The sequence below is a fragment of the Prinia subflava genome, chromosome 23, assembly GCF_021018805.1.
Source record: "Prinia subflava isolate CZ2003 ecotype Zambia chromosome 23, Cam_Psub_1.2, whole genome shotgun sequence".
Lineage (NCBI taxonomy): Eukaryota > Metazoa > Chordata > Aves > Passeriformes > Cisticolidae > Prinia > Prinia subflava.
The window spans coordinates 3043282-3154492 of NC_086269.1; the positions used below are offsets into that span (position 1 = coordinate 3043282).

The window sequence follows — 111211 nt, forward strand, 5'->3', positions numbered from 1 at the left end:
GTTCTATAATTATTTTTATATATATAATATATAGGGAGTGCTCCTGGGAGCTGGGATGGGGAGCGAGGCCGTGGGGAATTCTTGGAGCAGAGGGGAAGGAGCCGGGTGTTCCTCGGGGAGTTGGGGTGGGGTTGGGGGATTTGGGATGAATCCGTGGGGATTTGGAGGCTTTGGGATTCATTTTGGGGGTGTTTGTACCTCTGGAAAAGCTTAAAATAAAATCACACCCCGAGGAGGTGGGGAAAAAACAAAAGGAGAGGAGGAAGGTGAAGGAAAAGGACCAGGAATGGGAAAAAAGGGGAGCAGCTACTGAACCCCCCAAAAATCAGTGAGGGGGTGAAGAGCAGGGGCTGGCAAAGAGGGACAATAATTCCCAAATCCCAAAATCCTGGATGGAGGCAGAGATTCCCTGTGGAGGAATCCCAAAATTGGGCTGGTCCAGCCCCTCCTGCTCCTTCCCAGGAATAAAGCAGCAATAGGTGAGAAAACCCCCAGGGCAGCTGTAAACTTGTTCCAACAGTGACTTAAATTAAAGTGGGGGAACAAAGGGATAAAGGAAAAATTAAAAAAAAAAAAGAAAAAAAAAGAAAAAAAAAGAAAAAAAAAGAAAAAAAAAAAGAAAAAAAAAAGAAAAAAGAAAAAAAAAAGAAAAAAATGGGGGGAAAAAGGAAAAAAATGGGGGAAAGGGGGAAAAGAAAAATGGAAAAAAAGGAAAAAAGAAAAAGGAAAGAGGGGAAAAGTAGGATGAAGAAAAATGGAGGAAAAAGGGAAAGAAGGAAAAAAAATAGGGGGAAAAAAAAAGTAATAAGAAAAAAGGAAAAGGAAAAAGAGGAAAGGGGAATAAAAAGAAGAGGGCCTAAAGAAAAAAGGAAAATAAGAATAAAGGAAAAAATAAAAGAGAGGAAAAGGGGGGGAATAAGGGGAATAAAGAAAAAGAGAAAAAAAGAAGAGGAAAAGGGGAAAACGAGGAAAATGAGAGAAAAAGAAAAAAAGGGGCGGAAAAAAAGAAAAAAAAAGAAAAAAGAGAAAGGAAAAAATGAAGTAGCCGGGGAAATCCACGGTGCCTCGCAGCTCCTCGGGCAGCACGGGGGGATTGGGATCGCGCCGCAAAAGGGGGGCTCGGTTGGTGCCCCCCGGCCCGGGCAGGGTCTTTGGTGCCCGGCAGAGCCCGGGAAGGGGCCGGGAACGGGGAACGAGCCGGGAATGAGCCGGGAATGAGCCGGGAATGAGCCGGGAATGAGCCGGGAATGCCCCGGGAATGTCCCGGGAGGCGCCGGCAGCGCTGTCCCGGCGCTCGGCAGCGCAGCCGCGGGCGCGGGTGACACCTAGAGGGGCGTCGGGAGGAGCGGGGACAATCCCGGGATTGGGGCACGGGAGAGGCCCCGCTGCAGCCGGGACACCCCCGGGGGACACCCCCAGGGCCGCGGGGACACAGCGGTGACACAGCGGTGACACAGCGGTGACACAGCGGTGACACAGCGGTGACACAGGGGTGGCACAGGGGTGGCACAGGGACCCCCCAGTCCCTGGGGCACGGAGGATGCCCTGGGCAAGGGGAGGGAGGAGGAGTCCAGGCTCGCCCTGGGGACACCCCAAGTGCCAGGAGCCCCTCGGGGGGGTCACACAGGTGACACACGGGGACAGGTAACACCCTCCCCTCAGCCACAGCTCTGCAGGTGGCATTTCCAGCCCAAAACGCGGCTCCCGTGGTGCCAGCAGTGACACAGCCCCCGGGAATGTCCCAGCCGGGATGAAGGGGACAGGGAGGGACGGAGGAGAGCCCGGGGTCACTCAGGAGAGCCCAGAGCTGGCCCCAACAACCAGAGCAGCTCCAGAGCCAAAACAGCAAATCCCTCACGACCCGCTGGGGGCCAGGACAGCCAGAGCCAGCCCGGCTGTGCCAGGAGAGGGGGGATTCCAGGGAAGGGGGTGATTCCCAGGGAAGGGGATGATTCCAAGGAAAGGGGATGATTCCCAAGGAACGGGATGATTCCCAAGGAAGGGGGTGATTCCAGGGAATGGGGTGATTCCCAAGGAAAGGGGATGATTCCCAAGGAAGGGGGTGATTCCCAAGGAATGGGATGATCCCAAGGAAGGGGGTGATTCCCAAGGAATGGGATGATTCCAGGGAGGGGATGATTCCAAGGGAATGGGATGATTCCAAGGAAAGGGGATGATTCCAAGGGAAGGGGGTGATTCCAAGGGAGGGGATGATTCCAAGGGATGGGGGTGATTCCCAAGGAAGGGAATGACTCCCAAGGAAGGGGGTGATTCCCAAGGAAGGGGATGATTCCCAGGGAAGTGGGTGATTCCCAAGGAATGGAATGATCCCAAGGAAGGGGGTGATCCCCAAGGAAGGGGATGATTCCCAAGGAAGGGGATGATTCCAGGGAAGGGGATGATTCCCAGGGATGGGGATGATTCCAAGAGAAGGGGATGATTCCAAGGGAATGGGATGATTCCCAAGGAAGGGGATGATTCCGAAGGAAGGGGCTGATTCCAAGGGAAGGGGCTGATTCCAAGGGAAGGGGCTGATTCCCAAGGAATGGGATGATCCCAAGAAAAGGGGATGATTCCCAGGAAAGGGGATGATTCCCAAGGAATGGGATGATTCTAAGGAAAGGGGCTGATTCCAAGGAAGGGGGTGATTCCAAGGGAAGGGGGTGATCCCCAGGAAGGTGATGCTCCCCAAAGCCACCACGGGACGCTGGGAATGCCACGCTGCCTCCCAGGAGCAGCCTGGCACTGGGTACCCATCACCGCCCCAGAAAGAAAGAGCAGGGAGAAGAGGGGTGTTTGGTTGTGTCGTTCTCGTTATTATTAATTTCTTTTTTGTATGGGGTTTCTTTTTTTTTTTTTTGGCATGAATACCATCTGTTCACCTGAACTACGGCCCTTCTGTCTCTAGAAATCTTTTGGTATCTTCCCATCTGGACGCAAACAAAAGGATGAGGAAAAGAAAAGATGAAAAGCAGAATTCCCTCCCTCCCCCCCAGCAGCAGCAGGCTCAGGGGTCACGGGCAGATTTGGCCACCACGGGGATGCTCCAGGGCCAGCTTTGGTGACCCCCAGGTCCCTGCAGGTGTTCGGCCATGGGGATGCTGCCCCTCTGCTCCACCACGGCGCTGCCCCGGCTTTGGGGGTGGAATGGGAGGCACGGGGAGCCTTTCCTGGAGTGGAACGGGAGCAGTGGGCATCCCTGCTGGCAGGGAGGTGGCACCAAGGTCCTGCACGAGGGAGGGAGCTGTGACCTGGGAGCTGTGACCTGGGAGCTGTGACCTGGGAGCTGTCACCTGGGAGCTGTCACCTGGGAGCTGTGACCCAGGAGCTGTCACCTGGGGGCTGTGACCCAGGAGCTGTCACCTGGGAGCTGTCACCTGGGAGCTGTGACCCAGGAGCTGTTACCTGGGAGCTGTGACCTCGCTGCCAGCACTGCTGGGGATGGTCAGCACTGATGGTCAGCACTGCTGAGGCCAGCAGCCCCCACCAGCTGGGGCTTGGTGAGGGTGGGCAAGCTGGGAGGCCGCTCTGCTTGCCAGGCAGAGGTGACAAGGGGACACAGTGCCACCACTGCGCCAATGAGTGTCCATCCCAGCTCGGTGACAAACCCTGCAGCTGGCAGAGAGAGCTCAGCCCCATTTCTGCTGTTTCTTCCCCCAAAGCTGGGTGGGGGCAGCACCTGGGCAGGGCCCACGCTCCCCCCGTCGTGCAAAACCCACCGGGGGACACGGAGGTGACAGCAGGGTCCTGCCACCGCTCCCCGGGGCTCGGGGGGACAGAGGTGGCTTCCCTGGAGGAAGGAAGGAAGGAGGGACCATTTCGGACAGGAACAACCAACCTACCATCCTCGGCCACCAGTCACTAACCAAGGGAGGAGGGCAGGAAAAGTCCAGCTCTTGGGGTTTTGCTTCTCGTGTCGTGGCGGGGCCAGTCCGTCCCCGGGCAGTGGCAGCGTGAGGGACACGCCAGCAGCAACAGGTCGGTGTCATTGTCATTGTCCCAAGGAAAACCTTTTGCTTTGTGGAAGTGCCTTGAAAGAACCAGGACGGCGCCGAGGTCACCTTGGGGAGGCGGGGGCGTCGCTCGGTCTCCGTCCGGGAGGGTGGGGAGGGTTTGCCCCTGGGCGGGGGAGGAGGAAGGAGTCCTTAGGACAAGTCCTCCACCGGCAGCTCCTCCTCCAGGTCCCTGTCGTCGGGGATCGTCACATTCTGGTTGGTGGTGGCCATCAGCGACACGGGTCTGCTGTCGTCCTCCGCCTCGGCCGGCTCCTCCTTCACGTGCACGGGGTGGCTGCGGGGAGGGGGAGCCTTCAGCCTCGGGGAGTGGGGACCACCACCCAAAACACCCCCAAAGTTCTGGTCCAGAACACCCCTAGCCCTGGGGATGGGAACCAAAACCCTCCTGGCTCTGAGAATGGGAGGGAAAACCATCCTTGTCCTGGGAACAGGAGCCAAAACCCTCCTTGCCCTGAGAACAGGAACCAGAACCCCTCCTTGCTCTGAGAGCTGCCCACGAGCAGCTCCTGGTGGCTGTGGGGAGAGAGGGAGCCTTCAGCCTCGGGGAGTGGGGCCCACCACCCAAAACCTCTTGAAATTTTGGTCCAGAACATCCCTCATCCCAGAACAGGAGTCAGAATCTCTCTTGCTCTGAGAGCTGCCCACGAGCAGCTCCTGGTGGCTGTGGGGAGGGGGAGCCTTCAGCCTCGGGGAGTGGGGCCCACCACCCAAAACCCCTCCAAGTTTCAGGTCCAGAACGTCCCTCACCCTGGGGATGGCAGCCAAAACCCTCCTGGCTCTGAGAACGGGAGGGAAAACCCTCCTTGTCCTGGGAACAGGAGCCAAAACCCTCCTTGCTCTGAGAGCTGCCCACGAGCAGCTCCTGGTGGCTGTGGGGAGGAGGAGCCTTCAGCCTCAGAGAATGGGCCCCACCACCTGAAACTCCCTGAATTATTTGGTCCAGAGCTCCCTCGCCTTGGGGACAGGAGCCAAAACCCCCCTTGCCTTGAGAGTGGGAGCCCACCAGCAGCTCCTGGTGGCTGTGGGGAGGGGGAGCCTTCAGCCTTAGGGGGTGGGTCCCACCACTCAAAACTCCCTGAAATTCTTGGTCCAGAACCTCCCTCAACCTGAGAACAGGAGCTCAAACCTCCCTCAGCCTGGGGATGGGGGCTCAAACCCCCTTCACCCTGGGGATGGGGACCCAAACCCTTCTCACTCTGAGGACAGGAGCCCAAACCCCCCTCACCCTGGAGATGGGGCCTCTAACCCCCCTCACGCTGGGGCTGGGGACTCAAACCCCCCCTTCACCCTGGGGATGGGGGCTCAAACCTTCCTCACCCTGAGGCTGGGGGCTCAAACCCTCCTCACGCTGAGGATGGGGGCTCAACCCCCCCTCACCCTGCAGACAGGAGTCCAAACCCCCCTCCACCCTGGGGATGGGGGCTCAAAGCCCCCCTCACCCTGGGGATGGGGGCTCAAAACCCCCTCAACCTGAGCACAGGAGCCCAAACCTCACTCACCCTGCAGACACGAGCCCAAATCCTCCTCACCCTGCGGACAGGCGCCCACAGAGCCCCCAGTGCTCCCCTCCCTGAGCCCCCCTGTGTCCCCCCAGGCCGGGCTGACCTGTACTGCTGCGGGGACAGGCGGGGGCTGTTGCTGCCGTTGCTGTTGACCTGCTCCACGGTGCTGCTGACGTCGTCGTGGCCCACGTGCAGCATGGCGCTGGCCGAGCTGGTGTTGATCATGGTGGGGCTGTTGAGCAGGGGGAAGCTGCTCTCCGCCAGCGCAGCCTGCAGCAGGGAGCACCGAGGGGGAATTGGGGTTGGAAGGTCCTTAAATCCCAGCTCATCCCAACCATTTCCACTGTCCCAGGGTGTTCCAAGCCCTGCCCAGCCTGGCCTTGGACACTCCCAGGGATGGGGCGGCCACAGCTTTTCTGAAAATCTGAGCCAGGGCCTCGCCACCCTCACAGGGAATGATCTCTTCCATACATCAAACCTAAATTTCCCCTCTTTCAACTTGAACCCATCCCCCTTGTCCCTCATTTCCTGATGAGATGCAAGACCCCACTGGAGAGCACAACTGTGTTCAGTGTCCCCGTGTCCCTGTCAGGGCCAGGGCTGGGTCCTTACCTGGTAACTTGCATTAAGTGCTCCATAACCGAGTCCTGAAATCATATTTTTGACTAAGGTGGGACTCCTGCAGCAGAGAGAAAGCAGAGGGATGCAGGGCTGAGCGCTCCCGGCCTGGGCACGGGGGCGGTGGCAGCTCTGGGGCTGTCCCCCAGGGGACAAGGAGCACCCACCCTGTCATCTTTGGTGGCCTTCGCTTTTGGTACTCGTGCTCGTCCACGGTCCACACGGCGCCCTTGACGTTCTCCACGCGCACGAAGCACTTGTGCAGGCTCAGGTTGTGGCGGACGGCGTTCTGCGGGCACACGGGGCTCAGTGCCACCCTCCTCCTCCTCCTCCTCCTCCTCCTCCTCCTCCCTGCCCAGCCCCACAGCTCCTGCGGGGCTCCTGCACCCCAAAGCCCCCTCACCCCGTTGGCACTGAGGGCGTTGAGTGGTCACGACCCCAAACTGCACACGGGGCACGACCTGTGGAGGGGCCTGGCCTGAGGATGAGGAAGGTGGGGACAGGGTGGGACAAGGGACAGCAGCTCCACTGCAGCTCTGGTGATGCTTGGCAAAGCCAGCTCCTCTTCCCCTTTCTTTTTCTTTCCCCCCACCCCTCCCGTTTGGGTCCTTTCCCTCCCTTTCTTCTTTACATCGACCATCTTTACATTTCTAAATGTAAAATAAAGAGACACACACGTAGGCAGACAGCGCAGCCCCGAGAGATACCAGCTCCCTTTTCCCCTTCCAACTCCCTGCCATTTGCTACTGCCCCTATTTCATTACCAATTTTAATTTGCCTCTAATTAAATCCTGTGTATTTTTCCGACTCACTTGCTAATCCATGAGGGAGGCAGGAGGCTGGAGTGGAATCTCTCCGAGCTATAATTACAAAGGGCCTAATCACGCCGGGGCTCTGCCTTTGAATAAATTTCCTTGCATTAAGGTTCTCAGATTCTCTGCCTTGCAAATGAGAATGACCCCAATTTCAGGAAGTTGGCCTCGAAGGGTTTTTTTTTCCCTCTCCTTTTTTTTTTTTATTTCGAGTCCTGATTCGTGATGAGAGACTAATTCGTTACGCTAAAACATTAACAGCAATTTAAAAGGTCGAACGGGGGCTGTATAAACAAAGGAGCCTGGCCAGCACAACAAGGCAAAAGGAGACACAAGGACTGAGCACCCCCCGCACCACCAAGTGCCAGAGTGCCCAGAAACTCAGCAAATGGCACCAGCACCGCCCCTGCGGCTCGGAATTTGAGGGGAAAAACAAACAAAGCTGGGCTCTTCCCTTGTCATCTGTCCCTCCATCCATCCCTCCATCCATCCATCCATCCATCCATCCCTCCTTCCATCTCTCCATCAATCTCTCCATGCATCCATCCCTCCCTCCATCCATCCATCCATCCATCCATCCATCCATCCCTTCATCAATCAATCCATCCATCCCTCCATCATTTATCCATCCATCCATCCATCCATCCATCCATCCATCCATCCATCCATCCTTCCATCCTCCATCCCTCCCTCCATCCCTCCATCCATCCCTTCATCAATCAATCAATCAATCCATCCATCCATCATTTATCCATCCATCCATCCGTCCCTCCATCCCTCCTTCCATCCTTCCATCCCTCCATCATCTATCCATTCATCTCTCCATGCATCCATCCCTCCCTCCATCCCTCTATCCATCCATCCATCCATCCATCCTTCCATCCTCCATCCCTCCCTCCATCCCTCCATCCATCCCTTCATCAATCAATCCATTCATCAATCAATCCATCCATCCCTCCATCATTTATCCATCCATCCCTCCCTCCCTCCATGTCCCGGTGTCACGGTGCCAGCAGCAGGGACAGGCCCCTCTCTCCCTTTGGCAGAGCCAGCCCTGGGGTCCCTCTGGAAGCAGCTCCCGGGGTCCCTGGGGCGGGGGATCCAGGCCCAGTCTTGGTGGGATGTTGGGGGGAACCCCTGGGTCACAGCAGGACCTGATTCAGCTGACCCAGCTCCTCCAGGGACACCTGGTGTGGCTGCAGCCAGGCCCAGCCTGGTGCCACTGCCCCTGTCACCTGAAGGGGACACGCTCCTTTTGGGCCATGCCCTGGCACAGGGCCTGTGGCACCCCCTGGCCCCCAACTCTGCACTGGCATCACCCAGCCAGGGGGGTCGGGATGCAGAGACACATCCCAGGGACCTGGAATTCCGAGTGGGACCCCAAGGAGCAGGACAAGCCCTTGTCCCCCACTCTGTCCTCACCCCAGGGCCAGTCCTGTCACTGCCCCTGTCCCCTGTGGGCACACAGGCCGGGTTCTGCCCACACTCCCTCCTTCCTTTTGTTCACACAAAGCCCTGGCTGCAGCCAGGAGCGTGGCAAAGCCAGAACCCTCCCTGCCCGCGGTGTCTGCGTCCCCTCTTTGCCCTGGTGACACTCCTGATGGGCCTGGAGAGGCTCAGGCAGGGATAAAATAAACCCTGGCAGCGGGCAGGATGTGATCCTGCACCCCTGGAGCCCGGCATGCCCCATCCCTGTGCTGTTCCCAGGCCACAGAGGAGGTCCCAGGCCAGACCCCCCGATTTGGGACCCCCCCACGGCAGAGGGGACGTGTCCCCTGCCTCAGCCTGAGGTGGCTTTTGTGTTCCCAGGCAGTGTTTGCTCAGAGCCAGGCCCAGCTGCTCTGTTTGCTTCTCATCTCTCTCCTCTAATGATGTTTGCTCTGCACCCTCCACCCACTCCCTGGGCCCTGCCGGGGTCTCCCCGTGGCTTCCCCACCTTGGTCCCCAGCATTCCTGTCCCATCCCGGGGGAAAAATGAGGAAAACGAGGGAAAAACCCCAGAAAAGTGGTTTTCAAGGAGAGGAAACACGTTATTTTTTCCTGTGTATCCCCCTCCTTCAGAACAAGCCTGGCCTTGGACACTGCAAGTTGTCAAGGGAATTATTCCCCTCCCTGCAGCTCTTTTTAATCCCCTGCCATCCCTTTTTGGTGGCAGAACAGGAAAAAATATAGAATAAAGAAAGGGAAGCAAAAAACTGAGGGATGCCTTTCTTCAGCTCTGCCCTTGCTAACACAGGGCATGTGGAAACTGCAAAAAAAAAACCCCAAATATTTATTCCTTTCAGCAATAAAAAGGCAGGAAAAAGGCATTTTCATCTGCCATTATCTCACTGCAGAGGGGGAAACTGAGGCCCCGGGGGCAGTGATGGCCACAGAGGGCTCTGCCCCATTGCTGCCACCCTGTCCCCATTCCAGGGGTTTGCCAAAACCCCCGATATCCAACCCAAAAGTTTCCCATGGCAGCAAAGCCTGGATCTGCAGCAGCGACACACGGGGGCTCTGAGCTCCTGGAGAATGGATTCCTCCTCCTCGAGCCTCTCCATCTCCCTCGTACCGTGCTGATTTTAATTATTTTTATTTGAACTAGCAGGTTTCCCTCTGCCACTTCGCTCCTCGCTGCCCCGAGCAGGAGGGAGCTGAGCTGCCTCTCGGTAAATACGTGCAGCAGGAAACAATAAATAAATAAATCCTCCCTGGTCGAGGCAAGAAGTGAATCACAGGATCACAGAACTGCTCCTTCCACACCCCCCTGCTCCCCTGGGATGGCTTTTCCCAGCTCTGATTTCCAAAAAAACAAAGGGGGAGCAGCCCCAGCACTCATGTGCTGCCCCAAAATTCACTCCACCAGCCCAGGCTGGTGACAAAACCTCCTCAGTGACAAAAACTTTCGCCTGTGAGAGGGGTGGGGGGGATCTGATGGGCACAGCAGCTGCTTGGGGGGTGGCAGAGGGGTTCCCCTGCTGATTGTTCCCCTCTCGTCCCTCCCTGTGGATCAGGACCTGCATTCCCAGCCACCAGCAGTGTCACCTGCCCCCAGGTTCTCATTAACCTTATTTGCTATTTCCAGTCTTTCACTCCTGCCTCTGCCCTTCTTCTCCACAGAAAATCCCTGGATTTTATCACACAGCCCTTTGCTCTATCCCACTGCAGGGATGATGCGTCCCCACAGCCCAGAGAGGCATTTTAGGAAGGAAAAAAAGTGGGATTTGGTCCTAAAATCACTTCCTGCACCATTTTAGAGCTGGGCAATGAACGGGTCCTTTAGCACAGGAGCATCTCCTGCAGCTGCCAGGCCTGGTGGGGATGGGGTGAGCCCAGGATGGGATGGGATGAGCCTGGATGGGATAGGCTGAGCCAGAATGGGATGGGGTGAGCCAGAATGGGATGGGGTGAGCCCAGGATGGGATGGGGTGAGCCTAGGAGGAGATGGGGTGAGCCTGGGATGGGATGAGGTGAGCCAGGATGGGATGGGGTGAGCTTGGGTGGAATGGGGTGAGACTGGGGTGAGTCTGGATGGGATGGGGTGAACCCAGGATGGGATGGGGTGAACCCAGGATGGGATGGGGTGAGCCCAGGCTGGGATGGGGTGAACCCAGGATGGGATAGGGTGAGCCCAGGATGGGATAGGGTGAGCCCAGGATGGGATGGGGTGAGCCCAGGATGGGATGAGGTGAGCCAGGATGGGATGAGGTGAGCCAGGGTAGGATGGGGTGAGCCCAGGTGGGTTGAGGTGAGCCTGGGGTGACTAAGCTGAGCCCAAGGTGGGTTGGGGTGAGCCCAGGTGGGATGAGGTGAGGCCCACAGAGAATTGGGTAAGCCAGGGTAGGATGGGGTGAGCCTGGATGGGATAAGTGACCTCAGGGTGGGCTGGAATGACCTCAGGGTGGGCTGGGGTGACCTCAGGGTGGGCTGGGGTGACCTCAGGGTGGGCTGGGGTGAGCCCAGGTGGGTTGAGGTGAGCCTGAGGGGGAATAGGCTGAGCCCAGGGTGGGATGGGGTAAGCCAGGGTAGGATGGGGTAAGCCAGGGTAGGATGGGGTGAGCCCAGGATGGGATAGGGTGAGCCCAGGGTGGAATAGGCTGAGCCCAGGGTGGGATGGGGTGAGCCCAGGGTGGGATGGGGTGAGCCCAGGGTAGGATGGGGTGATCCTGGGATGGGATAGGGTGAGCCCAGGGTGGAATAGGCTGAGCCCAGGATGGGATAAGGTGAGCCCAGGATGGGATGGGGTGATCCTGGGATGGGATGGGGTGAGCCCAGGATGGGATAGGATGAGCCCAGGGTGCCAGGCAGGGCTGCTCTCACCTTCCAGGTGGCCGTGTTCCTCCGGAAGTAGGCGAACATCCGCGTGAACCAGTTATAGATTTCATTCAACGTTAGCTGCCTGTCGGGGGTCTCCAGGATGGCCTGGGCAGCCAGAGAGGGGACAAGGCTGTCACTGGTGGGCTTTGACACCCATCCCGAGGGGCAGAGATGGGCTCCAGCAGGTGGGGGGGTGCTCAGGGAGGGTTTTGGGGCGCAGAGCTGGACCCCAGGGAGCCTCTCACCTGCCGGATGAGCGAGGCGTACGTGAAGGGCGGCCGGACGTCGGCGTTTTTGTAAAACTCGTGATTCTGTGCAAGCTCTGCAGGGAAACCACAAACAGAGGGTGGGGCTGGAGCGGAGGGAGCCACCCTGCCCCTCAGCAGGGCGCTGAGCCCCGCCCTGGAGCTCACCTGAAGAGATTGGGGTGCAGAACTTCTCCGAGTTCCTCCTGCGGATGGGCCCCACGTTGTGTAAAGTGGAAGAGCTGATGACGGAGGGGCCCTGCCGCAGGGGGGTGATGGGCGCCGTGGCCGAGGTGGGGGGATGAGGTAAACCGTCGGGAAACGTGTCGGAAGTGCTCTTGGAGAGGGTGGCACTGGAGACCAGGTTCAGCTGCAGGACAGGCAGGGAGGGACAGGCTTGGGAAGGCTGGGAGAGCCCCGGGAACGCCGGCGGCTCCGAAGCAGGAGGGGGCAGTGGGGAAAGGGGGCACGTGCTGGGCTTGGGAGGGGTGGGGAGGGAACTGTGGGATGGGGATGGACCCATGGGATGGGAATTAATCCATGGGGTGGGGATGAACCCATGGGAGGGATCCATGGGATAGGGATGAACTCATGGGATGGGGGTAAAACCATGGGATGGGAATTAATCCATGGGGTGGGGATGAACCCATGCGATGAACCCATGGGACGGGGATGGACCCATGGGATGGACCCTGGGATGGGGATGGACCCATGGGATGGGAATTAACCCATGGGACAGGGATGGACCCAGGGGATGGGAATTAACCCATGGTGGGGATGGACCCACGGGATGAACTCATGGGATGGACCCATGGGGTGAACCCAGGGGATGGGGATGAACCCATGGGATGGACCCAAATGATGGGAATGAATCCATGGGATGGGAATTATCCCATTGGATGAACCCATGGGATGGGGATGAACCCATGGGAGGGATCCATGGGATGAGGATGAACCCGTGGGATGGGAATTAAGCCATGAGATGGGGGTGAACCCATGGGACGGGAATTAATCCATGGGATGGGAATTAACCCATGGGGAGGGGATGAACCCATGGGATGATCCCATGGGATGGAGATGAACCTATAGCATGGGGGTAATCCCATGGGATGGGAATTATCCCATAGGATGGGGGTGAACCCACGGGAGGGATCCATGGGATGGGGATGACCCCGTGGGATGAGAATTAACCCATGGGATGGGGGTAAAACCATGGGACAGGAATTAATCCATGGGATGGGGATGCACCCAAGAGATGCACCCATGGGATGGGAGTGCACCCATGGGATGGGAATTATCCCATAGGATGGGAATTATCCCATAGGATGGGGGTGAACCCATGAGATGAACCCATGGGAGGGATCCATGGGATGGGAGTGCACCCACGGGATGGGCTGCACCCATGGGATCGGAGTGTACCCATGGGATGGGAATTATCCCATAGGATGAGGATTATCCCAAAGGATGGGGGTGAACCCATGAGAGGAACCCATGGGAGTGCACCCATGGGATGGGAGTGCACCCATGGGCTGGGGCTGCACCCACTCCATGTCAGAGCTGGTGGAGCAGCTGCATTTCCCTCCTGCTGTGGCACAAGGGACCAGGCTGTGCCAGAGGGTGCCCAGGACACCCCCACCCCACGGAGCCCCCCCAGGTGCCCGTGCAGGGGGCAGGGAGGGGACAGCAGCCGTCGGGGTGGGGACACAGAGGTCAGGAAGGGACTCACGCTTACAGGCTGGCTGAAAGGCTTTGGCTCTGAAGGTCTCATGTGAAGATGGGCCATCATTGCTTGGAGGCGCTCGCTCTCCTTGGCCAGCTGGGGGAGGCAGGAGGCAGGAGGGGGACGGTCAGACAGCGCCAAAGTCACCACGGAGGTGCCACCAGCCCCCAAACCTGGTCTGGCCAGGCAGCAACCCCAGGGTGTCCCCCCAAGTGCCACCTCCTGCCTGGTGCTGGCTCCTGAGCCCCCCACTGTGGCTGTGGCCCTCTGGGGGCCATGGGGGGCACAGGGGTCGCTCCAGCTCCGTGTGTGCACTCAGGGGAAAAATCCACAGAGCCATTCCCAGAGCCCCAAGGCTGCCACCCATCACCAGGGCCACCCACCCGAGCCCTGGGTGCTCTTGTCCCCATGGCCAGTGCCTGCTGTCACCGTCCCTGTCCCCTTTCCCTCGTGCTGCTCCCAGCAGCTCCCTGTCCGTCCCTCCATCCATCCCCGCGCTCCCACATCGCTGTAATTGCTCCGTGCCTGTTTACTCCCCGCAGTGAGCACCGGGGTGAAATGAAATATTCACTGTGGCACCAGGAGAGCCTCTGAGCCCTGCGGAGCCGATGGGATCTGACACCCCGCTCCCTTCCCGTCACCTCCCCTTCCCGCGGGGACCCCTCAAGCTCGGGGGGCCCCCCGCCAGGGCTGGGCGAGGAAGGGGTTAAAAGCAGCAGGCAGAGCCGGAGTTGGCCGCAAGTTTGGAGCAGCTCGGCTGCTTTCGTGCTGCCGGGGCTCATTAGAGCTGACAGCTCTCCCCTCGTGATGCAGCCGGCACAGCGGGAGCTCCGCGCTCCAAACTTTCTAATTGGTGGCTCCGTGGCAGGTTCCTCTCTGCACACACAGCTCTGCTCTCGCCCTTCAGCTTCTTTTTTTATTATTATTATTGTTTTTTTTCCCTCCTCCCCTTTTCCTTTCCCTCCCCTCTTTAAGCCCCAGTAATTGCTTTCAACCTCTGGCTTTGGATGGCAGGGATGGCCCCGGAGGGTGCAGCCTCCACACCCACCCAGGTCTGGCTGTGTCCCCCCATCCCACAGCCCCTGCAGGGGCCCTGATTCTGGGTGGGGGCGTCCCAAGGGTGCTGCACATCTCGTCCCAGTGTCCCCTGTGGTGTCACACAAAGCCAGCCCCAGGCACTGGCACAGCCTGGGGGTGCCCCCTGCCCCATCCCCTTTTCCAACCCCCCCGTTTCCTCCCTCCCTCCCTTCTCCATTAACCGAATTACTCCGAGCACGCCGGGGGCTCGGCGAGGCTGGGAAAAGCACTATTTAAAGAACTGCCTTGCCAAAAATAGCGCCCCCAAGTTGGGCTCCAAAGACCACGCTCAGCCACCAGAGTCAGTGGCCTGGTTTCCAATCAGCCCCACGGCTCCCAGGGAGGTGGCACGGCCCAGGTGGGGACAACATGACACCCTGCTGGCAGCACCGGCCTCCCACATCTGTGGCATCTCCTTTTACCCACGGGGACACTCTGGGATGAGAGGGGAGCTAGTTTGAGGGCTTGATTTCCACCTGGATGCAGGATTCCTGTTTGGGGGGTTTAAAACCAGTCCCCAGGTGGGTGGTGACAGTCCCCAACCCTGTCACTCTCTCCTGAGGGGAGCAGCCAAAGCACAGCGTGACAAAGAGGTGGCTTTTTGTCCCCTGTGTCCCCAGGGGCTGGGGTGGAACACCCACCTGTATCTCCAGCTGCTGTACCACTTGCATCTGGACTCGACACTGGGCCGTGCTTCGGTCGTCAAGTGCATGTTCTGTGTTGAGGTGTCTGGGGAGGAGAACACGCAGCCTTGGTTAGGCCTGGGCATGCCCAAAACTCAGCCCCTCCTCTGGGGCCACACCTGGGATCAGCCCCGACCTGCAAATTCCTCAGGGATGCTCCAGCACCGCTGCACAAAGCGGGAAACTGAGGCAGGGAGGTGACTGAGCAAACCAGGCTGTGCCAACACCCCAAACCTGGGCTGGAGGGTGGCTGGGGGACACAGCCCCTCCTCTGGGGCCATGCCTGGGATCAGCCCTGATCTGCAAATTGCTCAGGGATGCTCCAGCACCGCTGCCCGAAGCGGGGTGAGCACGAGGGAAACTGAGGCACGGAGGTGACTGAGCAAACCAAGCTGTGCCAACACCCCAGATCTGGGCTGGAGCACACTCAGCCCTACCTGAGGCAGCCCTGGGGTGTTCAGGAGCAGCCTGTGGCAGAGGGGAAAGCCCAGGGATTTTCCTGGAGCAGCAGGTTCCCAGGACAAAGGCAGCGCCACGGGAGGTTTCCTCACACGCTCCCAGGAAAGCCCTGAGGGCACAAGGTGGCATTTCCAGGCTGTTCCTCATCCTGCCACTCTCCTGCCTGGTGTTTATGAGGTGCTTTGTTTAGGAAGCACCAGGACCTTTGGTCCTCCTCAGGGAGGGGAAGGGCACCTGGTGACAGGGCTGTCACTTGCTGCAGAGCCAGGGACATGCCAGCATCACCCCAAACGCAGCAAAGCACCAGCCTGGGGACACAGCCAGCCCCGAGGATGTCACAAGGGCCACGTCCTTGCTGGGGTGGGCACAAACCTGGGGGGTCCTCACTGCAGGATGGTTTGGAGGGGGATTCTGGGCAGACACCACCCTTGGGACACCCCAAAAAGTGATGCTGGGGGGTCCCAGGGGCCGTGTGCCAGACGTTCCCCAGGACTAAGGCTGAGACATCCCAGGAGGAGGCGCCTCAGGAGCCCTCTCCAGGCTGGATGTGGATGTGGAGGACGGCAGGAGTCTCACCCAGCTGCCTGCCAGAGCCTCCCAGCCCCAGCGTGCACAGACACGTCAGGGAACCGGGCCCTGCTGCCAAACCCAGCCCTGAGCAAAGCCCCCGAGCCCCAGCCCTGCTCCTCTCCCTGCTCGGCACAGCCAGGGCACGGCTGCAGCTCCAGGGGAGGAAAAGCTGTCAGAGCCAAATGGGAACAGAGAAACTTCCCCCTGACCCTCACCCTGATCACCCACGGCTCCCAGGCCCCGCTGCCCCCTCCCAGCCCCAGCTGCTCCACCCAGGGGATGCTCAGAGCAGGCTCCAAGCTGCTGCCCAGGCTCCAGGCAGGTTCCAGCTCCAGCTGGGCTTGGCCTTTGGGAGCTGCAAGTTTTCTGTCTGTCTGTCTTGGCCTTTGGGAGCTGCAAGTTTTCTGTCTGTCTGTCTTGGCCTTTGGGAGCTGCAAGTTTTCTGTCTGTCTGTCTTGGCCTTTGGGAGCTGCAAGTTTTTTGTCTGTCTGTCTTGGCCTTTGGGAGCTGCAAGTTTTCTGTCTGTCTGTCCCACACCTCAGCAGGTGCCCAGGTTGGCAGGGAGGGGACAGAAACCCTTCCCCAGTGCTGCTGGGAGGGTGCCAAGGTGGGACACAGGGACCCTGGCTGGCACAGCACGGCTCTGCCAGCCCCGTGAGCCAGCCCTGGGCATTCCCTGCCAACTCCAGCTGCAGCTCCCAGCCTGGAGCTTGCTCATCTGCCCCGTGCCACTCGAACATGCCCTGCCAGGCAGGAGGAGATGCCTTGTCTGGGTTCACCCCATGACTCAGAGGCAGAGGAAGGAGGACACAGGAGGCTGAATCATCCTCCTCATCCTCCCGGGCAAGGCCTCTGCTCAGCTCCTTCCCTGGGAAAGAGCGGGCTGGCACAGTCCAAGGGATGTTCCCACTGCAGCCAGCCCTGAGAGCGTGGCAGAGGACAGAGGATGAGTTTGGAAAACCCCAGAACCCGCCCGCCACCAAGCGCAGCGAGCAGACAGCCGGGGAGGCGGGGGAAGGAGCCCGCCAGCCCGTCAGCTCCTTCTGATGTCTTTGCTAAAAATCCTGGCTACAAAGAGATCTAATTGCAAATGAACTAATTAAGTAAACCTCTGACGAAGCGTGAAAACAATTTGTTTGACCCTGACGCTAGCAGAGGGCTCTCCGACAGCAGAGTTAATCAGTCAGCGCCGGAGCCCACAAGCGGTGTCAGCGGTGCCATCTGCCATCTGCTGCCTCCCCCCAGCAGGGCTGCCAGCCCCCCTCGCCTGCTGCCGGCGCCTGCCCGGGCTCTGGCCTCCTCCACATCGTTCACTCAGCCGATGGTTTGGATTGAAGTGCTCATAAAGCTCATCCCATTCCACCTTTGCCACCTTCCGCTCCAAGCCAGCCCGGCCTGGGACAGTTCCAAGGATGGGACAACACCAGCAGCAATCCTTGCTGTGTTTGCTCCTTCTCCAGTGTCACCCAGCTCTGGGTACACACTCTGGGATGTCTGAACCAACTCTCAGGATGTTCCCCCCTCCACCAGCTGCATTCTGTCCCAGCCTGAGACAGAAAAATGTCCCCCCACAAGGTGACACTTACTTGACAAACTGCCCCAAGTCCTCACAGAGGGTTTCGCAGCCAGGCCACTTGCACTCTCCGTGGCCGTAGAGCGGGTGGGAGCCGGGGGTCTCTTCGTGGGAAGAGCTGCACAAGAGGGAAAGGAGCCTTCAGATGGGGCAGACGGGATGCTCCAGCATTCCCAGGCATGGGCACAGCCCTGGGGCACCCATGGGAGACTCCACAGTGACGGCTCCCTGTCCTCTGTGGGTGCAGCAGAACAGTGCCAGGCCTCTTTTATGGGATGGGCACAAACCCCCCATCCCTCCCAGCCCTAAGGGTGATGGATCCCAGCCCCTTCCACCTCTCCAGGAATAAAAACTCCAAGCGCCAGGGCCCGACCCGGCTCTACCTGTCCCTTCTCGGCGTGTGCATGGTGCTCTGTCCATTGGGCAGAGGGTGATGGGAAATGGGAGGCGAGACCTTGGCGGCCGAAAACGAGGTAGAGTTGGAGGTGTTGGTGGTGAGGTCAAGACCTTCCTGCTTAATGCTGTCCTCGACGGGCTGGGCGGCCGTGACCTCCTTCCAGAGCTGCTGGAGGTCTGAGGGGCAAACAGCTGAGGAGAGAGCGAGCAGGGTCAGCAGGGACACGAGGCAGCAGCCAGGGCTTCCTCCCTGCCCCCTGACTCCCCAGATCTCACCCAGCACTGGGACAGCATCACCTGGAGCTGGGCACAGCAAGGGGAGGCTGCATGGCCACGTTGGGAAACACAAACCAAGGCAGCTGCAGCGCCCACAGAGCTGTTCCCAGAAGGGAGGAGAGCGTGGCTTCCCAAATCCTGGCACTCCTCTGCCAGAGGAAGAGGTGCCCCAAATCCTGACCCTCCTCTGCCAGTGCAAGAGGTGCCCCAAATCCTAACATGTCCCTGCCAGAGGAAGAGGTGCCCCAAATCCTGGCAACCCCTGCCAGAGGAAGAGGTGCCCCAAATCCTGGCAACCCCTGCCAGAGGAAGAGGTGGCCCAAATCCTAACACGTCCCTGCCAGAGGAAGAGGTGCCTCAAATCCTGGCATGTCCCTGCCAGATCAAGAGGTGCCCCAAATCCTGGCACATCCCTGCCAGTGCAAGGGGCGTCCCAAATCCTGGCACGTCCCTGCCAGAGGAAGAGGTGCCCCAAATCCTGGCAAGCCCCTGCCAGCTGAAGAGTTGCCCCAAATCTTGGCATCCTTCTGCCAGTGTAAGAGGTACCCCAAATCCTAACACGTCCCTGCCAGAGGAAGAGGTGCCTCAAATCCTGACACTCTGCCAGAGGAAGAGGTGCCCCAAATCCTGGCAACCCCTGCCAGAGGAAGAGGTGTCCCAAATCCTGGCACGTCCCTGCCAGAGGAAGAGGTGTCCCAAATCCTGGCAACCCCTGCCAGAGGAAGAGGTGTCCCAAATCCTGGCACGTCCCTGCCAGAGGAAGAGGTGCCCCAACCCTGCACCCCTCTGCCACAGGTGCCACAGGAACCTGGAGCCCAACCCCGACCGCTGTCACCATCACCCCCCAAACTTTGGGGGCATCACCAAACCCACCACCACAGCCCCTCCCAGCCCCCTCACCCCGAGCTGGGCAGGCTGCAGCCCACCCCCCCGGCCGTGTCCCTTACCTTGGGGCAGGCTCTGCAGGGGCACCGTGCCCTGCCCGGGCGGGAGGCTCACCAGGCCCTGGCGCTGCAGGTTTAACAGGTGCTGCTGCTGGAGCTGCTGCATCTGCAGGAGCTGCTGCTGGAAGGCCAGCTGCTTGTTCCCCAACGGCTGCCGAGACAAAAGGAGGGACAAATCCCGGCTTTATTCCCGGCCTGGCGGGGCAGGCGGGGGTCGGAGGCCGCGGCGAGGGGCGCTGGCAGCGAGGGGTGGCGGCGGCGGGGGCGCGGAGCCCGGCTGTGCCTCCATCCTGCTGCGGGGCCTGCTCGGCTCCCGGCTGAGCCGGACGGAGCCTTTGATCTATCGGAAGAGGAGGGGAAGGAAAGGGAAAAGGGGAAGGGAAAAATAAAGCGCTGGAAAGAAAGGGAGAGAGAGGAGCCGCGGGTGGGGGTTTGCTCGGAGTTTTGCTGGGTGGAACCCGCAAAGGCCGGCTGGGGGGTCCCATGGGAGGCTCAGCAGTGAGGTCGGTGTAAAAAAGGGGGGTCCCAGCGGGCAACAGGCACAGAACCCTCCTGTAAGGCAGAAAACGATCCCTGTTTGTCACGAATGACCATTATAATAATGACCCCCTTCTTAATGAGGGGCTGGGCAGGGGGTGCCCGGTGCCAGCAGCAGTGTCCCCACGCCGGCTCCCAAAGTAGGGGATTGTCCCCCTGCCCCCCAGAGCTGGCCCGGCTCTGACCGGCATGGCTGGCCCTAAACTAGTTAGGCAGGATGGGTCCCTGGGGAGGCGCCGAGAAATCCATGAGAATTAAGTGAAGGGGAGAGAATTCAATTAGGGCTGGGGACAGGCAGCTGCTAATCTGAGCCGGCCGGGAGAGGGGAGCTGCCCCCGGGCTGCCCGGCCTCATTAGCGGGGCAGGCGGCTCCGTGACCCCGTGAACCCCCCCAGACCCCCCTGTTTGGGCAGACGGTGCCGGCGGGGAGCGAGGAGCCGGCCTGGGGCACATCCCCCCCTCGCTGGACTCTGCAGCCCCCCAGAGGAGCATTCCCGTGTTCGTGTTCCCACTGAGGAGCGCAAGAGCTCTGCAGTCAGGATGTCCTTGTTTTGTGAGCATCTGGGGATTATTCAGGGCCCCCCAGGCACTGGGAATTCCAGGGAACTGGTGAGCCCTGGGGCTGCATCAACAGGGAACAGCAGACAGACTCTGTGGCAATGCCAGTCCATGACTGAGCCTGGGGCCATCCCAGCCCATGACCGAATTTGGGGCCTTCCCAGCCCACAAATGAATTTGGGGCCATCCCAGCCCACAAATGAATTTGGGGGCACCCCAGCCCACAGCTGAGTTTGGGGCCATTCCAGCCCACAAATGAATTTGGGGCCATCCCAACCTATGACCGAATTTGGGGCCATCCCAGCCCATGACTGAGTTTGGGGCCATCCTAATCCAGGCCTGAGTTTGGGGTCTCACTGGATGCAGGTGGATCCCTGTGGATGCTGTTGATGCTCAGCCTTGGCTTTGTGAATCAGAGGGTGAGGATGGGCTCCAAACCCCTCTCTGCAGCATCAGGCACAACCAGGAGTCCTGTCTAGGGTATTGATGGATTTTAATTCCAGTTTCTCAGCCTGAGAGAGATGCGTGGACTCTCCCTGTCCTCTCCACCTCTTGGCCACTGCAGAATTGCCTCCCCAGAGTCAGATCTGGATCCTCCTTGGCTCTGCCTCAGCCCTGCACCTCTGAGGCTTAAAGATCAAGGCACAAATCAAAGCAATTCCTGCTCAGTGAAGAGAAATCCCTGAATCCTGAGCCACGAGGGCTCCAGGCCATGGGATCAGCAGGATGGAGGGAGAAGGGCAGGACCAGGCTGCAGCCCCAGGGCTTTAACAGCGCTTCTCTGTCCCCCAGGGTGTCCCCTCCTGGCCAGGGGCAGCTCTGCCACCGAGTGGGATGGACACACTGTCCCTGCCTTGCTTAGAAACAGCAGCTGGGATGGGATGGGATGGGACAGGATGGGATTCTCCTCCTCTTCCCGGCTCCACCACCGCCCTCCCCGAGGGCCCCGGGGCAAGCCCGAGCTCTGCTCCAACACAGCCTCACCCACGTCACTTCCAGGCCGTGGCGCTGGGAGTGGATGAGCTCAGGAGGATCCCTGGGCACGGTGCCTGCATCCCACAGCCCAGCCAGGCTCTCCTGGCCCGGCCTGGCCGGATTCAGACCCCCTGAGCCCCCCGGGCAGCCCGGACCCACAGGGCTCTGGCAGGGACCTGCTGAACCTGCGCCTCAAATCCACGTCCCTCCAGCTTCCACAGAGCAGGAACAGGAGGAGCAGCCCCAGGAACACAAATCCAAGCCAAACCAAGGCCTGATCCTATGGGGAACCAATCTGCCACCCCTAGGGAACAACTGTGGCACCACAGACCTCTGGACCCCTGAGTGATGGATGCAGAGCCACCCACCAGCCCACGGGCTCCAAGCCAAGCTTTCCCTGGAGAAACCAGGCTGGGAAGAGCCTGGATGCCAACCCCAGCATTCCCAAAAACCTCACACCCCGGTGATCCTCACCACTCCCACTCCTATTGGAAAAGCCACTCCCAGAGGTGCTGGCTCTGTGTTGTGGCCGAATCCTTTGCTTGGCTCCTCCAGCTCATTCCCAGCTCATTCCCGGCTCATTCCCAGCACATTCCCAGCCCATTCCCAGCTCATTCCCAGCTCATTCCCAGCTCATTCCCGGCACATTCCTGGCACATTCCCGGCACATTCCCGGCCCATTCCCAGCCCATTCCCGGCACATTCCCAGCCCATTCCCGGCACATTCCCGGCACATTCCCAGCACATTCCCGGCACATTCCCTGTGTGGGGCTGGGGGTCTGCAGCACCGCCGTGCATTAGATGCAGCTGAGTGGGTGCAGCTACCGGGGCAAGAGGCGCCGTCACTTTGATTTATGAGCACATCAGGAGGAGTTTGCGCCGTGACACGCGGGACTGACAGCAGCACTTCATTAAGCTGACACCGGGGTTAGGCGCCAGCAGCTCCCCCTCCCCACCCTGCCTGCCTCAGCAGAGGGACAGCCCTGCCCTCGGCAGCTCTGGGGACACACGGGGACCCTCCCAGGGGGTTTTGGGGTGTCAGCACCAAGGATGAGCCAAGCATCCTGGAAGAGCAGGATGGGAGACACGAGGGTGAGAGGTTGCACCTCGGTTCTTTGGTTCCCCCATCCCCAGGAGGCTGCTGGAGGTTGGGGGTGGCTCTCACACCCCCGCACAGGGAAATGCTCCAGGATGGGCTGGGATGTGCCACAGCTCATCCTGGTGGGATCCATGGATTCATGGATCTGGCTCTGCCCCTGCTCATGCCCCCAGTGTGGTGCAGCACCCATGGACACGGAGCATCCCCGCATCCTCAGGGACAGGAGCTGCTGACAGGCTCTTCCCACACATTTCCATCCTCTTGTCTGTCCTCCCCTTCCCCAGGGCACCCCCAGCCGTGCTGCTCCCAGAGATTCTGCCCCTGCTCCTGAGGATATCAGAGCTGCTCCTCCAGGAGGTTCTGCCCCTGCTCCTGAGGATATCAGAGCTGCTCCTCCTGGAGATTCTGCCCCGGCTCCCAGGAGATCAGAGCTGCTCCTCCAGGAGGTTCTGCCCCTGCTCCTGAGGATATCAGAGCTGCTCCTCCTGGAGATTCTGCCCCTGCTCCCAGGAGATCAGAGCTGCTCCTCCTGGAGATTCTGCCCCTGCTCCCAGGAGATCAGAGCTGCTCCTCCAGGAGGTTCTGCCCCTGCTCCTGAGGATATCAGAGCTGCTCCCCCAGGAGGTTCTGCCCCTGCTCCCAGGAGATCAGAGCTGCTCCTCCTGGAGATTCTGCCCCTGCTCCCAGGAGATCAGAGCTGCTCCCCCAGGAGGTTCTGCCCCTGCTCCAAGGGAAAACAGAGCTGCTTCTCCCAGAGATTCTGCCCCTGCTCCAAGGGAGAACAGAGCTGCTCCTTTTGGAGATTCTGTCCCTGCTCCTGAGGATATCAGAGCTGCTTCTCCCAGAGGTTCTGCCTCTGCTCCCAGGATATCAGATCTGTTCCACCTGAAGATTCTGCCCCTGCTCCCGGGGATATCAGAGCTGCTCCTCCCAGAGATTCTGCCCCTGCTCCGGCTCCCTCCTGGTGCTGTCCCCACCTGCAGATCCTGCTCCGAGCTGCTGACTCACAGCAGAACCAAGAGGAGCCCTTGGATTCAGGCAGAGGGGAAGCACAAGGTGCCAGGTTTACAAATCCTGCAGCGGGGCCAGAAATAAATCCGGCCGTGGGTTTCCATGAAGGATCCAAGGGTGGCTCTGTGGAGGCACCCCAGACACTCCAGCTCCTCCCTGAGTTTCAGGGAAGCCCCAGCACCACCATTCCCAGCAGGCAAACACGAACACAACAGGAACACCAGCTACCACAATTTTGGGGGTGAAACCAAAGCTTATCCAAGGATTTAAGGAAGGGAAACACTGACAATCCCCTTGCTGGGACTCCCTCAGTGCTTTTCCCAGCTGGAAAGCTGGACACACACCCCTCCAGCAGCATCCAGCACCCCTTCCCCCACCCGCTACACCCTTTCTTGTTGGATAAATTTCCCGTCTCCTCTGTACCATTTAATTAAAAGTTAACACATGCTTTTTAAAGTGGAGCCCGCTAAGCAAGCGCTTTGTTAGAGCTTAATTATATCCCTGCTCGGTGCTGCAAGAGAACATCGCCAGGGCCAGCAGCAAAGTCCTTGAGGAAGCTCACATTTACGCCTCCCCCGTTTCCCGGAGCACCAGCAGCTCCTGGAGATGGCTCTGATAACCCTGACCCTGTAAATTCACAGCATCCCACGCTGAGAGCCTGGCTGAGGCTGGAGCAGGTGACCCTGAGCCACTACAGACACCCTGGTCCTCTATGCCAACGTGGCTTTGCCAGTGAGTCCCTCCTGTGCCACCTCAACACACAGTTTGGGCTTAAAATCTTCCCTCCCTGCAAAAATGCTGAGTTTTGAGTGCTGGGTGTCCATTTGGGTGCTGGATTTTGGGAGGAGTGATGGCCACAAACAGCCCCAGCACCCCTGCCAGCACCAGGGACGTGCAGGGGGTGGCTCAGGGAGGTGTCCCCTGTCACTGAGAGCCCATGGAAGGACACTCAGTGGAGGGGCAGTGATGGCACACATGAATTCTGCAAAAGTGCACTGCAAAAAACCCCCATGTGAAGCATTTTGGGGAGAGAGAGGGGCAAAAATGCCCAAGGAAAAGGAAGGGAGCGGTGCTGTCCGCTGGCTGAGCTCTGTCCCCAGCCTCTGTGTGACCAGCACGTCCCCAAAACACAGCCACAACCCCTTGGGGGGCATCACTGTGCCCTCGGGGGCAAAACCTGCTGTGTAAATGGGGTTATGCAAGGTTGGTGGCATAAAATGAGTCTCCACCAGGCCCACCCACCTGCCCAGCGCTGCCAACGTGGCCCTGGGGGGCTGAGAGCCCTGCCCACCTCCGAGTGTCCCGCTGGAAAAGCCCTTTGCTGGGATCACTGCTGTTTCCCACATTCCCTGGGCTTTGGAGAGCCGTCCTTCCTGGCAGGAAAAGCCCTGCTTTGGTTGCCTCCTGACCAGCCCTGCCCGCTGCCCAGGGCGCTGCCGTGCCAGCTCAGCCAGGACCGGGCTGCCCAAGCTGAGCCTGGCTGGGCACAGGCTGGGCTGAGCCTTCTCTGATCCCACCACGGGGGGATTTGGGGAGCCCCCGCTCACTGCTGGGGGGCTGGGACCTGTCCCTGTCACCAGGGAGGGTCTCCAGTGCTGGCACCTCACACCCCACATCTTGTGGATGCCCCAGATCGCAGAGAGGGAGGAAGAGGAGGAGGAAAAGGAGGAAGAACAACAACTCCCAGTGACAGGACTTGTCACCCTGGCACCTCCAGAGCAGGATGTCCCCATGTCCCACCCCTCTGGGGTGCTGGGGTTGCCCTTTGCACTTTGTTTTGTGCTTGGTTTTGTGTTTGGTCCCCTTTCAATTTGCTGCCAGCTCTGCTGGCCCAGTGCCCTCCAGGTGCCCTCACCTCTTTGGGTTGCTGCTTTCCGGCTTGCTGCTGGGTCAACAGCTGCAGGTGAAGCTGCTCCTGCTGCTTCTTGTAGTATTCCTGCAGCTGGGAAGGGGAGAGAGCAACGGGATCAGCAGTGGAACCACCCCGTGCCCACCTCACCTCACCCCCCCGTGCCCACCTCCCCACCCCGTGCCCGGCGCCGAGGCATTGCCACAGCCCTGCCAGCTCCTGGCACTGTCACCAGTGTCCTCCCTGTGTCACCTGGTGCAGGGTGGGAGGGAAAGGACCCACCAGGGGATTCAGGGCAGCAGAGGAACCCTGGGCATGCATTGCCAAGGGCTGTGGATCCCCATGGCCCCTGAACTCCCCAAACACCACCAGTGCCCACGCTGCTGTTTATTTTAATGCCAACTCGCTGCCCCTTGAGAGAAAAGCAGGCTGGGGTGCTCTGGCACATCACAGAGCATTTCAGGGTGGGGAAACCCCGATTTTGGAATGGTGGGACCCCAAAACAGCCCTGACAAGCGCTGTGAGAGCCAGTGGGGTCCCAGCTGGGGAGGACCAGGAGCAGCCACAACCTGTGAGAGCTGAGGGTTCAGCTCTGCAGTCCAAACAGCCCCTCAAATCAAAGCAGAGGCGTTTGCTGGGCCATTAAAACAGGGATAAATCCCCTGGATCCACAGGGAGCCACCAGAGAGGGTCCCAGTGTCCACAGGCAGCGCCGGGACCTGCTGGCATCGCCACCAGCTCTCGCTCTGGCCCCTAAATAAACTGTGGCTGATGGATTTGCTGCGTGCAGGGAGGGGGAGAAAGGCACGGGGAGGTCAGCGAGACCCCCCAGCCCCCTCGCAGGGGCTCAGGAATGTCCCTGGGGATGCCGGGGAGCCTTTCTCAGCTCGGGGCTGCCGGCAGGCAGTGGCTGTTTGTGTCCCAGAACAGGTTTGGAGGGGCTGCGTGTTTACCCCCGAGCCAGCCCGAGCCAGGGCGCTGCGGCACGGCCGGGCTGGGAGCAGGAACATTGGGTCAGGGGTGAGAGGTGTGATGTTTGGTTTGCTGCCGGTGGAGAATGTGAGCTATTCCGGCCTGGGTTGTTTAATTTGCAGTCAAACGTGTTTCTTTATCCGGCTCCAAAGAGGCTTGTGGAAGGACCCACCCAGGGTAGTGTTTACCCTTTGTTCTTTCCCTGGGGCCAACCTTGAATCCTTATCAGCCTGTTTGGAGTAAACAGGTACTGGAGGCAGGAGGAAGGGTGTGGAGGATGCTTGTGGGGTTTCTCCCTCTCTCCCTCCTTCCCGCCGGCGGGAGCTGTTTACCCAAGCAGACCTATTTTGTTTCAGAGTGGAAATCTGTTTTTTTGGTTTTTTTTTCCTTCTCCTCCTTTTTCTTCCCTCCCCATCTGACTAAAATCTCTGGAAAAGCCGAGCAGGGCCATGAGAAACAAACCTCAGCTCTGGAGCTGAACACAGGCACCTGCCCAAAGCCCAGCAGTGCCCACAGGGGCTCTGCTCGGGGCACATCAAACCAAGAACATCCACCCCGACCCCAGCTTTTCCCAGGACAGCCCCAAACCAGCCCTTGAGCAGGAATTTTGTAGCTTTTGAGCCCCTGGCTCAGGGTGGCAGCACCAGCACTGTCAGCACCTGCAGCTCTTCTCATCCCTGGACGTGCTGGGAATCCCAAAGGAAACATGTGGAGAGCAGAAGGAGGAAAGGACCCATTTCTGTGCCTCCAACAAACCCCAGCATTGCCAGCCCCCGGTGGGAACGGCCTGGCTGGATTCAGCCCCCGTGCAGCGTTACCTGTTGCAGCATTATCGCCTGCTGCTGCTGCAGGAGGGCCTGGAGCTGCGGCGGGGACAGGATCTGCTGCATCTGCTGCGGCGTGATCATCTGCGGGGACATCATGGCCACGGACACGGGGACCTGCGGCAGCGAGGACACGTCACACGGACAACCCCGGCCTGCCAAACTCGCCCCAAACGCCAACAGTGCCGCATCCCCCACGCCCCCCACACCTCTGTCACCTCTGGATGAAGACCCTGGTCACTGGTCTGTCCCCTGGGACATGGTGATGGCAGGGAGATGTCCCGTGGGGCTGCTGGCACCAGGACAAAGCCTCCTGAACCATGAGCTCCCCCTCCCCAAGCTGAGGGCTCTTCTCAAAATGCAATTTAGCTGGGGGAACTGGGCATCAAACCACAGCTCCCTCCCCTGCTGGGGGCATGGGAAGGGTGGAGGGAAATGCCAGGGAAGTGGGAAGATACCGATCACCCAAATAACTCTGCAGAGCACCGAGGAAGAGGTTACGGGGTTCTCCAGACACATCAAAGCTTTACCTCCAGCTGACACCAGTAACTCCTGTAATTACTGTGCCAAGAGGAGGGAGGGCCGAGGGAAACTGCCAGCCCCTGCCTTTGGTTATCAAAACACGGCTCCACGCCCCCGGCAAAGCTCCTGGGAAGGTGTTGGTGATGGATCCCAGCCCTGCTGGGTCCTGCCCAGGTGGAGCAGTGCCCGGATGGAACCATCAGGAGCGGCCTCGTCCCTGATCCCACCAGCCCAAAGCCCTTCCCGAGGCTCTGGGCAGGGTTAGGGCCTCACTGGAATTTAATGACCCTCCTGGATGCCTCATATTCCTGGGCAAGCCAATAAGGATTGCTGGTCAGGAGCCACCAGCAGCCACGGGCTCTTCCAGGGGATCCCAGGGCATGTGGGATGGGCAGAGCACAAGCCAGGATCCAGTTGCACGCCAAGGATCCGCCTCTAAACTAAAACTCCAAAACTAAAAATCCAAACTAAACAACTCCTCAGCCCCTCAGCCCCTCAGCCCAGGATCTCAGGACCTCAGCGAGCACAGAAACCCAGCCAAGTCCCACTGACAGCCTGGTTCCTGCCACCCCAGTCTGCCCAGTCTGGGCCCCTTCCAGCCACTCCAGCAGGGACGGGACCACACGGTGGCCCCGTGCAGTCCCTCCCATCTGTGCTGGGTGTCCAGCTGACCTTCAAGAGAGATTGCAAAGCCTTATCTATTTACTCAGGCACTCTGCTGCAGGGAGGCGTCGGGCACGGGGTGAGCTCTGTTTGTCACCAGCGCTTCCCCCTCCAGCCACCTCCGTGGAGGAGCTATTGATTAATTCCTCTGACTTCCCACCCAAGGGCTGCAGCTCAGGAATGAGCACCCATCAGAGCCCCCCCCGTGGCACCAGCACCCAGGGAGGAGCTGCTGCTTGGGCAGCCAGGTGCTCCCAGCCAGCTGTGCCAAGCCCCGGGCGAACATCTGGGCAGGAGGGGGAAGCTGGCAAGGAGAGCGCCCAGGAGCGCCGCTAATTTCCCTCTGCCAATTCATCAGCCTGCAACGTGCTCGGAATGAGAGCCCCTAATTAATTGCTCCTCCGCATCCCCCCCAGCCCGGGCGGGCTCCCCGCCCCCTCCCGCGGCCCCTCGAACACGTTTGCTGGCATTTTCAAATCGGAGGCATCCTAATTACCGGAGAGTTATAACACCTTCCATTTCTCGCCCAGCGGACTGACACCCTGTCAAGAGCAAAGAGAATTGCCAGAGGTTTTGACAACACTAATTGCCCCTATAATCTAAAAACACAAAGGAGAGGCGATTAGTCGAGAGGGCCCCAGCTCTCGATCCGACACGAGGTTTTCACAATGTTACAAGAAAACAAAAGTGACGCTTTTTAGAGTTTGATGGCTGCTAACAAAAGCAGAATTATATTTTCATACAACCTTTGTCTGCATTAAATGGCTTTTTTTTTTTCCTCCCCCCCGTGCTCGGATGCGGAGCTGACACGGAGAAATGGTGGCGGATCCGTGTGGGGGTGAGGTGGGAATGGGGTGAACTTGAGAGGGGCATCCGGGCTCTGCTGCTCCTTGGTTCCCGTGAAGAATTTCCCCATAGCGTGGAAAACGTTCCTCTCCCAGTTCATGTTTCCAGGGAAAGCAGCAAGTTTTAGTAAAAGAGGAAATTCCCACTTCCAGGCGGTTTTGCTCCCATTCATCCCACGCCTGGTGCTGGGAATGTTCCAGCACTGCCTTGACCCCAGTGTGGGCCAGCAAACCCCAGTGCTGGGGGCTCTCTGTCCCAGCTCTGGTGACAGTGCCAGCTGCCTGTTGGGGACAGGGAGAGCTGCTCCTCCAGCAAAATGAGACAGGGACGGAAATGGGGTTGGAAATGTCCACCCCAACCTGGCCAAAAGCCCCGCAGTGACACAGCCCAGGGTGGCACTGGGACAGCCCTGCACCTGCAGCCATGGCCTCAGTGACAAGATTCCCCATGGCACGGAGAGAGGCCAGCCTGGCATCCCGGGATAACAGCGGGATCTGGGCAGCAACTGCCTCAAAATCTGGGGTGCAGGTGGTCAATGTGAGAGCTGAAGGGTGCCAGCTGTGAGGGGTGTCACCCAGCTGTGAGGGGTGTCACCCAGCTGAGGGGTGAGTGTCACCCAGCCGAGGGGTGAGTGTCACCCAGCTGTGAGGGGTGAGTGTCACCCAGCTGTGAGGGGTGAGTGTCACCCAGCTGTGAGGGGTGAGTGTCACCCAGCTGTGAGGGGTGAGTGTCACCCAGCTGCCACCACCCCGGACACCAGAGCAGCACAGGGGCTGTGAGGGGTTAGTGTCACACAGCTGAGGGGTGAATGTCACCCAGCTGCCACCACCCCGGACACCAGAGCAGCACAGGGGCTGTGAGGGGTTAGTGTCACCCAGCTGAGGGGTGAGTGTCACCCAGCTGCCACCACCCCTGGACACCAGAGCAGCACAGGGGCTGCAATGGGTGAGTGTCACCCAGCTGAGGGGTGAGTGTCACCCAGCTGTGAGGGGTGTCACCCAGCTGTGAGGTGAATGTCACCCAGCTGCCACCACCCCTGGACACCAGAGCAGCACAGGGGCTGCGAGGGGTGGGTGTCACCCAGCTGCCACCACCCCCAGGCACCAGAGCAGGCGGGAAATGTCCTTGCAGCCGGCACATCCCTGGGGAAGCAGGTCCCGGCAGCAGCCCCGGAGCAGCAGCAGCAGTGGCTGGGGACCAGCCCGGCGCGTCACGAGCTGGCATCTGCCAGACACCGAGTCAGGAAGGGTTTGACTCACGCCTTGGCCGCCTGCCACCCCGCAGAAACTGCTTACTAACAGCTCTGGCTGCTCCCAGAACCAGCCGGCGCTGCTCCGGCCGGCCAGCAGCATCTCCAGGGGCTGCTTTTCCAGGCGGGCCCGGCTGTAATCCCCGTGCCAGAGGACGGGGCGGGAGCAGCAGGCGGTGGGTGGAAAAGCAGGCAGGTATTCCAGGGAATAGTCCCTCCCTGAGCCAAAGCCAGCTGAGGGAAGCAGGACTTGGCCGTGTGGAACGAGGCGGGATGGGGAGCGAGGCTCTTGAGAAATTTTTCCTGGATTTTTTTGGGGGTTGTTTTTACGGGAAGCGGATTGAGCTGCCAGGAGCGAGGCGGAGCGGGGAAAGCCACGGCCCGGCAGCCTTGGCTCGCAGCGCTGCGGGGTTGACATCAGAGGGACAGTGCCCTCCTGACCCCGGGGACAGCTGGCTTGGCACGGCCTGGGGACATCCTCTGTCAGCCTCCAAACATCCCTGCTCCGGCTGTCACCCGGGCCGGGAGGTCACCGCAGGAGCCACAGTGTCCCCAGGGGCAGCACGTCACCGCCACTGCGGGAAGGGGCAGCTCCCGGCCACGCCTCGGCCACACAGCCCAGACCTGTCCCCACCACCCCTGCTGGCTCTGGGATCATCGGGATGAGCACCCTTCTCTCTCTCTCAATCCTGGTTTCCTGCAGAGCTCAGAGCTGCACATCCCTGCTCTGATCCACTCTTGGGGTTTAACTCCCCAGAAAACACGTTTGTGCTGTTTTTCCTAATTTTAACCACTCTTTTCAAACCCAAACCCAACAGAAACAAACCGAGGAGGTTGGGAATGGAAAGGGGGAAACAATCACCAAAAGCAGCCTCGAGTTGTGCTGTTTTAGGGGCAGGGGATGAGCAAATCCCACCCCAGAGCACCCAATTCTGACAGGAGAAGAACAAACCCAGCCCCTCTGGCACATCCCGGCCTCCCCTCCTGCCCTCAGCACCCCTGGGTGAGCTCCAGGATCCGGCTGGCTCGGACAGTCTGGGAGTGCTCCCAGCGCCCAGGGCCAGGCAGTGACACCGGGGTGACCCCAGCCATGGCCTGTAAACCCCGAGGGGTGGCACAGAGCCACCCAAACACTGCTGTGCCACCTCTGGACTCACCAGGCTGGGGTGAGACCATGCACTAAAATCTGCCCAGGGTCAGAGGAGAAATGAAGCTCAGCCCCAGGCTGGGTTTGAGGCTGTGGGTGGTTTTAGGAACAATTTTAGGAACACTCTGAGCAGCCCCAGCACCAAAGGCTTGAGGTGGCAGCAGGGTGAGGGGACACCAGCATGGAGAACACCGGGCCCTGCTGCTCAGCTTGGTGTGAAGAAAAGGAAGAATCAATCCCTGGCATGTTCAGCCCCACGCGTATCCTTGTTAGAGCATCCTCATTAGCGCACCCTCGTTAGCGCAGCCTTCCCGCTGGGGAGGCCCCAATCACACCTGGCTGGGCTCCAGTGGCTCTTGGGGACAGTGGCAGCAGAGGGGACAGCACTGAGCCCCCTCCTCAGCGAGCCCCTGCCCGGGGTCCCTATGTCCCCTCCGTGGGCACGGGGTGCTGGCACAGCTCTCACCCCCACAATCCTACAGGGATTAAAGGGACTTTGCTCCTCTGTGACCCCAAACCACCAACCCCAGAGCGGGATGGTGGCAGTGCCACCAGGCTGGCAGAGCTGGGGACTTTGGGATGGAGCAGGGACAGACAGGGATGCTCCAAGTCCAAATGGAAAACCCTCGTCGCGAGCCCAGGCGGATGGGCTGCTGGAATTTTTATTTTTCCTGGAGAGGGAACGTGGAAGGGCTGGTATTGATCTGTCTTCATTACCCATTTCACTCAAGTTTCAAATCAACAAAAATACACTTTTCTGCTCCGCTGCCCTCCCCGCTGCAGCAGACAAAAGAAAAGCAATTTCCCGCAGTTTGCTCCGAACTCCTCTCCTCCCTTCCCCGGGCGCCCTCCAGCCCCTCTCCCCTTCCAGACACTTGATCCCAGCAGAGACCCCCAGCTCTGAGGGCACCCAAAGAGGGCACCCCATCCTTCCCTGGTGCCTCCAAACCAGCACTGACAATTTGGGGTGCTGCTCTCCCAGCACCTCCTTCCGTGGGCTTTGCTGGATCCCAGCAGGATCCCAGGGGGATCTGCTGCTCCCACCATCCCAGGACAGCAACACCAAAAGCCCCCAAAAGCACCACTTTGTCAGTGCCCAACAAGTTCCCAAGAGTTTGAAAGTTGTAAAGAAATAAACCTATTTTTAAATGTTTTAGAACACCCAAAGATGGGGTTTTGGGTTTTTTTTCCTTTCCTGCAGCTGTAATTGGAGTGACAACACGAGACTCTCCACACACACCTCCAGGCATCTGTGGGAAGAGGGTCCCTACTCCAAAAAAAACCCCAAATCCAAGACTCTGCTGAGCCCAGCAGCTCCCTGGTTGTTTTTTAAGCACAAGCCACTGGGAATGTCATTAATATTCCCGCTGGCTTGGTGCCCCAAACACATCCCAGCCCCATCAGCGGGGTGACAAGGAGAGTGCACGGCGTGGGCAAGCACGGGGGGTCTCCTGCTCTCCCTGCCAAAACCGAGACCCTCCTGCTCATTCCCCAGGATTGGGGGCCAGGAGCCAGCTGGCACGGCACCGAGGGGAGCCAAAACTCCCCACGGATGTGGAAATCCATTCCCAAGCTTGGGGGGCTGCGCATCCCCAGGCAGGGAGCCAGGCTGGCACCCCAGGGACACCTCAACTCCCAAACATTCCCGTCCTGCCGCGCTTCCTGCTGCCTCCAAGCCAAGCAGGGCTGCGCTGGGACCCAGCCTTCCTCCTCCTCCTCCTCCTCCAGCCGTCCTGGCCAGTCTCATCCACACCGCCGTGCCTTAGATAAACTTCCTTTCAAAGGAGTCTGCTTAATCCCCTATCTCCCCTCGGTCAGATCCCGCTCCAGCTGCCGGCGGGGCCGCGGGGGGAGGCATTGCCGGGCGCTGCTGAGTTATGAGCTATTTCTGACTCACGTCTACAACTTTCACAAGTCCTTTTTGCAACACGGAGAGAGAAAAAAGGGAGGAGGGGAAGGAGGGGAGATCCAGTTCACTCCGGCAAAAGCCGCTGGCCAGATGGGCAGGCAGGGAGGGGAGGCCGGGGAGCAGCAGGGAAGGGAGGACGCGATGTTCGGCTGAATCCAGCCGGGAATACCAGGCAGGGCGAGGAGGAGGAGGAGGAGTGCAGGGACACACACCCACGGAGGGGAGCGAGGCGCCGGTTACCGGAATCTGACTTCACCCTCGCCGCCTTTGTCCTCTGCAGACATTTTCCATGCAGTGACTGCATTTCCTTCCTGCCGGCACCGCTGGAAAAAGCCGCCTGTTTGTGCCGTAGGAGCCCTGACTAATTCCCGCTGCTCCCACCCGGCTGCTGCTTCCCAACCCGGGGGGTTCTGGGCTCTCCTGAGCCTCGGGAATTGCTGCTGGATGGCTCAGCCGTGCCCTGGCACTCCAAACAGGGCGAGGATCCCGGGATTGCCCATCCCAGCCCGGCTCAGCCTGGCACAGGCAGGACCTCCAGCTCCGAGAGCGCTTGTGCTAATTACTTTCCTTTGTTAATTAAACCCACGTGGCTCTAATAAGGTAACCTGCTGTTCTCCGATAAATTTAATTAGCCTGAAGGGAGAGCCCCTCCGCACAGCTATTTAAATTGTCACTTCCCATCGCTTGGGCTTTGCTTCTCCCTGCCTCCTCCTCTCTCCAGATTTCACCCCTCTCCTGCCCATTTTCTGCCCTTTTCCTTTGGCAGAGAAGGGGAGCAAAGGGGAGGTTCCCCATCCCTCCAGGAGCAGGATGTGCCCACCCAAAGCCCATTTTCCTGCCGAGTGCCACAAATCCCCATCCCAGCTGGGCCTGTGTCCCATCCTGGAGGACCTGCCCTGGCTCCAGCCCAAAGGATTGTTCCCTTTTTCAGCCCTGAGCCACCCTCACAGCACCCAGCATCCATCCTGGGATGCTCCAACACTGGGAAACTCTGTTCCCAAAACAGTGTCCCAAAAAGTGATGACACACAGTGACCTCCCCTCCCCAGCCCTTCCCCATTCCCACACACACACACAAAAAAAAAACCTCCCAAGAAACTTCTGGAGGTTTCCAGAGGATTGAACTCCTGCAGTGCTCCAGCCATGGAGGTGACAGGGGTTTGTCCCTTCGCGGGAGGGGGTGACAGGGGACACTGGCACGTCCTCGGGGCTCACCTGCACCGCTGGCTGCTTGCCCTCGTTGCTGCTGGGGGAGCTGAGCCCCGTGGCCTGCTGCAGCAGGAACTGCCGAGCCACCTGCAGAGCCTGCAAGAGAGACACAGGGGTGGGCACGAGGAAGGCTCCCTCCTCCTCCTCCTCCTCCTCCATGGATTTCATTCCCGGGATGGGTTCGATGCACAAAGAGCGCAGGGCGCCCCGGCGCTCCCTCCTGCCACACCAGTTTGACCAGTACATCCCAGTACAGACCACCACTCTCCCAGCCCCTACGGGGACAATCCAGTCCTCTTCCAAAAATCCCCACCAGGTCCAGCATTCCCGTGGCACAAGGGTCATTCCCAAACCCCAGCCCTGGCACAGCCACCTGGTGATTTATTCCAGAGCCACCTCCACCTTTCCTGCTGCTGTCCCTTGTGCCCAAAGCTACTTTGGGTATTTAATTTTATTAATTGGATTGTGGCACTGGAGCAGCAGAAAGTTCCAGTCAGCAGCCAGGTTTGGGTGAAGCGAAGTGCAGGATCCCAGCCTGAATCAATCCAGGAATTCATCCCAGTGGATTTCATGGTGATCCAGGAGGTGCTCTGCAACCCACAGAAGTGACCACCACGAAACCTGGATTTTTTAGGGGGTTTGGCTAGAAAAAATGATGAGTTTCTTCAAGGTTTTACAGGGATGATGATGTTTCACTGAGAATCCCACAAAAATAGGGAAAAAACAACAGAAATGGATAAAATTCACTTGTGAAAAACACAGGTACAACGCAGCCATGCCCAGCACTGTGGGCAGCCGGAGAAAACGGGGGAAATGAAGGAAAATCCTGTGAAGAGCCAAGGAGAAGAGAACAGCAAGTGTGAGCTGAGAAAAAGAGCTTGGAAGCCCGGAAAGGGAGTAAAGCTCTGAGGAAAACAACCAGACCTGTTTGTTCCTTTTTTCTGCTTTACAAGGATTCTTTTCCTTCCTTCTAGGGCTTTTTGGGCACATTTCTGAAAAATCTCCACCCTCCCAAATCCACTCACGCATGCTCAGCCCAGCAGATGCTTCACCTGTCGATCCAAACCAAGGAGCACCCACAAAACCCCAACCCAGAGCCCCTCCTCAAATGCAGCATCCATGAAAAGTCATTCCCTGCATTTTAGATCCCATTTCAGGTCCTCCCTTTGCTCCTCTTCACAGGGAGCTCTTGGGAAGAGCACGTGAAAAGCAAAAGATGTCCCAGCTGTGCCACATCTTTGTTTTGGTGGAAAATCCACCAGATCCGCTCTCTACAGCTGGACAGGCACTACAGGGGCACGTGGAAAATAAGAGGGAATTTCCAGTTGGAGGCTGAGAGCAAAGGGTTTAACGACACAGCCTTACTTTATAAAGAAATTGTAATTTCATAGCAGAGGGCCCAAACCAAACACCCCAGACACAGCACTGGGCACCCTTGGATTTGGGTTTTAAAGTTGTAAAGAAATAAACCTATTTTTAAATGTTTTAGAACACCCAAAGATGGAGAAAGAAAATCAAAACCTGAGGAATTTTGTCAGTAAATGGATCCTGCTTCCCTATTCCTGTGGTGAATTACCAGAGCTGCCTCATGGCCACTGAGCACCCCCAAAGCCACCCAACCAATAACTCCTCAACTTCCTTTATCCAAATAATTAAAAACTCAGATCCTCGAGGACAAACACAGCAATTCACCACTGGGAATCACTGATGGAAAAAATCCCATAGTCCAGATCCCGGAGCTGCCTCAGCCCCAGTGTTTCTCCACGGGCATTTTATTTTCCCTGTTATTACCAGGGATAGATGTGCATCGGTAATGCGAGCACAAAAACCCTGTGACAGTTATGACAGCTCAAGGTCTGATATTTTAATTACTTTTGGAAATGAAAACAGTAATTCCAGTTAAAAGCCGGGGTGGAGGAATCCACTCGGCGGCAGCTCAGCGCCAGGCCCGAGGCACCCACCAGGATGGGTGCTGGAGCACTGGGCTGCATCCCACATCCCCACAGCAGATCCCTCAGCTTTAGCTGCTTTTCTGAGAGTTTTTTAGCAAAGTTTTGCACGGATTTGGCTTCTCCACGAGCAATTCCTGCTGTGTTTGCAAGCACAGAGGGGATACGGTGAGGGCAGGTCCCTGCCTCAGCCTGGCAAAAAAAACCCAGCTCAGCAGGGATGGAAAACACCGGGAGAAAAGCCTCAGGAAGAGAATTCCAGCACACAAAAAGCGTTGAAAAAACTTGAAGAAACTCATCACTTTTTCTAGGCAAACTTCTCCCGGAATTCCTCCTCCCAAAGCCAAGGCCTGGCTGGCCTGGGGTGCTCAGGCCCTCAGGGGGGAATTTAATTCACTCCCCGCTGGCTGCCTCACTTTGGTGTGCTCTGAAGCACGAAATTACAAAGATTTACAGGAAAAAAAAACCAAAAACACCCAGACATGGCCTCACAATTGCACACGGGGGCCTCTCTGGCTGCCCCCTCTGGGCTGAGCCTGCAGACAGGGATGGAAACCTGTTGTTTCCATGTGGAGCAGCCAGGATGGAATTTCGGGATATTTCGGGATATTTCGGGATATTTTGGGATGCAGAGCCACCTGCCATTGAGTTTATTGCCTGCAGTGGTGAGGGGATGAAGCTTTTCCACAGGGAAGTGTCACTTTGGGCTGAGGAGGTGGGAAGCAGAAGGAAGAGCCTCCCTGTGGGAGCAGATGGGATTTTACCTCTGGGAACAGGAGGAAAAATGATTTATAGATAAAAATCAACCCTCATCCTATAGCCTGGTGTTATCCAGGAATCATCAGCGCATCACCCAGAATTGGGAATGAATTCCTGGTGTCCCTCTGATCACCAAATGATCCCAGAACGTTTTCAGTGTCTCAGGCTGCTGGTTTGGCTCTGCCCTCCCCAAGGGCAGCACATCCCGGGATGAGGAAGAGGAAGGGGACCTGGACACTGCTGGGGGAGCTCAGAACTTCCCTGGGATGGGGAACACACCTGGGTCTCAAGGTTAACTTTCCCTGAGATTCTCCTTGGGGTTGGTGTTCCCCAAGGTGCTCAGGGTTCCCCCAGGGTTGCTGTTCCCTGGGAGTTTCCCCTGGGTTGCTGTTCCCAGAGTTAATCAGGTTTTCAGGCTTCTCTTCGCCCTGGGTGTTTCACACCAGAGGTAGAGCAGACAAGCTGAGTCCTCCAGTGCACATTTCCAAGGTTGTTTATTCTTCATTATCTCAGTTCTTTCTCAGCTTTGCAAGGTGTCCCCAGCAGAGCAGGACTGGGGCAGGACTGGGGCAGATCAGAGAGCCCCACACCTTATGTACAGTACCCCTGACCCAACCACTGTCCAAAATGAACTTTTTATTTTCAAAATTTTACCAATACCTACTACCTATGCTAACAATGTCATTTCTACTCTAAACCAATCTCTAAAACCCAACTCAGCACAAGATGGGGGACGAGAGCAAGAACAAGGAGCACAGGGGCCACTCCCCAATTCCTCCATCTTGTCTCTTCAGCCCCATATACTAAAAATCCCAGATTCTACATTTACATTCTATGATAAACTAAATACTACTTATTTTGAATTCTCCCAGCTTGTGATTCTTCATACAATGTGGGCATTCACTGCCATGGCAGGGATCAGAGGCAGTGTCCTCCTGTGAGGCTCTGACCCCCTTGTGCAGACCCCAGACCCCCGTGTCCCATCTCCAAACCCTCCAGGGTGGCCAGAGGAATGTTCTAGACTCCAACACCTGGGATTGCAGGGAGACACTGGGAAGGGGTCAATGAACAGCCCAACCACGCTGGGATTAATCCCACCCTGCCAGGACCTGCTCCCACAGCACCGGAGGTTTTCCTGCTCCCAGGATCCCCCCAGGGATGCTCATCCCTCCCCTCAGACCCCAAATCCCCAGAGTTCTCTGCACCATCCCCAACTCCAGACATCCTCCAGCAGGGGAGCAGCCCCTTTTTCCAACTTCCACCCAGCCAACCTGAGGATTATCCTGATTTTTTTCCCCTCCTAATCAGGATTATCCTGATTTTTCCCCATCCAGGGCTCCACACATCCACCTCTGGATGTGCTGAATGCTTCTCTAGACCTCCAGGAAGGGCAGATTTTGGGATTTTCCATGGTAAACACCACAAACTCCTCTTCCTGCCATGGAGGAGCCCAGGGAGAAGAGAGGGCAGCTCCCAGCCCATCCAGGGTGGCTGCCTCACACCACACCTTGGATTAATGTGGGATTAATCCTCATCCCTGCCTTTTCCTCCTCAAAACCTGTCCCAGCAGAGCCTCTCCAAGGCCTCACGATTGGGAAGAAATGAGTCAAGAGCTCCAAAAAGAAGTTTGGAGAGCACGGAGACATCCATGGGACATCCTAAAAGGAGTAGCCACAGCCTTCCCCCCCCAAAAATTCAACCCAAAATAATCCCAGGACAAAGGAAAAATCTTGCCTGGGGTATTTGAAAGTGCCTCATTTAATGAGGATGGAGTTTTTAATTCCAGCCTGGATGCTCCAGCTGGGAAGAGCTGCCCAAAATCAGCTGAGGGATTTTCCACCTGGATCAGAGCTTTATGTGGTGTTTTATCTTCCAAAAAGAGAAAAAAAAACACCTGAAAAATTCCATTAAAGCAAGAACTTTGCATGGAAAGAGGGAGAAAGGGGAATTTTTCTCTTCCCTTTCCCCTCCGATCCTTTTGGAGGGTGGAAAGAAGTTGGGAAGGGCTGAAAAAAAATGGTAAAAAAAAAAGGAAGATTTTTTACACTAACCTCATAAAAATGACATCGTCACATTCCAGAATTAGAGCCATTAAAACAACACACAGGGATATTTTTAGCTGGATATTAACAGTAAATGATGCCATATTGAGGAGCACTTCCACCAGCCCAGCCCTGGCCTCGCTTAACCAGAACCAAATGGCTCCAAGAGATCCAAATGAACGAAAAAATGACACAATTCCTCACAGGAAAATGAAAAAAAAAGTGCTTTTTACACCCAGCTCTGTGTCTGTGGCCCATCTCCAGCTGTTCTGCCCTGCTCCAGTGCTCCTGGAGTTTATTCCTCTGCTCCTGACTGCTCAATCCTCACAGGCGAGGGGTTAAAGCCAGCCCCAGTAACTCAGAGCACAAAAGGAATATGACAATCCCACCCCATGGAAAAAGGGAGAAAAAGGGGGGAAAAGGGGAAAAAGGGGGGGAAAAATTGGGGAAAAGTGGGGGAAAAGGGGAAGAAAAAGTGGGGGAAAAGGGGGGGGAAAAGAAGGTGAAAAAGGGGGGGAAAAAGGGGGAGAAAAAGGGGAGGAGAAAAAAGGGGAGGAGAAAAAAGGGGGGGAGAAAAAAGGGGGGGAGAAAAAAGGGGGGGAGAAAAAAGGGGGGGGAGAAAAAATAGAATAAAGGGGAAAAGAGAGGAAAAAATGGGAAAAAATGGGGGAAAATGGGGAAAAAGGGGGGAAAAAAGGGGGGGAAGGGGGAAAAAGGGAGGTAAAACTGAGAAAAAAGGAAGAAAAAGGGGAAAAATGGGAAAAACAAGGTGAATAAAAGGCAGGAAAAAAAGAAGAAACTGCTCCTACATTTGTCCTCAGTGAAATATTAAAATATGAATCAGGGAAGTGAAGAGAGAGATGAGTTTCATTTAAGTGCTCCGGCCTAGTTTTTATCTTAAATACCCTAATAATAGAGGATTACACAATATATTTGAGATGTGATCACATGTTTTATGGAATGGTATCTCTCCCAGGGCAGCAAAGTGCCTCTCCTCCCCCTCCACACCCTGCCCCAACTCCCAAAAAAGTCCCTTTTGCTCCTTCTCCAAAACAAGCCTTATTTTTGTTTATTCCTCCCCGTTTCTTTGCCGTCTGCCTGCAGCACACTGCGATTTTTTAGGTGTTTTTTGCACCCTAAAACGACCCCAAACAATGCCAGAGCAGCTGGATTTTCCTTTTCCATGGACTGAGAGCTGGAGGAGCTCCCGTGGGGTGCCAGGCTCTGGAATTGTCCCTGCTCCACGAGGATTTGGGTTCTCCATGTGCAAGGATCCCTTTCCATTCTTTTCCTGCATTTCCTGCACCCCAAACCTGCAGTGACCCCATCTCTGTGCACCCCATGGATTTAAACACCAGCTGCTGGCTAAAAATTGGAATTTTTTGGTAGGAATTCTGAAAAAAAACCCTGAAAAACCCCAAATTGTGGTTGAGCAGCCGTTGTTATCCCTGCTCCCCTAAAAGTCCAGAGGATCCCTCACAGGGATGTGCCACCCATGGATTTAAACACCAGCTGCTGGCTAAAAATTGGAATTTTTTTACAGGAATTCTGAAAAAAAAACCCCAAATTGTGGCTGAGCAGCGCTTGTTATTCCCACTCCCCTAAAAATCCAGAGCATCCCTCACAGGGATGTGCCACTCCCATCACCCTGCACCCATGGATTTAAACACCAGTTGCTGGCTAAAAATTGGACATTTTTTGCAGGAATTCTGAAAAAAAAAACCCTGGAAAACCCCAAATTGTGGTTGAGCAGCCGTTGTTATCCCTGCTCCCCTAAAAGTCCAGAGGATCCCTCACAGGGATGTGCCACCCATGGATTTAAACACCAACTGCTGGCTAAAAATTGGAATTTTTTGGTAGGAATTCTGAAAAAAACCCTGGAAAACCCCAAATCGTGGTTGAGCAGCGCTTGTTATTCCCACCCCCCTAAAACTCCATAGGGATGTGCCACCCCCATCACCCCACTGCCCTCATTTCCTTCCTCCTCCGGGAATTCGGGGGGATCCAGCCTGGCAGGGAGGGGCTGGCGCATCCCTCTGGAGCCCGGCAGTCCCGGAGGTCCCTCCACGTTTCCCCAGCAACGGCGGGAGGGGGGTCCCGGGCCGGGGGCTGCCCCCGGTGCCCCCGGTGCCCTCTGCCCTCCGCCAGCCCCGGCACAAAGCGGGCGTGCGCTATTGAGGCTTTTCAGCCCCATCCCCAGCATTGAAATCCAGGGATTTAACCCCAGAGAGGGAGAGGAGGAGGAGGAGGGAGGGAGGAAGGGGAGGGCGATGCCCTTTCCCCACCCCAGTGGCTCTCCCCTTCCGAGTTTTTCCCCTTCCGAGGTTTCCCCTTCCGAGTTTTTCCCCTTCCGAGGTTTCCCCTTCCGAGTTTTTCCCCTTCCGAGGTTTCCCCTTCCGAGTTTTCCCCTTCCAGGTTTTCCCCTTCCCAGTTTTCCCCTTCCGAGGTTTTCCCCTTCCGAGTTTTTCCCCTTCCGAGTTTTTCCCCTTCCGAGTTTTTCCCCTTCCGAGTTTTTCCCCTTCTGAGTTTTCCCCTTCCGAGTTTTCCCCTTCCGAGTTTTTCCCCTTCCGAGTTTTTCCCCTTCCGAGGTTTCCCCTTCCAGATTTTCCCCTTCCGAGTTTTTCCCCTTCCGAGTTTTTCCCCTTCCGAGTTTTTCCCCTTCCAGGTTTTCCCCTTCCAGGTTTTCCCCTTCCGAGTTTTCCCCTTCCGAGTTTTCCCCTTCCAAGTTTTCCCCTTCCACGTTTTCCCCTTCCACGTTTTCCCCTTCCACGTTTTCCCCTTCCACGTTTTCCCCTTCCACGTTTTCCCCTTCCACGCTTTCCCCTTCCAGGCTCTCTTCTTCCAAGTTTTCCCCTTCCAAGTTTTCCCCTTCCACGTTTTCCCCTTCCAGGCTCTCCCCTTCCAGGCTCTCCCCTTCCAGGCTCTCCCCTTCCAGGCTCTCCCAAGTTTTCCCCTTCCAGGCTCTCCCAAGTTTTCCCCTTCCAGGCTCTCCCCTTCCAGGTTTTCCCCTCCCGAGTTTCCCCCTTCCAGGCTCTCTGGGATGCTCGGAAGTGGCGTGGATTGGGAAGGAAGGAAGGAAGGATGGGTGAGGATGATGAGGGAATGTTGTGCTCTGGAGTGGAGCAGAGCTGGGTGAGCCTCTCAGCAATCCAGGAGCTGCCACGCACCCACACCTTGCCCCAAAAAAGGTCCCTGAGCACCCCACAACGCCCCCATTGCCTCAGTGTCCCACACAGCGCCCTTGGAGAGGAGCTTCAACCCCAAAATTCCCTGCAAGGACCTGTTTGGCTTCACCCGTGTGAGGTCACAGGCACTGGAAAAGGTCAAATCCAGGCAAAAATGGGAGCACGAGCTCCGGGAAGCTGCAGCTCCCCAGAAATCCCCCCAGACACGGAGCTTTAGGGCCCACCAGGACGAGACGTGGGCTCCCACCCCTGCAAAGCCTCCCAACATCTCCTGGGGGAATTTCATGAAGTTCAAGAACGAGGATTGAGCGCCGACACTCCGGGACGAGGGAGGGAGACGGGAAGAGCCCAGCCGGCCGAGAACCCAGGGAGAACGCTGGCTGCTCCCGGGGATGATGGAGCAAAGCCTCCATCAAGCACCTAATTGTCCAAAACTCCCGCTGTGGGGACATTTATTCCCGACCCCAGCTGGAGCTCAGCCCGCTCCCCGAAGCGGGAAGATGGATAATCCTCGGGATAGTTCCTCTCCCTTCCCCAGGTGCTGTCGCTGGAGGTGTCACTTTTGGGTTTTTTTTGGGTTTTTTTTGGAAGTTCACCAAGCTCTGTGCTTTAATAACCCCACGTGCCAGCCAGCTTCCCACCAAGGGGCTGAAATGAAACATCGGCGTTCACCAGGAGCATCGGCAAGGAGGGAAAACCCAATTTTCTGGAGGACATCCCCCCTTCCACAGCCACGATTTGCATCTTTTTGGCTGGGGGGGAGCACGGAGCTCCCGTTATCCGCTGGAATTCCGGGAGGGAGAGCAGGCAGGCCCTGGGAGGGGCACTGGCAGCAGCATTACACGCATGATTACCCTTTGGATGCGGGGAGCAGGGGCTCAGCGGCGTGCGGAACGCCTGTTATCCAGGTAATGGATTTACAGCACTCCCTACTAAAGTATCAGACACAGCAATTTTTTACAGCTTTCACGCTGGAATTTATGGCTCAGGGAGGCGATCTCCGTACGAGGAGAGGGATCATTGCCTTATTTAGTAGGCGAGCAGGGGAATTGATTTTTTTTTTTTTTTTTGCCGAAGTTTGTTTGGAAAGGTGAGCGGCAGGCACGTCCCCAGGGCTGAGAGGGGACGCGGGTGGCAGGGGACACGCAGAGCTGTTGTGTCACTGTCACACGTGTCCTGGGCCATGGGGGTGAGGTTCAATGTCCAGGAGCCCCAGGGAATGGGAAAGCAGCTCCTGGACAACCCAAATCCTCTCAGGGAGCGCCTGCTCCTGGTGGCACAGCCAAGGTTTTTGGTGTCTCAGCCCCTCAGATTGACAGGGGCAGAGCAGGCAGGACCTTTCCCCAAAACCAGCGAATTCCAGCCCACGGACTGCAAAGATGGATGGGCTCTGCCTCCCAAGGGATGCGGGACAAGACAAACCCCTGGTTTTCGGGGCAGCACCTGCACCCCAGCTCGACCAGGAACGGCCAAACCTGGTGGAACCCAACCCCGAGGACAGAGTGGGACAAAACCTGGTGCTGTCCCCAAACCACATCCTCGAAGGACCCTGCTGCCACATGTAGGACAGGCTGGAAGGGACGGGTCGGAAAGAAAAAGGCTGGAAGGGACAGGTCGGAAGGGGCAGGTCAGAAAGAAAAGGTTGGAAGGGACGGGCTGGAAGGGACGGGCTGGAAGGGACTGGTAGGAAAGAAAAGGCTGGAAGGGACAGGTCGGAAGGGACAGGCTCTGGAAGGGACAGGCTCTGGAAGGGACAGATCGGAAAGAAAAGGCTGGAAAGGACAGGTCAGAAGGGACAGCCTGGAAAGGACAGGCTGCAAGGGACATGTCGGAAGAGACAGGCTGAAAGGGACATGTCGGAAAGAAAAGGCTGGAAGGGACAGGTCGGAAGGGACAGCTGGAAAGGGTCACGTTGATAGGGACAGGTTGATAGGGACAGGTTGCCCGTCCTACCTGCTGCTGCTGGAAGTGCAGGAGCTCCACGGGGCTCATCTCTCCGTTGGCCTCGGCTCCGGCGGCTCCGTCGCAGCCGCCGCCCCCGGGGCCGCCGCCGCCGGCATCGGGCTGATTGCTGAGGCTGCTCACCCCGTTCTGCGCCGAGGGCGTGGAGCGGATCGTCTCCGAGGCAGATTCAACCATCATGACTCGCTAGCAGGACCTAAACCGGGGGGAGAAGAGCCTCAGAACGGGGGCTGAATGTCCCTGGTCCCGGTGGGATGGGATGTCAAACTCTGTTGGGTTTTAGCTGTGTTCACCCCCAAAAAATGAATGTGAAGCTGCTGCAAATATGCTGCACATCCCCAGGCGAAGCAAGTGCAAGAATTCCTTAGGAAAACCCACAATTCCGGCTTTCCCCGAGCCTGTGCAAGGCACAGAACTCCAGGAATCCGTTTGTTTTCCCCAAATCCCAAAGTATTTCACGGCCGAAGCCCCAAGCAGGCTCCACACCGAGCACAGGGGCCCTGCACCTCGGATTCCACCCTGAAAATCCAAACCAAGTCAAAACATTCTCTCCAAGTGCTTCATCTCCCAGCAAACCTGCACTTCCCAGCAGGAAAAACCACCTGGCAGGGAAAAACCACCTGGCAGAAGCCGCCAGGCTGAGGAAACCCAAAGGAACGGCAGGCCCGGGATGCGGAAACGAGAGCACGGGTTGGAAAATCCTTCCCTTCTCCCAGTAATCCTTCCCTTTCTCCCAGTCTTTGCCCAGTGGGCTTGGCTGAGTGGCAGGTTGTGAAGCTGAGGGTGCCTTTTTCCAGGAGAAACCCCTGGATTTGGGGGAAATTCCTGGAGAAAACAGGACCAGCACACGCAGCACCGCTCTCTGCCACATCCAGCCCCGACACAGAAAAGTGGCAGCACAGAATCCAGCCAGGAGTGAGGGTCTCTCCCTCTTTCCCTTCACATTTTCCTCCATGGAAAAGCAGTTTAAGTTCCACACCCCTCCATCCCACCAGCACGGGCTCAGCGCTCACCCAGCACCGCTCGAGGAGTTCGTAACAAGACGGGAACAAAAACAGAGGGATGGGATGAAAAAAACACCACCTCCCTTTCTCCTTCCCCTCTCTTCTTCCCCCTCCACACCCCAAAAGGCAGCGAGACAAACCAGGAACAACATAATTGCTGAAATGTGGCGTGTAATAATCGCTATTCAGGGGCTGATCATTCATATTAAACAGGGAGCAGCGAGCTGCTCATTTGCATGTTGGAGATTATCTGCATTTCAAAAGTCATTTCCGCAGGGGATATGAGTGACATCCATTCCCAAGGGGAGCTCCTGGCTCCCTCCCACTGTCCCAGGGCTCTGGGGGTGACACACCGGTGGCTGTGGGACAGCTCAAGGTTAAGGGGATTACTGGGATTTGGGGTTGGTTGGAGCACGGCGTGGTTGGAGCAGCTTCCCAAGGATGGGATGCTCACAGGATGCAAAAATCCAGAATAAACCCCTCACCTTTTGCCTTAAAACTACATTTTTTCCTTCCCCACTTTGACTTTCAGTGATTCAAGTTCAGAAATTTGGAATTATTGCTGTTCCTATTCCCATTTTCCCTCTGAAATCCACAAGGCCCCACGGGGAACGCTTCATGTCCAACACTCGAACGGCATCACCAGGGCCAGAAACTCGTCAGGATTCAAGCAGGGATTTGACTTTTACACGGAGAACAGGAATATCCAGAGTTACAACAGGAAGCATTAAAAAAGGCCAAAAAAAAGGGAAAAAAATGGTTTTGGAAAGGATATAAAACTTTCCTGGCTTTGGGCATAAACTGGAGTTTAACTGTTGGGAATTAGGAGGAAATCTCTGCTGGTGGAGGAGCCGTGGGCTCGCTCTGGTGGTTCCAGCCCCTGCCAGAGGCGGGATGCTGGAGCAGATTCCTGCAGCCCGGGTGATTCCCGGAGCTGGGGACACCGGGCCAGCTGAGTTCCCTCTCCAAGCCCTGTAAAACTCCACTTCCCGTTCCCAAACCCCTCCGGGATGCTGGAGCGTCTGGGATCCCAACAACGCTGCGAGGGAAGTCATAAAAGAAAGCCATCATCATAATAATGGAAATATTTCCATTCCTATAAAAAGTTTTGCAAAACCTTGAAGAAAAAAAAAATAAAAAGGGGGGAAAGAAAAAAATAAAAACGAAGCCGGTGTCTGCGAGGTTATAAAGCGTATTTAAATTAGGAACAAGCACTTTTCCAGCCAGGACGGCTCCGGGATGAGTGGGAAGAGCTGAAGGATGCAGGAGCACACGTGCAGCCCTGCAGCACCGCAGCTCCTGCTGCTCATCCCCCGCAGTTCAAACACGAGCAGCCTTGCAGGGATTCTCCGCACGGCATCCGGAGGGGCTCGGCAGGATCAGACCTTCCCCCAGGCAGATCCAACAACACCCACAGCCAGCGGGAGAGGGTGGGCTTGGTTAAAAGGGGAGGGAGGAGCCCCCTCCAACGGCAACAGCAACAGAAGCTGCACAAATGGATCGTTAATTACCATTAATTACCATTTCAGACTCCCGAGCTCCGCCGCTGAACCAGCGCTCTGCCTTTTTTGTTCCCCCCTTTTATCCAACCACGCACCTTCCACAGGACAAAGGGAAGGAAACGGAGAATTACAAACGGAGCAACGAATCCCCCTGCCTTCAGCAGGACCATATGGCAACGAGGGTGTATTAATTACCGTGGCTTTTAATTAACAATTGCTTCATCTGAGCAGTAACATTTCCTTGACATCCCCCGACTCGCCGCTAACCTGCGCCGTCCCAGTCATCAATCCCGCTTTATTGACATCCATCCCTCCCGCAAACACGCACGATCCCACGGTTTTCCAATTAACACCTCCGCACTCTCTAATTAGCGCAATTAACAGGCTGATGGATGCCCGGAGCTTGGCTGGGAGGGAGGGGCTGGAGCTCCCACTGCATGTCGCGATTCCCGTGGGAACACCACGCGTGTGCCCCGCCAGGGAGCCTGGCACGGCCACGGAGCCTTCCAGAAGGGCAGGATGAACATGGAGGTGACCAAAACCACGGACTCCAAGCGATGGATGGGGGATTTTTAGGAGCAGCAAGAGCGGATGGAGCAGGGATTTCCACCCACAAAAAGCTCCCAAGGAATTTGGGGTCATCCAGACCCGTCCGAAGCGATGCTGCTGCTCCACCTGATTCCATGGACACAGAAATTCAATGGCATTTCCCAGCAGCCAGGACCTGCTGGAACAGCCACAGCAACACCACGAGCTCCTCAGAAACCACTGCCCCAACACCAATTTCAGCAGCTTTCCCCATTTTTCATTATCCTCGGCAGCTCTGTAATTTTGGGCTGCCCTTTGTGGGCCACGCACAGACGCAGTGTCACAGACCCTGCTGTCCCTGTCCTCGAGTCCCAAACCCTGACAACCGTGAGTGACCCTGCCCACAAACTCCAACATCTCCCAATCCATCACCCAGGAGGGAGGGATGAGTACAAACAGCAGGAAACACCGCTAGGGAAAGTCTCCCACCACATCTCCACGAGCTGGGACAGCACAGGTGACATGACACAAACTGACACTGAGACCTTCCGGAGGTTGTTTCCACCCTTCCCACCACATCCCAGTCCCAAAGGAGTATTCCAGAGCCTTCCTCCCAGCTCCAGCCTCGCCAGGGCGTGGAGGAGAGGCTGGGCCAGATTTTCCTCTCCCCTGGGTACCGGCAAATCCTGAAGGTGCAAAGACTTGGCAAATCCTGAAGGAGCAAAGACCCAGCAAATCCCCCCAAAACCCTTGGAAATCTGCAGGATGCTCCTCTGCACAGCTGGAAGGAGAAGAGGGCTCAGGAAAGCTGAATCCCAGGCACTGGATCTGCTCCCAGCTACGGAAAGTTGAGCAACCTGCCCGTCCTGCTCCGGCACCGCGAGGCTTTAGGAAGCGGCTGCTAATCCTAAAAGGCTTCGGCTGGAAGAGAAGCAGCAGCCCGGGATTGCTTCGAGAGTGGCTTTTTACCCTTTAATTAACACATAAACACATGGAAATGTGGAAAGGGGATTAAAATAAAAGTCTGGGGGAGCTGAGATGAATCCGGAGCATTACTGTAAATTAGAAGATATTTAAGGAACCAGGGACCGGCTAAGCCCAGGCACCGCTTTAATGGGATCTCACCTCTGGGCACTTTCATCTCCCACTTTCATCTCGCTCCCAGCAACTTCTTTGGGAAGAGCCAACCTCTGGCACTTCACCTTCACCCCCTGGCTCTTCTCACCTGCCTCGGTGACAGCCCAGCCACACACCAGGGACTGGCGGGCAGCGAGGAGCCTTTGCTGCTCTGCAAGCAGAGACAGCCACAGCGAGGTTCTCCTCCCCCCAAAATTTGGGGATCAGCTCACTCAGAGAGCTGGAGCACGAGGACTCCAACATGGAAAGTCCTGGGATTGTTCATGTGCTCCTGCCGAGCCCCACCTGCATCTCCAAAACCTCGGAGCTGCCCCAAGTGCAGCCAGCCTCACAGGAGATCCCGTGCCCACCCCACACGGGGCATCCCAGAGACACCAATGCCCTCCTGGCACCTCTCCCATTCCCTGCCAAGCTTCGAGGAACACAAAACCCCTCCCAGGGTGGGTGTGGGACTGGCTGGAGGTGGCCAGGCCGGTGTTGCTGCTCCATCCTGGAGCACGTGCGGGGCACCGGGGCTGCTGCTCCATCCTGGCTTCCCTCGCTGTGCTCTTGAAAAGATTAAAAAAAAAAAAGGAACCCCACTCCATCTCATTAAGAAAGTAAACACAAGAGCCGTCTAAGTGTCTAATTAAGCTTCTAATTAGTCCCTGCTTGTTACTAATGCAAATTAGATTACGCCGCTTAACTACAGCATGTCCACAACACCCTTGTTAATTGCGGCCTTTTGAAATTAAATTACTCCCTAATTAGCATATCAAAGCCATTGATTCGGAGCCAGGAAAGATGAGGGCAGGAGGAAGCCCGAACGCCAAGTTTTGTTAATCAGGGACATCTAATTAAATAGTGACGTGGAGCACGGGGCTCCCACCTCGCTGCTCCGGAGCCACCACATGTGGGGACCCTGAGCGGGGCAGCCCCCGATGGGTGCTGGTGGTCTCTGCACCCACCACGGGTCACTGCTGGGGTGATGGAGCATCCTGGTGGGCCGGGATGCAGGTTTGGTACCCGTGTCCCAACAGGTCGGGATGCAGGTCTGGTACCACCTCCCATTGACCCAGGATGAGGATTTGGTACCCACGTCCCTTTAGTCTGGGATGCAGGTCTGGTGTCCATGTCCCACCAGGCTGGGATGCAGGACCAGCACCTGGTGTCCCATCAGGTGGGGATGAAGGTCTGGTATCTATGTCCCATCATGTCAGGATGTAGGTCTGGTGTCCATGTCCCATCAGGTTGGGAAGCAGGACCAGCACCCACGTCCTGGTGGGTTGGGATGTAAATCCAGAACCTGTGTCCCATCAGGTTGGAATGTAAATCCAGAACCTGTGTCCCATCAGGCTGGGATGTAGATCCAGAACCTGTGTCCCATCAGGTTGGGATGCAGGAGCAGTACCCATGTCCTGGTGGGTTGGGATGTAGATCCAGAACTTGTGTCCCATCAGGTTGGGATGCAGGACCAGCACCTGGTGTCCCATCAGGTGGGGATGCAGGTTTTGTAGCCATGCCTCAGTGGGTCAGCATAAAGGTTTGGTACCAGTGCCCCATCAGTCTGGGATGCAGGTCCAGTTCCTGTCCCATCAGTCTGGGATGCAGATCCAGTTCCTGTACCATGAGGTTGGGACACAGGTCCAGTTGCTGTCCCATCAGTCTGGGATGCAGGTCCAGTTGCTGTCCCATCAGTCTGGGATGCAGGTCCAGTTCCTGTCCCTCAGTCTGGGATGCAGATCCAGTTCCTGTCCCATCAGTCTGGGATGCAGGTCCAGTTGCTGTCCCATCAGACTGGGACACAGGTCCAGTTGCTGTCCCATCAGACTGGGATGCAGGTCTGGTCCCATGAGGTTGGGATGTCAGATCAGTACCTGCTGTCCCACCACACCAGGATGCAGCCCAGCACCTCTGTCCCATAAATTTGGGGTGCAGGCCCAGCACCCAAATCCTGCAGGATTCCCAAGGCCAGGGACACACCCCAAAATCCAGGAAGCCCCCGTGGAGCTCCATCAGCCACCACAGTGCCAGGTCCAGCCCTGCATCCCCTAAAAACCTGCACTTCTGCCCAACACGATCCAAATGGGAATTTAAACATCCCAAAACACTCCCTGTGTGCACAGGAACAAGGTCACCCTCTCCCCCAAAATCCTCGGTGACCCCACACAGGAGCAGGAGAGGCCCCCCAGCGAGGACAGGCCGGGCTGGAAGCGCCTCTCACCTGCAGGATCCCAAATCCAGCTGGGCACACGAAGTGAGGGGACAGTGCAGGGCACAGGGGATGTGACACCGGGGTCCTGACACCAAATCACCCCTGAGGGCACCACCATGGGGGGACACATCTCCTCCCCATCCCTGAGGAGTCCTTGGATGGGACACCTCCATCAAATCCCCACCCCAGATCCTTCCCTCCACGAAAACCAAAACCACCTCTCTGCCCTCACCCGGGTCATCTCCCAAGCCTCCAACCCCAAATTCCCAACTGGAAATCAACAACAGAGCCACCAGGGAAGAGCCTGGATCCAAAGGCAGAACCACTCCAAGGAGAGTGAAAGTGAAGCCTAATTTTGAAGTTATTTCAATAACTTCCTGAATGACCCAGTTCTTCCCATTTTATAACTTTTCCTCTCTGTTTTCTTTTTTTTTTTTGTTTAAAGAGGTGGGAAAGGGAAAAAAAAAATCAAGGGACGAAGATTGGAAAAGTTTAATAGAGGGAGAAAAAGTCTATTAAAAAAAAAAAATAAGGCAGGCAGCCCGTCTCAGGGGAAGAGCTGAAATATTAAAGAAAGGAAAATCGCTTCTCCGGCTGCCGAGCCAGAGCAGGAGAATGAAGCTGGAAGAGAAGGAACGGGGCACTTTTAATTGAAAAAAGGGAGATTCAAATGAAATATCCAATATCCCCCGTTAAAAGAAAGGAAGAAAGACGGACCTTGGCCGCCGAGAAATTGCTAAAAAGCCCCAACTTTTCTTTCTTTCTCCCCCTTTCTCGGAAGTTATAGGAAAGAGGGATGAGAGAAAGGAAAGGAAAAAAAGGGTCTTTCATCCGAGAGGAACTCGAGGGGAATGGAGGAGGGCGGGGAGAGAGAGCAAGTTTTATTCATTTATTTTATTTTATGAGATGAGTAAAAATAATATATTTAAAATAAAAAAAAAGAGAAAAGGCCGAGTTTTATAATGTCCCAGTGTTTGGAAGCAGCGGAAGGGAGCGGAGAGGGGGGAAAGCAACTAAGAACAGAAGGGCCGGCTCCAACCACCCGCCGCACGAGCCTCTCTCCCAACGAGATTCAATTAATTGATAACAAGAGGCATCAAATTAATTTTTCAAGGATGTTAGATTTTGATGAAGGAAAAAATCTCTCTGATTTTAATCGGGGCGGCGTTTAAAAGGCATAAATGAATATCCCTTTCTAATCATCTGAGGCGCCGAGGAAGCACCAAGCGGTTAACGTGGAAATTCAAATCGTTTAATTAGGGGGGGGGGGAAAGAGGGGAGGTGGCCGTGGTGGGGGAAGGGGGCCCAGGGTTTTCTTTTTAAAGAGCTTTATGAAGAAATTATTTTTTAAAAAAATTGTATTTCTTTCAAGCATCTTTGCTCTCCCCCTCCCCGTCCTTCTGCCAGCCCCGGAACGCAGCCGCACTCGGAAAAACGCATCTCGGAGCTTTTTGCTTTTGAATAGAGACAGTTCCCCAGCACAATCTAATTAACAAAAATGATAATGAAGAGGGTGGGGAAAAAGATAGAGGGAACAAAATAAAAAAGAAAAATAACCCTCCAAACTCCAGGGAAAAAAAAAACCCTAAACCCGCGGGATAATGTGAAATTCCCACCACGCACAACTCTGAGAACTCTGAGCTTCCACACGGGATGAGGGTTTTGGGATTTGGGATGAGGTTTTCAGCACAATCCACCCCCAAATCCCATTAAAATAATTCCCAGCAGCTCCCATCGCTGGTGTGGGACAGAGCTGCAGCCAACACGGCCTCACCCACACCAGTTTTCCAAAGGTTTTTCCAGCATCTCCCTGTAAATCCAGGCTTGGTTCAAGCCTCTCCCACACGCCCAGAGCCCGGCTCACACTCACACAGCAGGGACACATCCCCGTGGTGGAAATCCCGCCTGGAATTCCTGCTGGAGCATCCCGCCGGCACCAGAGCCCGCATCCCACCCGGGGCACACGGAACGCTCCAGGCAGAGCCTCCTCCGTGCCCCGCAGCCAGGATGGCCCCACAGCCGCCCTCCAGAGCCTGGGACACCTGAGGAAGAGGAGGGACCTTCCTCTGTGATGGAGGCATGAAGGACACTGCGCTGTGGGAGTGAGGAAGAGCAGGGAAAATGTCCTGACTCAATCCCTGGGAAGGCGAAAGCTCCCGGAAAAGGGGAGCGATGGGGGAAGCTCTGAAATCCAAATAAACCCCAAATTCCAGGAGCTGCCCCAGTCCCGTCCCCTCAGGAGAGGCTGCAAAGGGCAAGGATGGAGCAAAGAGGAAGAAACGCCCTGGAGCAGGTGAGGGACATTCTGGAATGGGATGAGGAGCGATGCCAGGGCCGGGACTCGGCTTCCCACGTCCCACCCCGAGCAAAATCCTCCAGCCGAGTTTGTGCAAGTCAGAATGGAAGTTGCTAAAAGTCTCTCCTGGCCTTCAAACAATCCAGAGGGGACGATAAAACAGGCATGGTACCTATGGAGCAGGAGGGAGGAACTCGGATGCCACAAGTTTTCCCAGACTCTGTCACGTCTGTGCAAAAATTCATCCAGAAAAGGCTCCGGTTAATTCGCTCCCCGACGCTTTCCACGGCAAATCCCATTTCTGTGCAGGAAGAGGCCTGGTTTCCATCCAGAAATTATGCTGCTCACGAGGAGGGAGAAGAAAAAAGGCAGTGGAGGGGGAGAACGATCCTTGAGCATTTCCAAACTCCTGGTCTGAAGTCCATTTTCCTTCGCGTCCTGATCAGCGTGACCCGAGGCCGGCTCCGTCTCGCAGCCCTGCCGGAGCCCAGCAGCTCCCAAACTGCTTCCCTGATTTTGTTCCTGCACAGTTTGGCTTCTCCACGGCCAGGCTCAGCTTCTCCTGGTTCCTCTGGGCACCTGCCACCCCCACGGGGCAGACCCAGCCCCGCAGACGAACACGGCTCCCGACAGCTCGGCTGGGAATAACCCCGGAGATTTCTCCGGCGCTTCGCAAAAATCTGGGAAGCAGATTTTGGAAAATCTCCAGCGCTTTGCTAAAATCTGGAAAGTCTTCAGCAGGGCTGTGCCGGGACCCTGCCCTGGGAACGCTGCTGGGTGCCCAGGGAGGGCAGTGGGTGCTGCATTTGATACCTGAGGCATTGGCAGGAGAGGCAGGAGCATCCCTCGGCTGCGGGAAGCGCTGCCCGCCAGGAGCCTGTGCTGATGTCAAAAGGTCACCGGGGTCCCCTTCTCGGTGTCACCTGCATGAGCCACGTCCAGCCACCAGGAATGTCCCCCTCTGTGGCTCTTCCATGGGGAATCCGGAGGCGCCGCCCGGCCCGGCGCGGGTGGATCCCGCAGCGATGGCAGCAAACCTCTCCCGTGGCTCCAGCGTCCCTCTGGATGCCAGCCTGGCACACAGGGCAGGGATCTGGTCCCACAGCATCGCTCTGGGGTCACGGAGCATTCCCAGCCGGTGCTGGTCCATCCAGGCTCCCCGGCAGCCCCACAGCTCAGGGCACGGCACCTTCCCAAATCCAGCAGCGGCTTCATGGACTGGGACAGAGCTGGGGAGGTGAATCCGTGTCCTGAATCCCTGCTCATCCCAGGCAGTGCTTCCTCCTGGCAATGGGGAGATCCTGAAGCCCGACTTCAGGGACTCCTGGCCCCCAGGTGGCCGCTGCTGCTCCAGTTTGGTGGCCAAGGAAGCCCCGGGCACGTTCCCACTGCCGTGGGACACACAGCGCCCTGCAAATCCCAGGGGTTATTCCCAGCAACTGGGCTCCCTCCACCCCTCCTAAAAATAACCCACATCCCTTAAAATTATTAATCAATGATTCACCAACTGCTGTCACCCTCTGCAGTCCTGTGAGCACCTTTGGGTGCTGGGGCAAGGAGGGGCTCGAGGCCCCTGGTGCCCACCTGGCTTCCAACGTGTCCCTGCCTGAGCAGGACTCACCACCAGACAAATGGAAGCTGCTTTTTTAAAAAGAGATCCCAAAAACCCCCAGCCCAGGGCTCTGGCACAGGGTCACAGGTGAGGGTGCCCACCTGGGGCTGGGTGCCCACCTCGGGCTGGGTGCCCACCTGGGGCTGGGTGCCCACCCTCTGGTGCCACCTTTGTCCCAGAGCACGGCCCCCGAGCCCCCGCTGGCACCGCTCCTCCACAAACCCGCTCACATCCTCTTCCCGCACCTCCTGTGAGACAGGGGCACACAGAACTGTCCCCAAACTGTCCCTGGGTGGGCACAGAGTGCTGAGGTCACCCTCTGTGGGACATGGTGTCACAGGGGCTGTCACAGGCAGGGTACCAAGCCAGGGGATGTCCCCTGTTGTCCCCAGACCAAAAATCATCACGTCTGGTGAGGAAAGGCAACGCCACAGAACCAGACAAGACGTGAAGAGGACACAGCTGGGGACACCAAATCTCTCAGGGACACGAGCCACATCCTTGGCCTCGTGTCCTTCATGTCCCCTCCAGCCCCAGCACTGTCCTGCCCACTGTCAGGAGTTTTCAGCTCCCAGTAATTATTCCAAACCTCCAAATAAACCCAGCCATTTGTGCTCATTCCCAGAACGATTCCCAGTGTTTGCAACGGCGCTCGGAAAGGACCAGGCTGCAGTGGAAGGAGCTGTGAGTCCCCTCTGAGGGGACACGGGGCTGTCCCTCCATCCTTTTCCCAGAGGGATGGGGACAGCCCTGCCTCCTCCCGGAGCTCCATCCCAAATTTACAGCTGGAAATTCAGCAGCACGAGGGACCAGCCAGCACCGACCCCCAAACCACCCCCTCGCCCCCCAAACTCGCTCCCACTGCATTCCCAAACGGAGCAGACTCTTCCTCAGGGAGTATTTGAAACCCCCAGCCCTGGGATCACTCCAGCATTCCTCCTTCCCAGCCACAGCCCGTGGTGCCTGCAGAAAACCTGAGGATGCAGGGACAAGGAGGGGTTTGAGCCCTGGACGGGGCTGCTCCCACAGCTCCAAACTCTGACCCACATTTGGCTCCAAATTCCCAGGGAAAAGTGGAATTTGTTCAGTGGGAGCCCACCAGAATCAAGGGAAAGGCTCTAAGGGATTTGGGAACAGGCCCTGCCCTGTATCCTTTAATAAATAAAACCCAGGTTCGAAGGAGAAGTGGGAATAACCCTGACAGGGCTGTGCTGCCACATCCGGAGGGTCCCGAGCGTCCCTGAGGATGCAGAGCCCAGCCCCGAGATCCAGTGGGAAAGAGCTGAGCTGGACCCTGCACCTCTGGGTTTGACTTTGGGGAAGTCAGACCCCAATCCCAGCCCAAATTTCACTTCTGTCCCTCTGGACAAAGGGGATGAAGTGAAGGTTGTGCCGTGCCACGGGAGCAGAGCTCACCCCAAATCCCTTCCCGGGGTTTCTCTGGCATGCTCCCACTCCCACCTCTCCCAGGCAGGATTTTTGGACATTTCCCTTCACCTGTTCTTCTCAAGAGCACATTGAGGGAATGTCCCTTCCCCAACATGCACAAAAAGCCAAAATTACAGAGATCTACCCCAATTCTTCCTCTCCTTCACCTCCATGGGGGAACAAGGGCTCTGCTGCTGAACCCAGACCCTCTGCAGACCCCCTACAAACCCCGAGGGCTTTGGGGTCACAGGGACAGGAACGGGTCCTGCTGCGGAGGCAGAACTGAGGATGAGAACCCCAGAACAAAACTGAGGATGAGAATCCCAAACCGTGAGTTCCAAGAGACTGAGACAAACTGGGAGCCATGGGATGGGCAGGAGCATCACCCTCCTCCTCCTCACCCCCAGCTTTACCCACCCAGCAGTGACAAGGGCCCATTCTGTTCTCCAAATGAGGAATTCCTGTCGATTTGGAGGGTTTGATTCATTAATGGGGAACTTCTGTGGCAGCCTGGCCCCCCAAACCACGCTCGGGCAGAGCCCAGGCCGAGCGTGGGGCAGGGCAGCAGGGGACAAACCCACAAACCCAGCCCCATCCCAAAACCCACAAACCCAGCCCCATCCCAAAACCCACAAACCCAGCCCCATCCCAAAACCCACCAACCCAACCCCATCCCAAAACCCACCACCAGCCCCATCTCAAAACCCACAAACCCAACCCATCCCAAAACCCACCAACCCAACCCCATCCCAAAACCCACAAACTCAACCCCATCCCAAAACCCACAAACCCAGCCCCATCCCAGCAGGACCCTGCTGCAGAAATGCAGGATAAAAATCCATCCAGGAAGCCGCAGGAAAACAGGTTGGGGTGTAAAGGAGAAATGTAAATTCTTAGGAAATAATCCCAGAGGAAGGCAAAGCTGCAGACTTTATAATCTCACCTAAGTCCACCTCGGTAAAAATCCAGGGGTTTGCAGCTCTGCCCGGCCCAGCACATTTCCAAAATCAACATTTCCTGCCTCAAAACTTACAGGACACTTCTCCCCATGCCTTTCTTTGCCCTTCCTCTGTTTTTAACAGGCCCAGCGATGCCGTGTTTCTCTTCCCAATCCAAGTTACCCCACGCTCCAGGGAATCTCCCTCCCACTGCCGGCCCTGGCAGCACCCCGGAGGAAAGAGCAACCTGCCAGGTGCCTGAAACCCTCCTGGGGGCACAGAGCTGCTCAAGGGACACAGCCTGATGAGTGGCACCAGAGGGGACACAGGAGAGCTCTCCTCCCTGTCCAGCACAAGGTCTCTATCCAATATTCCTGCCCGGATCCTGGCGCAGTTCAGCCCAAAACTCCGGATTCTCAACGAGGAATTTCAGCTCTGCCAGGTATTTCCTGCCACAAGTTGTCCCCTCACCCCTCCTGGGTGGCTCCTCCAACCCTGTTGTGACCACCCTGAGCTCCAAAAGCTTTTCCTGAGGCTGCAGTGGGGCACCTTCCCCCACCCCGGGATGTCCCCTGTCATTCCCTGTCATTCCCTGCCGGGCACTCCCTTCTCCCAGGGGCTGGAGGTGAAGAACCCCGGAGCTGAGGCAGCCTCAGGTCCCTGCAGGCTGTGGGGACACTCCTGCTCCAGCAGCATCCTCCCGGCAGCTCCAGGACCGTGTGGGCAGGGCGGGATCCCCGTGCTGGATCCCCCATCCCAAGGGATGTGCCGTGATCCCGGCACGGGATGGGAGCGCCGGCGGAGCCGTGAGCCCGGTGCCAGCTCCAGGAGCCCTGCAGCACCAGCAGAAGGCTCTGGGGACACCTCCCCACTCCTGGGCATGGCAGACACCCGGGAGAGGCAGGAATCCGAATCCCGGGGGCCTCCAGAGGGAGGGAACTGCTGGAATCGCTCATCCCTCGCTCCACAGCGCAATCCTGGCCTTGTATTCTGCACTGAGCCTCCAACCCCGAGCTCTCCTCCACTGCTCCCTTTTATCCCAATCCATGACAGCTTCTCCCAGGTGGTCCCATCCACATCCTGCTGCAGCAGGGCCCCGGCTCCCAGACTCACAATAAACAGCGAAAAGAAAAATCACTCACCCAAAATCTACAGGTTGTGGGATAAAGCAGGACATGGAGAAAGCACGGGAAGGGTGGGAGCGTTCGGGATCGGAGCTGGCAGCGGGATGCTCAGCCAGGAACGTGGAATGGCACCGTGTGTGTGCCTTTCTCAGCCCTGGAGCAGTGAAATCCCTGGGGACAACCCCAGCTCTGGCCAAGGGCTGCTCCAAGGCGTTGTTCCACGGGCACCTGCTCCGGGCGAGCTCATCCCGGATCCACGGCTGAGGAAACGGGAGCAGCATCTCCCCGAGCTGCCAAACACAACCTGCACAGCACCCAGGGCACAAACCCATCCCACTGCGGCTTCCTCCTCCTCCTCCTCCTTTGGCCAGGGCCATCCCGGAGCTCCCCAGCCCCATCTCCCATTCCAGCTCCGGTCACATTGGAGGAGTTTTCCCACTGAGGCACAGAAAAACCACTTCCAAATCACCTCTGAATCACCCCCCCTGCGTGGGATTTCCTTCCTTCTCTACCACCTTAAATTTTTTTGTGCACTTTTCCACACTTTTGAAATGAATCTTCCACCAAATCATTTCACCACCCTGACCCCTGCCTGTGACAAACCCAGCGCGGAGCCCTGAGCGGAGCACGGTGAGATTTCCTCCACATCCACCCTCTGCTCCTTATTCTCCCAGGGAAAAAACCCCTGTTTTTGGTGCCAAGCTGGCTCTAGGATCCAGGAGGAGGGAGGCTTCCGCCGGAACACGCTGCCAGCGGCTGCTGCCAACTCGCCAGGGCACGGGAGCCGCCGGGAAGCGGCACCCGGGGCTGGGAACGCCGGCACCGGATCGCCCCACCCCAGCCAGACCTCGGCACAGCAGCTGCAAACACAGCCTGGCTCTTCCTTCCAAAGAAAAAAAATAATAAATAAACCCCAGGAGAAAGGATCCTGACTCACACCGGGCTCCTTTCCCTGCGCATCGCGGTGCCAACCCCGTGCCCGTGGCACAGGAATCTCTTAATGACTTCCCTGCAGCTCATCCCTGCTCCAGCAGGATCCCGAGGAAATAAATCCCTCTCCCCTGCTTCTCCTGCTTCTCCAGCCTCTCCTCTCCCCCTTTTCCCTGATGCCATTCCACTTCCAAACACATTTTTGTCGCGGGCAGCCCGAGCACCACGACGCGTTTCATGCCGGAGCCTCGCCTGAGCCGTGCCAAGAGCCGTTTAAATTAGGAAAAGTTCGTAAAAAACAAAAACAAACCCTCGAGCAGCGTCTTGGCTGGATTTTATCTCCCAAACACTTGGAGAGGGGGGAGGGAAAAAAAAAAAAAAAAGATTAGGAAGTTTTTCAAGCTGTGCCCGGCCCCATCTTGATCTACAAGTTCTGTTTGACTTGAAAAGGTGCAGCACAGGGAGGTTTTGTAAGAGATAAAATGGGTGCAAGTCCTTGCCCTACGCTGGCCCAGGAGCCAGCGGTGCTGGTCACAGCCCCACGGCCACTCAGGGGGCTCTGGGGCCACCCCAAGGGCCACCAGCTCCCTGCAGGGCCATGTCCCAGCCCCTGGGGTTATCTCCAAGCCAGCTGCTCCCCCTGAGTTTCAATCAGGTGCACCCAGGAGTGGCTCACGGAGGGTTTTTACACCTTCTGAGGCAAACACATGGAAATTCCGAGCTCTGAGTGGTTTTATTTTCTCCTTTTTCCCTTCCCTGTCCCCTACCAGAGCTCATCCCTCTGTGGGGAGATGCCCACGGAGCTCCCCACCCTGCAGAACCCCCCTGCCCGTGCTGGAGGAGCTGCAAACCAAAGAGGAAGGGACAGGAAATTTTGAGTTGCCACTTCCAGAAGTGGCAGGTGACACCGAGGCGGCAGCGGGGTCATTTCGGGAGCGGAGGAAAAACCCAGGGTGGCCCTGGAGGAGGAGGTGGGACCCCCCCCTGCACCCAGAAATGGGCAACAACCCCTGGAGACCCCCGACCCACCTGCCAGCCCCATCCCAGCGCTCTGCTGGGCTTCAAACCCACGGGGATGACGGGGAAAAAAAAAACATCCCAGCTCTCCCTTCCCGAAAAAAGAGAATTTTCCCAAATCCTTCAGGCTCCTAAACCCCACCACGGAGGGGAAAGGCACGGAGCCATAAATGTGTATGAGTTATAAACCCAGGGACCTCCGGGCTTCTCCTCCCGCCTTTCCCCGGTGGGAAGAATGAGCCTGTTCCCCTTGCCCCCCACCTTGCTGCCACAAAGGCAATCCCAGCCCCACAGCTCTCCCCCTCCGGCCCCGCTCCCCGCCGGACTGACAAGAAAAGAGGGGAAAAAAAAAAAAAAGGATGGGGGGGAGGGAAGAGGAGGAGGGGGGGTGTGGAAGAAAAAAAAAATAAAATAAAATCAAAGGAGAGAAAACCATGAAAGCCGGAGCCCCCCGGCCCCTCCCCAGCCCCACAGTGAGACACAAACATCAGCAGGCTCAAAGCATCCCCCGAGCCAGCGGCGGAAAAGAAAAGCTCCCGGGCTCTCCGGGCAGCAACTTCACAACTGAGTGCACTCGCATTCCTGCCGGGTTATTAGGAGAGAAAGGCCGAGGGCCCGAGGAGATATTTTAGTGTCACTTGATTTTATACATTGCACTGGGGTTTTGTTTTTTGTTTTTCTTTTGGTGTTGTTGGTGTCGTTTTCCGAACGCTCCCTGCTCTCGCCTTTCCAAAGGGGATGTAAAACCTCCTGGTTTCCAGGCAGGACAGAGGGGCTGGACACGGCTTTTACAGACATTTTGGGTATTATCTGTTCTCCAGCCCCTTCCCCACCTCCCCCAGCAGCAACTTTAATCCGTTTTATTCCACCTCGCTCCGTTTGCTCAACCTTTCCCCCCTCCCCGCCCGCAGCCCCCAGCCCACCCCTCTCCTCCTCCCTCCCTGACCCCGCTGGGCGACACATCCCGGGCTTGGGGGGGATTTTCCACACCGATCCCGTTCTCCTGCACTTTTCCCCCCTCATCAAATCCAACTTTGTGCAGCTCGGCAGTGCCACTTTGGGTTTGATGTTTTACCTCCGGAGCGATGCTCGATCCGGCCGGGATCGGACGCGCTCCAGTCCCCACACGGAGAATCCCATCAAAAATGGGCTCTGGGATGGGAGAGACCCACAAAAAGAACAACCCCCCAATAAATACTAAATTAAAATTACACATCCAAATAATCGGGGAGCGGCTCAGAGCAGCAGCTCCCAGCATTATTTGGGAGCAGAGGGCTCCGGGATCTTCTCCACAGCCCCCAATCCCACACCACAAAGGGCAGGAGAAGCCGGAGCCTCCCAGGGCTCCACAGCCCTGACAAAGCTCCCTGCTTTGGCTCAGGGAATTCTGCCCCTTCTCCTCCACGTTTTCCCCTTTCCCAGTTTGACTTAAACGACCTGAAGGAGAAAAAAAATTAAATAAAAATGGGGAGAGCGGAGTCATTTTTCCAAACCTGATTATTTCCTCCACCCATCCGCTCCTGGAGCTTGTTAGATTTATTTTTGATGCACGTTAAGGTGGGGATGGCAATTAAAATAAAAAAAAAATTAAAAATCCTTAATTTAGAGTTGAGATTTTGGAAAAGCCTGAGACTTTGCTGTGTTTTCATGGAAGATATGGGGAGGCATGAAAGGGAACACATCCCTGCCGACACCCGGGACCGGGTCACGCCGCCTGCGTGAGCCACATGTTGGGTTGATTTAACATCAAATCCCCGCTCTCCACGGAACGTATTCCCCCCAGTGTAAATTTTTTAACACGCCAGCAGAAATTTGTAAAAGTAAATCCTCCTTCTGGTTTGGGTTAAAAACAACCCAACCTTTTAATACAGAAACTAATAACAATTTTATTGTCTGCCCCACAGCTTTACGACGCTCGCGGAGAAGTGAGGTCTCAATCTGATGGAAGTTGGGGTGGAGGGTAGGAAAAGGAAAATCTTGGGGTATCAACTGATGGGGAGGGAAGAGCTGCCTGAAGCTGAGGAGCGATCCCAGGCAGGAATTCGGACACAAATTCCTCCAGGACTATATTAAGAGCAACAGAAAAAAAAATATAATAATAATAATCTCATCGCAAGTTTTCCGAGCGGGCACTTCCCAACCACGACTCCCGGGAAAGTGAGGTTTGTGAATTATTCCCGCTTTCTCCTCGGCACATTTTTAATTTGTATTAAAAAGTGCACCGTGGGGAGAGAGGGGGAGACGCTCAGCCCTCGGCTTGTTCGCGTTTTAAACGGGGAAAAGAGAAACCAGCACCGCTCCCGAATGGAAAAAGAAAACCCGATTACGCTCCACTTGTTCTCTCCCATCCACACCTCCGAACGCGCCTGCCAAGCCCGAGCACATTTCCTACACCCAGAGAAATCTCCAGAGCCATCCGCGGCACTTCCCGGAGCGCCCTTTCCTCCCGGAGAGGGGCGAGCAGACAGAGGCGCGTTTGTTTATCCCACCGAGCCGGGAAGAATAGAAATCCCTGAACTTTGCCAGCGCCGGGAGAGCATCGCAACCGCGGCGGCCACCGGGGTGGGAAGGGGATGTTGCCGGAGGCTGCTCCAGGCTGATCCCGCGCTGTGTGCCCGGGAATTTCGGAACTCCCAGAAGACGACGCTCCGCAATAAAAACTCTTCCCGAATGCGTTATCACCGGCGGCAGCCGCTGCCCGCAGCTTCCCCGCGGTCCGGGTTAGGGACACCCACCCCAAATCCTTGGAAAAGCGCCCCCAGAACCTCTCTGCCCGTCCAAACAAAGGCGCACGGAACCCCCCAAACTTTCCAAGCCAAGCCCGGGTGAGGCGCGGGGCAGCGGCTGCCGTCGGCCCCTCCGGAATGCAAACCTGCGCGGGCTTCTCGGGAATATTCTCCAGCTCCATCCGAAGCCGTGCCTCGTCCTCCTCTCCCTCACCTTGCAGGCTGGGTTAGGGGTTTGGACGCGGCGCTGGATTTTCCCAGGGCGCTGCGGGAGCTGCAGGTTGTCGGGGACGGCGGCGGCTGCTTCTCCCAGGAATTGCAAAACTTGGGGCAGACTTACGGATTTCTCTCCGAGGAGGGAATCACAGCCCCGGGGCCAAGCAGCGGCGGGTCGAGGCTGAGTTCAAATGTGATGGAGGAGAGGGGGAAAAAAAAGGGGGGAAAAACCCACCCAAAGCCCTCCAGCAGCCGGAATTAAACCAAAACTGCCGGAGAGAAAGGAAAAGATGGGGAGGAAATGGGAAGCACCAACAAAGGCAGCGCTGGGGCGGCTGCAGGGGCAGGGGCCGCCGGGCCCCCCCCACACACACCCCGGTGCGCTGCCCCCTCGGGGGGTGCGGGACCCCCGAAGCGGCGGAGCGGAGGCGGGTCCGGATCCGGCACCGGCGGCGCGGCTGTGCCGGCGGCAGCGCAACTTTCCCGGGGCCCGACCCCCCCTCGCCGAGGGGGCTGCGACCCCCGCCCCCCTCCCCGCCGCCCAAACGCAGCGGGGGCGGCGGCGACCCCCGCGCCCGCCCCGGGGCCGCGCACCCCGCACGCACCGCGACCCCCGCGCCGCTCGGGGCGGCGACCCCCCCGCACCCCCCGGGGAACCGCGCACCCCCAGCCCCCGGAGCTCCCCGCCGAGCCCCGGCCCGCCCGCACCCCCGGCTCCCCCAGCGCCGGCCCCGCTCCCTTTGTCCGGGCGCCGTAACAAAACTTCCGAGCGCGGCGCGGCCGAGCGCGGGGCACGGCCCGGCCGGGGGCGGCCGGGGGGGACACGGCGGGCACCACCCGCGCCCCCCGCACCTGCCGGGGGGTCCCGCCCCGTAACCCCCCCTCGCTCCCTCCCTCGAGGAACACCCGCGGACCCTCCCGCACCGCTCTCACCCACCTGATCGCTCCGAGCGCCGGGCTCCGGGGCGGGCATGAGCCGCTCCTTCTCCTTCCCCCCCCACCCCCCCACCCCTGCACAGCCCTCCCCGCACCGGCACCTTCCCCAAAACTTCGACGGGGCGGGCGCGGCGGGGCCGGAGCTCAGAGGCGGCGCGGCATGGCGGCCGTGGGGATGGGGGGCTCCGTGCGGCTCGGCGGAGCGGGGGGCGCGGGCAGCCGGGGCCGGCCGGGCCGTGGCCGCGCTCAGGTCCGGCTCGGCGCGGCGGCGGCGCGGGCGCGGCGGCGCGGGGCGGGCGCCGGCCGCCCTACCATAGTTCCTCTAAAGCAGGTGCAGCCGCTTTCCCCGCCCGAGCCGCGCTCCCCCCGCCCCGCGCTCCCCGCTGCCTCGGGGAAGGGGGTGGGTTTGGGGTTTTTTTTTTTTTAGGGGGGTCCCCGCGCTGGTTGGAGCCTCCTCTCCCCCCTCCCTCACCCCGCTGTTCTTTGCGGGGGCCCCCCCGCGTTTTGCTCATTAATGTCTGCGCTAATTGGTTTCTGCCGCGTTCGGTCCCCGGCGCGCAGCGGAGCCGTGGGCTTGGGGGAAGGGGGGAGCGGCGGGGAAACTGAGGCGCGGGGGGATCGGGGACGCGGCGTGGGGTCACAGGATCGGCCGGGTGGGGAAGGAGCGCTCGGAACATCGAGTTCAACGCGCGGGGCTGAGCCGGGACAGGGGCGCTGAGCCCGGATTAGAGATGGGAACAGCGAGAGAGTGAGCTGGTGACCCCGACTCCGCCCTGTGACACCCCCTGTGACACCCTCTGTGACACCCCGACATCCGGTCCCACAGCCGGGACAGGGTCCCCAGAGCCCCGGGGGCAGCAGAGCTGTGTCAGGGTGCTGCACCCACATCAGCACTGAGATGCCCAAAGCAGCGCCCAGATTTTGCACCCAAACATCCGCAGAGAGGCCCCAAAGCTCCCCGGGGAGGCTGGACCCAGCCCAGGGTGCTGCTCCCAAACCTTGCCCAGCGCTGGGGACACGGTCAGGGTGACACAGGAGCACAGGAGGGACCAGCATTCCGGCCTGGCCTCGGAGCGTTGGTTTGGGGGTGAATCCCCCCCTGCCCCAGGCACCTGCACAGGCTGGGGAGGGATGATCCCACATGGAGAAGTTTTCCAAAGCCAGTTACATCTTGATGGCACCAAAGAGCGGCCACTCTGTTCCCTTTTTTTAAAAAAAAAAAAAATCAAAAATAGCTCATCTGAAATTTCCATTTTATGGACAGCTGAAGTAGCTTTAAGAGGCGAAATTGGAATGAAAAGTATTTCAACCCACCTGGATTTTTTTTTCCCCCTATAATTTAATTTTTTTCAGGAAGACTATGGTTGGTTTGGTTTTTTCTAATAACCTATCATTGAATGAAAAGTTAGGGGATTTCTGTGAGATGGGAAAGCTGGTTTTCTACAACTGCATTCTGATTGGGTTAGGAAAAATCCCATTGGTTTTGTCCCCAAAAATCTTCCTTGAACAGGATGAGGATAAGCACCAGCCTGGCTCCTGAGCCTGAAAGCGAGGTCTGAACCCACCCCTGTTGGAGTCCGGGGATTTTCCGGAGGGCTTGGCTTGGTTCCAGCTGCCTCTGGAGCTCTCATCAGGGAGCAGAATCCGCTCCTGGGGGAGGATGTTGGTGGAAGAGGCGCCCCAGGCCGTGTGTCACCTCCTCTCATGGCAGGACCGTTCCCTCTGCCCTGCCATGGAACGCCAGGGTGGGCTCTGCAGCCAGCTCCGGGTTCTGGGTGACCCCCGGGATCCAGGGTGGCCCGGCAGGGCTGGCTCTGCTCCCCACCCTGTCACCCACGGGACGCCTCCACCACGCCAGGCTGCTCTGAGTCCATCCAGCCCCACCTTGAGCGCTTCCAGGGATGGGGCAGCCCCTTCCTCTGGCTCCAGGCCTTGTCCAAATCCCTCTCCAGCTCTCCTGGAGCACCTTTAGGCCTGAGGGGCTCTAAGGTGTCCCTGGAGCCCTCCCTTCTCCAGGCTGAGCATTCCCAGCTCTCCCAGCATGGCAGGGGAGATGCAGCCCTGGGATCAACCCAGGATGGTTCAACCCATTCCCTGCCCAGCACTCGGAGTTCTGGACACCCCACCCCGTTTTAGGGGGTCCCCACATGGGAAGCAGCTTCAACCCCCCCAGTTCAGCCCAGATCCCTCCTGACACATTCCAAACCCAGGGAGTGCTGGAAGCTCTGAGGCCTGTGTGAGGAGCCACCCAGGAGCCCACGATGAACACAAGGCCCACTTTTACTGCATCCCAAAGTGGCACTTTTCTGAAAAAAACAGCTCTGAGTGACGAACCTCGTCCAACCTGAGCCTCGTCCAACCTGAGCCTTGTCCAACCTGAGCCTCGTCCAACCTGAGCCTAGTCCAACCTGAGCCTAGTCCAGCCTGAGCCTCGTCCAACCTGAGCCTCGCCCAACCTGAGCCTTGTCCAACCTGCGCTTGCCCTTTCCCCATATCAGAGGAGACCCTTTGAAGACATCAAATACCATCAGGGCAGGAAGGAGCTGCAGGAAAGGACGTGGACACCGAGGGGAGTTTGGGAATCGAGCGTGGCCCCAGATCCCTCTTTGTTCAGCTGTGTCAGCCTGGAAAGGAGGGAGAGCAGGGGGAGGGACCTGGGTGAGGAGACACGGATGGGTCAGGGTTGGTAGAGCTCCTTCCCCGCTGGAGTTTGGTCTCTGAGGGGCCACCTCACTCCTGGAAAACCCATGGGGACTTCAGGGGTGATGCAGGGAGGAGGAAATTCTCGGGAAGGAGTCCACAGGTGCTCCCGCAGCAGTGCTGAGCTCAGGAAAGAGAGACACAGGGAATAAAGGGAAAAAAACTTTCCTTTTGTTCTGCACCAGGTAAAGCCTCGGGCGTGGATCACCTCCTCCAAAGGGTCCAGCGGAGGCAGGAGGATTTGGAGCTCTGGGATGAAACACTTTGTGTGGATGTAAAGCCCAGAGCAGCACAGTGGGGTGAGGGATCAGCCCCAAACCCTTCAGCTCTTCCAGGAAAACTCCACCTTCCACCTCTTCCCAGCTCATCCTCACTCTCAGCATCTGCAATCCACCCCCAAACTCCCAGCTCTGGGAAATTGCTTTTCCTAAGAAAGTTGGGTTGGGTTTTTTTTCTCCTCCAGGGACTGTCTGATCTCGTAACCAGGATTTGGAAATCCTTGCAAACCTGAAGGTTTTCAGCCAAAGGATGGAGTTCCCTGGAATGGGAACAATCCCAGTTTGTTGTGAAGTTGACAAAAAGCTGAAAACTTCCATGGAAAAGGTCAGGCTGGGTTTGTCCTGAATCCCACCCAAGGAAAAGCAGCTCTGAATCACCTCCTCTGAAGCATCCTCATCCTTCCAGGAAAATCTTCTCCAAGATGAATCCAAAGCCTGTTTGCCACAGGTTCTGAACTGGCACTTCTGGCAAGTGGGAGTGGGGAACATCTCCTTTGGTTTCTCCTTTTTCTTCTATGAGAAAAGCAACTTCAGAAACAAAATCTGAGTTTTCTGAATGTGCTCGCTTGAAAAATCAGTGTTTGGTGATGGGAACAAGTGCCCCTGAACTCCTCTGCTTCCTGCCTTGTCTCGGATTCACTCCCTCCTGCTTCCAAGACAAAATAAAGGAAAAAAAGGACCACGTGGAAATATGAGGAAGAAGAGGATTGGGGATGGGGAAATGGAGAGAATGAGGGAAGAAAGTTATTTTTCCCTCCAGAGCAGTGTTTTGGGGATGGTGGTGTGCTTTGACACAGCTAAACTCGAAATCCCTTCCCTTCCGAGGGGCAAATTTCAACTGATGAGCAACAAATCTGCTTTTCCGCCCAAATTATGCCACAAATTTTCACCCCAGCACCCTGTGACGCCCAGCAGTGCCCACATCCCTCTGCCCTCTCCCTCTCCTTCCTGAGGATCCCCAGGGCTCATCCCAGCCCCCAAACGCCCCCCAGGGCATCCCCCCGGGCATGGGGAGCAGGATCAGCCCTTCCCGGGGCCATCCCGCGGCTCTGGAGGCTGCACCCCCATCCCGCACAGGGCTGGAGAGGCCGGGGGGGTCCCACAGAGACCCCCCGAGGGTCGCTGCTGGCAGGGCCCCCCTCGCAGGGATCCAGCTCTGCCCGGACGTGCGGCCGCGGCAGCTCTTGGACCCCGCTCGCTTCTTGCGTAAGGGCGAGGGATGATGCACCGAGTTCCTGTAAGCGATGAGAGGCTGCTGGCTCCCCGGGAAAGCCACAGGCTGCTGCCTGTCCGGGGGCTGGCACCGCTCCCCTGCCCCAGCCCGCGGCATCCCGGGACCCTCGGGCAGAAAACCCCCGGGCAGGGGGATCCCAGTGCTCCCAGAGCTGCACAGAGAGCGGGGATGGAGGAAATCATCAGCAGCTCGGGCTCAGCTCAGAGCTCAGGGGGGGTTTGAGGGGGGTTGCACCACCTCAGCTCCCTGGCTGGTGGCTGTGCTGTGCCTCAGTTTCCCCACATTGCACACGGAGGGTTGGACTCAGCCAAGTTTTAGGGATCTGATGGAGAAGGGAAGGAAACCCCCAGTGCCAGGGAGTGCTGCTCCCACACAGAACCACGAGGATGTTTGGGGGGTTTAGGGGGTCCCCAGACAGTGCCCAACACCCCCCTGTGCCCGCAGAGCCCCACCCCAGGAGAGGAAGGAGCTGCCGAGTGCCCCAGCCCAGAGGGAATCCCCCGAGCTCTGCCAAGCCCGGCTGTGCCACCAACACCTGGGCACGCAGGACACGGGGCTCCCTGTCCCCACCAGCACCTGGGCACGCAGGACACGCCACTCCCGTGTCCCCACCAACACCTGGGCACGCAGGACACGCCACTCCTGTGTCCCCACCAACACCTGGGCACGCAGGACACGCCACTCCTGTGTCCCCACCAACACCTGGGCACGCAGGACACGCCACTCCTGTGTCCCCATCAGCACCTGGGCACGCAGGACACGCCACTCCTGTGTCCCCACCAGCACCTGGGCACGCAGGACACGCGGCTCCCGTGTCCCCACCAACACCTGGACACGCAGGACACGGGGTTCCAGTGTCCCCACCAGCACCTGGGCACGCAGGACACGCCACTCCTGTGTCCCCACCAGCACCTGGGCATGCAGGACACGCGGCTCCCTGTCCCCACCAGCACTTTGCCCGTGGGATTTTCCCCCCCTTTTCCTCTTTTTTTGTCGTTTCCCTGCTTTTCCAGGGGCGTTACTCATCCGGAGCAGGGCTCAGCTCCCGGCTGCCGCTGCCGTGTCTGTGTGCGTCGCTCCTGCTGCTCCTCCAGGAGATGCTCACCCGCACGTGGTGGCTGCTGTCGGAGCCGTCACGGTGCCGGCCGGGAATTACTCACGGTGTAAGGTTGGAGGAAGGAGGAGGGGAGGCCACATTCGCTGCTTTGTCTGCAGTTGTTCGTTTCTCACCCTTTGATATGTTGTTTTTTTTTCCCCCTCCTCTCTTTCTTCTCCTGCCAGTGCTCTCCGTCCTGGCTCCCTCAGCTCCCTCCTGCTGGCTCTTGGAGAATTTGGGGTGGAAAATGTTCTTTGCTGTGGGCACAGAGGGGTCCCCTCACACCTGGCTGGGAGAACCAGTCCCTCCCCTTCTTCCCACTCTGCCGCTTCCAGTTTTGCCCATTTCTGCTCATTCTTGGCCCAACTTCCCCTCATCTCTGTCACAACGTCCCCACGTGTCACCAGCTACCGTGTCACCAACCAAGCCCACCTCACATCCCCACTCAGGCCCGGGGTGTGACAGGTTAGAGGAGAGGAAAAAAACCCCAGAAAACCCCAAATCCTGGCTCGGGGCTCTGCAGAGGGAAGGCTGGCAGTGGGAATTCCTGTCCTGGCAGTGCCAGGGCACATCCCGCTGCTCCCAGCCCGTGCTTGGGAAGACTCAGCAGAAAAGCATTCGGGACACACGGTCCTTCCCCTTCCCCGCTCACACCCGCGGCAGATCAATGAATATTTTAACAAAGAAATATTTCATTAAAAGAGTTGATTGCTTAATGAACTGTCCCTATGAGCCATCAAAATGCAATGGGGTTTTTTTTTTCTTTTTTTTTTTTCCCTGCCTTTAACGAAGGCGAAGATTCATATCACGAAGAAGTGGCTTATCAAATTACCGTAATAGCTTGAGTAGAGCCAGCCCGGGGGTGCTCCCACCACAAACGGGACTCCGCAGCCCCCCACGGGTGTCCCCGAGCAAGGGGGGTCCTTGTGCCCCTAAAACCAGTGCTTGGGATAGTGGGAAGCGGGTTTGCTTCCCTTTGGATTGGAGGATTTGAAGGGGAAAAATAATTTTCCATCCTTTTCTTTCCCCGACCCAAGAACGTTGTGGTAAAGGGAGAGTAAAAGGCGTTTGTGAGTTGCACCAGGGCTCCAGAATCAGGGAATCACAGAACCAGGGAATGGTTTGGGTTGGAAGGGACCTCAGAGTTCCTCCAGTTCCAAGCTCCTTGGGTGATTGAAACAGAAAAGCATCCAAAAATGTCATCGCTGTCTCTTCTCAGCCCTGGGTGCTGTTTGTGAGCTCTGAGGAGCCACCCCTGCTGCCGGGCAGGACAGGGGCTCGTCCTCCTGGCTGCTTTTGGGAGCTCGCACCGCTTTGCCTTTGGAAGTTTAATGGAAATGTCCCTGCTCATCCCAGGTTTCTCCTCCGTGCCGCTCTCCAGGCTCCGGGCTGGGCACGGCTGGAGGGATCCGGTCATTAACAGGCGGGAAATGAACAATAACCTGACAAGAAACGACCAATTTTCCATCAATTAGAGCGAAGCCTCTTTTTGTCTCTTAGTAAAATTAAGTTTTGCTGACTGGTGATTACTTTGGTCTGATGACAATTCATTAACATTTACACGGGGAGGGTGCTAATGGCCGGGAGGAGAGGGGAGGTGCTGGAGGAGCTGGGCAGAAATGTGGATTTGGAGAAGCCCTGGAGGCCAGGCCTGGCCAGGGAAGGAGGGAAGCAGCCCCCGAGGCAGGGCAGCAGGAAGCCCTCCCGCCCCTCGGCGCAGGAACACAAAAGTGCTTTGTTTGGGGCTGGAATTTTCTCCTTGCGCCGCTTCCCCCGCCGGGGCTCGGGGTTTGAGGGCTCTGCAGCATCCCCGGGGCCAGCACCAGGCCAGGGTCCCTCAGAGCCACCCGCAGGAGCGTGGGGACAGCTCGGGCAGTGCTGGCTGTGCCCCCGGGATGGCTCCTGGCCCTGCAGAGGTGCCAGCAGAGCTCTGAACTTGGCACCAGTGGGAGCAGGGGTGGGCAGTAACAAAACCAGCCGGGGAAGTGACCAGCAGCACCTGGAGCCACCCAAACCAGGCACAATCAGCCCAAATTTCTGTTTGAGGGTGAAGGGGGAATGGGTGCTATGGACACGTGTGAGTGCAAGGCACCGGAGCCTTCAAAAACCAAGTTATTTCCTGGATCAGGCCTCTCCTCCTCCGAGAATTCATCCCCAAAAGCAAAGGCAGAAGTTTCTCGGGCTGCTGCTGCTCTTGGATAAAACCTGAGCAGGTCTAGGGGAAGAAACAGAAAATCTCCTTCCCACAGGAGCCACCTCAACCATCCTTTCCTCTGAAAAAAACTTCCTGGGGTGTTCCCAAACTCCAAAACTTCCACTTTTATTGGCTTATTTCCAAGGCTGCCTCTGCCATCCCTTCCTTTGGAGCAGGGCAGGGATCAGCTCATCCCAGGACCATCGGGAAAGCTCAGGGAAAGCTCAGGGAGCATTTCCTGGAAGAGGCCTTGGATTCACTCCGAGGGCTCTGGCAGCAGGATGGGGAATGTGTTGAATCAGAGGAGCAGCAGAGCCTTCCCTGCCCACACTCCCAAATTCCATTTCCCCAAATCCCCATCCTGGATGGGCAGGCTTGAAGGATATGAGGATTTAGTAGGGAAAAAATCGGTCAGGTTGTCACCAGGTTTTGTGTTTCTCCCCCCAGGTTGAGGAAGGGTGAAGTCTGCAGTTGGATTTTGGAGCAGGATGGGTAACACAGGGATGGTTGGCTCCCTGAGCAGTTCTGTCACTCTATTTATAATTTTATTGGGGAGGGGATTTCCACAAAACCCCATAAAAAACTGGGGTTTCCCATCAAAAAGCTTTTCAAGTTCTTTCATGACCTTTGTTCAACAATGACCTAATTTCACTCAAACTCTGGCACAGCCTATTCCTGAGGTGGGAGGAGAAGTGGCATTCAAAATTGGGTCAGTTTTCATTAAAAACGCTTCCGTTCACTAATAGTTTTTCATGTGTCACAAGGACTGGGATGGGCTCCAGATGCCGGCTGCCCTTCTCCACTGGAGAAATGGGTTAATTTTCCTGGGAAATCAACTCTCAAGGCCTTCCTGGCTCCCTGGGAAGATCTTTCTCCTCCCAAAAGTTGGGATGGATGCGGTGTTTCCTTCCCGAGGCTCCTGGCGGGGTGTTGGGTGTGAAATTCAGGTGGTTAAAGCTGGGCCACGCTGGCTGTGCCCGTGTCACCTGTGTCACTCGCCCTGGGTGTGCAACACGAGCTGGGGAATTCCAGCTCCATCCAGGAGAAAAACGTGGGATGAAAAGATGGGAGAGACAGCGAGGGGGAAATGTCCCAAACCCTGACCTAATTCAGAGCCTAATCCAAAGCCTGGCCTAATCAGGGGGAATCTGAAATTCCCCCCAGCCCGGGGAAGCCGAGGGGAAACGCGCTGGGATTCGGGAGCAGCCGGGGATGGAGCAGGGAGCGGGAAGGGGTCGCGGCCTCGGGTCTGCTCCCACAGCGCTGGGAGCTGCCAAAATTCCCTTTTCGGATCTTTTTTAGAGGACGGAGCCCACGGACTCTGAGCCTGAACCCCCTCAGAGCCCAAAACCGGCTGCAAAACCGGCAAAAACCGGGCGAGGCGGGGAGGGAAGCAAAGCGCAGCCAAGAACCGGCGCTCGGACCCGCTCCTGCCTCTCAAATGTGCAAATTATGCAGCCATTTCACGGGACACTTAGGAGTCAATTTGCAACGCGGCTCAGGGGGGAAATTGGGCACATAATTCCCCTGAACAATAAGCGGAGCGGGCCGCTTAATTTAACTCCGCGCCTGGACCTCGTTAGCGCGTGCCGAGGGGAGGATGCTGCGGGCGCCGGGGCCACGTGCGAGCGTCCCCCGGCACGGCTCGGCACGGCTCGGCACGGCTCGGCATCCCTCCTCATCCTCCTTCATCCCTCCTCATCCTCCTTCATCCCTCCTCATCCTCTTTCATCCCTCCTCACCCCCCTGCATCCCTCCTCGTCCTCCCACATTGCTCTGCATCCTCATCATCCTCTCGTGTTCCTCCTCATCCCCCCACATCCCTCCTCATCCTCTTCACCCCAGTGCGTCCCTCCTCATCCTCCCACACCCCCCTGTATCACTCTGCATCCCCCTGCATCCTCTTCAACCCCTTCATGCCCCCACATCCCTCCTCATCCTCCTGCATCCCTCCTCATCCTCTTCATCCCTCCTCATGCTCCCACATTGCTCTGCATCCTCTTCATCCCCTCGTGTCCCTCCTCAACCCCCTACATTCCTCCTCATCCTCTTCATCCCCCTGCATCCCTCCTCATCCTCTTCATCCCCCTGCATCCCTCCTCATCCTCCTGCATCCCACTGTATCCTCTTCATCCCCTCGTGTCCCTCCTCACATCCTTCCTCATCCTCCTCTCCCCCTGCATCCCTCCTCACCCCCCTGTATCACTGCATCTCCCTGCATCCTCTTCAACCCCTTCATGCCCCCACATCCCTCCTGCATCCCTCCTCATCCTCCTGCATCCCTCCTCATCCTCCTGCATCCCTCCTCACCCTTCTGCATCCCTCCTCACCCTCCCACATTGCTCTGCATCCTCTTCATCCTCTCGTGTTCCTCCTCATCCTCCCGCATCCCCCTGCACCACTCTTCATCCTCCTCACCCCCCTGCATCCTGCATCCCTCCTCATCCTCCCGCACCACTCTGCATCCTCTTCATCCCCTCGTGTCCCTCCTCATCCCCCCACATCCTTCCTCATCCTCTTCATTCCCCTGCATCCCTCCTCATCCTCTTTACCCCCCTGCATCCTTTCTGACCCCCCTGCATCCCTCCTCATCCCCCTGCATCCCTCCTCATCCTCTTCATTCCTTTCATCCCTCCTCATCCCCCTGCATCTTCTTCATCCCCTCGTGTCCCTCCTCATCCCTCCACATCCTTCCTCACCCTCTTCATTCCCCTGCATCCCTCCTCATCCTCTTTACCCCCCTGCATCCTTTCTGACCCCCCTTCATCCCTCCTCATCCCCCTGCATCCCTCCTCATCCTCTTCATTCCTTTCATCCCTCCTCATCCCCCTGCATCTTCTTCATCCCCTCGTGTCCCTCCTCATCCCCCCACATCCTTCCTCACCCTCTTCATTCCCCTGCATCCCTCCCCATCCTCTTCATCCCCCTGCATCCCTCCTCATCCTCTTCAACCCCTTCATTCCCCTTCATCCCTCCTCATCCTCCTCATGCCCCCGCACCCCCCGGGCGCTGCCCCGGGGTCTCGGCAGGTCCCAGCCGGGCTCGCACACGCTCCGGCAGCGGCGGCACAGTGGCAGCAGGCTGTTCTCATTACAGCCCAATGAGGCTGTTTACTCACCCAGCTGGAGACAGTTAGAGAGTGATAAATAATGAAAGAGAAAACATGATTTTCCCCTCTGTGGTTTCTATTTGTGTAACCATATGTCACAGCTCAATACGGCCGCGGGTTTTTTATTTTTTTTTTTCCTGCTTTATTCAGGAAAGAGTTGATTTTTTTTCCACAGTGCTGCGATTTTTTCCCCGACTTCTCTTTTTTCTTTTCTTTTCTTTTTTTTTTTTTTTTTTTTTCTTTTTTTTCTTTTTTTTTTTTTTTCTCTGCAGCGACAGAAGTGTTTCTGTTTGTTTTCTTGTGAAACTCGCTCGGACTCCGACTCCTTAAAGTCTGGCTCGTCCCAGGAACGGCGGAGGTTTGATAGGATCGTGCTCAGCCTCTTTTCAAATACCTGTCACGGGGCTGCGGGGAGAAGAACCAGCTGAGAGCGGCGCGGGGCGGGCTCGGCACCCCGGGCGAGCCGAGCCGGGCCGGGCTAAGCCCGCATCCCCCAGGCTGAGCAATCCCTGGGGGAGGATGGAACCCCCCGGAGCCCTCCCTGGAGCGGGAAGGGGGGGTTGGGTGAGGGATAAAGGACCGGGTTTGCCTCTCGGAGTGTTTTGGGAGCAGAGCATCGCTGCCGCCGTTTGCAGGCGGGGAAACTGAGGCACGCTGCGCTCATCCAGGGAACTCTCAGCCCCCAGGCACCTCCGTGATCCATCCCGCAGCGTCCTGAGCGCGGTTTGAGCTGGGGGAGAAGGATCTGAGGCAGCCTAGAAGGAGATGGGGGCTGAGCGTGGCTGCTGCCCCGAGGAAAAGCCCTGGCAGCGCCCTGCGCCGGGCGGCGGCCGGGAGAGCTCCGGGAGCGCATCCCGCCCGTGCCCTGGGGAGGGCAGGTCCCTGCACGGCCCCTCTCCCTCCCCGCCGGGTTCCGCACACCTTCCTGCAGCGATTATCGCGGCTCCCCCCGTGCCCAGCCCGTCTCTTCTCCTGCCATGCCCGCGCCGCTGCCGGGAGCTCCTGGCACGCTCCGGGGATGTTTCCCCTGCGAGCGCTCCCGGCCCGGGGCGTGCGAGGCGTTTTTTCTTCGCCCCGGCAAGTTCGCCGGCTTCACAACATCCTCTCCCCGCAAGACACATCGTTCTGGGAGGGCAATTAGGGCGGTGACCTCATCCGTGTCTGCGGCATGAGGTCACCAGCGCCCGGGGAGCCGGCCCGGTCCGAGCGGGTGTGCCCGGCCCGGCTCATCCCACCCGGCTCCTGGGCTGGCTCCAGAGCTCCCAGGAAACTGCAATTAATGGTGGCACAATTCCCGGGGGCCAAGCTGGGTACCCGGGGGTTGATGGGGTGGAGAAGAGCCCGGGCGGCGCCGAGCCCGAACATCCCGTGGGTTTGATCCATGGAATTCACCCCAACGTGGAAATCACCTCCCAGCGATCCCACCCTGTCCCTGAGAGCGTTTTCCAAAGGCTCCCGGAGCTCTGGCAGCCTCGGGCTGTGCCCGTTCCCTGGGCACCCTCTGGAGGAGGAGCCTTTCCCTGAAATCCATCCTAAACCCCCCTGACACAGCCCCAGGCCCGCCCCGGGTGCTGTCCCCGGTCCCCTTTGCCCTCAAGTGGCCCCGAGTGTCTCCCTCACACAGAATGACCCAACCCTGGTGGCTCCAGGCCCCGTCCGGGTGTGGAACCAGAGCCATGCCTGATGCCCCCAGCATCTCAAAACCTGGGCTGTGTGTGAATTAATTAAACTCAGCACACACCCCTCCTCCTGGGGCCGATCCCTTTTCCAAACGCAGGGAGAGCGTTTCTCCGGAGGTTTTGTGCCCTGCAATCGCAGCCTGCACACGCAGAGCCCTTCCCACACCACCGTGGTGCCCAGCTCTGCTCTGTGGTGCTCTGCAGTGCCAGCTTTGAGGGGCAGAAGGGCCTTTCTGCACCCTCCAGGTCTCATCGAGGTCCCACCAATGAGGCTGTTGTCCAAAATGTGCCCAAATTCACCCAAATTCTGGAAAAGCAGCTGTTCTCCACGCTGCAGCCACCCCATCCCAGCAAAACCACCCCAGCTCGGAGGCTGAGCTGTGTGCTGAGTGTTGAACATTTTAACACTGATGGATTTGTCCCTTTTTAAAAACAATTAACCGAGTAAAATCAGGATCTTCTTGCTTCAGGTCACATCAGGGCTGGAGCTGCAGGTTGGGGGGAGATGGACCCCGCTGGTTCCCTGACCCCATTCCTGGCCCCATTCCTGAACCCATTCCTGGCCCCATTTCTGGCCCAGCACTTCCACAGCCCAAACCTCTCCTCTCCTCCTGCTCCTGCCCCTCTCTCCCTGCCAGCACCACCAAATGAGGGCTGGGAATTCCTGGCAGGTTAATTGGGGTTATTTCATATTAAAGCCCCTTTGCCTCTGGAACCAAACCCGCCCAGCCCCGCTGGGTCTGACGTGTCCTTCCCGCAGCTCTCCCTGCACGGGGGGGGTTTGTGCCCTGGAATGGGATTGGGATTGGGATTGGGATTGGAATGTTCCCCTTTTCCCCCAAGTCACCGTCCTGATGTGGGGCACGGCCACAAACCCCAAACCCTCCTGCCATGGGGGGAACCCCAGTGCAGGTGCCAGCCTGAGTTGGCACTGGGGGAATCCAAACCCTCTGGAGAGGATGGATCCTTTATTTTTTGTTAAAAACCCATTGGAAATGCCTTTCCAAGCTCATCCCTGTGCCTGCAGCAGCTCAGTAACGTGCCCACCTTTCCTGCCATAAACCCACGGACACAGGCTCATAAAATCTGAATTTTAGCTGATCCCAGGTCAGCTGGGAGCTGGACCTGGCACAACTGCAGGGAATCTCAAACCGGCCCTGTCCTGGCAGCGCCTCTCCCTGCAGATCCCTTGTCTCCAGGCCTCCAGCCACGGCTGTGCCAGGAAGCATCCAGGTTTTCCAGGGCTTTTTCCACTCCTGGCTGTGCAAACACCCAGCCCCTGCTGCTCCCCAGCCCCTCTGTTCCCCCCTTGGCAGTGCCTGGGTTAATGGGAGGCACTTGGATAGAAAAAAAACCCCTTTTTTTTATTGTAGCAGCAGATAGGGAGAAGAAAAAGCGTTGGGCTCATTTATCTGGCTCACAGTGTCGCTAATGCCCTCGGCTTGAGGCCAGCGTGAGAGATTGGGAGGTAAATCGGCCAAGTCATGCTGTACAAACATTTCAAAAAAGAAAGATATTTCCAGGCTCTCTCGCAGGAATCCAGCCCTCCTCCTGCTGGGGGACTGCGGGATTTGGAGCCCACTTTACCTCTGTCTGTGGGTGTTCAAAAAAGCAGAATTTCACCCAAAAGCAGCGCTGGAATTTGGCTGGGGATGCTCAGGCCCCGGCTCTCATGGGGCATCTCCAGAGAGATCTTTGTCTGGGCAGTGGGCACAGCTGGATTTTTAAATAATAATGGATTTAAACTTCCCAGGGACTACGTATTTTCAACAATATACACAGAGGGTTTTTTTTATTGCTTACAACATTTTAATGGATGGGTCCTTTGTTATTTATTAAAGGCCCATTGAAAATGTCTTTCCACTCTCGTTCCTGTTTCTGGAGCAGTTCATTAACATCCCCACCTTTCCTGCCATAAACCCACGGACTCAGGCTCGTAAAATCCAAATATCTGCCAGTAAAGTCCCTGCAGAGAGAATAAAACCCCACTCACTGCCCACATTAACCGTGGGACAAGGTCTGTGCCACCACGCTGCCACCTGTGCCTGCAGCCAGGAGAGAGGGTGGCACCGCTGGGCGGGCAAAGGAGGGGCACAGACCCTCCCTGGGACATCACAGCCTTTCTTTTTTCCCAGCTTGAAGGTCCCAAAAATTCTCAGTGCTTCACCAGGGGCTGAGTTTGGGGTGTTTTTTGGGGGGGTACAACAACAGGAGCTGCCAGCTGCGATCTCACCCCGTCATTTTCCACTGGGAGGGCGGGGAAGGGGCCGCAGAGCCCGGGGTGGGAACTGGGAGCTGTTGTCCCTCCCGGGGCTGAGGCAGCGCTGCCGGGGAGCTGCAGCTCAGCTTGGCTGGGTTTGATGGAGGAGACCTGCCCGAACAGGGAGCCCGTGACTCGTAGCCGACAACAGCCGCGCTTTTCCGGGCGCCCGCGGGCGCAGGCGTTGGGATCCGGGGTTTGGGGCCACCCAGGGTCCAGGGTTTGGGGCCAGCTGGGATCTGGGGTTTGGGGCCACCAAGGATCCGGGGTTTGGGGCCACTGAGGATCCGGGGTTTGGGGCCACCCGGGGTCTGGGGTTTGGGGTCACTGGGGATCCGGGCTTTGGGGCCACCAGGGATCCGGGGTTTGGGGCCACCAGGGGATCCAGGGTTTGGGGCCACCCAGGGTCTGGGCTTTGGGGCTTCCTGGGATCCGGGGTTTGGGGCCACCGGGGATCCAGGGTTTGGGGCTCTGGAGGTGCAGAAACCCTGCAGCATTCCTGGCCCTGTGAGCGAGGAGATTTCAGCCTTTGGATTCTCTCCTTTTCCCTCCCCATCTCAGGGAGCTGGAGCAGGATGAGCTCAGCCAGGATCTCTGCTCCGTCCCCAGGGGTGTCTGCTGGTGTCACACAAACAGGGGACACCCCAGGGACACCTCTTTGCCCCCCTGAGGTTTATCCCCACCCGGGACGTCTGTGGGCTCACTCATGCCGAGCCGGGCCCGTGTGTGTGCAAGGCAGGGGCGGGAGATGGGAGTGTCACGGAGCCCTCCCAGCCTCGGACCCATCGATGCTGGCCCGGGAAAAGGCTCCGGTGCCTCGTTACCATAATGACCTGACAGCGAATCTGGCAACACAGAGCGCTGGGGGGACGGGTTTACCCCTCTGGGACCAGTGCCAGGACAAGCGGCAGCGCCCTGTCCCCTTTCCCCTTCCCCCTTCCTTTTCCCTTCCGTTTCTCTGTTTCCTTTTCCCTTTTCCTTTTCCCTTTTCCTTTTTCTCCTTTTCCCTTTTCCCTTTTCCTTTTCCCTTTTCTCTTTCCCCTTTCTCCTTCCCATTCCCCATTTCCCATTCGCCATTCACTGTTCCCCCTTCCCCATTCCCCTTTCCTCTTTCCCCTTTCCCCTTTCCCCTTTCCCCTTTCCCCTTTCCCCTTTCCCCTTTCCCCTTTCCCCTTTCCCCTTTCCCCTTTCCCCTTTCTTCTTCCCCGTTCCCCTTTCCCCTTTCCCCTTTCCCCTTTCCCCTTTCCCCTTTCCCCTTTCCCCTTTCCCCTTTCCCCTTTCCCCTTTCCCCTTTCCCCTTTCCCCTTTCCCCTTTCCCCTTTCCCCTTTCCCCTTTCCCCTTTTCCCTTTTCCCTTTCCCCTTTCCCCTTTCCCATTTTCCCATTCCCATTCCCTGCCCATCCCGTGTTTTTTCCTGCCCCCCGGGATGCCCGGACCCCTCATCTCCCCTCTCCCGTGCCCCATCCCGGCGCATCCCCGGCCCCGCTGCCCCGTCCCGCTCCTCCCGCGCCCCGTCCCGCTCCTCCCGCGCCCCCCGGGACCCCCGCGCTTTGCTGCAGGGCACGGACTGAATCCTGGAGCACGGCAGAAACCTGCGAGCCCTCCCGAGCCGTCCCAGGAGGAGGCAGATCTGAGGGAAGGCAGCGCGGGAGATGCCTGCAGCAATGTCAGCGCTAGAACAGCCGGGCTGACAGGATTCAGAGCAGGGATTAAGGCTGGGATCAGGGATGCAGGGGAAATGAAAAAGGCTCTGGCTTCCAGGCGTGTCTCCGCTGTGTTTGTGCTCGTGTTTGCCGGGCAGGGACGAGCCTCGGGCTTTCAAAGGCTCCTGAGGAGGCTGGGGTTCACCTCGGAGCTCCCTTTCCCCTTCCCCTTCTTGTTCCCCCTTTCCCTTTCCCTTTCCCTTTCCCTTTCCCTTTCCCTTTCCCTTTCCCTTTCCCTTTCCCTTTCCCTTCCCCTTTTCCCATTTTCCATTTTTCATTTTCCTTTTTCCTTTTTCCTTTTTCCTTTTTCCTTTTTCCTTTTTCCTTTTTCCTTTTTCCTTTTTCCTTTTTCCTTTCCTTTCCCATCCCTTCTCTTTCCCCTTTTCCCCTTTCCCCTTTCCCCTTTCCCCTTTCCCCTTTCCCCTTTCCCCTTTCCCCTTTCCCCTTTCCATCTGATTTTTAGGGAGGAGGCAGTGGGGACCTCCTGTTGTCCCTGGAGCACCCCTGGGCAGACCCAGCCCTGCCCCGAGGGAGGGTGCACAGAGCATCCCCGGTTCTTTCCTGAACATCTCTGCCCTTTTCCAAAATGTTCACTTCCAATGAAATCGGTCGATGTTTCACTTCCTGACCAAACCATTCCCACTTTTGTGCCAGGACAATCCCAGCCTGGGGCACCAAGGTGGGGGCTGCCAACTCCAGCTGCAAATCCCTTCTGCTCCAGGGTGGTTTTATCGCCCAAGGAAAAGCAGAGCAGCCCCTCCCCGAGCTCCAGAGCCTGCGAAAAACCAGGACCAAACCCAGGATCTCGAGAGAGTGAGAAGGGAGCAGGAAAAGCCAGGCCAGTGGTGCAGCTCGCTCAGGGGCAGGACACCGGGAGCTGTGGCAGGCAGGGAGCTCCTCAGTGGCTGCTGCCTGTCCCCTGCTGCTTCCACCGTGTCACTCAGGCCACTTGTCACCCAGGCCACTTGTCACCCTGCCACAGCTTCCTCCTGTCCCCAGGAAGGGGCTGCTGTGTGTTTGCACTCCAGCAATCCCGAATTCCCCTTCCCAAATCCTGCCCTTGATCCTCCCCCCTCAGCTGCAGCCCCCAAAGCTTTGGCCCTGCTGCGTTTTCTCCTGGGAGAACTGAGGAAACAGGAGCCAGCCCTGGCTGGGGACACCCAAACCTACCGAAAATTGCTTTTTTTGTGGGAGAAAAAGTCCCACTCTCTTCGGAGCAGGCTGGGAATCCTTGGCTGGGCTGGGGGCTGAGCCATACCAGGGCTGGAGGGGGGCTCCTCTGTGCCCCCTCCTCACACTCAGACCTCTGCAGAGGGAACATTTGGGGTCTCTCATGGAGCCCGGCCCCAAACTCTCCAGAGCAGCTCTGATCCCCAGGCTCTGCAGCCTTCAGGCAATGCTCGCACTCAAAGCAAAGCTGCTCTCCTTTCCCTCCAGCCCCTTTCCCTGCCTGCCCGGCCTTTTTTCCCCTCTCTTATCTCCGCACAGCCCATGAACTTTCTCCCGGTGCTGCCCACCCTGCTCGGGGCTCCTCCGTTTGCTTTGTTCCCTGTTCTCATCCCAAGCATCCCTTCCTCACTCGGCAAAGCCCCGAAATCCCTGGAGCTGCTGGAGACATCCTGATGGATTCCACGCTCCAGCCTCCTCCTCCTCTCCACCACTCTCCACCTCTCTCATTCCAAAGCTCCCTCTTTTTCCTGGTGGAGATACAAAGGCACCAAGTTCTCCTCCCCATCCCTCTTTCCCCTTCTCCCCTCCCCTCAATTCATCCAACCCTCTTTTTTCCATGCATTTTTTTCCTTCCTTCCTTCCTACCCCTCTCGCCATTTATTATTATTATATTTTTTTTTAATTTAAGTTTTTCTTTTAACTTTCAAGGTCACCACGGACAGACAATGCCACCAGTGCCTGTTTGATATGTGAGCGCTATTGGCGTCCATTGCCACGGTTTCCGTGGTAACACAGTAACCATTAATTTTCAATTAAAGTAGACAAAAAGCCCGATGACAGCTCCAGGTCTGCTGAAGATGTCAAGAATCCGTATTAATATACAGCAAGAGAGCATAATTGTGTGTCCATCTTCCCGAGCAACGAAAATGGAGGGATAATTACCAGCTAGAAAGCCACTCTGTAATTTTGTTCTTACTGTCACCACAACCCTACATATTAGCATAAATTAAAAGCGGGGTTTATTGTTACCAAAGTGCATTGATATTTCCAGCCCATTTTCTTCCTTTTAACTGTTTGTTGTTGATGGGTGACTCCTGGACACTCGGTGGGTGAGCCCGCGGGAGCGGCCGGTGAGGAAGGGACGGAGCTTTGGCGGTGCCACCCAGGTGGAAGGGAGGGAAGGGAGAAATCCCAGCTCCGTGTGTGGCACTTTTCCATCTCCACATCCGTCAGGAGCTCCGTGGATCCCAACTTCTCCACGGTCGGGTTTCACCAAGGAGCTGGAAGTGCCGCGAGTCCCCGACGGCTCCGCGCTCAGTGACAGCCGAGCTGAATTCATGAATTTGAGTGAATGGGAAAAAAGCGGGTTCCTTGTATCATATCCAGGGAAAGCTGTCCTTCAAATGGGAATTTAGTGTAATTACCCTTGAGGGAGCGATCCTAAGGCAGTCAGTCACAACACTGACCCGCTGCTGGGATCTGACAGCGAAATTACAGCCTGTGTGCTCAACAAAAGGGCCTTCCTTCCTTCCTTCCTTCCTTCCTTCCTTCCTTCCTTCCTTCCTTCCTTCCTTCCTTCCTTCCTTCCTTCCTTCCTTCCTTCCTTCCTTCCTTCCTTCCTTCCTTCCTTCCTTCCTTCCTTCCTTCCTTCCTTCCTTCCTTCCTTCCTTCCTTCCTTCCTTCCTTCCTTCCTTCCTTCCTTCCTTCCTTCCTTCCTTCCTTCCTTCCTTCCTTCCTTCCTTCCTTCCTTCCTTCCTTCCTTCCTTCCTTCCCTCCTTCCTTCCTTCCCTCCTTCCCTCCTTCCCTCCTCCCTCCTTCCCTCCTTCCCTCCTTCCCTCCTTCCCTCCTTCCCTCCTTCCCTCCTTCCCTCCTTCCCTCCTTCCTTCCTTCCTTCCTTCCTTCCTTCCTTCCTTCCTTCCTTCCTTCCTTCCTTCCTTCCTTCCTTCCTTCCTTCCTTCCTTCCTTCCTTCCTTCCTTCCTTCCTTCCTTCCTTCCTTCCTTCCTTCCTTCCTTCCTTCCTTCCTTCCTTCCTTCCTTCCTTCCTTCCTTCCTTCCTTCCTTCCTTCCTTCCTTCCTTCCTTCCTTCCTTCCTTCCTTCCTTCCTTCCTTCCTTCCCTCCTTCCCTCCTTCCCTCCTTCCCTCCTTCCCTCCTTCCCTCCTTCCCTCATTCCCTCATTCCCTCATTCCCTCATTCCCTCATTCCCTCCCTCCCCTTTTGTCTTTTCCCCCTTTTTTCCCCCTTTTCCCCTTTTTTTCCCCGTTTTTCCCCCTTTTTCCCTTTCCCCTTTCTCCTTCCCATTTCCCATTCCCCATTCCCCGTGGCTAAAGACCAGCACAGAAACACTGAAAGGTTTGGGTTGGAAGGGTCCTTAAAGCTCATCTCGTTCCAACCCCTCAGCCCAGGCTGCTCCTTCCACAGGATCCAGCTGTGACCATCCTCAAGAATTTGCTGGAGCTCTGATTTCAGGACCTCAGATTGCAGGTGGCATCCCCAGCCAGCTCCAAGGCCACATGAAACTGTCCTTGTCACCCGAGCCAGGGTCACCTTCCAGGAGCTGCTCCTGAGACGTCCCCAGGACCCTCACCCAGCACAGGAGTCCTGAGCCCCAGAGCCAGCACAGCGCCCTGGGAGGGGCAAACCCCCTCCAGAGAGATCCCACTTTTCCCAGGAAAACCGAGCCTGAGCCCTTTTATCCAGCTGCCCCCGAGGCTGCCGGCCTTGGCTGCATTTCCAGCCCCTCCAGGCCCCATCACTTGGGGTTCCTGCTGCCACTCCACCGGCGCTGGGGTGAAAATTCTGATTTAAACCCTCTGAGCTCGGCTCTCTGAATGCTCCCCACCTTTCCCCCCTCACCCCCCATGCCCAGCAGACGTTCAGGAGCCTCCTCCAGGATCTGTCCTGGAGGAGCTCTGAGGGCCCCTGGAAGATCTGCGTGTGCTGTTGGGCTCTCCCAGGATGAGGGAGGGTGCTCCAAGTGTTTTTTGCATTCCCAGCTCAGCTGATGGGGCAGGAAAAAATTCAGCTCCTTGTCCCACAAGGGTAAATCCAGAGCCAGCCCCCTCTGCCTGCACCTCCCTCCCCAGGCCAGGCTGCTCAGTTTTGTTTGGTTTAGGGGGGAAAAGCCATCCCGATGATTTACAGGGCAGGGCTGGAAGGGAAGGTGACAGAACCAGCTTTTCTCCAGGAAAATCTCCACTCCCTCTGTGCTGGCAGGTTCTCCCTGCCCAGAGAGGGCTGAGGGACCCCAAATCCTTCCCCTCACTGCATCCCAGAGTTGTGGGGCTCAGGAGCTCAGGGATTCAGGAATGTGGGGCTCAGGGATTCAGGAATGTGGGGCTCAGGGATTCAGGAATGTGGGGCTCAGGGATTCAGGAATGTGGGGCTCAGCCGCAGGGGCTCAGAGGCTGAAGACTGTGGGGCTCAGGGACACTGGGATCAGGGACATTGGGATCAGGGACACTGGGATCAGAGACACAGGATTTTGGGGCTCAGGGGCTCAAGGATTCAGAAATTTGGGACTCAGGATCTCAGGGGCTTGGGATTGTGGGGCTCTGGGAACGTGAAACGTGAAAAATCCCAAAACTCTGGGATCATGGACACAGGGTTTGGGGGCTCAGGAGCTCAGGGATGTGGGGCTCAGGGACACTGGGATCAGGGACACAGGGATCAGGGACACTGGGATCAGGGACACAGGGATCAGGGACACTGGGATCAGGGACACAGGATTTCGGGGCTCAGAGCCTCGAGGCTGTGGGGCTCAGGTGTTGCCCTTGATGCCCAGGTAACCCCAGGCTGCTCCAAGGCCAAGGGCACCCCGGGCCGAGCTTCTCCTGCCACTTCCCAAGATGTTCATTCCTCCTTCATCCCATTCCCGGCTCGGGGCTCGTCCCACAGCCTGTCCGAGGCGGGGGATCCCTCAGAGACATTTCTCTCCCATTTCTCTCCCTTTTCTCTCCCATTTCTCTCCCATTTATCTCGCATTTATCTCGCATTTATCTCGCATTCATCTCCCGTTCCGTGCATGGCACGGCCATCCCGCCTCCCCACCCTCCCCTGCAGGGAAACACCGCCCCGACAGCCCCGCGGGGCTCTGTCCCCAGCGGCCACCCGGGGACCCTGTGACACCCAAACCCTCCCAAAACTGCCCCGGACCCTGTGACACCCAAAACTGCCCCGGACCCTGTGACACCCAAACCCCCTCAAAACCACCCTGTGACACCCAAACCCTTCCCAAAACTGCCCCTGACCCTGTGACACCCCAAAACTGCCCCGGACCCTGTGACACCCAAACCCTTTCCAAAACTGCCCTGTGACACCCAAACCCTTTCCAAAACTGCCCCAGACCCTGTGACACCCAAACCCTCCCAAAACCCCCACGGACCCTGTGACACCCAAACCCCCTCAAAACCACCCTGTGACACCCAAACCCTTCCCAAAACTGCCCCTGGACCCTGTGACACCCAAACCCTCCCCAAAACCGCCCTGTGACACCCAAACCCTTTCCAAAACTGCCCCAGACCCTGTGACACCCAAACCCTCCCAAAACCCCCACGGACCCTGTGACACCCAAAACTGCCCCGGACCCTGTGACACCCAAACACTTCCCAAAACTGCCCCAGACCCTGTGACACCCAAACCCTCCCAAAACCACCATGGACCCTGTGACACCCAAACCCCCTCAAAACCACCCTGTGACACCCAAACCCTTTCCAAAACTGCCCCGGACCCTGTGACACCCAAACCCTTTCCAAAACTGCCCCAGACCTTGTGACACCCAAACCCTTTCCAAAACTGCCCCAGACCCTGTGACACCCAAACCCTTCCCAAAACCTCCCCAGACCCTGTGACACCCAAACCCTTCCCAAAACCTCCCCAGACCCTGCGACACCCAAACCCTTCCCAAACCAACCCTGTGACACCCAAACCCTTCCCAAAACCCCCCTGGACCCTGTGACACCCAAACCCTTTCCAAAACTGCCCCAGACCCTGTGACACCCAAACCCTTCCCAAAACTGCCCCTGGACCCTGTGACACCCAAACCCTTCCCAAAACCGTCCTGGACCCTGTGACACCCAAACCCTTCCCAAAACTGCCCCTGACCCTGTGACACCCAAAACTGCCCCGGACCCTGTGACACCCAAACCCTTCCCAAAACTGCCCCAGACCCTGTGACACCCAAACCCTTCCCCAAACCGCCCCTGACCCTGTGACACCCAAAACCGCCCTGGGCCCTGTGACACCCAAACCCCCTCAAAACCGCCCTGTGACACCCAAACCCTTCCCAAAACCACCCTGTGACACCCAAAACCCTTTCCAAAACTGCCCCGGACCCTGTGACACCCAAACCCTTCCCAAAACCACCCTGGACCCTGTGACACCCAAACCCTTCCCAAAACCTCTCTGGACCCTGTGACACCCAAACCCTTCCCAAAACCTCCCCGGACCCTGTGACACCCAAACCCTTCCCCAAACCACCCCGGACCCTGTGACACCCAAACCCTCCCCAAAACCACCCTGTGACACCCAAACCCTTTCCAAAACTGCCCCGGACCCTGTGACACCCAAACCCTCCCAAAACCCCCCTGGACCCTGTGACACCCAAACCCTTCCCAAAACCGTCCCGGACCCTGTGACACCCAAACCCTTCCCAAAACCACCCCGGACCCTGTGACACCCAAACCCTTCCCAAAACCGCCCTGGACCCTGTGACACCCAAACCCTCCCCCAAACCGCCCCAGCCCACGCAGGCAGAGCCAGCAAAGGGTCAAAAAGCTCCCAGCCCTCCTTTCCCCCCCTGGATATAAATACCAGCCTACCAGTCGACACAGAGTACATACATCTTAAACAAACACTTGGCCGGGCTGTTTATCTCCACAGCCTTTAAACAAACTCTTTCAAAGGTTTCTGCTGATATGAGAGATTTACTGAAAACCATTCGCCCTTCTTAAAAGCCTCTCAGTTTATGCTGCTCCGGGTGAAACGAACGGTGTTTGAGCCTGGAGTTTTCTGTCTCCTGACCGCGTGTTTATCCGAGGGGCCACTGCTGGCTTTGATACGAGAGCAGCACGGACACAAATCTTTACGAGGGAAAATGTAAAATAAACTGCCCAAGTCGGGGTGTGCGTGTGCGTGCGTGTGGCACGGGCTGAGGGGAGCAGGCAGGGAGGAGGGGAGGAGGAGAAGCTCTGTCCTTGGCAGGGTCATGGAATCCCAGAATCCCAGAATCCCAGAATCCCAGAATCCCAGGATCCCAGAATCCCATAATCCCAGAATCCCAGGATCCCAGGATCCCAGAATTCCAGGATCCCTGAGGATGCAGAAGCACTCCAGGATCACCGAGTCCAAGCTGTGCCCGATGCCCACCTGTGCCCCCGTGTGCTCAGTCATTCCTTGGATGCCTCCAGGGATGGCAACTCCAACCTCCCTGGGCAGCCTCTTCCAAAGCTTGACCACCCTTTCCATGGAGAAATCCTTCCTGAAGCTCCCTGCTCGGCTCGTCTGCTCCGTGCCTCTGGAATTCCCAGTTGTTTTCCCACCACGTGCGTTATTCCCATGAAATTTTTCGTGCCAGGGACCGGCATGGAGCCACCTGAATTCCCGTGTGTTCCTCAGCCCTGACTGACAGCCAGCTCAGCTCCCCATGGGTGTCACTGTCACTGTCACTGTCACTGTCACTGTCACTGTCACTGTCACTGTCACTGTCACTGTCACTGTCACTGCAGCTGGGACACAGGGCAGGGGACACCGGGAAAACCGGGGGACACCGGAGCCACTGCCACGGCAGAGAGGGGAGCATGAGGATGAGGATGAGGATGAGGATGAGGATGAGGATGAGGATGAGGATGAGGATGAGGATGAGGATGAGGATTAGGATGGGGATGAGGATGAGGATGAGGATGAGGATGAGGATGAGATGAAGATGAGAGTGAGATGAAGATGAGGGTGAGTATGAGGATCCCATGAGGATGAGGTGAGGATGAAGATGAGATGAGGATGAGGATGAGGATGAGGATGAGGATGAGGATGAGGATGAGGATGAGGATGAGGATGAGGATGAAGATGAGATGAGGATGAGGATGAGGATGAGGATGAGGATGAGGATGAGGATGAGGATGAGGATGAGGATGAGGATGAGGATGAGGACACACAGCCCAGGCACTTTTCCCCATCTCGGTGCATTTTCCTCCCCATTTCCCAGGTTGGGAGCCTGAGGCAGAGGAGAATGATGAGCTCAGGGACATTTGGGAGGAACTGGACCCGAGTTTAAGTGCAGGATGACCCCGCTTTGAGGAAGCCGTTTCTGGCTGCATTATCAGTGCAGAAATGCCAGAACAGACTGAAGGTGCTTGCAGAGGAGCTGAGCTGTGCAGTGGGGAGAACATTTGCCCTCAGAGCTTGGACACCACCCGTGGGGTGATTCTTTGACCTTTCCCTGGCGCTCTTTTCCCTGCCCCAGGCTGTGCCCACACAGAGCTCTCTTGGCAGCCCAGGAAAACCTGGAATAAAGATGCTCCCTGCCCCAAACACCCCGAATCTAGAGACAGGGCAGATTATTCCCTTTTCCAGGCTGTTTATGCTGCTTGCCTGGTGTTTTCCCAGGCTGAGCCCTTGAGGAGCTCCGGGCAGGGATGTGCTCCCAGCTCTGCAGCGTTCCGTGTCATCCCTTGTTTACTGTCCTCCCTCGCTGATGACACACTCAGGCAGGGACCTGTTTGTTGTCACCGTGACACCCACGTCGGTAAACAAGGCGAGTTTACCCAGCCCTCAATCAGGGAGCTGTCGATGGCAGGGCCCCGCTCCCAACAGCGCCGCAGCCTCGGGATGCCAAGGTCTGACCCCCAAATCCGACCCCCCTCCCTCAGCCAGAGGATGTGGGGCTGCTCCTGCATCACCAAAAATCAGCCAGCTCCTCTTTGGGCTCTGCAGGAGAAGTTTGCAATCAGGCCTGGGCTCCTGAAGGTTTTGTTTCCTTTTACTGCCATGTGAATATTTTTTCTCCTCTGGGGCTGCCTGATCTCCCGGGGTTTTAGCAGGAGCAAAGCCACGGGACAGGTTTCAGAGTAAACAGCAGCCACCACCAGACTCGTGACACAATTGCAAAAGCCGTGGCCACCCTGCCACACTCAGGGATGTCACCTTGCTTCCCCTCAAAGAGAGGCCCGTGAAGAAAACCCCGACAGATTTATCCTGGAGAGCCAATGCAGCATCGTGGCCTGGCTTTCCAGCGGCTTGGAAGGAGCCAGAGGCCCCACATGGGATTTGTGAATGCTGGCATTGATGGCACAGCTTTTCCATCCCTTCCCCGGCCCCTCAGAAGCTCAGGAGCTCCTGGGTCTCTGGTGAGCCCAAGCTCTGGGGTGGTGGGGAGGAGGAGGAGGAGGATGGGGAAGAGGGCTCCCAGATGTCCCTGCACGTGGAAATGGAGCTGTTCAGGCTTCTCCGGGGTTTTGTGTGCTCTGCATTTAGGAGAAACCCGGGCAGAGAGCAAAGGTCGGGGCAGAAATGCCGGTATTTATTTATCCAGGGGAAGAACAACACGTATTTGGGAGCCTTTCGAAACAACAGAACTCGCCCCGCAGAGCTGCCAAACCAGTTTGGTGGCGACACCCCTGCACACGGCGGGCAGGAGCAGGGACAGCAGGCAGGGACACTGGGCAGGAGCAGGGACAGCGGGCAGGGACAGGGACACCGGGCAGGGACAGCGGGCAGGAGCAGGGACAGCAGGCAGGGACAGGGACAGCGGGCAGGGACAGCGGGCAGGAGCAGGGACACTGGGCAGGAGCAGGGACACTGGGCAGGAGCAGGGACACTGGGCAGGAGCAGGGAGAGTGGGCAGGGACAGCGGGCAGGGACAGCGGGCAGGAGCAGGGACACTGGGCAGGAACAGGGACACTGGGCAGGAGCAGGGACACCAGGCAGGAGCAGGGACAGCGGGAGAGGTGGCTGGAGCCAGGGCACCAAATCCCAACAGGGCACCAAATCCCAACTGGGCACCAAATCCCAACAGGGCACCAAATCCCAGCTGGGCACCAAATCCCAACAGGGCACCAAATCCCAACTGGGCACCAAATCCCAACAGGGCACCAAATCCCAGCAGGGCACCACACCCCAGCAGGGCACCACACCCCAGCTCCCATCCCGGGGGGCTCCGGGCAGCTGCTCACCCCCAGGGATCCCCCCCAGCACAGGGAGCAGTCCCACTCCTGGGGTCTGGGCTGACCAAAGGCCTGACACTGCAGTGAGGGGCAGGATAACCTCAGTTCCAGGTGTTAAACCAAGGGAAAAAAGCAAAATGTTACTTTCCCAGAGGGAAAACCTCAGAGCATTGCCCCCAGGCTTCTCAGAATTTGGATTTATGGTGTTTGCTTGAATGGGGTGGTTGGTGCTTCCCCATGGGGATCCACGAGCGTGGGGTGCTCGGGATCTCTGTGCCAAACCCTGTCCCAGATCAGTGGCCACTTCTGAGAACTCATGGCCACCATGTGGGGGTCACTCTGAGAGCAGAGCCCAGAGCGGGTCCGGGTGGCACCAGCCTGAAACTGCCCCTGATTTTACCCCATTTTAGTCCAGAATGCCAACGACCACAGCAGGAGGGACAAAGCAGGAGCCAGGCACACCTCAGGCTCCCAGAAGCTTCTGGAAACTCAGAGGGAAGCTGTTCATGACAAAAGAGCTTTCCCTGAAGCTCTCTGTGCTGGCTGGCTCCTGCAGGAGGGTGGGATTTGCACCCACCCCAATGCCTCCCTGGCAGGGCTCTGGTGAGCAGGGCTCACCTGGTGGCGACTGGGCAGCCTGGGCATCACCCTGGTGCTGTTTGCCCTGGAAATGCAGTGCCCACAGTGCCCACAGTGCCCACAGTGCCCACAGTGCCCACAGTGGGGGATTTTGGGGCACTGAGAGAACCAACTCAAGCTGGGCCCTGCCTGAGCTGTGCCTGTAAAAGCTCAGATCAGCCTTCTCTGTCATTTTTTGGGGGGGATCTCGCCTAAAAAATGAGTGACCAACCCCCTGAGTGAACAACCAACACCTCAACAGCCCAGCCAAGGCTTGGGAGGAAAAAACAAATCCAAGCAAAATCTTTGACCCAAGCAGGGCGCGCCCCGGGGGCTCAGCAGCTCATTTTTTGGGATGCCCCCACCCTCCCACCCCCTGTGGGGGCTCAACCCAGCCCCTGTGACACCCCCAGGGTGAGGGGCAGCCTGTCCCCTGTCCCCTGTCCCTGTCCCCGCGGGCGGTGGCAGCCCCGCTGCGGGCGGAACGGGGGCAGCGCCGCCGGGCCCCCGAGCGCGCAGCGAAGAGAAGCCTTTTTGTTCACATGTGTTGGCTCGGCTCAAATAACTCATCGGGGACCCGGGCTGCAGGCTGGAACGGGAAGAAACTCTCTCCAGATGAAAGGATGTCAGAAAATTGTATTTAGTCAACTGCGTGTGTGTGTGTTAGAAAGGGGCGGAGGGAGGAAGGGGCCGCCGAGGCTGTTGCTGCGCCTGACTTTCTGACTTCTTAACTTGTCAGCATATCCTAAAGTTAAAAATGCACATGCACACAGGCCTGCAGCCAAAGAGGCTGTCTAGCCGCAAATCCAGATGTGGGGGCCACGGCGCTCCCGCCGGCCCCGCTCTCCCTGAACCGACTTTCAGACTAAACAATTGTGACTTGGCTGTGAGAGCAGCGCAATTCCAGATGCCGCTCTCCTCGCACGTTGTTTTAATTGGGCTGGCAGGCGCAGGGGCTCTTTCAGTGAGAGCAAAGCTTCCCCACGGGACCGCGGCGTTTTGGCAGAGCTCCCGCGCTGCTACCTTAAGAGAGGGGAGAGGGGGGAAGGAGAGGGAGAGGAGGGGAGGTGATGGTGGGGAGAAAAATTGCGAGCGACTTTCCGAGGTGTTTACGGCCGGGAGCGGCCGCCGCGCTGCGGCTTCATCCGCTGGAATTCTCACCTGGTTTTTCTTCTCCGGGATTTCTTTGGGGGGGTTTGGATTGTTCCGTGTCCCTGTGGAAGAACAGGAAGTGCTCGGGGCTCTGGGGTGTGCCAGGGTGGGGATTTGCAGCCCGGGGCAGCAGGGCCAGGACAGGGCAGTGGCACTGGGGACACCCAGGGTCTGCTCCTCCGCCAGGGCGGCACCCATGGGGGGTTTCCATAATGGGCATTCCCATGGCATTTCCATAGGGATATTCCTCATCCACACCGGTCATTCCCATGGCCTTTCCATAGGGATATTCCTCATCCACACCGACCTTTCCCATGGCCTTTCCATAGGGATATTCTCATCCATGCTGACCATTCCCATGGCATTTCCATAGGGATATTCCCCATCCACACCGGCCATTCCCATGGCATTTCCATAGGGATATTCCCTATCCGTACTGACCATTCCCATGGCATTTCCATAGGGATATTCCCCATCCACAGTGACCATTCCCATGGCCTTTCCATAGGGATATTCCCTATCCACACCAGCCATTCCCATGGCATTTCCATAGGGATATTCCCTATCCATGCTGACCATTCCCATGGCATTTCCATAGGGATATTCCCTATCCATGCTGACCATTCCCATGGCATTTCCATAGGGATACTCCCCATCCACACCGGCCATTCCCATGGCATTTCCATAGGGATATTTCCCATCCATGCTGACCATTCCCATGGCATTTCCATAGGGATATTCCCCATCCATGCTGGTGAGAACCCAAATCCTCCTTTCCTCACTTTGCCATAGGATGAGATCCCAAATTCTCCTCTACTCACCCTGGCAGACCCCAAATTCTCCTTTCCTCACCCAGCTGTGGGGTGAGACCCCAAATTCTCCACTCCCCACCCTTCCATGGGATGAGACTCCAAATTCTCCTTTCCTCACCCCGCCCTGCCAGGGGGGTGAGACCCCAAATTCTCCATTCCCTGCCCTGCCAGGGGGGTGAGACCCCAAATTCTCCATCCCCACCCTGCCAGGGGGGTGAGACCCCAAATTCTCCATCCCTGCCCTGCCAGGGGTGCCAGCCCTGGCTCTGCCAGCTCTCGGTGACTCAACAGCTCAATTTTAGCCTGGGCCGGGCTCTTCTCCCAAAGGCTCCCGAGCCAAGGCAGGCACAGCCATCGCCAGGATGGGATTTTAAGGTAGACTCTGGAAGAAAACCCCAAAAAACCAAAAACCAAAACCCCAGAGCCCCATGGGGAGCACAGGGGGGATGAGGGAAGCACGGAGCTGGAGCTCTGAACCTGCTCCTGGCACCCCTTGGCCATTTCCAAAACATTCAGGATGCAAAAAATTTAAAAAAAAAAAAGTTTTTCTATTTTTGGAGGGGTGATAAAATCCCAGGGAATGCTGCCTGCCTGTGGGAAGGAGGTTGGACACTTGTCCCCTACCCTGAGATCTGCCCTCACCACTGTCCCCAAAACTGAGGGTCTGGATTGCCCCTGGATGCTGGAAAAATTCAGGAAAAGCCAGTCCAGCACTTCCAGGAGCGACAGGTACTTCTGATCCATGAAAAACAAGGCCAAAAAATTGAATTTTGGGATCTGGGGGCTCCGACAACACAAACAGAGCAAGGAACTGAAAGTGCTGCCCCAAGCCCAGCCTGGCTCCTGGGCCAATTGCACTGGGAATGTTAAAAAATAATCAGGAAGGTTTTCTAGACAGAGGGAAAAAAAAAAGTCCCAAACACATCCTTGGCCTGCGCCCTTACAAGTCCCTTAACTCTTTTTCCCTCCCTAAATGGAGAGGGAAAATAGCAGGGTTGGGGTTTTTTCCTTTGCTTTTGGGGGGGTTGTTTGTTTGGTTTTGTTTTCAAACCTTGGCCTCATTAATTTCCAAGCAAAATTTCCCCCCCAATAAAAGGCAAACATGGAAAGAAAAACAAACTATTAGAAAAGAGAGGAGGGAGGAAATGTTATTTAAAAAGTTACCAGACCACATCATTTTCCAATGATATTATATACTCCCTGCAGTATCCAAAATATATATGGGACTGGGGCCAAGAATGTAAAAAAAAAAAAATAAAAAAAAAAATAAAAAAAGGAGGAGAAGAAGGAAAAAAAAAAAAAGGAAGAAAAAACACCCAGCGTAGACACAACATCTGGACAGAGGCTGAACAAAACCTCCATTTATCACACTTAATCCTGCAATGAAGCAGTCAACAGTTTACTTCTGTTTTGCTAATTTAGCTGCTTTCATGCTCCCGAGGTGGAAAAGCCAAAGGAAAAGCTTGGAATTAAGTGTCACTTTGTGAAGCTCCTTCTCCTTTTGCTCTGTTTCAGGAAAGTTCTTTATCCTTTATAATTCTTTTTGTTTTAATCCTGTTCTTTTATTAATTTCACTTTCCCTCTCTCTCTTTTTTTTTTTTTTTTTTTTGGTTTTTTGTTTTATTTTGTTTTTTGTTTTTCCTTTTTATGTTGTTTTTCTTATTTTTGTTTTTCCTTTTGGAAAATCTGGTGGCCCAGCACCTCTGGGTGCCCACAACCACTTGGGGAACCCCCTGAATTCTTTCCCAATTTTCACCCAACTTGCCCCAAATCCCAGAAAAGATCCAGTGCTGGTGGGATTTTCATCCCTTCCCTTCCTCCCCACACATCCCTGTGCCTTTTTCTCCAGGAACAACTCAAATTTTCACAGAAAACCAAACTACACCAGGGCTGGGGATGCCCTTCACTTCCAAAACAATCGGGAAATCCAGGGATGATTTTTGGAGGAGCCCTGGGGCTGATCCTTCATTTTCCCTGGAGAAAAATTCCCATTCCCGGCAGAGAAACCTGCATTTCCTGCCCTATTGCGGTGCAAATGTGCGGCCTGGAATTCCCACAGCGAATTCCAGCGGGAGATTTCCCTGTCCTGTGACAAGGCTGGGTTGTCCAAGCCCAATTTTATTTAAAATTAAGGTTCAAAACCCCTTTTTCTGTTGAAATTTCCACCACTGGGACAGTGGAGGGAGGGAAAAACCTCCCAGAAAATCCAGCTGGAGCAGGGAATTTGCTTTTTTGGGGGCTGGTGATGATAACCCCAAACCACAGCCACGACCACAGCTCATCCCATCCCCCAGGAGCTCCAGGATCCCCAGGGTTCCTATGGATTTATCAACCCAAACTGGAAAATTTTGGCCACTGGAGCTGTTTTACCCAAAAACCCGAGGAATTTGGGGCTCCCATTACAAGGCTGGGTTGTCCCAGCCTGATTTGATTTAAATTTAAGGTGCAAAACCCCATTTTATGTTGAAATTTCCATTGTTGCGACTTAAGAGCAAGGAAAAACCTTCCAGAAAATCCAGCTGGAGCAGGGAATTCGCCCATATTTAGCAAACACGATTCTCTGCTGCTCTCAGAGCTCATTCTTCGGCTTATTTTTGTTGTGTCAAGAGCAAAAGAGACAACAAACATCCCTCCTCGGAGGTTTAATTAATATTTGTTAAGACCGGAATAAGCAACGTCTCCGGAACTGCCTGGACGTGGAAGCAGCCCTGGGAATTGGGGTTATTTTTGGGGCTGTCTGGTTCCCTGCACTTGATGTGGGTTTTTTTTTCCTTTGTGTGTGTCAAAGGCCTGTCTCAAGATTTAAAACTGGTTTTTAAAAAGAGAATTAATTAAATAACGAGCGGAGAGCTTTGAGATCAGCAGAGACAAAGCCCTGCGAGGTGGGAAATGCCCGGAGTATTCCTGGTTTCTTCTGGAATGTTCCAAGTGTCACAGGCCACATTCCATGTCTAGCACACACATCGATCCCAGATTAGATAAGGAGCTTCTTATCTAATTTCACCTAATCTAATCCAGGCTGGTTGAGCAGAGAAATGAATGGATGGAGGTTGGAAAAACGGGAGTGGGAAGTGGCCGGGATGGGCGATGCCTCCATCCCCGGGGTGAATTCCATGAAAACACAACAAATCCCAAATCCCGGTGTGACCACGGGATCCCCAAAGCCCTTTTGGGGTGGAAGGGCCGAGTGCAGGGTCAGGGCTGCAGGTATTTAGGGATTCATGGATATTTAGGGATTCATGGATATTTAGGATTTCATGGATGAGAGCGGGGCCATGGCAGCGATGGGATGGATTTTCCGTGTGTGGGAGGGCAGAGGGACACGACGGAGGGGGATGAGGATCCTGTGGAATGAGGATTCCGTGGGATGAGGATTCCATGGGATGAGGATCCCATGGGAGGAGGATCCTGTGGGATGAGGATTGATGGGGATGAGGATCCCATGGGATGAGGATCCTGTGGGATGAGGATCCCGTGGGATGAGGATCCCGTGGGATGAGGATTCTGTGGGATGAGGATTCCGTGGGATGAGGATCCCGTGGGATGAGGATTCTGTGGGATGAGGATTCCGTGGGATGAGGATTCTGTGGGATGAGGATTCCATGGGATGAGGATTCCGTGGGATGAGGATCGATGGGGATGAGGATTCCATGGGATGAAGATTCCAAGGGATGAGGATTCTGTGGGATGAGGATTCTGTGGGATGAGGATCCCGTGGGATGAGGATTCCGTGGGATGAGGATCCCGTGGGATGAGGATTCCGTGGGATGAGGAATCCATGGGATGAAGATTCCATGGGATGAGGATTCCGTGGGATGAGGATCCCGTGGGATGAGGATCCCGTGGGATGAGGATTCCACAGGATGAAGACTCCATGGGATGAGGATTCTGTGGGATGAGGATTCTGTGGGATGAGGATTCTGTGGGATGAGGATTCCGTGGGATGAGGATTCCATAGGATGAGGATTCCATAGGATGAGGATTCCATGGGATGAGGATTCTGTGGGATGAGGATCCCGTGGGATGAGGATTCCATGGGATGAGGATTCCATGGGATGAGGATTCTGTGGGATGAGGATTCCATGGGATGAGGATTCCATAGGATGAGGATTCCGTGGGATGAGGATTCCATGGGATGAGGATTCCGTGGGATGAGGATTCCGTGGGATGAGGATTCCATGGGATGAGGATTCCGTGGGATGAGGATCCTGTGGGATGAGGATTCCATAGGATGACACCCAGACCTCTCCCCCTGGAGGTGTCTGTGGTCACAGGGTCCCTCCCACACCGGCGGTTTTGTCCCCTCTCCTCATCCCTGGGCCCAAACAGGAGCTGGATCAGGGGTGGCTCTGTGGGTCTGGCTCCCCTTGGGGCATCTGTGGTGGTGTCCCCAATGTGTCCCCACCGTGTCACCCCCTGCAGGAACCCCCCAGGCCCCTGTCCCCACCTCTTTGGGTGTAAAGGGTGGAAAAACGCTCCGAGGCCTTTGGGCTCCCTCCAAAACCCCCAAACCAATATCAGAGTGTGACAGAGGGACCCCATTTGTGCTCTCCAGGGCACAGCCGGGCACTCCGGGGTCACCACTGATGTTTACTGCAGGGAAGGAGGCCGTGCCAAGCATTCCCAAGCATTCCCAAACATTCCCAAGCATTCCCAAGCATTCCCAAGCATTCCCAAGTATTCCCAAATATCCCCAAACATTCCCAAGAATTCCCAAGCATTCCCAAGCATTCCCAAACATTCCCAAATATCCCCAAACATTCCCAAGCATTCCCAAGTATTCCCAAACATTCCCAAGCCTTCCCAAGCATTCCCAAGAATTCCCAAGCCTTCCCAAGCATTCCCAAACATTCCCAAATATCCCCAAACATTCCCAAGCATTCCCAAGCCTTCCCAAGCCTTCTCAAGCCTTCCCAAGCATTCCCAAGAATTCCCAAGCCTTCCCAAGCATTCCCAAGCATTCCCAAACATTCCTGCTGGCTGCCCCAGCCGGCTGGGAGCTCTCCAGGGCCAGGCACGGCACCCGACCCCGCTGCAGGTGCAGCCACGGGGGACGGGACCCTGGGGACCCTTTTGGGGGCTCTTTTGACGGGGTCTTGGTGGCCCTTTTGGGGGCTCTTTTAGGGCAGCGAGGTTTGGGGGATTCGGGATCAGCCTTGGGACAGAGCCTGACCACAGCAGCGCCTTCCAGAGGGAGCCTGACCTCGATCCTTTCACGCCACCAGCGGGCTGTGCCCCACAGCCCCCTCCCCAAACAATCAATCCTCTCCTGGGGGGCTTTTCTCCCTCAATCCCCCTGCCCCGGGCAGCACCAGGATCCCAGCTCTGCTGCCCAACCTCAGCCTCCCTTCCCCGGGGGCAGCCAGGGGGGCTCCCCCCGAAGTTTTCCAGAGGGGAAACCCCCCCAGATCTGTCAGGAGCTGCTGCCCAGCCCTGCCAGGGCGAGGAGGAGCTGCCAGGGAGGGCAGGAGGCGGCTGGAGAGGTCACAGGGACAGCAAACACCCCGGCCCTGCCAGCACAAAGAGCCCCTCTGGAAGCCCTTGGGGGCTTTGGGGAGGGAATTTGGAGAGCAGCTCAGTCCCTGAGGAAGTTTGGGAGCATCACTCCACGGGCTGGGGTGCAAGGGATGCTCAGCTGACATCGGGAACCTCCAGATCCCAAATCCACCCCTTCTCCTGCCTGGACAAAAAGCGTCACAAGCGGGGTGTGCCAAACTCCAGCCCGTGCTCAGCTGGGAGCGCCTCTCCCGTGCCGGGGAGGGAATTTGTTCCTGTGCTGCTCGCCCAGGACTGCGGGAGGCAGCGGGGCTGGCTGGTATTTACCGAGGCCGAGGGGCTGCTGGGGCGAGCGCTGAGCAAACAGCTCCGAGCATCCCCACCCGGGGAGCTCCTGGAACAAAGGAAACCTTCCAGACCGACCGAGGGGACAAAGAGCCACCCAAGGGCTGTCCCCAAAGCCACCTGTGGCAGGGATGGAGCCGGGGGGACATGCAGAGGATGAGCCCGGGTGGGCTCGGGGCCACCCTGCCGTGGACGGGAGGTGGCACGGCGGGGACTGGCAGCCCTTGGTGAGATCCACAGCGAGGGTTTCCCTGCTCCAGCTCTTCCCTGGACCCCTTCCCTCACTGGGCTGGGCTGTACAGGCTCTGCACTTGTCTAGAACCCCCAAATTTGCTGGTTTTTACCCAAAAAACAGCAAGAAGAGCCTCTGGCTCAGGTCCCTCTGCGCATAAAACGCTGTGGCCCGAATGGACACTCCCAGCCAGAGCAGGCTGGAGCATCCCTGAGGATCCCCGGCCTCCCCTCCTGGGCCTGGCTGCGGGTCCAGCAGGAGTTCTGTCAGTCCCTCCTCAACGCCTCCTCTTTGGGGTTGTTGTCTGGTGCACTTTTCTTTTTCTTTTTTTTTTTTTTCATATTTAATATTAATGGTAATGACTGTGGCAGGGAGATAATAAGCTCCCAGCCAGATTAGAAGGGGGTCGGCCTCTTATCTGGGCCTGTTGAAGACTCATGTCTTTCACCTGCTCCTTTAATATCCCCCATCTTTCATTCCTACCGCCGAGCCCCCTCCCACTGTCCTAGAACAAAAGGGGTATTATTGTCCGGGGTCTTTTCAGGCTGGAGCCAGGAAGACCTCCTCCCTCCCCCAGCCGCTCCCCGAATGTGCAGCAGTTTGAAATGAGCCTTTTTCCTTCCCCGGCAGGAGATTAGCTCGGTTTGACAAGGCGGTGAACTTTAGGCAGGGTGAAACGGGGTCTCCTTGGGGAGCGCGGGCAGTTCAGCCCTGACTAATTCTGACAAAGAGAGGCACCGAAAAAAAAAAGGGAAAAGAAAAAAAAAGGAAAAAAAAAAAAAAAAAAAAAGGAAAAAAAAATCCCTGCCCAAAAAAAAAAAAAAAAGGGGGAAAAATTAAAATAAGAAAAACAAGCGGAGGAGGCAGGAGAGGAGGGGAGGCTCGGGGGAAGGAGGGAGTGTGGAGGCTGCAGGGAGGAAGCAGGGAGGGGAGGCCACGTTCCCCAGTGGGGCTGGGCTGGAACTCCAGGTTTGCTCCTTGGGTCTGGCCTTGGTGCAGGAATCACCTCCCTGGGCAGCCCCAGGGCGAGCACAGCCAGGATTCACCGGGATCCTGCTGCTCCACGTTCCTTTCTCCCCAAATCCCCTTCCTTTATCATTTTAAACCTGTCCAGGAACCCTTTATCCCTGCGGCAGCAACAGCCCAGCCTTGCTTTTAAAACAAACCAAAGCCTTGAGCTGGCGTGGCTGGGGCAGAGGGTTAAAAAAATCCCAAAAACCCCAAACAGAGTGAAAAATTGGGATTTGAATGCAAAGAAACCCAAATGCTCCATCTGAAACCGCTGCTGGTGCGTCAGAGGCCGGAGTTTGTGCAGGGACTTGCGGTGGTGACGTGCCCAGGGTGTGGATGGAGCCGGGAGTGACGTAGGTGAGGGATTAGAGGAGAGATTGGCAGGGGGAAAGGCAAACTGCTTCCCGTGGCTCATCCAGGGGTGTCTTCAGCGCTGAAAGGCTTTGAAGTGATGCAGGGAAGGCTCTGGAGGAAGGGAATGCGACCTGCAGGGCTGGGAGGATCCAGGCACTGCGTGTTCCCAGAGGAAAGGGAACCTTTCCCTTCACCTGGGCCCTTCCCAGGCACAGCCCACGCAGGAGCTGCCTCACACGGTGCTGATGGAGAATATCCATCATAATAATTGGGAATATCCCGTTTTCCTGGGCCGGGGCTCACGGGGAGGGAAGGCACCACTGGGAAACTTTTCTGTTTCAAGGTTTGAAGCTGCGAATATTTGGTGAAAAGCTGTGTGCCAGCCTGCCCCAGACACGCACAAATATCGGATAGATTTGCAATAATTTTTATTATTGTTAATATTTATGTTATTGTATTTAGGACTGTATTTGTCACACTGCGTGCAGGGATAGCAGGTGGCTGACACAGGCCTTGGCACCCCGAAATTCCTTGTCCAAGAGGAAAAGGGATTGAAAAGGTTGCACAGGAGAGGGCTGGCAGAGGCCAGGACAGACCCAGGGCTCGGGGTTGCCTCTCAAAATCCTTTGGTCCCCACAGGAAGGGACTGTCACACTTGTCCCTGAGCACGCCGGCGATCTGTCACTCGGGATGTTCCCATCGGAGCTGTGAGCCGGTGGCTGCAGACAGCACAGCGAGGCTGCCCACATCCATTCCTGCCAAAATCCCTGCCAAAATCCCGCCTGGCTGCGCACGGAGCTCTGCTCCCCTCACCCAGCACAGCCCTCCCCGTGTCACCCCCTGTGTCCCCTCTGCAGTGCCAGGGCGAGGTGACAGCCCCGAGCTGTCCCTGCCCCTGTCCTGCAGGACATTTCCTGCCGGTGGCTCAGCAAACCCCTGAAATCTGCCTGTCCTGCCAGGAGATTCCTCCCTAATGCTCATTAAGCCGCTTGCAAATCCCTGGCTGAGCACGGCTGCACAAGTTTAATAAAGCGAGAGACAGACGCCATCAATCACCCGGGCCCGCCGCACATCTGGGGGAGATCCAGGGCCGCTCCCCCCCGGCTTCTCCCACCTTTGTGTCCCACAAGGACACAGCCCAGGAATCACCAGGCAGCCCTGATCCCATCCCGGGATTCCAGCCCTGATCCCATCCCGGCATTCCAGCTCTGCTCCCATCCCGGGATTCCAGCCCTGCTCCCATCCCGGAATTCCAGCCCTGATCCCATCCTGGAATTCCAGCCCTGATCCCATCCCGGGATTCCAGCTCTGCTCACATCCCGGCATTCCAGCCATGCTCGCATCCCGGGATTCCAGCTCTGCTCCCATCCCTGCATTCCAGCCCTGCTCCCATCCCGAGATTCCAGCCCTGCTCCCATCCTGGAATTCCAGCCCTGCTCCCATCCCAGGGTCCTGTCCTTGTTCCCCATCTCCCAAACCCTGGGGTTTAGCACGGGCTCCTCTCTGGGCAGTGGGATTTCCCTCCTGCTGTCCGATGTTTCACCCTTTGGAAGGACCAGGACTGCCCCACAGGGATCTCAGCACCCCCATCCAGGTTTTACAAAGCCGGAGAGGGGGGAGGATGAGGAGGGCAGGGAGGAGGCACAGCAGGGAGCAGGAGCTGGCACTTTATCCCTGCACCTTCCCCTTGCACTCTGACTCTTGGCATTGCCTCCTGCAGGGCAGCAGGATCCCTCAGCAGGGCTCAGAATCAGATTTTTGGGTTCAGTCCAGACCAGGGCTCCCCATCTGGAACAAATCCGCACCTTTCCCAGCAGATTCCATCAAGTGGGAGACAACATTTACGGAGTAGATGTTCCCTCTGGAGGAGCCAGGGTCTCTGTATTTAGGGAATGCAGCAATCCCGACCCTCTGCTCTGCCTCAGGGACAGGACAGCAGCTCCCATTTATTTGCTCTACAACCTCCTGCCCTTCTAAAATCAGTATTTAAAAGCAGAGGTCCATCAGCTCCTCGTGGTGGGATGGAGCTCACCCACACTCTGCTCCCCCACTTCTGGTTTGTTTTTTTATTTACAGCCCTGATAGAAAGTGAGAGACAGGGGAGAAGACTGAGGGGTGTGGGCTGATTGATGACCCAAATTTCTTTTTTGGGCAGAGCTAAGTTGTGTTCTGAGGGTGGCAAAGCTGCGTGGATGTCACAGAACGCTGCCTGCACTTGGTGGATTTGGATTTTCCCGGAGGTGGAAGAACCAGTGGGCATCGAGTTTGGATGGGCACCCTCAGCTGAGGTTATTTCTCTGTGTCTCCAGGCTGAGCTGGTGTCACCAGGAGGATGTGGCCTCCTCCAGGCCCTTCCTGCTCCCAGGTGTGGGTGGTGACACAGGCAGGGCAAGGAGAAGCTGCCTGGGGTGGGAAAAGTGGGAAAAGTGGGAAAAGTGGGAAAAGTGGGAAAAGTGGGAAAAGTGGCATATGGAGACCCTCATCAGGCTAAAACCAGGCCAGGCCATGTGGTCAGACAGATGTGACCCCCAGGGAGCCCTGAGGATGACAAAGGGACAAGGAGAACGTCCCACTTGTGCCTCAAACCTGCCCGAAAGCCACAAGCCCAACTCTCCCCGCCACTTCCCCGGGCTCTGACGGGAATTCCCGACGGGAATTCCTCTATTTGAGACCGCAGGGAAACCAGGAAAAACAGCCCAGCAGAAGCCACTGCTTAGCTAAAGCCCTCTGCTAAATCGAGTGGTCTTTAAGGGTTTAGTGAGGCTCTTCCCCCCCATCCCCAGGGCTGGGGCTCTGCTGTCCCCTGGGTGTCACTCGGGGTGACAGACACAGAGCTGGCAGCAGCACCGAGCTCTGCCCCTGCCCAGCCCCAAACTCGCAGCCCTGAAGGGTTTGGCAGAAGGCTGGATGCGTGTTTATTAAAAAAAAATAATAATAAAAAAAGGAAATAAAACAACAGCGGGATGGGAGGATTTGGTGCTCTGAGCTCTTGATGCTTCGGCACAAGGATGGGTTTTGGATGAGGCAGCGCGGTGGGACGGGAATAATGAGCGGGGTTTACTCTGGGTTTGTCTCCAGCAGCCGCCCAGGGATCCCAAAACGCTGGATCTGAACTGCTCAGTGCATCCAGCCGGGGTGTGGCGGCTCCCGGGAGCCTTTCCCCAGCTCCTGGAGGTGAATCCCGGGTTTTCCTGCAGAGAGGTGTCCAGAGGAAGATGAGGCGGTGGCTCTGAGCGTGGGCACGTGGGGTGGGACAGGAGATGGGGCTGGGACCCTCCTGGGCAGGTGATGGGGCTGGGACCCTCCTGGGCAGGGGACAGCCAAGCTCTCCTTCCCTGGGGAGCCCTGGGGACGGCTCAGGTGGGATGTGGGACAAGTCACCCTCATGGGGAGGACGGTCCCTGCCACATTTGATTGATTCCCTCTGGAATCAACCTCCCAAAACCCCCCTTGTCACCATCCAAAGGGACAAAGCATCCTGCTCACACCAAGGGGAGGATTTTGCTCAGAGGAAGGGAAAATTCAGTGTTTTACTGGGTTTTTTTGGTGAATTCTTCCGCTGGAAGGGAAAAATAATCCCTGGCTTCTTTTCTGAACTCTTATGTGGAAAGACACCTGGGTTTTGCTCCTTGGTGGGGTTGCAGGTGGTGCTCAGAAGCACCAAAAATGAGATTTTTACTGAGGCAGCCCCTTGGGTCACTGTGCCTGGCGTGATTGGAGTCCCAACCTGTGTCCAGTGGGGTGGGAAAAGGGGAAATCAGGGCTGGTGGGTGAATTCTGAGCTGGGGAATCTTGTTCAGGGAGGATTTGGGATGGTGTAAGGCTGGCTCAGGGTCTGTCCCGCTCTGATTTCATTCAAACCACTCCAAGTTTCCTGCCCAGAAGCACCAAAAATGAATTTCTGCTGCTCCACCACCCTGGGTCACTGTGCCTGGCGTGATTCGAGTCCCAACCTGTGTCCAGTGGGATGGAAAAAAGGGGAAATCAGGGCTGAGCTGGGGACTCTTGTTCAGGGAGGATTCAGGATGGTGCAAGTCTGGTTTTGGGTCTGTCCCACTCTGATTTCACTCAAACCATTCTGAGTTTCCTGCCCAGGAGAACCAAAAATGAATTTCTGCTGCTCCACCACCCTGGGTCACTGTGCCTGGTGCGATTGGAGTCCCAACCTGTGTCCAACGGGTTGGAAAAAGGGAGAATCAGGGCTGAGCTGGGGAATCTGTTCAGGGAGGATTCAGGATGGTGTAAAGGGCTCTGTCCTGCCCTGATTTCACAGGTTCTGCCTCTCTGGATGTCGCAGTGCCCGAAGCTGTCGGGATGAGCGCGGTCACGCTCGCCGGCACCGCGGATATCGGGACACGCTCACAGCTTCCCCTCCTTCCTCACGGTGACCCCGCAGGCTCCCCCTCAAACTCTTCATCCTCAAACAGAGCAGGGGAAGGTGCAGAAAGCCCCCGGAGGCAGCCGGGATCCGGGAAGGGCCGGGCTGATCCCGCCGGAGCCGCGCGGTCCCGCATGTGGGATCCATTACCGGGGGCTTCTCCCGCTGCCACTCGCCCGCCCCGCCCGTGTGGCAGCGGGCACGGCCCAGAGGTTTGCACAGCTGGAATGAATTGCAGGGAGGAGGAGGAGGAGGGGTTCGGGAGAGACAAAAACCAACATTGAGCTCGAGAGGGAAGAAAGACGGTGTTAGGGGAGGTAATGGGGAAAATGTGTGTGAGGCTGGGGGTTTTATTTACACGCTGTTTGTTTGGGGTTGCCCACACACGGTGAGAGCTGGGCTCCAAAATCCCAGCAGGAGCTCGGGCTTGGCTGGGGAGGAGAAGCAGAAAGAGGGAAAAAAAGAAGGGAAAATGGAAATAGGGGGTGCAGGAGGAAGAGGTGGGGTTAGGCAAGGGATCAGTGGTGTGGCACAGGTTTGGGAGGAGAAGGAGCTGAGGGGATGGAGATCCCTGGGATTGCCTTGGGACCAGACAGGGAAATCCTTGGACATTTGCTGTCCCCTTTGGAAAACCACCAAGCTTGGCCAGGCCTTGTGCTGCCCCTGTGACCATCCCTGGGGAGGGATAACCCACCCCAGAGCTCCCCAGGGAAAGGTTTTATCCTTCCCCCCTCTCCCCCGCCCCACGCCATGAAATATTGGAATTAATATAATAACACACCTTAATAATATTATCCCTGGTCGAGTCCATAAAGTCCCCTCTTGCATTACGGCATTTGAGAGACTATTAAGTTTTAAGGCCACGAGACCTCCGTGAAGGAGAGGAGTCATTTCCATCACTCCCTCTCTTCCCAGGGCACCGGGGGTTTATGGGGCAGTCAGGAGCTGCCACTGATGGCCCTGTGGCCACCACGGCCACTGGGAGGGCAGGGCCCAGGACTGGGGGGTCCCAGGGGGTCCCAGGACTGGGGTCACAGGGCCCAAACGTGTCCCCAAGGATGGGCTTCCAATAAAACCATCTTGGAGTGGCTGGTGCTGTTTGCTGGTGCTTGGCTCTTCCCAAATCCCAAGTTTTCCTGCAGAGAGAGGCGTTTAGGGAGAAATGAGGTGATGACTTTGCCATGGAACAAAGTCCTGAGACCCTCCTGGGCAGCTGAACCACGGGCAGCAGGGGCATGACTGTGCTTGCAGAAGGGCACAGAGGGTGGAAAATCCAGAATTTTGCACCAAAACGGGGACAGTGACAGCGCCTGGCACAGCCTGGGGAGACACAGCGAGGTTGTGGATCCTTCCTGCTCCTTTCCTGTCTGCTCAGCCCCTCTTGGGAGTAAAAACCCAGCAGGACTAAAATGCCAGGAGCTGATCCTTGTGGGGCCGGGAGGAGCTGTGGGTGACGGTGGTGGTGGCACTCTGACAGTGGTGGTGGCACAGTGACAGTGGTGGTGGCACAGAGGTGGCACCGAGACACTCTTGGAAAAGTGGGCAGGGAGAGAAAGGTGCAGAGCTCACAGGTGAGAGCATGGCAGGGTTTGGGGGCTCCTCCTGACCGTGAGAGCTGCAGGAACTTCAGGGATTGTCCCCAAGGAGCAGTGAGGGGTCACAGCCCAGAGCCGATGTCACAAGGAGGGGACAGGAGGAGCTCCTGAGAAAAAGGAGAAGTGAGAGGCTCAAATTGGTGGGAACAACCCTCAGTGAGCCAAAGCAAGAGGGGAACCACAGGGAATGAGGAAAGGAAAGGAAAGGAAAGGAAAGGAAAGGAAAGGAAAGGAAAGGAAAGGAAAGGAAAGGAAAGGAAAGGAAAGGAAAGGAAAGGAAAGGAAAGGAAAGGAAAGGAAAGAAAGGAAAGGAAAGGAAAGGAAAGGAAAGGAAAGGAAAGGAAAGGAAAGGAAAGGAAAGGAAAGGAAAGGAAAGGAAAGGAAAGGAAAGGAAAGGAAAGGAAAGGAAAGGAAAGGAAAGGAAAGGAAAGGAAAGGAAAGGAAAGGGGAATGTCAGGATTCCTCACCTTTATCAGGAATATTGTGTTGATTTGGGGCAGCTGGATCGATTCGGATTCCCAGATTTCTGCCTCCATGAATTGTTTGGGATTCACCCTGAGTTCAGAGCTCTGATTCCCCACATTTAAACCCATCCCATCCCAATCCATGCAGGAGCTCAACATCAGCTCTGAGATCTGAGAGTTCCAGCTCCTCACCCCCGTGTTGTGCTGCCAAAAAAGGGACTATTTTTTCTTTTTTTCTTTATTTTTTCTATTTTTTTTTCCTAAAGAACAATTTCACAAAGCAAAACCAAACCAAGTCCACTGAAACCAAATAAAATCCTTTCACTGGCCAAGACGACTTTGGAAACGGAACCACTGCGGGCTCAGAAAACCAGCGGGCCAATTAAAAAAGCAAAACCCCCTTCCCATTTATTATTATGTAAAATCTGCTGCTCTTTAGGGCAATCTCATGATTATGAAGGGGTCAGGGGAGCTGATTTATGATTAGAGAGCTCTTGGCATCGGCAGTATTGTATATGTTTTAATTTTGAACCTTAATAATCCATCCAATGTGCAGCACTTGATCGTGACACTCATTTCTCACGGAGCTTTCTGCCAGGCTCCACGCAGCCACCTTCACCTCCTCTCCAAACCTCTTCCCTGGGCCAAAGTCAAGCAAAATCCAACTTTTCCCTCTGGAATCAACCTCCCAAAAACCCCCAGGGTGTGTCCCTTGTCACCATCCAAAGGGACGAAGCGTCCTGCTCACACCAAGGGAGGATTTTGCTCAGAGGAAGGGAAAATTCAGTGTTTTACTGGGGGTTTTTTGGTGAATTCTTCCTCTGGATGGGAAAAATAATCCCTGGCTTCTTTTCTGAACTCTTATGTGGAAAGACACCTGGGTTTTGCTCCTCGGTGGGGTTGCAGGGGATGCTCAGAAGCACCAAAAATGAGATTTTTTGCTGAGGCAGCCCCTTGGGTCACTGTGCCTGGCGTGATTGGAGTCCCAGCCTGTGTCCAGTGGGGTGGGAAAAGGGGAAATCAGGGCTGGTGGGTGAATTGTGAGCTGGGGAATCTGTTCAGGGAGGATTCGGGATGCTTCAAGTCTGGTTTTGGGTCTGTCCTGCTCTGATTTCACTCCAAGCATTCTGAGTTTCCTGCCCAGGAGAACCAAAAATGAATTTCTGCTGCTCCACCACCCTGGGTCACTGTGCCTGGCGTGATTTGAGTCCCAATCTGTGTCCAATGGGGTGGAAAAAGGGGAAATCAGGGCTGGTGGGTGAATTCTGAGCTGGGGAATCTTGCTCAGGGAGGATTCGGGATGATGCAAATCTGGTTTAGAGGGTCTGTCCTGCTCTAATTTCACAGTATTCCCACTCAAACAACCCCGAGTTTCCCCCACTCAAACAACCCCGAGTTTCCTGCCCAGAAACACCAAAAATGAGTTTTTGCTGAGCCACCACCCTGGGTCGCTGTGCCTGATGTGATTTGAGTCCCAACCTGTGTCCCAGGGGATGAAACAGGGGAAATCAGGGCTGGTGGGTGAATTCTGAACTGGGGATCCTCTCTCAGGGAGAGCACAGGAGGTGCAGATCTGCCTGGAGGCAGCTCAGGCTCTGTCCCGCTCCGATTTTCACAACATTCCCACCCCAAGAACCCTGAGTGCCCTGCTCAGAAGCACCAAAAATGAATTGCTCCACCCCCCTTGGGTCACTGTGCCCAACACGTCTTGAGTGACAGCCTGTGCCCAGCAGGGTGACAAAGAGAAAAATCAGGGCTGGTGGGTGAATTCCATGCTGGGAATCCTGTTCAGGGAGGATTTGGGATGGTGTAAAGCTGCCTCGGGGTCTGTCCCACTTGATTTCACAGTATTTCCACTCAAAAACCCCCAAGTTTCCTGCCTAGAAACACCAAAAATGAATTTCTACTGCTCCACCACCCTTGGGTCACTGTGCCCAACACGTCTTGAGTGACAACCTGTGCCCAGCAAGGTGACAAAGGGGACAGTCAGGGCTGGTGGGTGAATTCCAGGCCAGGAATCTTGTTCAGGGAGGATTTGGGATGGTGTAAAGCTGCCTCGGGGTCTGTCCCACTCTGATTTCACAACATTTCCACTCAAAAACCCCCAAGTTTCCTGCCTAGAAACATCAAAAATTAATTTCTGCCACTCCACCACCCCGAGTCACTGTGCCCAACACATCTGGAGTCACAGCCTGTGCCCAGCAGGGTGACAAAGGGGACAATCAGGGCTGGTGGGTGAATTCCATGCTGGGAATCCTGTTCAGGGAGGATTTGGGATGGTGTAAAGCTGGTTCAGAGCCTCTGTCCCGCTCTGATTTCACAGCATTCCCACCCCAAGAACCCCAAGTGCCCTGCCCGGGACACCCTCCTGCCCCCAGGGCAGTGTCCCCTGTCCCCCTGCCATCCCGAGGTGTTTATTGAATTGTTGTCCCTGCTCCTGGTGGCGGCGTTTCCCTGCCATTAAACCCTGCCAGCCGCGCTCTGACTGGGTAATTTAAAGCTATAGTTAAATTATGACTTCTCTGAACCTGTTGTGGCACTGACGCATAACCCTAATTAAATGATCGCATCCATTCCAAAGCCAGTCTTTTCTCCCCTCAAACGTTAATTACAACATAAGAGGCTTTAATGGCTCGCCTCACCTCCAGCTCCTCGAAAGAAAGGTCATGCGATTAATTGTCGTCATTAATCTTTTCCCAATGTGGACATTGTGCTGTCACTGGAGCCTATTAAACCCCCTTTGTCCCCCTCCCCTTCTTCTGCCTTCTCCCCCCTTCGTTTCTCCCCCCACCCCCAAGTGAATGAGAGAACAAAAATATTTGAGCTCCACTTTGGCTCTGGAGCCTTCTCGGGGCTCGGGACGGGTTCGGGACGTGTCCTGTGTCCCACTGGCCACCTGAGAGCAGTGGGGACACTGCTCTGCAGCACAGGGGACAATTTGGGGGTGGTGGGGATGATCTGGAGGTGGTGGGGGATGATCTGGGGGTGGTGGGGATGATCTGGGGGTGGTTTGGACCCCCTGGGAGCTGCACAGGGCCCTGGGGTGGTGACATGAGGGCACCTCTTTGGTGGTGGAGGATGCTGAGGCTTTGGTAGGGACAACTGGAAGGACTCAAAGGCAGGGGATGGCTGGAGATGGGGACAAGGGACAGCAGGAGGGGTGCAATGGGCCTGGCCATGCCCAGCCAGGGTGGGCACAGCTCCGGGAGCAGAGCCCAGACCCTCCCCGTGCCTGGCTGCCAGCACTGCTGATAGAGGACCTGCTCCAAAACCGCTTTTTGGGTTATTCCTTCCTTTTTTTCCCCGATGAAAATGGACATTTTCTAACCTCCACAAAACCTCCCTGAGTGCCTTAACCCCCCGAGCTCGGGAGCAGCTCTGGTTCTGGAGCCAGGCGAGCGGGGCGCGCACACACACACGCGTTCACTTAATTCGCTGTATTGTTTCAGCTGAAACCAGGGCCTGAATAAATTCCCTTTTATCCAGGGTGACGTAATCGGGGAACAAGTTACTGCCGGGTGGGGGCTGGCAGCACTCACGGCCCCCGCTCGGATCGGCAGCTCCAGGCACGAACCACGCCGGGATGCGCGGATCCGGCGGTGCCGCGTCCCCAGGCTGGCGGCGTGCCCCAGTTCGAGGGGCTGCGAGCGCTCCTGGAGGGTCTGACCCACTTCCAGCCCTCCCTCCGGCTCGCTGACATCCTTTCCCTGCCGTTCCCAAGGGCACCGGCTCACGGGGGGGAAAATCCTGGAGCGTTTTAATAAAGAGGAGACAGATGGCAGTCACCTCCTCGCCGGGTAAATACGGGAGAGGGAAGTGGAAAAAGAGAGCGGGAGAGGGACGGGATGAGCCTATTTGGACCGGGATCTTTCCCTCAAGGCACAGCTCAGTGGCTCCTCCACACCCTGAAGGATCTCCCTGGGTTTAGACATCTGAGGATGTGGATCCCTGCGGGCGCTGGCAGCTCCTGGTCCCTCCGGCAGGATTTGGGCTCTTTCCGTGTTCCTGTGGCTCATCCCCGGCCTGGGGTGAGCCAGGCAGGCGATCCTGGCTGTGCTATCCCCGAGGATTTGCTGGCACCAAGGGCAGGGAGGAGAGCTCGGGACGGGGCTGGAATTCCACCTGAATTTG

The 111211-nt window shown here is 56.9% G+C and overlaps 1 protein-coding gene across 6 annotated transcripts; it reads right to left on the bottom strand.

The window, feature by feature from the left end:
• Positions 1 to 2842: 2842 nt before the first annotated feature.
• On the bottom strand, positions 2843 to 64130 carry FOXP4 (forkhead box P4). 6 transcript variants are annotated; one of them, XR_010082933.1, is made up of 18 exons: positions 63039 to 63357; positions 44448 to 44652; positions 34566 to 34655; positions 27010 to 27132; positions 25226 to 25312; positions 19194 to 19341; positions 17958 to 18162; positions 17588 to 17692; positions 14931 to 15018; positions 13219 to 13308; positions 11661 to 11862; positions 11493 to 11569; positions 11251 to 11352; positions 6304 to 6425; positions 6131 to 6197; positions 5622 to 5788; positions 3308 to 4290; positions 2843 to 3251 (listed from the first exon to the last, which is right to left on the bottom strand). XR_010082933.1 is itself a non-coding variant. In XM_063418546.1 (17 exons), the coding sequence occupies exons 2-17, from the start codon at positions 44634 to 44636 to the stop codon at positions 4146 to 4148; spliced, it is 2007 nt and encodes a 668-aa protein (XP_063274616.1). In that variant the 5' UTR covers positions 44637 to 44652; positions 64046 to 64130; the 3' UTR covers positions 2843 to 4145. The 6 variants fall into 6 exon arrangements, 4 of the variants coding, with proteins under 4 accessions (XP_063274616.1, XP_063274615.1, XP_063274618.1 ...); XR_010082932.1 differs by having other exon boundaries at positions 2843 to 3265; XM_063418546.1 differs by lacking the exon at positions 63039 to 63357 and adding an exon at positions 64046 to 64130 and having other exon boundaries at positions 2843 to 4290.
• Positions 64131 to 111211: the final 47081 nt, after the last annotated feature.

Excerpts from the sequence above, each read along its gene's own strand:
- FOXP4 (XM_063418546.1), bottom strand. The coding sequence starts at position 44,636 with ATGATGGTTGAATCTGCCTCGGAGACGATCCGCTCCACGCCCTCGGCG. Across the intron at positions 6,426-11,250 it reads GGAACACGGCCACCTGGAAG|AACGCCGTCCGCCACAACCT; the intron begins GTGAGAGCAGCC and ends GTGTGCCCGCAG. Across the intron at positions 5,789-6,130 it reads CACTTAATGCAAGTTACCAG|GCTGCGCTGGCGGAGAGCAG; the intron begins GTAAGGACCCAG and ends TCCCTGCTGCAG.